Raw genomic sequence first — 144,179 nt, 5'->3', positions numbered from 1 at the left:
ATTTCCCCTGGCAGAGTTTAAGCCCATGCCCCCTTGTCCTATTGCTGACTGCATGGGAGAAGAGACCAATCTCTGTCAACCACCTCCAGAGGCCAGTTGTCCTGAGGGCCACCTGTCTTTCTGGTGAAAACTGAGGCAAAGTAGGTATTAAGTACTTCAGCTTTCTCCTCATCTTTGTTAACTATATTTCCCTCAAAGTCCAACAGAGAATGGAGGTTTTCCTTGCCCCTTCTTTTGTTATTAACATATTTAAAGAAGGACTTTTTATTATCCCTGACAGAATTGGCCAAATTAACCTCAAATTGCACTTTTGTTTCCCTGATTTTTTTTCTGCATGATCTAGCTATTTCCATAAATTCTTCATAAGTAGCCAGCCCTTTTTTCCACAGTCGGTAAAGTCTCTTTTTATTTCTGATTTCATTCAGAATCTCCATGTTTAGCCAAGCCGGTTGTCTTCCCCGCCGGCTAGCCTTTCGGCACACTGGTATAGCCTGTTCCTGTGCACTCAAAACCTCCTGCTTGAAGCATGTCCAACCCTCCTGGCCCCCCTTGTTTTTAAGCATTGTTTCCCAGGGTATGCTCTGAACTAGGCTTCTATTCAGGGCAAAAATCTGCCCTCCGGAAGTCCAGTGTAAAGGTTTTGTTAATGGTTCTCCCTGCATCTCTGAGTATTGAAAATTCTATTATTTCATGGTCGCTATGACCCAGGCGGCCTCCAACCACTACATCTCCCACCAGCCCTTCTCTGTTTGTAAACAGTAGGTCTAGCGGGGTCTTGCCCCTGGTAGGCTCATTTACCAGTTGATGAAGGAAATTGTCCTCTATACACTCTAGGAACTTCCTAGACTGCCTCTTCTGTGCAGTATTGAGCTCCCAGCAGATATCTGGCAGGTTAAAGTCACCCACAAGAACAAGGGCCATCGATTTTGAGACATCTGCTAGCTGCTTGTAGAATAATTCATCTCCTCCATCATCCTGGTTGGGCAGTCTATAACAGACACCCATGAGGATGTCAGCCTTGTTGAACTTCCCTCTGATTCTGGTCCACAGGCACTCAACCTTGTCACTGCTGACCTCAAGTTTAACAGAGTCGAGTGACTCTCTAATATATAAAGCCACCCCTCCACCTCTCCTACCCTGCCTATCTTTTCTGAAGAGCTTGTAGCCACACATAGCAGCACTCCAGTCATATGAGTCATCCCACCATGTTTCTGTGATGGCAATTATGTCATAGCTTTCCTGCTGCACAATGGCTTCCAGCTCCTCTTGTTTGTTGCCCATACTGCATGCATTAGTGTATATGCACTTCAAGTGGTCTGCTGATTTCACTCTTAATTCAGGCTGTCCATCCTTAGGCTGATCTTTGGAGAGCCTGGTTTAAATCCCTTCCCCCTTCAAACCTAGTTTAAAGCCCTCCTGATCAGCCCTGCCAACTTATGGGCTATAGTCCTCTTGCTCTCCCTAGAAGGATGAAGCCCATCTGATCTGAGGTGACTAGGTACCACGGAGTTTGCCCCATGGTCAAAAAACCCAAAATTTTGACAGTGACACCAATCCTTAAGCCACCTGTTGATGAGATGGGCTTTTCTACTCCTCTCTTTATTTAGCTCATCATCCATCCCAGATAGCACAGGAACTGAGGCAAATATCACTTGTGCTCCCATCCCATGAACTGACCGACCCAGTGCTTTAAAGTCTTTTTTAATTATCTTAGTACTTCTTCTGTTGATGTCGTCGCTGCCAGCTTGGACTACTAACAGGGGATAGTAGTCTGAGGGCTGAATTAGCTTCAGAAGTCTTCTATTAATGTCCCTCACCCTGGCCCCAGGAAGGCAGCAGACCTCCCTGTGGGATGGGTCTGGGCGACATATAGGGCCCTCTGTTCCCCTCAGAAGGGAGTCGCTGACTACTACCACTCTTCTTTTTTTTGTTCTTCTTACAGCTGCAGTTGGAATCCTTCTTGTAGATGAGGTCCATCCAGGGGGCTCTCCAGGTGGATCTTCTTGGCTGTCCTCTGCCTGATTTTCAGGGTCCAGGGCCTCCTATCTATTTGTTAAGGGCACCAAGGGTGGTGATGGAGTTTGAGAGAGGGTTCTTTTACCTCTCCAATCAGGGACCTGTTTCCACCCCCCCCCCCCCACCATCAATTAGATCTGCTCTATCTGCCTTATGGCAGGAGGGACAAGGCTTTGCCCTCTCCTGTTGCACACCCTTAGGAGTCAAAAGAGCCTGACCCCACCAGTCAATTTCTTCTTCACTCTCCCTAATTTGACACATTCTCTGTGAGGCTGCAAAACCAGTAAGGACTTTCCACTGAAGAAAAGGAACGCTGTGGCTGTGCAGGGCTACCAAACCTACCAGAAACATATGTGTCTGTGACACTCTGCTGCTTTTTATAAAAGCAGTTATGGATCTGTCAACATTTCAAAGTCACAGCAGTGACTGAGAGAGCAGGGTAAAGCCATTTCAATTCTTAACAGAGCAACACAGCCTAACTAGACCTGAGATAATATCTGGCCATTTCTCCTGGTTTAGGTGGAGGCATTTCAAAGCCCCATTTATATTGGATGTAAATATTTAAATTTACATTTTACATGCAGTATTGATGGAGGAAAACACACACACATGACCACTTCAGGTAGCATCTTCACAGAAGAAAAAGAAACAGTCCTTTGGTCTAATAGCTGAAATTTACAAAACTAAATACAAATTACTTAACTGTAAGCAATATTGTTATTCATCATGTAAAGAACTATATTTAAGACAGACAACTCCTTGCCTGAAGAACAAGTGGCTTTTAGACCCCAAAAATGAAACAAGAGAATATACTCAGTCCTCTTCTACAGAAAAGGAGAGATCCAGGGATGCTGAAACTGAGCCAGGTCTTCACAGGTTTTGCCTGGATCCTTGACAGAAGATGGCATTAGCCTCTTCAGGAAACCATAGGGATGTGGAGTGGGCAGAAGCACTGTAAGGCTGGTATAAAATCTTTATGGAAATACGTTAGCTTTATTTTTGGTGAAACACAAGCTAAGTAACTGCCTTGAACTGCCGACTGTTGGCAACAATGTATGATCACCGGTCTTTTACAAATATTATCTGAAGCTAATTTGAAGGCCTGTTCATAACAAATTATGTGAGAGTTTACCCCAGCAGTGAAATGGGAGTTATATGTGACCCACTGATAGCACAAGGTTTTGGTATCATAATACAAAATTTGTTGGAAAGTTGTGATCTAAGTAAAAGAGTTAGGTTTAAAGATACCACATAAAAGACAAAGACAATGAATAATTTTCTTCACAAGTCAGCTGTATTGTTAGTTCTGGTGTCCACAGATCAACTTCTGTTTTCTTAAAGACTACAGTAGGGATATATGTATGTGTGTACATGTGTATATAATGTACATTTGCACATATATATGCACATGTGTCATATACGGTGATGAAATATCACAGAAAAAAAGATGAGCAAATCCACAGCCAAAATTTTTGAAGGTATTCCCAGCAATTTGATATATCCAAAGGACTTATGTAAGTAGAATATATGCAGGGAAAAAGATATTATGATTGTAAGATTTATTCTGGCTATTCTTAATATTAGTTATTCTTAGCATTAGCTATTCTTAGTCTAAGACTATTCTTAGCCCGAAAATGAGTTTTTTAAGATATCTGGCCCAGGGGAATGATTTGAATTACTGAGGCTGAAAGAGAGGGAGGCACAAAACCTCTGCAACCTGAGGACAAATAGAACTGCCAAGTCCCAGGCATCTCAAACAAGGCTTGTAGAAAAAGGCAGCTTATTAAGCCGTTTGCGAACACTGGAATGAAAAGAAACAGCATCATACATGTGGTGGTCTGGTGCTGTATCCCATCCTGTGGCACTTTTTGCTGCTGTCAGCCAAATTTTGCCCGTGATGTATCCCAAAAGCAACTTCTGAAGTGTTATCTGTTAGGACAGCTGTAGCGGCTCTTTCCCCTTTGCTCCCACCACTCCCTGGGGCTTCGCCGTGAAACCCCACGTGGAACAGCACATGACGTGCGGCCCCACCACACACTCCCGAAAGCCGCCGTGGAAAATACATCCAGCAAAGCGGCAAAGAGCATTTCAAAAGCATTGGGAACCGCCGTTCCTCCTGCCTCCTAACGTGACGACAGGGGAGGAATCCACTCACTCGCCCCCCATCCAAAACCGTGTGGAAAAGTGTTTCTGAGAGCGGATCGTGAACCTTCCGCAGGTGCTGCCCACACGCCGAACTTCAGAGCACTCGGGGCAGAATCGGATTAGAAAACCCCAGTGACTGTTGGGAATGAGAAATGGCAGAGAGCGGTAGGTGGCAGTTAAACGGTCGCTCCTTGACCGTTAGGAGGTGCAAGCAACCGCCGCTGTAACGGCCCTGTAACAGACACGAGAGTCCTATAACGGCCGCGGACGGGGCGGTGTCTGTACCGGCTCTGAGGCGGCACCAGTTCCAGCCGCGCGGTCGGGGCTGCCCGGGCTCCCCTCCCTGACGGACACGGCCCGGCCCTGCAGGGAAGACCCGCATCTCCCCGCTGCGCCACCGCGCTGCTCGGCGGGAAGGGGTGGCCCGGCTCCTGGGGGGAGGAGAAGAGGGGAGGGCGGGAAGGGGGTCGGCGAGGCGGGATAGGGTTAGCCGGCCCCGCACGTGCATGGGGGCTCTCTGAGGGGAGGAGCGCCCCGGCTTTCGCCGCTGAGAGACTCGCCGCTACCACCGCACCTCCGCGCAGCCTGACCCGCCGCTGCCGCAGGGAGCCGTGACCCGGCCCCGTAAGTGGCACCTTCTGTTGCCTTTCTTTTCCTCGGGACCAGGTGGGCGAGGGGTTGCGGGAAGGCCCGGTGTGCGGTTGGAGGAGCTCTGATACCCACCGCCCCTCCCGAAGGGCGCTCCGAGGAGTTATTCTTAGTGCCAGGCGACTTGCGCGGGGTGGGCGGCCAAGGGCTTTGCTGCTGCCTTTTAAAGCCCGCCTGAGGGACGCGGCGCTGACTTCTCCGCGCTGCCCCCGCAGGGTCGCCGTCCCCGCCAGCGCTCGGCTGCTGCAGCTGAGAAGGGGGTGCGGGGGTCTGGGGCCGCGAGCAGAGGCGAGAGTGGGTGCTGGGCACAAGGGGAGAGGTGCTCCTGAAGGCTGCTGGGCGAGGGGCGGGGGGTCGTGTTTGCTGGTCCTGGGGTAGGATCTGATACTACTGTGAAGGTTTGGAGGCATGGATGGGTGAAACAACCCCCCTGGGTTACCGACAAGCTCATTCATGCGCTAACTTTATCTGAAGGTGCTATCCGTGCAGGTTTTTAGAGTCAAAGCAATAATCACAGCACAACCTCAGTTCTTCGGTGCATTTCGAGAAGTTGGAGAAACCATGCTTCAGTGGAGAGCACAAAGTGGGTGCACGACCCTAACTGTTGTAAACAAGTGTAGGAAATGTAAGATTCTTCCCTTCTGCCAACTTTGCATGTTTAAATATAGAAATGTTTGAAGTATATGTCATCCAACATGTAATGCTAGTGGCAGCTAAAGAAATCTAGTCCAATAAAATAATTTTAAAAATTTAATGTATCTGAATCAGCAAAGCAAAATCCTTCCTTTTAAAATGTTAGTTATCACTTGAGATTTATGGTACTGTTTGGAAGATAGAGTGTTGTGAATCTGATGCAAGTCTTGTGTCTGGGTGAGCTCCAGTAAATCAAGGGAACTAAATTAGTCCTGGGGAGGAGGGGAAATCGCACCACTTGGTTCTGACAGTGAGTGGAGTTTCTGTGATTGTTATGCTGATGCTGAACACATCATTCCAGCAAAAGTAACTCACCTGTGAAAGGGACAGAAGTTTCCTGAAGTTTGTCCCAAGCTGTGAAAGGAAGTCCTTCCAGCCCACCCTCTGCCTCAAGTACATTAGTACCTAACATTTATTTATTTTAAAAGCTTTCAAGCACATTTATCTTTGTATTCTTCCAAATTAAAACCAAAACAAATATACTGAGAGGCATTCAGATGTTTCAGGGATGGGGAATGTAAGACAAGGGATCATGGCATATAGAACTTGTATATATTGAAAAAAGCTGATGGTAGTTTGCTTATGCTAGAAAGACCAAATAAAACAAATTATATGAAAAGTTCATGTAGACACTGTGCAGATTCAGTACACAGTGGATCTTGGATTAGAATTTGTATTACACAGTGTGGAAAATGTTTTGAGTTCTGGTTTGTGTTACCTACTGGTATTAAAACATTGACAGTAAAAATAGGCATAAGGCCTATGCAAAAACTAAACTGGTTTTCATTGGCATCTATAATGTACTATACAGACAGAAAAAGACATGGTGCCTGCCCAGCTCCTGTAAGCAGGTGTCCATTGCTGCAGTTGATTCCATTTGACACTACCCCTGTACACACAATACTTCTGAACCCTGCTGGGCTCTGGTACAAATTGGAACAGGAACAAGATAACTCTACACAGACATAAGCAGCCATAATGATATATTTTGAAAGGTGCAGTGAATTTTGTATGTGTGACATGCATTTTTAGTCTTTTGCAACATGTTGTAATTAAGATTATCCATGCATGGAGTATGGAGCATACATCTTCTGTGTAACTGATGATACTAAACCACAACTTTTGATTCTTCAGACTTGGATGAAGACTGGCACTTTATGAAGTTTTAATGCAATGAAGTTTTGATCCTGAAGCTCAGTATGTTGGCTAGTGTGTGCATGCATAAATGGTCTGACCAAGATTCTTGACCTAAGTAAAAATGTACTTGATGCGATGCATGAATATGCAGCTAATTCTAGCTTTGTCCACACTTACGGATTAAATCAAAATCAGTTTCAACTTTCTTAATAGATTCATTTATTTAGAATTTTTTTAACCTGTCTATGTATAAATCCTTTTTGAAGCTTAAGGTTCTAGGTTAACAAGGTACATAAATATGACAACTAATTTGGAGTCAATGTGTTAAGTTATTGATGCCATTTATTAGCAGCTTTATGCGGATATTTTCTATGTGAATATATTGTCATAATGAGAAGCAGTGAGTACAAAAGACAGGTAAGATAAAAGTGGAGTAATAATTTAAAACTTTTAAAAAACTTTTTCACTTTCTAAGTGTTTTGGAAACAATGTATTTTTACAGAGGGGGCTTCTGTTTGTAAATCAGTGGTTACAGTTGACTGTTACAGTGACTAAAACCAGAAGAACTTCTGGGTAAGTATGTTGGGTACAAGGATCTAGCAGCTTAGAATTCCTCTAGTTGGAGATAACTGCAAAAAACACCTGCATCTTAAGTGAAAAACATCAAACTTAATTTTACTAGTGTAAGGACCAGAAATGGGACCAAGATTAACTTTGCAACTGTGAGAAAAAAACACACAGCAGCTTAAGTCAATGTAGTCTTTAGCTGGCTTGAAAATGCATGTTGCCTCTACCTGTCAGCTTGCATGCATTGTGGAGTAGTTGAGAAAAGTTGTGACGTGTTCATTTTAAAATGAGATATATTGAAAGGTGCTGTGAAGATTTAGTTCTTCCTTTTGTGCCTTCGCACATTTTTGTTCATTTTACAGTGGACTTTATATTTAAGACAGAGGCAAACAAAGGGGAAAGACTGCAAATGATCCAAAAAGACCATAAGCTAAATCTCATTCTGTAAGTTGTCATAGAGCTTATAAGATCATAAAGTTCTTTCAGCTTTTCTCATAGCTTTTGATCATCTTCACCTGTGTTTGTTCTATAGGTATTTTGGCATCTGTCCATCATGATACAGGTATCATATGACACACAAAAAACCCCATACAACAAAACATGCCATGCTTTCCTGGTTTCCATGCTGTCCTGTTTTTAACCAGAATTCTTCCCAGCTCATAGAATGATGTGTTTGAGGGCAGAAGGTAGAACCATTTAGGGAAACTTTCTTTTACATAGGCAATATTAGGTAGGACATTAATGTAAAATGTGTCATGCATTGTAGGCTACCAGTCCTGTCTGTGACTTATTGTTCATTTTTGATACTAGAATGAGCAATTTTCTGCCATTCTTTTCCCTTCTTCCCTCAGGTACTTCCCAGGCAGTTAGTGACCTATTAATGCCATGTAGCCAAATATATACAAAATGGTTTGCAATGCCATTTGTGTGGATATTTGTGACTTTAAAGAAGAACTTCATGTATTCACATTACCTTTTTACATATTAAGATATTAAATCATTTTATATGCTGCTTAGATTATGAAAAAGTATATAAAAATGCTTGGAGTCATGTTTCCATGTCTAAAAGTTTTCATATATCTGAAAGTGCCTACCTTCATGACACCTTTGCCATTTATCACCTTGCCTTCTATCACATGGGGCTCCCTTAGTGCGACAATACAATTATGATCCTCAGTCTTACTGATTCTTCAGCTTTCTGTGTGTTGTTCAGCTGAGGTAAGGATCACCTTGATTCCACTAGTTTAGTAGCTAAACAATTTCGTATTGGTAAGTCGAGTTACAGGGCTGTTAGAAGCAAACAGTTGAGCTTTCAGAAAATGACAGATGTGTCCTCCTATCTGCTGGGAAAAGCATTTGTGTAAGTCATCTGGCACTACAACTCCAGTGAGATTTACAAAGGTTACTAGTAAAAGTGGCTTCTGGGATTCCTAAGTTTAGTCATTGCTGATAGTCGTCCAACAGCCACAGTCTTATCTTGCTTGATCTCAAAATTGTAATTTGAGTGGACTTATTCAAAGGGGAGGGTCATTTAGAAACACCCTTAACGTTGTCATTGTCTTCACAACTTCCTGCATAGGATTGCATATGTATGGAATTAGAGATTTTTGAATGTATGTAGGATACTGATGGGAAATGTATCGCATGTGCTTGACCATATGCTGAACAGTTAGCTCAGGACATAGTGTGCTACACAGCTGGAGAAGAAATGTACCGTTCTCTTGAATAACTCATTCTACTTGTGAGATGATTATTGCAGATCTCTTAATGTCAAGATATGGTCTACAGGAACTTTGTACGCAGATATCCTGTAGATCCATTAGTCTCACTTGACCGTGAACCCAGGTAGAAATGAGAGCGGGGAGTTTGTGACAGTGTAAAAAGTCAATAGGCTAATGGCTGGTGTTGAGTCTGCATTTATTGAACATAACTAGGGGAGAGGTGCTACTGAAGTAGCATACATAGACAATTCTCTTATCTATGCTTTCTTTACTGTGGCCAATAAGATTCTGTCTTGGACTGCAGAGATTCCCGTAGATGTGTGGTATACACACACCCCCCCAACATATGTTATGAAGAACTAAGCGTTGAACTAGAATATCAATTATCATTAAATTTAATGACAGAGGCCTCACAAATAAAGTATACCTTAATTTACATATCATAAAGTTAATAGAATCCTGACAGAAGATCTAGCCTCTCAAAATGTAGCCCAGACAACAGACTTGTGTGAACTGTATGGAATAGCAATGGGGAGGACATCACAGCTCTGATAACAGCTAGCTACTCTAGTTTGGGTTATGGTTTCTATGAACAGCATGATACTATCTAAAGCTAGTTTATATAAGAATCCAGGCCACTCAATAACCTCTCCAAAACTTATTTTGAAAGAGTAGAATCTCTTATTATTGTCTGACTGGCTGCACACATCCGACAAGTAGAAGTAAATCAGCCACACAGGAAAAAGAAGGAGGAAACAATCATATGTAAACTACCACATTACTGTCATGCTCGTTGACAGACTCTGGTTCTTCTTCCATCTCACTTTTTAAGTTACGTTTTCCTACTACATGCAGTAGTTAATGTAGGGGACTGGTAAAGACCTCTGTGCAGGTGCTGTAGAAAGGTGGCGTTTGATGCACTCAGTTCCCTGTGACAACTCATCAGAAGTGCAGAGGAGTGCACACCACAGCTGCTGTTTCTGATAAGAAATCAGAACGGGCAGAATCAGTGTTGGTGATTCAGTGTTACACTGTAGTCCTCTGTGTTACTAATGGCAAGGTGGTTTTGCATCTTTGTGAGAGTAGCATCAGTTTTTAGAAGTCTTGCATGGCTTTTCTCACTAAATTACCTTATTTCTGAAAATTATTTTGTTAGATGTACTACCAAAAAGAGATGGTACTTGGTTAGATTCATCCAATTGTACCGGTTACTAGAATTTTGGTGAGCAGCAGTTTGTGTGCTGTAGAAAGGTGTAAAATGTAGAAAGGTGTCAGCTGACAAAATCTACAGGGAATTTAACTAGAAATCACTTGTCAGTTGAGATTGGAGTGAGGGAAAAGACAAACTGTACCAAGCGATTTTGCCAGACTTTACTACTATCTTCTGTGTTTAATGTACAATGTCACTTCATCTGTGCTTTTTGCTTTCCAGAATAAAGTGATTTTGTTTAAATAAATATGGAATACATTTATTTTTGCTTTAAATAACATTATTTTTTATGTGACTCTCTTTGTGGGGAGAGAGTTTGATTTAATGCAATTTAATCTTCCTGTTCTTTACTGTGAAAACAGCGAGCAATGTGGATAACCTGTTCTATAGCAGTGTGAGTTCCTGTAGCTAATCCCTGGTCCTAGCTCATTTTGTTTGAGGTTAGGTTGTCTGGAGTTTGATTGCATGCTGTTTGACAAAATGGGAAAGCAATTGTGTTTATTTTATTTTGTTTGTGCAGTACCATGTGCATTGTGGTTATGGACTAAATAATAATTGAAATGGAATTTGGAAAGGATTATTTATTGTCCTCTTCTGAGTTTCCTTAAATTGAGAAACATCTCCATATTAGTTAAGGAAATTGTAACATTTGGATATCATGAAGATATCTGATTACGCCCATGAGGACTTAAATTAATTCTTCTGAATTCACTGTTTATGAGTGATTTGGTGTAATATGGATTTTATTCTGCCCTTGAATGTTTTTGGACTATCATGCAGTTGAGAGAAAACAAGGGGATGTGACTTGCCATGAAATACATTCAGCACTGTGAATTAGATGAAAAGGCTTGTGGATATATATAATTAGCACAAATGTGTGATTCTTTTCAAAGGTACGCTGCTTCAGAGTGCCTTTTAGAAGCAACACTTTAGATGACCAGGCAGCATTTTCGAACCTTGTAATGACAGTTTGACTTGTTTTAAGGTTTAAAGCTAAACAGCTTTCAAGTGCAGTTAGTAGCAGAATTTAATTGCTCTGTTCTGCTGTAAGAAAAGGGGGAACTTTCAAGGGTCATACTGAAGAAGTATGTATTGCGCAACATCAGGTTTGTTCTGTGGAAATTGTAGGCCAGCAAAAATTCTTACATGTTTTTGCAATAATAGGTATATGGTAATTATATGTTCTACTGTTGTTGTTTTCCCTCAACAATATGTTTTTAGAAAATCTGGATGTGTTACATCTACGCACTACTTACCAAACTGAGTTCACCCTCTTTCTATATGTTGACTTCAGGAGTGGCCATTCTGCAGGTGGAACAAGGTCTCCTGTGTGAAGAGAGAATTCCTAAGCTGGGGACTTCCTTCAGGCTCATTTGTAGAAAGTGCCTCTTACATCTATGAATTAATATTTCAAAAAATTAATGTTTAATAAGGCATGAGTATACACTAGGTAAATTGGTGTGCTGACAAATAAGAGAAAAATGACAGTTATGTAGAACTAGATCAACAAAAAGATCCAGTATAAAATTCAGTGATGTGAATTACAAAGATGTACACAGTACTTGGTTAGAAATACTATAAAATTTGCAATTATAATATTCACTGCCAGATGGAAAAGTCTAGATAAGTTGAAAATAATACTTCTTAAAACACTATTGTATCTAATAAACCTGCTTTGAGTTTTCAATGTTTTAAAGTTTAAGGTGACTGTCCTTTCCATCACTTGAAGCATGTCTTAACCTTTCTGTTACATTCTGAATTGGTCCACATAGTTACTATGAAGAAATATTAAAAAATCTCTTTTTAGTTACTTGATAAAGTGCATTGACTCCTAAGGACAACTCAAAGGCATGTTGCTGTTCCTTGTTTTCTGCCTTTCCCATTTCCCAACTTACTTTTCTGTGCATTAGAGGCTTCTATACTTCATGTATGTGTCAGTTCATGTGGAGTAACTCAGTGGCCTGTAGAGATTTGTGCTGGTGTAAACAATGGCTACAGTCCAATATACTGACCATGCTGGAGCTAAAAACATCTTCAGAAATAGACTTACAGAGGTGAAGTATTTTTCCTAAGGTACATAGCTGCCTTCTCCCAGTATTTGTATTTTTCTGCTCTCTTGTCCAGAGCCAAGTGGATTAATGTCATTTGCCCACTTACGTGAAAGATCTAAATACCTGACAGAACATCCTTATTGTTTTCCAGTATCCAAATGCTTGAAACCAAATCTAGCAGATATAGTCAGACTCTTCTTGTGGTCTAAACAACTGAGTGGGATTTCAGCACATCAATCTTGTTTTTTGCAACATCAGTGGCAACTAAATAAGATTACGAAGCTCTTTGTGGTAGCTTGTTTTTAGTAGTCAATGGTGGCTCAAGATGAGGTGTTGCATAGGGAAGCAATGGTGGTTCACATGCTGTTTGCTCATGAGAGCTGGAACAGGAGTGAGTGACTATCAGTAACTTGTTTAAGGTATGTAGTAGAACCCAGATCATCTGAGAACTTTAGGTTTTCAGACACATTTTGCATAAATTCTTGTGCTGCGTAGAACTTGAGTTATGAGCCATATCAGGTCTGTGTTGCTCTCTGGCTTCTATGAAAACTAAGCATGCGATGTAAGTAAAACATTCAGTTCTGGCTTGTTCACATATTCTCAGAACATTAGGAAGAAGAGCATACTTTGTGGTATTTGGTTTTACTCTTGCTGACTTTTTAGCAGAAATTTGCTTGACAATAAAATAAATAGTTTAGAACAATCCCACAGTGGACACCAAAATTATTTAAATGCATACTTTTGCAGGAATGAGTTTTTCATAAATATATTTTCACATATGGAAAGTGTTGTGCCTTCACAATTAATGTATTCTCTGTTTCTTTCTTTGTCAAGTGTATTTATTTATCTTTTTAAACTAAAAACAAAATAGTATTAGAGTTAGATATTGCTTGCCTGTTTGGCAACAACAATACAAATTATTAGTATTAGTATTAGTATTAGTATTATTTTACTGAAGTACTTGACAGCCATATCAGGGCTTGAGTTCATAGAATCGTTTTGGTTGGATAAGACCTTTAACATCATTGAGTCCAGCTGTTAACCTAACACTGTCAAGTCCGGCTCTAAACCACATCCCTAAAGAACCTAATCTACACGTCTTTTAAACATGGAAGCTTTAGGCCAAGATCATCATGAAGACTATCCTGTGATCTTCCACTGCCCTCCCCAAACACACATATACTGTCAAAAACCACACATTTCTATTTTAGAGTTTAGTTTTATTGTAGCTCTGCCAATCACAATATGATTTTTATACATGACTTTCCTACCAGTCTTGCTTTTTGTTCATTTCTCCACCTCTGTTTAGTTTTCCCTGCTTTCTTCTGAATGTCTAACTTCTGAAATTGTATTTTTTGTGGGAATTATATTGACCAACTATTACTGAGACTCCTTTAGATTTTCAAGACAATAGGAAGTTTTCAGGAATTGAAAAATAGATACTCATATGTCATTTAGAAAAACCTTCTCCTTATTTGTCCTGTGAAAATGCAACCATCATCACGGCTGTAGAGCCTGATACTGAAAAATACGATGTGGTAGCAAGTTATTTGCTATGAGGTGTTCTGGTAGAATGACTACCTTACAGCAGTGGGGTATTCACTGTCTGTTTTTTGCATGTTCAAGTTAGAATAAACTGAGAGGGAAAAATCAGCTCTCTAACATACTTTCCCTAATGAAGGAAGGCTGTTCTAATTGTTTCAACATTTATTCCTTGGTGGGACACTGCTTCAGGGTAACCAGTCCAGAATTGTTTGCAGTCTCCCATGCAGTGTCCAACTATTAGAAATATTTTATTAGACCATTTTAATTTATTACATGCATGTGCCTTATTCTGAGGCAACTAGTTGCAACAGCAAACTTAATAACCTCATTTTATATTTCTAATTATCCTAGGTATAAACTTTTATAAACCTTTCTGTAATTTTGTAGTACCCTGTAAAGCCTTCTATGGTGTTTAACTGCCTATATACTCCACTTCATTAGTTGTCTAAGTAAATAATTTTGGATCTGTATTAAATAAGAAGGGGTTTTTTTACTGTTTTTCTGTCCTGTGTGGTGACAGATGGGTTGCACTTAGTTCAGTGAACCAGATGCAAAAAGAGCAGAATTTGCAGTAAAATATTGTTGATGTTGCATTTTTGTCTGTACACAATAAAATAAGTCAACTTTTGGACTATGTAAAGCGAATGTTTACACTATTTCATTGTTACTGATTAAAACGTATCCACTACTCCCTGTGAAACAAGTGGCTTTCCGAGTCTGGATGGCAGAGCTTGTACGTTTCTTACTGAAGCCGTGTCAGCAGAAGCAGCAGAAGCAGGTTTTGCTCCAGGCTGCTCTCTCTTGTTCCTGCTCCAGTAACCATCCTGCTATACCTGCACAGCTGTTTGTGGTACTGTGCAATGAACTGGATTAGGAAACTAATTCATTTTTTTCCTTGAGATACGTTTGTCCCGTCCCAACAGATGGGATGAGGGATGAGTTTACTCCGAACACGACACATGCCCTGACTCAACAGATGAGAACAGGTGTGAGTCAACTCTGGGTTAATTCTGTGCAGTTATGCAAAGTGAATGACAGACAATCACTCCAGGGGTCCAATTCAGTTATGAGTTTTACTAAAAGTACATGTTGGAATACTAGTTACAGTGAATAGTGGCTTGGCAGAACTTATCAATACATTAACAGCAGAAGTTCTACTATGAGCGATGTATTGGCAACCATTAGTAGCTATAATACAAGACTTAACAAGAATCGAACAGCAGAACTTAAGATAATGTTACTCTTGTATGTTCAAAAGGAAAAGAGAGAGAGTGGTAGAGAGAGAAGGAAATCTAAGGTGTAAGAGAGAGAGAAAGAGAGTAATGTATCACCACTCAAGGAAGGAGAGACAAAGAAGTGGGGGTATAGAAAAAAGGAGAGAAGGAAAGAAAGAAAGAAGGAAAGAAAGAAGGAAAGAAGGAAAGAAAGAAGGAAAGAAAGAAAAGAAAGAAAGAAAGGAAGAAAGAAAAGGCTGAGCGATCCAGACACTCTAGAAAAGGCTGAGGGATCCAGACACTCTTACAGCTCCACAGCGTGGATGACAGGACTTGTACCATGATGTATGGCCTCCAGTGTCCAGTGGTGAGGACGCTGGGTTTTGTAGTTCAGGAACACAGCATCGTCCGGTATCTGGTCTAGTTCCTGTGGCGAGGCTGGTGGGCTGAAGGTCCTCAGGGTGGTGGATTTCCTTTGGCGAGGCTGGGGGTCTGAGGCTCCTCAGGGCGCTGGATTCTCTACTAGTGCTGTTTTAGGTGAGCTTTTTTATAGCTCTCCGAGTAAAGGAGAGTCCGGGGGGGAGGGGGTGATTGCAAAAGATCGACAAGTCTCGACAAGTCCCGGGCCATGTTGAAGGGTCCCAGCCTTTCCCCTTTGTGTGCCAAACTGGGCATATCAGAAGATGGGGCAATGTGCCCTCCACATCCTCCACCTCCAGTGCCAGTCAGCCAGCCTGGGCTGTGGCTCGTTAGCTTGTCATTGATATTTAAATCGCAGTTCACCCAATACTGAATGTGTTATCTCCTGTGGCTGGCTGAACTAGTTTCACCACAACATTTTCAGCCATGATCCTTATCAATGCACAATAAGGTTGGATTAAGGAATAAGGCTGTGCAGCCACAACTAGGGGATGGACATGGAGGAGAGAATAGAATAACCTACTTAAATAGTACCACCAGCGGGAGAAACTATAGAATATACTACACAGAGCTGTAAAACATACAGTAATTTCTTTTATCCTCTCTGATTCTTTCTTTTTTTTTTTTTTTTTAACTGAAGAAAGTATTAGTTGCAAAACCTTTGATCATGGGAGTGCTTTATCCAAACTTTTGAAGTAAGTTTGGGCATTTAAAATCCTATTTCTCCTGCAACATAGGAACTCCCATAGAGTTCAGTTCCATAGTTTTATTTCTTCTAACAGGAGCTGAAAAAAGTAATATATTTTTGAACAAGAGAATGTCACTCACCAATTTCATTTTTGCTATGCTATCTTATAGCCTTGCTTAGTAAATTACTTACACGTGAAACTGTTTTTTGATTAAGTATTTTGGGTAGTTCCTGCTTCACATCTGTTACATCTTTCCTATAACTCTAGTTCCATTACTGCATATTTGACCTGATTCTGATCTCAGTTTGGCATTGTAAGTAGAGAACATTTCCATAGGAACCAGGGGAATTACTGAAGTTGCAAAACATCCCTCTTCTTCCCTCCCCCACAACACTCACTCAACTTTCATTTGCACGTAGTAGTAGATTATTATAAGCTATCAGAATTCTTCAAAATGATCCTCTTGTGCCTGTTTATAAAAACATGTAATATTACAGTGTATTTGTCCCAGGAACTGATTGATGACTCGTACGAATCACTCCTCCTGTAGAAGATGGTGAGTGGGATAAGTAGCTTCCTTTAATCTAAATCAGGGAACAATGAAACCCAGTATTTTAGCATGGCTGAAACCTAGCTAATGAAAATGTGGGTTTCAATGTTGAATAGAGTTTCTAAGGATCTGATAATAAACATTGCTGATAGCACACAGTCAAACAGTGAGTTGATTTAATTGCAAGTGTTTGCAGATGGTAGAAAGGCAGCAGAAACACAGAATGATGTGAATGGTGCTCATAGTATTCCCTGGAGAGACAGCTTGGGGTTGGAGCTGGTGGCTGGACATAAGCCTGGAACTGTAAGCAAAGGAGCTCCCTCCTTGTACTTTGACTCCCGCTATGTTCAGGGAAACAGGACTCTAGAGACACATAGCAGGGCATGCGAGATATGTGACACTGTATTTCTCCACCTCACTGTAAGATGTTGCAAATCCTTGAAAACAGATCTTCTGAGTCAAAGAGGAAAATCGGTAGTTGGTGGAGCATCTGTTTTCCAGCAAGACAAGCTTGCAAGCGCTGTACATAGAATCTTCTTTGATGGTGAACAAACCCCATCAAAAATTCACCCAAAGTCTGGAGGAAGACCAGAAACAGTGGTATATAGCAATTTCATTCACAGTGCTACTTCTGTGAAGTGGCATTCTCATAAACAACTGGCATGCATGCTGGCTCAAAAGTGAAGAACTTTTGCATTTCTCTTAGCAAATCTAGTAAGCAGGGTTTCAGAAACAACAACAACAAAACCTCCACAAAACTTGGGAAATAAATCTCTGAATTGCATAGGCTATAGAAATCATCTGCCTGGATGTGAAACTGGGTGAGCCAGGGAACTTGCGTAAGGCTGAATATTTTACTACAGATTCCTACTCCAGAGGGCCAGGAGGGGAAAGGTTGGATTGCCCCATCAGAAATGCTGCGTCCTTGACACTAGCATTTTGTGCGACTGACACAGTTCTGCTGAAGTTTATTTGGCTTAGTTCAGTATTGCTGGTAAATTGGATAAATCACCTGGCAGAACAGAAAGATAACATTTTGAGCATGTACTCTGAGGTAGGAGCTATTGCACAAAATGTTTTCTTGCCTGAAGTGGCAAAGCTTGATACTGTATCAACCTTTGAAAAATAGAGAAGTGGGATATGCTTCAGACCAAGAAGAGCAAAGCTCTAATGTTAAAATCCCACTCCGGTTGCAAAATGGGAAGCAGTATATGCGATATGTTCAAACTGATGTTTCAGAATATGATCCTGCACTAGGCTGCATAGTGAGGAACAGCTCACCACCCTAAGCAGTGAAGAACAGAAATCACGAAAATGCTGCTTCAGTCCTGTGTGGGTTGTTTTTCTGGCCTTTGGTATTGATTTGACCATTTAGAGAGCTTCTTTTCATTCCTTGTGTGTATCGTTGAAGACTTGGATCAAGAAAGCATGTCTGAACCTTCAGCCACTTCTGACATCTTGTTCACTAGTTAAGACAGTATGGCAGCATTGTATTGTGTTATAGACTGTGGGAACTTAGCAATGTGATGTTGGAGAACTTTACAAATAAAAGAGATCCAAAGAACAACCAACCTTGTACAACCTTTTTGTACAAGGATGAGTGTGTGACTTTTATGTGTGACTTGTATAGTACACCAATTTGCTTTTTGATGGTAGGAAGAAGATACTTCCTGGATGCCTGCCACAGCCTGTTTGCTATACTGAGACATACACTATGTACTAAAAGGCATATACTAAGCCCTTTGAACCAGGTGGACAGCTATCAGTATGAAATATATGTTAAAAGGGAAGTGAGAGAAGCCTACTTAGTACTGATTTAGATAAATGAGCCCTAGAATTCAGCAGTACCTCCTACCTGAATTCCAAGGTCACGTATTAAGACCGTATCAGCACGTGGTGGGGATGAGCTTTCAAAATGGTCTCCTCCAGAAACTGAGAAAACAGCTGTGGAAAGTGAAGACTGAAACAAATAAGAAAACTCATCCTGCACAAATGGAACCTCTGTAGGTTGCTGCCCTTGTCTTTCTCAGCTGTTTTTTTCCTGCACTTCATGCTGAAATAAGGGTATTCACACTGAAATAAAGGCATGCTGAAATAGAACTTGTGAAGTGTTTTCTTAGAAGTAAAGCAGCACTGTGTCTATATTACTTCTCTGCAAGAGATCTTTTGGTGCTATGGATTCACAGACTGCGCCACTTATGTTTTGGTTTGTGTGGGAGAAGTGGGAGGACTTCAGCTTTGCTTTTGTCTAGTCCCACGGATTGAACTAGATGTTAAGAGTGCATTAGGTGCTGTTCTGAATCACGTATTCCAAATTCTTTTCATCAAAAAGAATGGTTCAGGATTGCTCTGTGGAGTGAACCAAAGCACAGTGAATGGTCAGGATGACTGGGAGAATACTTTTGAAAATATGCATCTGATCTTAACAAAATGCCAGTGTAAACATACCGAGGGTGACTCGGCTCTGCCTGTACCTGCTGGAGCTAGATCATTACACTGACTGTGGTATCAATGGAGTTTCACTTGTACATGACTCTTGTTCTTTCACATTGCATTTCAAAACTTGTCCTGGTGACAGTTCTGCAGCTAGTCCCGAACCAAGCGTGTCCCACTGTTGCTCTCTAAGCTCTGAGACTGATGCACTCACTCTGTGTTGGTTTAACAGTCAGAAAGAGAAATCTGATTCTAGCATCATTTCATTACCTATCTCTACCTATCTACAGTAGTCTGTGAAAATTGAGCTAAGTATGGCACCATGAAGTGTAAGTCAAATAAAACCTCCTTTTACTGGGCTGTTCTTGGTGTGTACATGTGCTCTGATGAACTTTAGTACTCAAAGATGGGAATTTCTTATTCCAGACTAACTGTGGGTATTCATTGATGGACCTTCGCTAAAAAAAGGGAAGTGTAATGACAGTTTTTGAAAGGGTTGCATTTGATGCATAAAGGAAAATATTGGATCCATATAACCTAAGAAGCACTAAAGAAAGAAACCTGAATGTAAGAATTTAGGCAGGAAACAATCCTGTTGGATTCTACTTGGGCAAACAGTTGACTATTGAAAAAGTAATTCCTCAGGAAGAAGCCAGCCAAGCTTGAATTGTGAGGTGAAAAAAAAAAACTCCAATTTCTGGCCTGAATCAGCTGAACTATGTTTCAAAGATGAACTTTACAAACTGTTTCCATTCTTGTTTGAAGCAATGGCTATGCTGGAGCTTCTTATTGTTTTGACAGCATCAGGAAAATTTGTTGCACATCAGTAGGAAGACAGATGAGCCCACTATACCACATTCTTTGATTCCATTTGGTTGTTTTACCTCGATATTTATCATACTGTTGATTTTTCTTAGATTAAGCTCTTGGACAAGCCTTGATTATGAGCTGGATGTTACTGCAGTATGAATAGCTGCAGAGATTTTTTTTTTTATCTTAGCATGAAGGATTTTTTGTTTCACTAATTGGGACTCAAAGTGTATTTACAGAAATAATTTTGCCATGTGGCTACAATCTGTAGTACTTTTATAACAAAGCCCTTAATTTTGAAGAGATTTCAGTCTTTTTGATTATACATAACTCTTTGAATTTCTGGATCAAAGATAAAGAATTAAGTATTTTCTTTTTCTTTTTTTCTTTTTTAAATAAATGCTGACTCTTCCTTCCCCTCCTGTTCTGGAGCAAAAACAGTTTGGCAGCAGTGTATGAACATGGTTCCAGTTAAACCAGTTTGGGAACGTAGTTTGGCCAGCCAGAATGGAGTAAGGCCAAGCTACATTAGAGCTAAGTTTTAAAGCCTAATTCTAAACTAAAATTGTAGTTGTAGTGTGAGAGAGAGAGATTGAGGTAGAACTCAGATACAATGTTTGTCTCTTCTCTCACCTCCTTTATTCATCTTTCTCTGGTTAGTGAGATTGCTAGGCTGCTAGAAATTGGGCTCAAACTTTTCATGGATCTTACAGCTCTTCTGCCTGAGCCTCAGTCACTGTGGATAGCAAATTACATAGTTGACTTATTCTTTGAGAAGTAGCTTACTTTTTAAGCATATGATCATTAGGTAAATTTTCACTTACCTTAAAAATTATGTTGTGTGGAGCCTGTAGCAATGCACATACATAACTGATCTTTTTCTTTGCTGTGTCATTTCTTGCAAAATAGTTGAATCAAAGGCGTTTTCCATCTCCCTTGATGCCTTCCAGCGTTGTACAAACACAGCTACTTTCAACTGCTCTAGTTGATCTGTGGTTGACTTTAGAAGTACAATTTGCAATGTGAAAGGATGACTGCAGGATATTATTTTTAAAGTTTGTATCAAAGTGATTGTGCATCTTTTTTTCCCACAGTGAAAATGTCTAGACTTTTCTGAACCTTTGTAAAGCTGTTATCCAGACAAATTAGTTCCATGAATTTGAGCCACATCAGCCTCAAGAATTATCCAAATAAATGGGGTCACCAAGTCATTTTACTCTTAGCTATAATGCAAAATACTGCTCGTAATCTGAAAAGCTGACAGATATGAAAAGAAAATTGCTTATCAGCCACAGCCCACCTCTCTTTTTAATTTTTTTTTTTTCAAACAGGAAGATTCTCAGTTCAGCTGAGTATTAAAAATATTTCCCAGCAGAGTGGGCATTCTGTCGCATAATAATATGGGCTGTCTCTGGGCATTGGTAAGGGTATTAAACATAGATGTCATGAGGAATCATTTGTGGCTAACATCTAATGCCAAGCCTAAGAGTCTATATAATACCCAGATATATTTTTGGGAGATGTTAAATTCATTTAGGAGAGGGAGGGGTGTCATGCTCCAAACTGTCAATAGCTTCTCTTTGATCTTTTATACTGTTTCAGAATTCATACCAATGCAAAAAATTAACTCCTCCATATCCATGGCTTCTTATCTGGTTTTGATTATGCTTTCCAAATAGCCTTTTATCCAGCATGTCCTTGTTGCCTGTGTTTTCTTTGTGTGCCATACACTCAGTTTGATAAACTTTGAACAAAGAAATCCTCTGAACACCATTTATGTTCACTTAGAGTCCATCTCCTCTCTTTTACACAAGCTTCTCCAAATGTGCTTTGTTTTAGTTCCAAGCAGCTAATGTGAACATTATTTTGTTTGGTCTTTTGTCCTTTGTGGAAGAAAGGGGAAAAAACCCAAACAAAGAACAGTAGTATGAATCAATTGAGTTAAGCCGAGTTTAGGAAGTGCCAGACTCTTAGTTTTAACGTTTAGTAATACACTCATGCTCTGTTTATGTCTTCTTTGAAGAGAGCCTGTGAGCACACAACTTTAATCAGATGAAATAGCTTTCTGAGGTGCTTGCCCCCTCCCCTGATTTTAGAGCTTTAGGAACAGGTAGATGGAAACGTAATATGAAAATAATATAACTTTTGAAGGAGTGATGGCATCGTCATTGCATCACTGGTCCCAGTGTGTATTCTATGGTAATAGGCATGAAATGGTCGAGTAGCTGTCTGTGCTTTCTCAGAAGCATTTTCTGCCTGTTTAGATGATTTATGTTTAGGTCAGGACAAGATTTCAAATGTCACACACTCACACAGCTGTCACAGTAGAGAGCAAAGTTATACCCCCCCCCCAAAAAAAAAAAAGGAAAAAAGGGTCTTTATTCTGAAGGAGTAGCTATCTGTGATCTGTTTGATCTCTGGGCTCGGTAGGTCTACTGCCTTTTTCTCCTTTTCTTATGTTTTGGCTTAACAACTGTCATCAGTTTCATTTGAAACACTGCAGTCTAGTGCTGATCCCATGATGTCCTTCAAGAGTAAAATAAGTTTTTCTGCTCTGGACAATTAATCCATTTGCTGTTGCCTGCTTTAAATATCCTTTATAGAAGTATTAGAAGTATTCTTGGCTTTTGCATAGTGGCCTGCAGTTTGTGGTGAGTTTTGTGATTCCCATCAGAAAAATCCACTTCATAAGGTCACTTTTGAAGTGAATCAGTTCTAATTCTTTGGGGATTTTTTTTCATTTCTCTTTACAATTGTAGGGAATTTCAGAGTAAGTGAAATACGTTCAGCTGTAGCCTTGTGAAGTCTTTGCCTTCCTACTTAGAATGTTACCTAGCTATATTTGACATGCAGAATAATTTCAAAAGAAATATCTATTTATGTGGTATGTCTAGAAGAGCACCACTTTTCTTTTTCAGACTTTTACTCTCAAGGTTTTCAAAGCTTTTTCTCAACATCTTGTCAACAAGAGACTGTAGTCAGTTACCATCCAGTTCATCTTTAAGGATAATCAGAGGGAGTTAGGATGACTACTGGCGCTACTGGCTACTAGAGAGTTACACATTAGGTTGAACCTCTACCATCATTCGGTAAACACAAATGTTCTTCTACACAACAGACAGTTTTATATGGCAGGTTTCCAAAAGTATCTGCAGTGCTACAGCAGAATACCGGGTTTCATTGATTTTCTCTTCTGCATTCTCTTCATAAGACTATGCCAATTAAATCCAGTTGGATCATATGGCATATCGTCAAGCTTGATTTTTACCTTTTGTTATAGCAGGAAATTCTACTGTGCATATAATGACAGATTTTTTAAACTATATTTGGCTAGCACCAAAAAACATGTCTAATTTGGATATCACCAAGACTTTGCTAGTGAGTACAGAGTCACTCTTAATCCAGAAGGTCCTAAGGAACTCTCTGCCCTTCATATCCTTTTATCAAGACCCAGAGCTCCCGCCTTGGATTTCCAAACTTCCATGCTATTTTATTATTTTAATTAGAGCTTTTTATTGGTATTTTAAATCTATGAGATTGATAGCATTTGAGAAGGATATTATTTAAAGTTGTTTATCACCTTAGACCCAATTATGTGAGCTGCATTTTATCTTCTTTTTTTCCTCTCTTAGCCAAGATATGGTTAGATAAGGTAGTTCACTACCAGACATTGATCTCTGGATTCTTTGTCTGAGAAGCTGATATAAAGTTTGTGGAACTGGAGGCTTTTAGGTGCTTTGACCTATGATTTCTAGACTTCAGTGAAGAAATGCTGAAGTACAATAATGGTTTTCCTTCTGCTATTATTGAAGTATTTCTAAATTGTTTTTGTTTTGATCATTAGAGTTCTGTTAGATTTTTTTGAAACCAAAACAAAAGATTCTTAGCATAAAACTAGAAGAAGTTTAAAATGTTTTAAGAACATTTTCATAGTGGAGCAATTACTGTAACTCAGTAGTTTCCTGTCTGATGAATTAGTCTACTTTCATTCATCTAGTACAGTGCTCTAAGTAAAAAAAAAAAAAAAAAATTAAAAAAACCCAACAAAACTCTTTTACATTTCTTCTGAGGTGAGTTTTAATTTTGAAATGAATACTTAAAATTGATCATTTAAATGTAATGTATTATTTGATAGCTTTTGCTACTGAGGAAAATATTAACATTTTGAAATTGCTTTGCTCAAGCAAATTTTCAAATTTATTAAGGTGCTCATGGGATTATTTTAATCTCTACTGAAGCAGATGGAACTCTACTACTTTCTGAAGAACACTCATCACATCAGACCACCTTTCTCTTGATTTATCACAAAATCAACACAATTGCAGTTAAATAGAACAGTCAATAATGATGCATTCCCTGGCATTTCTCAGTACCTGTTGAAAATCACGAATTGCAAAATCACACTGACGTTTTGTCTGGGTCTCATATTGCTAAAAATGCATCCAATTCACTTTCCATGTTACAAGATGAACCCTGGCACCAACTGATAATATGTCTGAAAGTTTCTACTGGCGTGTGATAATGTTTGCACACCACTTCTGAAAAACAAGCTCACTATTTAGATGGATATGCATGGTATTTCAGTGCTAGAAGATATATGTTTTCATGGAAGACTATAGTTAAAGGCAAGGATATTTTGATACAAGATGAAACCACTCTAGATGTTTCATAAAAGATTTTATGAGACTCTGTTCCTTGCATATAATAATTTAAGAAGGCAGAAAAGAAAGTAACTGGAAGTTATGGGAGCTTGAGCACAGGGAATATTTGGTTCTGCTTTAGCATCTTCAGTTGCTGGAAGCTGGAGTTCTGTATAAGAAATGCACGTGCATTGCAGGCTGTGTTTCCAGGGACAGAAATAAAGGAGCAGTAGTTTGACAACTGTATGCCAAAATGGCATTTTGTGAAAGCCAGTAAAGCAACGCTTAGGTGAAAAAGGATCTTAGCCAAGGTATGCTTGCTGACAAGCTGATTATCATTTAAACTAGCTAAGATTTTTTTTTTTTTAGATTGGGCATGCAGAATTTTACATCATTCATCTTAATTTTATATAACAAAATGATTTCTATGAGTATCTGTTGCTCATGTAGTACAAGCAAAGCTTCATATTTTAGTAGTGTTTCTGTGAGAAATGTGTAGTTACTCTTTGTGCCACAAAGTTTTTGCATTATGAAAACAGATATAGTTTACAAAGGATACTAACCTATTAGTCAGATTCAATAAATATCAGTGAGCTGGTGAAATATTCCATCTAGTACTAGTAAGGGAAGTGGTGACATTTCAGAATTCGAAGTAATTTCTATGGCATTTTTCCACTCAATATTTTATGCAAAAGGGCATGTGTGGCTTCCAGTTACTCTCTTAAACAAGAAGGTACCAGATGTCAGAAGCTTTTTTTCAAACAGTTGTTAAAATGATATGTCTTTCCTGGCTGTAATTTCCCATGAAGTTACCCTAGATCATTGCATTTCAACTCTTAATAACAACCTGTTTTCTGGGTTTGGCCCTTGAGATAGTGAATCTGTCCTGGCCATCTTTTCCTTCTGGGGCAGGTAAGGAATGGTTTGCGGCCAGATCCTGCCTTTGCACAGACCAGCACTTAGAACTCAAGTTGCTGCCATTGTCTCCAGAGCTCCCAAGAAAGTGAGGGAGTAGGACATTTTGATTCCAAAATTGTAATCCAGCCATAATAATGATGAAGGCTGAGCCACCCAGAAATAAGCTATCCTTTTGCACAGTAGGCACTGAGAAGCAATCCAAGAAATACGGTAGTTTGCGCACATACACACAAACTCACATACGCAATATGTGGAAAGATATGTCTTTGGTGAGAACTAGTCTAGTTATTTGCAGTGTCTGGACTTCCAGGGGCCTGGCTTCTGCATTTTGGCTGTTTTTTCAAGTGAATAGAATTGGCTGTATTAGGATCTAGTGTTTTATGGGATTTTTGCAACAATTTAGTCACAGCATGACTGGAGATTAGACTAATTTTTGTATACATTTAGAAACAGTGGTTGATTTAGGAACAAATAAGGGGAGAAGTATCTTGTTTCCCTTCAATTAATGGATAATAAAAAAGAAGAAGGATGTGAACATGCAGTTAAAGAACAAATATGAGATAATTTGGTAACTAAATGTGCTTCATGTTGTCTGTTGCTAATTTTCAATACATAACAGTTAGGGAATGTCTGAGGGAATTCCTAATTACCTGTGTGACACCTCCTGACCTTCTCAGTCAGAAGTTGAGCATGCAATTCAGGATCATTGGATGTGGCAAAGGAAGAAACTGACTGAGGGGAGGAGGTGATATAAAATGTTTATTGAGATGTCCTGTGTTCACTGAAGATAGAAATAAAATTTATAAATTTATAGAGCTTTCTGTTACCACAACAGAGTGAAACTGCAAAAATGGATTTCACCTGATCTTCATGTGGGGGAGGTGATGGGCTGTCCCAACCATGTACAAGTTGCTATTGGATCCAAATTATCCTGAAAACACATTTGCGAGTAATTTATTAGAACTTATTAGAATTTATTCGTGCTGCAAGTATTTTACTGCAAGAAACATTTTTGTGGTTTGTTCCTCGATGCCGTTTGGTAGCCAGTGAAGTAGCTTCATAGGTACAATAAATGAAATTTAATGCTCAAATTACTTTTGATTTTTAGGAGCAGAGCAGCCTTTTGGAATACTGTGGAACTGCTAAGCTGCTAGCTTTTCCAATACCCTCCAGACAATTTATATTGAAGATAAAGTAACTAATAAAAAACCATCATGCTGGCTGGCTAGGAATAGAGATACACACATGCACACACACAAGTTGGGCTTTATCGGAGATGTTTGTGTTATTCCATATGTCATGTATTATTTTCAGAGTATTTATCACTTTATGAACCTGTGCTTGTGCTGTCTTACATGTTTTTTAATGCTCTCTGAAATGACTCTCCTGCTATTGCTAAACTTGTTCTGGCTTTATACCAAGAGAGGATCTTGTTTCTTCAGGCTGACTTGCCAAAGTTTCAGGCTTTGTGCATTAAGTCAGATCTGCATAGATCTGCAAAGTAGCATCATGGTTATGCAAATGTCATGCATAGCCATGATTTGATTGAGACACAAAAGAATATTTCTTTCTTAAGAGAAGTTCACAGAGAGTGAACTGGAAACTATGCTAAGGGACATGGAAAATAAGTAGGTGACTGATGACAGCCAACATGGCTTCACTAAGAAAGAGAAAATCATGCCTGACAAATTTGGTAGCCTTCCATGATGGGCTTACAGCATTGGTGGATAAGGGAAGAGCAACTGACATCATCTACCTGGACTTGTGCAAAGCATTTTACACTGTCCCACATGATATCCTTGTGTCTAAGTTGCAGAGGCATGAATTTGACAGATGGACCATTCAGTGGATAAGGAATTGGCTGGATGGTCACACTGAAAGAGTTGCGGTCAATGGCTTGATGTCCAAATGGAGACCATGATGAGTGGAACAGGTTGCTCAGAGAAGTTCTGGATGCCCCCATCCCTGGAAGTGTTCAAGGCCAGGCTGGATGGGGCTTTGAGCAACTTGGTCTAGTGAAAGGTTGGAACTAGATGATTTTTAAGGTCCCTTCCAACCCAAACCATTCTATGATTCTATGAAAGTGGAGCACTTCATTCAGCCTGTGCCAGTGTTAAGCTCTCTGGAAAGCCACAGTGCATGGTTAGGCTGACACAGGGTCACTTCCCATAGCTGTTGCTCTGTCAGTTGGAAATCTGTGATCAAGATCCCAGTGTGTGACTACCAAGGTCAGTGTTGGTTTTTGCTGTGTTTTGAAGTCTTGGTCATGGTTGTTACACACAATCTAACTGTTTATTGACTTGCTTAAAAAATACTGATAAATTTGAAAACCTTTCCAGAAAATTACCCAGTTGAAAGTTGTGATGTTCTTCAAGCTCTGTTCCTCATGCATTTAATGTAGTGGTGCTATTTAAAGCCAAGAATGAAAAGGGAACTCTTTGGCATTAGTTGCCTCAGTTATAAATAACATTAGATGTTAGGATTTATATGATTTCGACATGGGCAGTGTATATTCAGAACGTCTGGCTGGAGTGTCTACAGTAATGTCAAAGGGTAATGGTCTGTAACAGGGTTGCTATAGTGACTTTGCAGTGACTCAATATTTTAGGGATTTCATATTTGAAAGAAGTGGTGTTTGATTCTGCAGGATGCTGAAAGTAGCCCCAAGGAATGCAGGGCAGTCTTAACACCACTAACTTCAGAATACAGAATGCTGTTTAGCACTTCTAGGATTAAGTCTTGCAGGTGGAGCTTATTTATATCATGTGAACTAACTATTCCTATTTGTATTGGTTTGGTATATCAGACAAAAATAAATTGCAACAGTGCACTTAGCATACTGGTTCTGTCTGGTTTCAGTGATGTCTACCAGTGATGTTAGGCACATCACTGTTCCATTTTCAAACAGAATGGAAGTAAAATACTCTGATCTAACACTTAAAGTCCAGTACAGATCCAGCAATGGATTCTGCTTTAAATATTTCACCATTATTTCAGAGCAATATTTGATTGCAAAGGAGATTTGTCAAAACCTTTATATAAGTAACTCTTAAATTAATTCCTACCACCTTTCACTTAAAATAGATGAAATATGAAATATAAACAATTTGTGAATCTAGTTCTTGTATTTCTGTAAGTAAGAGAAAGCAAACTTGGCTTTTAAGAACTGTATTAGTTGGCAAATAATGAATACATACATTTTAGACATTCTATTCTGAGAATCTTGTGACACCTTGGTTAGGTGACCTACTTCTTTTTTTTTGTAACCCCTTTAGGATGGCATCTTTTCCATGTGCCATAAAAAGTCATATAGAAACAAGTAAGATGTGTAATAGGAATTCCTTCCCTTCCCTTGCTCTGTGACACTTTTGTTAGCAAACTTATTTCCAATATAATCCATTATTTCTTTTATTCTTAAGTTAGATATATTCATCCTTTCTCCTTCACTCTCTGTTCTTCCTTTCTTAGCCCACATAGAAATCAGGGGGAAAGTCTACTTCTTTATATTAATTGAGCTTTTTTTAAACAATTTTCAGTAAATTGATACAGAAAATTAATCGCACTTTAAAAAAAAAAAAAAAAAAAGACCCACTGGAGCCTATTAGTGTATAGTGCACTGGTCAAATGGGCCACGAGGTGCTGTGACCTGGGATGGGACTGGGCAACCTCAGCAGAGCAAGAATCCCTGGTTCTGATGCCACATCTGCCATCAAACCAGCCAGCTGATGCTGGGTAGGGAGGAGGGAAATGAGGTGAATCATTAGTTCTGATCTTAATTGCCATTCTTATGCCATGATATTGGGCTACTTTTTGGGCTGTTGAGCTGTTCCCTTTGTGGCCCCCTTGTGGAAGCGCAGAGGAGCACACAGCCAAAGCCATTCAAAAATATGTAGACATTTTAGATGTTTTAGAAGCCACCTCAGGATTTTAGGCATGTGGAAGGGCTCTCATGATTTCTACTTTTAAATCAGTGTCTAAGTGTCTAATTCCCTTTTAGAGAATCACTGGCTTTTGTGCAAATAAATATAATTTTCATCAGGGAAAGGGCTGGGATTTAATTTTGATCCTGAAGTCATTACTCATATCTTCCTATTAGCACAGAAGAAAAATATTCCAGGATTGTATTTGTAAATACTTTTCTTCCAGTTTGTCACAGTTTGTTTGGTTTTTTTTGTTTGTTTGTTTAATTATTATTTTGCCTGGTTTTGAAGAGGACAGAATAGATGTGAGCTTGTAAGAGGCTTTCGCTTATGTCTTACACAACAGGCTGTCATGGAAACTTAGTAATCATGGGGTGAGAGGTAAAGCCCTGTTCCTGATTAAAAACAGCTTAAAAAAATAGTAAATATAAACAGCAACTTTCATATCATTTTTGCAGGCATTTTCCAGCATGGAAAATTATTGTTAGAGACATACTTCAGGAATGAAGCACAAATGGAGTTAATAAAAATTTTCTGGATGAAATTGTGTTTTATAGGAAAACTGGATGCTCATTAAAGATAGTAGCTGTAAAGAGTTCCCTTTTGGATACAGTAAAAAAATAACACTTTTAGTCATTCCAACTGAAAGATTTTTAAAGAAAACCAAACACCAAAACTCTCTCACAAGTATTTCCACAACAATAAAAAATTCAAGTAAACTATTAAAAGAGATTTGGCGGGGCGAGGCGAAGTAAGTTGAAGGATGGCAGTTCTATAGTGTAGGAAGATGTAAAAATGAATTTTCAAGTTGGTTAATTCAGGTAATGAAGAAAGTGATAACTAGAACAAGGCAAGCTTAAAAAACTATAAAATAAGCAGATTCAAAAGTATTCACTTCGTAAATAATGACATAATAATAAATAACTCAGAGCCCCATTGTTTGGGTAAAAAGCATAGTAAATTATTTTTTTAATTTTGGGATTTAAATACTGTTTTGAAATAGCAGTTGCATTTATATAGGCTGTGATCATTACTATGAAATATACCTAATTACCTATCCGAGTTGCCATTAGAAGGAAAAATATGTGATCAGTAGTATGCTACTGCCTATTTGGCTCAAACATCTGTCTCAGACAGTTGTCAGTTTGAGGTTTTTTTCTGTTTGCTTCAGTTTGAGATCTTGTGAGTTTCATCAGCTTTATGGAAAAACAGAATAAGATGTTATCCAATAGGTTACATCTCAAAAAATGCACAATATCTTAATGTTTTGTTTTCTGGTAGTTCTTTCTCCTTGGTCTTATTGAAAGCTTTTAACTTCATGCCTCAGATGAAGAAATGTGCTCACACCTTGGCCAGTCTGTGGTGCCTTCCTCATGGTCCTTCCCAAGCCACTGCATGGAGCTGCGTCAGATGCTCCTTTCCCAGGACTCTGGAGAGACACAAAACGGCTTCATTTCAGTCTTAGCAAGACATGGCATCGCACTTTATTTTCAATTACAGATTAAGTATTAATTTTGACTTCGATATGCTTGGCTCTTTTGTATATGTTAAAAAACTTTCTATTTGAATTTCCTATTTATATTTATCCCGTATTCAAGGTGTGGATTTGGGACAAAAAAGTATGTGTGGACTTTTTTTTTTTTTTCCTAGAGGTTATGTCTTTAAATAGTTGTGTTCCTTGTGCAAGGCTTCTCCAAAACACTGATTTTAGACTTGGGGACAGCACTATGAGTCAGCACTACAAACATTTTCTTTAGACCCTTGGGAATATCTGGAATTCAACAAATGATAGCTAGTAGCTGCTTGGGACGTGCTTAATAGTAGGTTAAATGACTCATTCCTGGGTCAAAAGAACTAGCAGGAATTTGTGCCAATATAGCTCTTCTTGTTACATATGAAACACAGATTAGCAGATTTATTCTTCATGCCTGTATTAGTCTAACAGTATATGATTATTTTTAATAGGATGTACTACATTTCTCTTACAGAAGGTCAGGATTTGAGGTATTTTTCTTTCTAAGTACAAAGTGAGAGAGAGTTGTTAAAGAAAAGTTGAGACAGTTGTTAAGTGATAATTTTACTTTAATCTGTACAATATTCTGTAGGAACTAGTTTCAGCAATCTGCTTAAACCATGAGAAGCAATCTAAAATATATCTTAACAAATGGGAAGCCCTTTAAGAAGTGTTGATTGTAATTTATTCTTTTCAGAAATGATCCTGTCATAACATTATAGAGATAACCTGCATTACTGCTGAGCTTTATAAAGATTCTTTTTATCTCTCACATGTTTATGATCATCTTATGAAGATTAGCACTATTTTTTTTTTCTGGTAACCTAGATTTTTATTCTCAGAACCACATATCAGAACCATTAAAATGCTAATTACTTTATTTATCTTGACATAGAAAGATTCTTGCTGGCACTTGACGAATCCTTTTATGAATACTAGTACATCTTCTCAAATCCCATCAGAGCTGCACAAACTGTACAAACCACATTATGTTTTTTTTCTTGTGCATGTCAAAAGGTATGTTTGTTACAGTTGGCTGCAAGGTCCTGACTTCCAAGGCAAAGCAGCACACACTGGGCAGAGCTCTGTCGAGGGATTTTACTGGGCCCCTGGTCCTGCAAGCACTTTTGTTCATGTTTAACTTCTGCACAGAATAGGTAGTTATATGGGCAAGCACAGGGATGTGCTTTTCCAAAATTAGCACCTCTAGTTATGTAAAACTCCACAGCTTTTTGGTCCATAGCTGTGGACAAGCCAGAATCAACAGCAGACTAACTTTTAATCAGTTTGTCATTTGGGCTTCTACAGTGTTTTGTTTCAGTCTGTGCAAGAGTTTCAGAAACTAATGAGGATTTTTTTTTAATTTAAAATTCCCTGAGCATGAATTTCCGCATAAGTCTATGAAAATATGTTCGTACTCTTTTGACAGTATAAGAGAAGGTCTTAAAGGACCTTTCCATAGGAAAATAAAACAAATAAAATAGTTTGTTCTTTCAGTGCATTCCTTCTATTGTGATCAGCAGTTTCATGGCAAGAAGAGAATTTCCGATCGACTTCTTTATTGAAAGAATGTGCTGTGAAAGTCCTTGGAGTATGCAAGTCAGAGAGTTGTTGGATGAGGTGCGTTAGATAATTCCAGTGTGATATAATTGCTAAGGAGCAGAAAAGAAGTCTCTAAAGCCAGAACGTAAGCTATAAAATAAACTTGTAGGTCAAAACACAGTTGGATTTGTAACTGGAAACAAAATGGGAGCCAAAGTGGACTACACAAAGTCTGGAGAGAAACAAGAATTTCCTCCAAGCGAGAAGCTGACTATCTCATTGCAGCTACTTGGCTCCGGACAGCACTGTGCGTGCTCAGTCTTGTCCAAAGTGCCTCATATCTGGTGTCCTTCACTGGTACACACCAGTCCCTGTACCTTCATGAACACCTCTCTGGTGCTGCTGTGTCACACACCCTCCAGCACACAAATACACCTTCTGGCTGAATGTACAATAACGCGCCTCTGCTGGGTGGTAACATAGTCTTCTTGTAGTTTCAAGTGTGCATGACTGAAAACACACGTGAAACTATGTCTGAGTGTCCATAGGACCTCTGAACCAAACACTACATAGTGGGGACATACTGATCTACCCCACAGTGCTCTAGATATATAGCAGGACAGATGCAAGCTATTTTATTTCACCTGCCAGTGCACTCCCTGCCTCTTGGCTGGGAGCCAGCGAGGGTTCTAGGTTTGAATGCCTTTAGCAGGGTAGCTGCTCTGTGCTCCTGTTCCCAGGATTAAGTTTTAGAAAGTCAAATGGACTGCAGCAGCACTGCTCCTATCTGTCTTTGTAATGATCCATAAATTTACTGTTATTACCAGGGGTGAACTGTTATCACAGCCAGGTGATAGCTCTGAAGGAACCAGAAAGCAGCCAGAACCATGATCTAGTAAATGGGCTGAAGTTGGACCAAGGGTTGGACTTGATGATCTCTGAGGTCTTTTCCAACCCAGTCCATTCTGTGATTCTATGATTCTGTGATTCTGTGATTCTGTGAAGGTGCACTTGCAAGTGACTTTCTAGTCAGTAGTGTTTCTACTGTTAATTTAAAGAATGAGTATGAAATTTTGAACTGATTTATACAACTCCTGAAGGATTTGAACTTCTAGTGTCTGTAACAAATCTGTACCATTATAAGGTCAAGAATAAAAATGAAGAGAGACAGGAAGCAAAGAGGGATCTGGTTAATACTAAATCTGACTTACTGTAATCTTGTGTCTGGCATTTTCCGTCAAAGGAAGATTCACTTCTGAAGACGCAATCCCAGAGGACCTGGTGCCTCAGTGTTAGAAATGGTACCAAAGAAAGTTTTAGAGATGTTGTGGTTACCTGGAGGAATAAATAATTGCTCATTTTGCAGTTTTCAGTGAGATGTACTGGAAATGGATTTTTGCAAACTCTAGAAACCTTATGGTACATTCACTGGATTGTTTTATGCTATGTGTTAGCTGAAGTTGTTAAATATGCTGATTGTGAAGTATGTTATGGCACTTGCAGACAAACTTCAACTAGAGAAATAATTTGCATGGTTACATTTCTATTCTCTTTGGAGACTAAATCCATGTAAGACGTAATGATGGTGCTCTACTGTGAAATAATAAGTGTTGGGTTTTTTTGTTCTTGATTACACAGTGAATAAAATTGGAAGAGTTCTAGAGATTGCAGTTGGTAGTGAAAAAAAGATCAAAAAAAAAAAAGGTGACACCCCTAAAATTTATATTATGGAAAAGTGTGAACAATCCTCGTGGTGGTTTGGTTGTCTGTTGTTTTGAGAGGAAGAGTTAGTCCATTCTGGCATTGCTGTCTACTTTTTCCTGTTTCATAATTCAAAATCCTGATTTTGAATCAAATCCTGACCCCAGTGACATAACCTGGAATTTTGCTTTTGGCTTCAATCTGACCAGGTTTGTGTATTTAAAACCAAGAGTTGTTTGTCTTGCTGGAAATATGACAACATGTCCTGGACAGCTCTGTGTTAATTCTCCACAATGCAAAAGGTTTTGAAATGTGTGTATATACATATGCAAACAATGCATGTATATAAAATGTCCAGAAAATATTTTATAGGTGTTTATAGATGCTATAGAAAGAACTATGATTATAGGTAAATAATATGTTTACAGGAATACAAATTTGAAATTAAACTACTTTCTTAAGCTTGTTCTACCTCATTGGAAATACAGAATTCCAATTCCCCTGTTTAAATTTGGGCCCATACCCCTGTTAAAACCACATCTATATGACCTGAATAGTCTTCAGTTCTATGGCCACATTTAGAAAGTAGTTGACAGTAGTTATCAAGGTTTGTTTTTTTGTTTGGTTTTTTTTCAGGGTTGGTTGCTTGCCATTAACCTGGCAGGAGTGTACCAGAAAGTGATCGAAGCAGAACCCCAGGCTAGCCACACACTGCCTTGATACTGTGGGAAAGGTATGCCTGAGGAAAACTAGCTTTTGAAGCCAAGTAGAAATGGAGTCTCTGTATTCAGCAGATAACGAAGCAATTATGGCTTCTACTTTTTTTTGGCTTTTTTTTAGTGAAAGGGATGTTTCCCCATAATTAAGCAATAAATTGCTTAATTTATGGATTAGAAACAATTCCTAATGGATCTACATGGTTGTAAATGATTCAGAATTGGCCTTGAGGATATCAACTAAAATCTACACAAGTAATAATCAGGTAATTCATGAACTTGCTATAGGGTGATGGTTTAGGGAAAAAAAAGCCCAGATGTTGTCATGGTTGAGAGTGATGCTCCTTTAAAGTAAGTTCCATATATTTCCACACAAGAAACCTAACCTGTTTAGCAGCTTGCTCCTCCATCATAATTTCTTCATAATTTCTCTGTTCTCTGACCAGGTACAAAATGCAAAAGTGTTAAAGTTTGCGTTGAACAAGGATGAGATCAGCTCAAGGGGAACAATGAGTATGTTGTCATTAGTGCTTCAAGGAACAAGACCTTTTCTCTTCACACCTTTATTGCACTTTAAGGAAAGAATAGCTTTGGATAATGTAAGAAATGTCATCTGGATTTGGGGTCTTGAAATATGGCCTGCCCCTGTGGAGCACACTCTTTTTGGAGGCATCTCTCCTTGGATCTGGGAGAGCTGAGGAAAGGTTGTCTTTGTCTCCTCCATGTGGCTGCAGGACTTTCCATGGGGGAAGGAAGAGGAGCCTTCTGTGCTCCTGCAGCACTGGCAGACTTGACACTCAGGGAAAACTAAAAGCTGAGAGCAAGGTGCTGGGGGCTGCCATATGGTTTTTCTTCATATTTTGTTAGGAAAGATTTTTTAATGATGAAAAGCATAGGACTTTTCTCAGCAAGACTCATATTTTCAGTGTTCTCTGAAAAAAAAAAACCACAGGGATAGTGAAACAGAAGTGTTTTAAAGGGAACAAAATGCCATGAATAGTGTTGACTGGAAATGCTACTACATGTTTGGGCTGGAGTTGTCTGCCATTGGAAGTAATAAAAATACAGCTGTATATTATCCATTGGGGTTTGGCTTATTCTGGAAGCTAATTTTTAAGAAACTGAGGATTATTTATTGGTTGTGTAAGGGGAATATTTGGGCTGTTATAATTCCAGTCTTCAACTTTTTCACATTTCAAGCCATATAAAGGAGAACAAGATATATGGTGTATCTACCCTAGTTCAACAGAATGGGCTTGAACTATTATTATTAATAATAATAATAATAATAATAATAATAATAATAATAATGTTCTGAAATTTACTCAGCAAAAGCAGTTTTCATGCTACAGTACTGGATTCAGGTCTTTAGAGTGTCACAAAATATCCTTCAATATGATTCAAAGACAGTTTATTTTTGACAAGGAGAGTGAACATGAAAGTAGGGAAGACTTTGCCTCCACAGTGGGAGCCCATGTTTGAGACCGACAATTTTGCTTTTCCTTCAGCTTGTGTAAAAGAAACCACCAGGGTATGTGGCAGGTACCCTCACAACAGTGTGTGTTTTATATGGAATCACATATGTGTGTTTAAAAGTAGAAAATGGCATTCCAGCAGGATTTTGTGTCTTGAAGAGAGTGGGTATGATTTATCAGAGCAGCAGCAAAAATTTCTGTCTCTCCCCACCTTAACTGGGCAAATAGCTGTCCAGCTCACAGCCCTCCAATCACCCGGGCTGCCCAGCTTCCACCCCTTCCACCACAGCACCAGCAGCTCGCACACCACCTACAGATGGCTTTTAAAGGAAAAATTGTAATAAAATCACTTTCAGTCATTACTCTTCCATTTAAGACGGCAGAAGTTCGGGACTGGGTAAGAGGAGCAGAAGTTTGCCTGGCAGAAGTTGCTCTGAATCAGGTTTGTAATGACGTTTACTGCTGAAAGAATTAACCTGAAAGCAATGTAGTGTTCTCATAGGAACCTTTGCCTTTAACAGATGTGCTTTTTGAGGAGCAAGACTGGTGGTATGCAGTGTTACAGTTAGTGTACTTTACAGCATTATTGTGCCTCTGACAAAGTGCAAATTACAATGTTAATATATAGACAATGTGGTTTATGTTTTTCTTCCCAGTCTGACTGGAAGGTGTTCCTGCTTTTGGGTGATAAATCTTTTCCATTTTATACATAGTAGACTTCTGTTACCGGTGCTGCTTGCCAATTTTAGGGCTTTAAATATTCTTTAAATACGCTATTTAAAATATTCCAAGACTTTAGAAATTTTGTTAAAATCTTGGGCAGAACATCGACTTCTAAGACACTTGTAGTAAAATCATGTATTGTCGGTCCATATGTGTACACATACACAAATCATAGACTATATCTAGTTTTGCTTCATCTCTGAATTCTTTTACTTTCATATATTATTGCACAAGATCTAATCAACACAATACTGCAATTTCGACTAAGGTTAAATATACAGAAGTGCAAACAAAAATTTTCTCGTAAATTCTACAGATACAAAATGTAAAATACAAACTTTTACACGTTTTTTTCAGGAAAATGAGGATGACAAAGGACTAAATTAATCTGTATATATTTATATTTTCTATTTTCAGTATGTTACAAACTTATTGGAGTATTTTCTCCTTAATTGGTATGCTCCTTAAAATGTCAAACCACTGCACCTGACATTTATAGTCTACTATAGTATAAATAATAGAAGATCAACAAAATAGTTTGTAAGTTAAATATCTTTAAATTACTTTTACTCCAGGAATCTTTAAACATACATCTCAGTAACAGTATTAAAACTTTCAGAGGTTTTATATTGCTTTATAGCAGTGACTTTCCATAAGATATTTTTTATCTTTTTTATTAGAGCTTTTAACTGAAAACTTTGTAGGAGAAGTTGAATGGCAGCTGCCGCAAAACTTTTGGGTTTCCCACCTGTAGTTGGGAAGTTTAAGTACTGACTTAAACCACTTATTTCACATAATTAAGATAAAATGTTATTTTAATGGAAGAGTGTGGTGATAGATGATATAAGTTACTTTTTGCTACAATATCCACCTGTTATTTGTATTTTGTTTTGGGGTAGGAGGCTGTTAGGGTTTTCTTTTACTTGGAAACTACTTTGCAAAAATGGTAGTTTTTACATGACTTGCAGTAGTCAAAGCAACTTTAATAGAAACTTTGCAGATGGCAACTTTGTCCCTTGCATTGTATTTGCATTTAGAAGTTTTTTTATACCAAACTTTTCCTGCTAGAAGAGAGTGAACAATAGATGACCATTAAATGTTCCTGGTCATCCATCTGAACGGAAAAGCTGGTATTAATTATAAGGCTGGATTAGCATTCAGATGCATGGTGATCAAGCAATAAATTATCTGATTTACAGCTGACCAGGAAAGACTGAACTTAAAAAAGGTGTATCAGGAGATACTGTTGAAAAAGAAATCCCAAGACAATAATGAACAAAAAGGATAGGAGAAGTATCTGTGCCTATTCAGGTACTCTGACAAATATAATGAAATGTCCGTGTTACATGAGGAAGCTTTTTGGTTTGTTTTGGGGTGGTGGTGGTGGTTTGTTGGTGGTGGTGGTGGTTGGTTTGTTGTTTTCCCCTATGTTAGAGGGGTCCGTCCAATTCTTTTTCTGTCTAAACTAAGTCCTCCTGTCCTGCCTGTCTCTTTGTCACATGTGGTTGAAGGGGTGAAACTGTATACTGCAATGTGGAAGGCATTGCACTTCTTTCTAGGAATGTGTTCAAGGAAGGAGGAAGCTTGAATAAGGGCTGAACATAAGTCCTCAAGTCTAAGGCGGTTAAACTTGGGCGTCCCATTTTCAGAGGACTGTTGGAGGTGTATTCCATGTTATAGAGTAATCTGTAGCTAAAGAAAAACTTAGTCCAAAAGAGACTTCATAAGTGCAGTGACCCAGGACGTGCAGAGCCAGAGAGCTGCCACTTCAGTTGTACACAGCAAAAGGAACGTGCCAAGGTCAGTGACAAATGGACATCACAGGTGTTTATTAGTGACAAATGGACATCACAGGTGTTTATTTGTGACAAATGTCTCTGTAAAGCAGACTTCACAGAAGTGAAGCCTAGCACATGTTTCAATGCATGGGAGAAGGAACAGATTGTGTCTGCTCCTTATCCTAATTAGAAATAACTGTACACTGTTGGTCAGTGCAAGGGCATTTTCCTTTTTGGTTTTGTATCACTGATTTCCTATGTTTAAACTCTATACAATCTCGGGATTCAACCTTTACTCTCTTTAAACTGCATGAACAATTCAGCCCGCCCTGACTGGTGGTGCTTTCAGGCTACATTCCCAACACTGCTATTCAAAGGCAGGCAGGTACCTAAATCTGCCCTCAGAAACATAGGACAGGTGCCTCAGAAGCACTGTGAGCTGTGTCAGTAGCAGAGCGTTAAGAGGACTCACTTCCTTCTTGACTGGTTACTCAATATATTACCATTATATATATTTTATATATTTATATATTTTTATTTATATATATATATATATATATATTACCATAATATATATTATATATATATATAACTCTTAATAGATAATTAATTATATCTATAACTCAATTTCCCAAGCTGTCAAGCATACCCAGGAAGGCTCAGAGAAGAGCCATTGCTCATCAGCTGTGCAGGATGTTCATTGTGGGCCCAGGCCAGAGCTGGTGGATCTCATGGCAGCAGAGGCAGGGGAAGTAGACCACAGTGGCCTGCTAGGACAAAGGAGGCTTAGACTTCAACAGGGAAGGGAGGAAGTAAAAACAAGCAGTTGTGAAAACACTGAGACCTGCTGGTCAAAAAGTATGAAAGATCATTTTTTTCCATGTTCATTTACCCTACTTCATGTTCTTCTCTGTCCTAAAGATAACAGAAAACTCTGATTTGCCCAGTCATGCCGGCTCAGGAATAATACCCTTTTTAAGATTATGTGCTTGTAGTCAGTGTAAGTTTATCTAGGACAATGCTGCCACCAAAAGGCACACCCAGCTGTTACTTTCTTTGCTTCTGTAAGTTAGTATGTGAGCATGAGCATGTGCTCAGTGAGCATGTGAGCATGTGCTCAGTCAGCCACAGTACTACACACAGTAAGCTGCACTTGTGAGTCAACCTGCCTTGGCACCGAGTCAGAGCCCAGGTTGCTCTCTTGCAGTGGGTAATGCATTAAAGGATCTGTCTTACAAGGGACACCTCAGAAAAAGGTTACGCTTGTCACTGATTTCTGAAGACACTTTGCCATCACTTATGTATATTATTTAGTCCCACATACAGGCCAAGTATCTTCATAAGCTCATCAGTTCTTCCTGATGTAGCTTTCTATTGAGTATGAAGTGATCAGTACCAGAGTCTTGGGATATCTTGGCCAAATCTGAAAGGGAGCCATGTCTGAAGTAGTGCTCTGCACTTGGTACACAGCAACAGAAGTTGTGAAGCAGCGTTCAGACACTGTTTACTATGTATACATATAGGAAACAGGGTAAGATGTTGCACTGTCCATCATAAAAGGATGTGTCTTCATCAAGTCCACGTTAGGATGGATATAGCTAAAAAGATAAGATTCTTATGTGTATGGGATATTTCTCTTTTGCCTACAGACACAAAGTTTGTATCTTGAACCTTGTTTGTGACTGTGCTCCAGTTTTTAAAGGGTAAAGAAGAAAGCAGAGGTTTGAGTCAGAAGAGGTGTTTCATCTTACTGGCTTGTGGCTAGCAAGAACCAGCCTCTTGTTCTCACCACAAGAATCAGAGAAAGAAGAAGCAGATAAAAACCTCCTAATTTGTCACAATGGTTCCTTCTCAGCAGAGAAAACCGTAATACCAACCAACTGGCCACTTCGATAGATGACTTCACAACCTTTAGGACTTCCTGTCTCAAATTACAATGGAGCAACCTGAGATACCATTTGCACAATGAAAGTCTTGGAAACTGTTTAGTGTTCTGAGAACAACATCTGCCAGAGGAGTTTTTTCCTGTTAGTGACAAATGAACTATCATTTGGGAGGAAAAAAATCAATTCCTTAAGAAAATGCCATGTTTCTGCAACATTGAAATTGCAAAGGGGAAGGGCATGAAGTCACCATAGTGTTGCTGCCTGTCCCCATGGGCTACAGCCTAATGAGTATATTAATACATTGTCCTAAGTAATTGCTACAGCTTCAGGAGTGTCATATGGGAAACAAACAAACAAACAAAACAAAACAACGTGGCCTTGGAAATCCTTGTCAAAGTACAGGCCAAGATAGACCAACCTGGCTTTGGGGGAGTGGAGCATCTCAGCCTCAGGCCCGAAGAAAGGCTGCTGTTACTGAAGAGTTCAGGAGCTACAGCAGGTGGCTTTGCCTGAACAGTTCAATGTTGATTCCCCTCAGAAGAGCTTATGGTTGACATGCACATCATCTTAGTTCTGGAGCTGATGTGTGAAATCTCCTCAGTGGATGAAGTCTAGATACGATGGGGCGATACTGATCTCTGAGAGTCCAGCGGATGGGAAGGACTGCCTCATTGCAGCAGAGCTTTGGCAGCTTGCCTGTCTTGCCTTCTTCCACTGCCCTGGGGCAGCTCTCACCTTTCTAATGGGCGTTAAGTATCACTGCCCAGAGCTATTCAATTGCATTCACTATCATTTATCAACTTCCTTTTCCTTGAAAAGGAATGGAGTGGAGACTTTTTTTTTTTCCTTTAAGAATGCTCTTTGAAGACAGAAGTGGCATGTACTTGGGGACCTATTACACGAATAGGGGAGAAATGTTTCTAAACAGAGATCTTTCTCATACCCAAGGGGATGTTTTCAAGCAATCTCACATTCAGGATGGCAGTTCTCTTACTTCTGCCTCTTTGTTCTGGGATCAAATACTGCTAAGTGAGCTATCAGTCTTGTTGCAAAGTCATTGCTGTTAGTGGATTCAACTATTTTGAGTAGAAATGCCCTTTAGTGGTCTAGGAAACTGATACAGACCAAGGAGGAATCCACCAGCAGAACATCTTCATTTAAATGGAAAAGTTTCTCAGTTCCCAGGAGGGTTCCACTTAACAAATCATGATCAGAGTATAGATAGTTACTGCAAAGGTTGCAAAGACAAGTAGCAGTTTGGGGAGATGGCAGATAGCATCACTTAATTCTTACCAAACTCTTAGTTATCAACAGCACAATTCACATGAATTCATGAAGAAAGACAGCACTTGTACATTAGTGCTGCCTCTTTGTGTTATTTCCAATGGGGTGCCCATGTCTTCCCTCCCAAGCAAATGCTTTGGACCCTCAGCTATCATTTTTTTTTGAGCTGGGAAACAGGGTCACTGCTGCTCCTCCCAGCAGGAACCCGTATCACAGGCCAGAGAAGTACTGCCCAGCTGTTGGCCTCCAGGACGTGGCTGGTCACAAAAGCCAGGCCTGTGTGCAAGAGCTGATCTCACCCCACTCTGTGAAGTGCCCTCAGAATATTGAATAACTGCAGTTAGCATGGGATGGCCAGTTTTCCCATCGGGTTTTGTTATATGATTGTCAAGGAGAGTCGTAATCCATTCTGAGAAATTCATTGGTGTGGGAAGGAGTATTTCTATTTTAATCTGATTTCAAGCAGTTCTTACTGAAGCAAATTCTAAAGGCAAAAGCCATGTATTTGAAGGCAAAAAGAGACTGCATTAGTTCTGTCAGAAGGCTACATTTTAAAGCTTTTAATGTTTATAGCCTTGGTGTTGGAGTTTTAGAACTTAAAAATCCTATTTATGTTAGTGCTGATCCTTATCTTATAAGACCTTATGATATATGAGGTAACAGACATCTGTTCTGATTCTGGTTTAGAAACGGTTAAGAAGTGGCCATCAGCAGGTAAACAGAAACAATTTCTTCTTTTTTTACAACAGTGTAGTAAACCTAAAGATAATGGATATCTTTTCCTGGGGAAATAAATGCTGAATTTAAAATTAGGAATACTGAATCCCTAATGTGTTTCCTGGAAAAAAGCACATGCCAGCTTCTTTAAAGTCATAGAAGAGTGTACCTATATAAATTGGTAGGTGTGATTAAAATTCTTTATGCAAAAATGTTTTAATTATTTTTCAGCAATATCCATGCTACCTTTTGTGTAAAATAATGATTTATTTTATTTCAGAGCTCTACATCCACCATGTTGCCCTGTGGACCAGCTTTGTCCTTCATTCGGTGTCTGGTGAGGAAGAAGAACATCAGTGGTGAAAGTCCTGAAGATGCCAACTTGTGCCGCTGTTTATCAACGATGGACCTTATAGCCCTGGGAGTAGGAAGTACCCTTGGTGCTGGTGTTTATGTTCTTGCTGGAGAAGTAGCCAAATCTGATTCTGGACCTAGCATCGTTGCTTCTTTCCTCATTGCTGCGCTGGCATCTATGATGGCAGGTCTCTGCTATGCTGAGTTTGGTGCTCGCGTTCCCAAGACTGGTTCTGCGTATTTGTATACTTACGTAACTGTCGGAGAACTGTGGGCTTTTATCACTGGTTGGAATCTCATTTTGTCCTATGTTATAGGTAAGATTAAGAACAAACACAGGTCTCAAGGGTTTCTGAGACAGCAGAAATATGATACAGATTTGGGTCTGTCTTTTCTGTCTCTCTACTTAGCTACTATTGCTTTTTACTCCTGCTGGGATCAAATAACCAAGGTAATATGTTTACCTTATTTCCTCCTAAGCATCACCATTGTAACCAGATTTTTTGCAAGGGGCTTTTGCAAAAGTCTTTCTTCAGCATCATGGACTGAAGAACTTGTATGAAGATTCTGTCAGTTCAGTGATGATGCATAAGAATAAACAGGATTTATTTGCTATCTTTGGTCAGCAAGAATAATTTCATAATATCAATACACTTTTTTTTTTTTTTCTGAATGTACGCAGCAAGGACATTTACAGCTACCCCATCACTGTAGTATCTCACTTCAAGAAAGTTATTAAGTTTAAGTACTAACTTGTTACTATAACCTCATGCTAATTAAATGGTGTCCTGTCATGTAATCCCATAAAATGCAAAGTTGACCAGACGGGAATAAAATCAATGCTTATATAGCAGATATTCAAATAACTATTTCAATGCTTTCGCAGAGACAACATTTTTTGATTAAAAACTATTTTCTTCCAGAGGTACCTGTTCCAAGCATCCATTGTGTTTTGTATAAGCATATCTAGCTGTATATGTGTACCTAACTACAGGACTCTTGCCCAAATTACTACAAAATCCATATGCCCAAGTATTGGATTGAAGTGTATTTCATTACAGGAGAGCAGTAAAAACAAGGTTACCTTTAGCCGTTGACACACACACACACTTGACCGAAGAAGTATATTAGTCTTAAGTACTGCTGACAGCAATATACATCTTCCTACTGATTGTTTTGTTTTACTTCTAGGTGCACAAACTTCTCTTCCTCTTCTTTCTTAAACTGCTTTCTGACATTGCTTTATATTGTTTGACATACATCATATTGTATCTTTAGAAATAAGTGTCTTCTAGAATAGCATGAAATAGAAATGATACAGAAATAATTTCTGCAATATTTGGGGAATAAATGAGGTACAAATTTGTATATTTTAGTTGTAGAAATATTATCATTTAAGTATGTAGAAAAAATTCAATAATTTTAAAATCCCTTGGCAAAAATCCCACCATTTTAACACAAGCTCTGTTTTTTAAATTGCAAGTAGCTACATGCTTAGTTTTATTTCTTTTGTAGTAGAAGTAACTGTATCCTTGTATGTATGCAAAACCCTGAATGTGCATATATCTTATGAAGGTACATCAAGCGTAGCAAGAGCCTGGAGTGGCACCTTTGATGAACTTCTTGGAAAACAGATTGGTCATTTCTTCAGAACCTACTTCAAAATGAATTACACTGGGCTAGCAGAGTATCCTGACTTCTTTGCTGTACTCCTTGTATTACTTTTATCAGGTAAGACACATATATGGCTTCATTTATAATGGTTGTGATGTCAGAGTGTTTCTTACAGACAAAAATGCTAAACTGTAGGTTTTGTTTTATGAGAAATAACCTTTATAATATCTGAGACATTTAGATTTACATGTGTGTATTGACACAATGACTGTGGGTATTAAATTTATATAATCTAATTTTCATGTGTACTCGCTTTTTTTTTTTTTTTTGGAAGACGAGACATGAAATAATCATTTCTCAGTAATAGATTGGTGATAACAGGAAAATTATAACATTTCCTGTGGTTTTTTTATTGCTTTATTGCTGGTGGATGCTTCCAGAGGGACCTTGAGTTCTGTGTTTTGGTAATGTGATGGGCTCTCCTTCAGTCATATATTGTGTATGCAGTGGGTATTTGTAAGGGGGTTTTTTTTCCCCTTTCAATTGTTAACTTATTCAGTATAAAATAACTTTCTCCTTTTTGAGTCTTTAAAAGAGTTCTCCAGCCTGGAACTAGTCTGAGCTAAAGGGCACTCCAAGGTACTGGCATGGCCCAACAGACTGGTTTGAAACCTGAGTAAACCTTTCATCACTACCCCACTCGGTCATGTTTCTTTTACATTCTTACTCATGTATCATGATTTTAAATCACAAACATTGACACCAGCTTTTTGAGGGAAAGCCGAAAAATACTGCACCTTATTTGCATGTTTGCATTCAACAATTGCTTTCCACAAGGGAACATTTCTTAGTGCCACTAGGAGAGAAGGAAGCAGTCAGTATGTTTTAAAGCACATAGTTTATTTTCAGCCAGGGCTAGAAGTATATCAGTATTCAGTAGAGGTCTGACCCATATCTCAAATATTTGTTGTGTTCACTTCTCTTCAGATCAAACAAAAGCAGGAGCTTTTGTTCTCTGGAAAGTGAAACTAATAAATTATATGGGTATAACCTTCTGTAGCAGATGATGTTTTACAGAAAACATTATGTACTCAGCACAAGGGAAAGTCCACAGAAATCTCATTTTGTCTTTTTCATTTGTTTTGGTTTTGCTACAGAAAGGACTTTTAAAAATGTACATAGTATGTATCATACTGCATTAGGCTGATTGAGACACTGTTTTTTTCAGAGAAACTAAGCTAAAGAAAGCATAAACTTATTTCCAATAAAAATGCCCTTCCAAGAAAAAATGCCCAGCTTATATAACTTCTGTGCTATAAGAAGATACCAAATGTCTCATTAACAGAGTTGGACATTTTTGGGCATTATCCTGAGAGGCTTAAAATTTTCATACTTAATCTCTAAATAATGAGGGAAAGCATGTATGTGATATTAGTGGAAACACTTTGAGCGCAAAGAACCTGTGGAGGCTTTCCCATTGTATTTAATTTTGCCTGATCTGCTCACTGCCTGCTCTTCCATTAAACTATTAGTACACTTGCAGTTGTTACAAATCCAAAGACACGGTAGTATCCCGATGCAATAACTTTCCGATTGTTTAAATGCACTACTCTGCAACCTAAGGCACGTGTATGTTGTGGCAGACTGTTTTTTAGAATCTCTATGGATCAGTGTTTATGAACAGGAGGTGTGCATTTCTTTCAGAGGTTTTATTAATGCGCTAGGAAATGGGACTCTTACTCTGTGGTGGATATGACCTGAAAAACTTGGAGTGAACAGATCACATTATCAGTCTAATAATTTTGATTATTTTATTAATCTAATGAGTAATCATTCTGGACAGAATAGATTCTACCAATTTGTTTTTATTAAGCACAGAATTCTTATGCTCCATCACATAAAATGGAGGTATGAATTGGAATCTCAGAAAAGCAGTAAGTAACAACTGGTTAAAATACTTTTAAATGCTTAAAGAATACAGTTAAAGAAGCTTCCTGTTTTATGGTTTCAATCACCATGCTGTCAAAGAGTCTAGTGAATTTGTGCTACTGCTTTTTGAAAGTATAAAAGCTAGTGCTATTTTTTTAGTATTATTCACACCATTTGCATGTGTATTTTCTTTAAAATTCCATTTTATTAGTTTAAGGGACCATTCACACCTATAAAATATTTTTACTTTCTAGGTCTTTTATCCTTTGGAGTAAAGGAATCTGCGTGGGTGAATAAAGTTTTCACTGCTGTTAACATCTTGGTCCTAATCTTCGTTATGATTTCTGGTTTTGTGAAAGGAGATCCTTACAACTGGAAAATTAGTGAAGAATATCTCATAAACCTTACTGCAGTAACAAAGTAATTACTTTTTTTAAAAAAAATTATTTACTAGCTCATCTTCTAAGCAATTTTCCATTATACTTGCTTTTGTGGTATTTTAAGTAATGTATCAACTAATAACTTTCCTGTTGGGACGATAAAATATTATTCCCTTAAAAATAGTTTTCTATTATTGGTTTGTAGTTTCCTTTAAAAAATCATCCTATTTCAATACTTTTGTCTGTAGTCATTTGAGAGGTTACTGGCTTCTCGCCCTTCAGCCATGTATTGTATGAACTGCGGTATGTGATTATGACAGCAAGAGTTGACTACACCATTAGTGTTTTAATATGTTTTGCTGCCAACTGCAAAGTGAGTAAGATGATAGTTTCTTGATTCAGGTATTCTTCCATGTACTCATATTTTTGTCTTTCTTACGAGCACAAACATAAAAATGTCTTCTCATGAAGTTTTGTAAAGCAGAACTCCGTCTTGACAAAGAGTATTTTAACATATTTTTCCAGAATGGTAGGAGAGGAGGATGCATGTGTTTGTCCTAGCAATAACCACAGCAACAAAAGCTATTTTTCTGTTGTATTTTTGTTCTTTATAGGAATTTCTCATCCGATGAGAATGTGACAAGTTTATATGGGAGCGGAGGATTTATGCCATATGGTTTCACAGGAACACTGGCTGGTGCTGCAACATGTTTTTATGCATTTGTAGGATTTGACTGCATTGCAACAACTGGTATAGTACTTATATGTGTGTGTACATGTAGAAGTATATATGTATCACATGTTTTTTTGTTAGAAAACCCCACACAAGCAACATAACAATCTGTGTACTGTTAGTCCTTTGCTTTCTCTGAAACCTCCTTTGGTCCATGTAGAATGACTCTGAGTTTAGGAAGGAGATTTTACTTATTTTATTCCTGTTCTAGAGAAATTTAATGGTTGCTTTCTAAGTCTGGGAAGTGTTTAGTATACGTTTTTTTCTGTCCAAATCATGTTAATCACCTGCTCACTTTTACAATTCTCTAAGATGAGGTATCTCTCCTAAAAGCTGGCTTATATATGGCTGATAGGGAATGAGTTCATTTAACTTAGAAATTGTAGGTAAATAACTAGAAATTATGGGCTTCCAGTATTATAGATATAGAATGTATTTTATGTCCTTTAGTTTACCTCTCTTTTTAAAGCTATTTCTGGCAACAAAATACTGAGTTTTGTTCTGTGTCACTGAGCTGTTTATATACAGATTTTTAAAACTTTCATTACAAATGTGATTTCTATGGCTTAGATGAACAAATGATTTATCTTTGATGTTATCTTTTAAAGCTGAAGGTGGAAATTATTAAGAATTTTTGGTGGGGTGTTTTTTTTCCTTTTTTTCAGGAGAAGAAGTCAAGAATCCTCAGAAAGCCATACCCATAGGAATTGTGGTGTCCCTGCTTGTCTGCTTCCTGGCCTATTTTGGGGTTTCAGCTGCACTGACACTTATGATGCCATACTATCTACTAGACGAGAAAAGTCCTCTGCCAGTAGCATTTGAATATGTTGGATGGGGTCCTGCAAAATACGTTGTAGCTGTGGGATCCCTCTGTGCATTGTCCACAAGGTAAAGACTTTGAAATACAAATTCTATTGGGAAAAGCTGATAGATAATATATGACATTTAATGTTCATGCGTTCATTTTGAAGGCTCAGTTCATGCAAAGGATTAGGAATAAGTATTACAAGCACATTTTAGACTTGAGCAGGTCTTGACCACAGTAGATGCATTAATTTAAGATCCTTTTTTTAAACCACACTGTTATTGAACTCTACCTCTTTGGCTTATCACCTAGAAGGTTTTTTTTTTAATTAAAATATGTATTTTCAGACATATGACCTGCAAGTTACCTTAATAAATGATAAAGTAAACCTCACCCATTCTGGCCTTCCTTGTTGTCCACTCCCAATGGCTCAACAGCATTATGGGCTCTGTGTATTTGCAGGCAAAATTGAAGAGATTAATAACTATCTCCACTCCTCATCTTCTTTGCCTGTCTCTGTTTTCTTCCAGTAGTCAGTCTTCTGACATGATCTCTTCCTGTGGTTTCTGTGCGGGTACTTGAGATGCAGATTATAGCTGTGAAAATGTGATAATTTATTCCCCTTTGTGAAACTGTGGATGTAACTGTAACTTAACATGTTATTTTTATTAAAAAGATCAGAGAGGGCATGAGAGAAATTAGTATGTGTTCATATATATTATACCCCAATTGTAATATGGTATAAACACTTCCATAGAATAGAACATGTTGCTTGACATTTGAATTTAGGGATAGGAAAATGCTGATGCTGGTTTTCTACCTGGGCTTATGTAGGTGAGAAGTCATTTACATGAACTTCAGTGGAAAAAATACCAGCTGCCTTGTCACAAAGGAAAACAGCATGCCTGGTTAAGCACTAATGCAAACAGTGCCCTGAGATAACTCTGTAAGCATTAGTTTGAAGATCAACTGTGGACAATGATGTAAAGGAAAGGAATATTTTAATGTAGGATCGGACAGAAAAAGGAAAGAGTTCCGGAATGACATTAAAGGACTTATAGGGCTGACTGGACAATGTCATAGTTAGACAGTTAATCCTGGGCTTTTAGTTATTTTCTGTCTAGCTGTCATGGTCTCCTCAGTTTTGAGCATTTTATTGAATTTTTCCTCTATATTGATAAATAGTGGAAGTGATACATAAGCAGAAACTAGATTAAAGACATTAATACTGGAAAACAAAATGAACTGAGATGGTAGAATGCTTTTTCAGAAATTTGAACTGTTGGTCTCTTCTTCCTGTGTATTCTAAAGAATTATATTTACTTAGGTGAAGAGGTTAATCCTCAGTCTCTTGACTGATATCAGTTTAGAACAGAACAAAGAAAATTGTATTTGATACTCCTCAGTTTACAGGTGCAATTATGAAAAAATGTTAGGATCATTGCTTTTAGTACACACAGTTACCTCTTATTATGTTATGTTGTGAACTTTTTACCTCAGGGTAAAGGTGTTTCTTAATATTTCTGTTATTTATGTGTACTAAAAGAGGGGTAGGATAAATAAATTTTACAAAGCCACAACAGCAAAAAAATGGCAGTGGGTTTTAACTGTATCCTTATTTGAAAAATCAATTGTCACCGTGTTTTAGGAAACTTATTTTTTTTAGAAGAGACATTCATACATCAAAATCAGTTCACGTACGATGAAACTTATGTGTGTCATGTTTGTCATGTGTGTCACATGTCTCACAAGCATTACTGGAGGTACTTAGCATCTGTGGTATGTAAATCTATGCCTTTTGTAAGGGATATAGTCAATTCTCTATAGTAAGAAAGGCAGCCATTCACCTGGCTAAAAACTAGTGTGCTTGCTGCAGAGGTTATACTGGCTATGATTTTGCCCTTCATCCTTTCAGCGGTTTTGGTTTTCTTAAATACAATATTTTGCTTTGAGGGAAAGAAACCACCTGATTTAAGAAGTATGTTTAAAAAGAGCTTTGAGTTATCAACATCTTAAAAGCTTTTTGTGTTCTGCTAATAACAAGTCTAAATTAATTAGCTTCAGCAAACAAAGAAACAATCTTAATGAAGCTTGGCTAGAGGTGCTTTAATAAAAAAACATAATGTGCCAGGTATAACTGTACAGTGCTTACTTTGGATTACTGTTAATCAGCCGCCTCACATGGAAATGTAGCGTGTAAGAGATGCTGCTAATGCTTATTGGGTTGCTGCTGCTGTCTGATTGACTTTCTCCAGGAATACTAAAGCTTAATTGCATGGTTAGTGTGACCTGGAACACGTCCCTGGTCCACTAATACCCAAGAGCTACAGTGAAGGCATGAATTATTTTGGTAATTCTCTCTAATGAATTCCATTATCTAAATTAAAAAAAAAAAAGCTATCGACTTTACAAGGAAACAGAAATTTCTGTTTGTGTCTGATCTGTAGTATCTTGGGCTTTCTGGTTTTGTCTTACAATTGTAATTTTTGTTTCTATACATGCCATTAATTAACATTGTTTATCTTGTCCATGATAGAACTCTGCATGAACTGTGTTTGCCATGTTGCATGTGTTTGCTTTTTACTCAGTCTTCTTGGATCCATTTTCCCAATGCCGCGTGTAATCTATGCTATGGCGAAGGATGGCTTGCTTTTCAAATATCTAGCTCAAATCAGTTCCAAAACGAAGACCCCACTAGTTGCTACTCTATCGTCTGGTGCAGTAGCAGGTGAGACTAAGAGTTGATCCTTGTGAAGAAAGGTGCACTGCTAAACACATTGCATATATCGTAATAGACCACTGTTGTGCAGCTTTGATTTGCTTTGGACTGAAATGATCAAATCTGATTGTTACCAGGTAAAGTAGGCTACCAGTAAAACTTTACCACAGATTTTGTATTTGTTGGTTAATCTCAAGTACTACAAAGCCTAGGTTCAAAATAAACAACAATCCAAAACCAAGAACATGTGTCAAACAAACAAAAAAAGCAGCAACACAGAGCCTAAACCAAAACTAAACCTAAACCCATTAACTCTTCCAAGCTTTCTTTTTGTATAGTTGGGTTTACCGGTAAAGCATTGTGCTCTTGATAACCTGTATTTGAACTATACATTTTTCTGTTCTAGTCTTCTCGGCTCTATGTTCCCTTTGCCCCGAATTCTGTTTGCCATGGCACGCGATGGTTTACTCTTTAGTTTTCTTGCCAAAGTGAGTAAGAGGCAGGCACCAGTTTCTGCCACCTTGACAGCAGGGGTCATCTCTGGTAAGCTCTCAAAGCCCGTGTTACTTAAAACTGAGATTTAAACACTCTATGCACGCGCATGGTACTTTATATTTTTTTAAAAGGGCTGCTTGTTAACTTCCCTTGCATGTACAGTGGGAATAAAATTACAGAGTAATCAAAGGGTGTAAGAACTCCGGATCATACCAATCATGGTGGTAGTGATGTCCTTAATGTCACAGAATTCAAAATGATTTGATTTATTATTATTTTTTTTTAATTTATATTGGCCTCTTGTATTGTGAATAAGCTTGTTACTTAATCTGGGTCCCTTAGGCTGATGTTCTACTTACAGGGTTTCCTTGTCTGTCTCTATATCACACCTGTAAAGGGGGGAAATAACTGTCACTTTTATTGTGAGACATGAGGAAAAGAAATCTACTTTTGCAGCAGGATCAACTTCTGTGTAAAATACAAAGATTTTAAGCATTTATTCTAAAGAAAATTATTCTGGTTTTGTGTAGGCTTACCCAATTGTGGTTGAGGGGTATGTGCGTGTGTGTTGGGGGGTTATGTGTGTATGCACATATGTGTATGCAATTATATGTATGCACATACATGCCTACTTATATTTTAGCAAAAAAGCATTTTGGGAGCTGTTGCCAACTCTTAATGTTTCACAAAGAGAAATTTTTAACATAAAATTGTTCCACTTTTGTACATACTTCGTGCAGAGGTCCATGTAGCTGTGCCCAGATTTCATTGTCATTGAGTGGGATGTCTGTTTCCAGGAAAACCGAAAGCTCTAGAAATATTTAACTGAAAGGCAAATAAATAAGTCTTAAATGTAATTCAAATGTGACAAACATGCCTTATGACACCTGAAAGCCCTGGCTAAAATTGATATCAAATAAAACGTTCAGAACTGAGAGTAGAGTATTATTCTTAATAGTCAGGATCATCCTCAGATACCACCAGACTGGAACTGCTCACACCATGTACTTGACAATAATGTGAGAAGACACAGTCATTATCCAGACAGTTCCCACATGAAGCATTATTATCAGTTTCCTTTTCTTAGGTCAGAGTACAAATAAATTGTTATTGTTTTGACTTTGTATTATTTTAATTTATGATATTGACATACTCCCCTATGATAATTTGGAAGCGCAATTATTTGGGATGAAATTATCATCTTTATTTGAAATCACAGTAATGATGAGGAGAAAGAAAACCATTTTACTCAGCTGGTAAACTGACTGATATAGCTATGCAGCAGCCGTCACTTTTACTGCCTGTAGGCAGTTTGGGGAATTTGGTGTGTCAACAACTCACCTGAAGACAGCTTTATATACTGCTGGAGAAGGAGTCATTTCTTCTTCTATTTAAAAAAAAAAAAAATAAAAAAAATTGCATATTTGGCAACTTGTGGTCATAAAAAGTTTTGCCAGAGCTGTTATGGATGTGTGCAACAGCTTATATTATATGACTTTTCTATTAGTTCGTAGCATGGATAGTTTCATAGCTTTAGGAAATGTTAAAGAGAGTACATGTTTAGGCCATTAATTAAAGTTATCAGGCCAAGCCTGCAGCTGAGGCAATTGTCATGTTATTACTGTGACTTACCTTCTCACATGTGGTAATAACTATTCCAAAACTTCGCACGTGGCAAAATGTTTTGGTATCAGTCCAAGATTTCTTCACCATAAGTTGATCTATCAACACCATTGTTTCTTGGCTTAGAATTAAGAGAGGTGGAAAAGCAATACTGTGTCTTTTTTTCTCTTAGTCAAAAACTTACAGGCATTTTTCAGTTTGTTTTTAATACAAAAAAAATATTCTGGGCTACAAAGTAGCCTTTCAAAGCTAGGACTGAAAATGAAATACAGCTACTGTATGTGAGGATATAGTTGGTTCTGTTCTTTCTCAGCTTTGCTTGCCTGTGCTCTTTTGAGCATGCAAAGCAGTGAGGTATTCAGGAATATATGCTGTAAATGACTTACTTGATTTAGGAACATCCACCATCATTAAACAGGATGGTCTTCCTTCCTTCATCGGAAGACAAGACTCAAAGGTGAAATAAAACTTCTGTAACACAGCAGTCTTGTTTTCAGGAAATCACATTTTGCTCTCTCCTTCAGGGTCAAAAAACAGGAGAATGTGTGTTTTTGTGCTTATACACTTGTCTACAAATATGTTAACAAACATGTAACATACATATTATATATAAGTATTTCTGAATGTAGAAAAAATTGTCTGTGCATATACATACAGTGTATAAAGGCTACATTTAATAGTTTCTTTTAATGTTGAGATTACTGGTGATTCAAAATGTAAGCATTTTTAGATTCTTTATACATCTCAATAATGTTAATAAAATACAAGTATTTTAAGAGGTTCTTTGACCACATGTATTTCAAATGAATTAGCAGTAGCCTTTCATTTAGTGATGGCTTGTGCTAAATTCTTTATGAATTGTGTGTCTGTGTGCAAGCAGCATAGACAAAAAGAGACATTCCAGAGTCTCCACAAGAATGTGGCATTAGCTTTTAGAAATACAAAACCTGCTATGATTACTCTCAGTATCATAGTAGTTTCTGCCTCTGATTTCAGTGATCTTAAGAATATTAAATCTTGTGAGATTTCACTGGCTTTTCCTGAAGGCCACTTGAACTTAACTTTTTTTCTTAGTAAGATAAATTTTTAAAAACCCTACAAAACTATTTTTTTCATGACAGCTCCTGAAAGTCCTCTTCACATAGAACTCTTTCTCAGATCAGTGGAAATTTTACATCCCGGCGACTTACTGGATCAGACCGTTGTTCCCCAGTTTTGCAATGGGAGCCATCCTCTCAGCTTTGCTGAGATTCTGTTGCAGGATCTGAACCTTATCTATGAAAATGTATTTTCAATGTGGCCCAAATTCAACAAGCCACGTGTACAAATACTAATGGCCAAATAAGTCCAATATTTATTGATTGATTAAGCAGCATGACTGTATGGCTCATCAATGCATATCTATATGAATGAGATTCCCAGTCATAGGGAATTAAGTTTGAGAGTGTTGGCGATGACTTCAAAAATGTGTTTTCAATGATTACCATGATTGCACTTATACTGTTGTCAGTAAAACAATGTAAAGTTACACTGTGGACAGATTTTAAAATCTTAGCACTTAATATGTCAGCCTCATACAAATTTTGCATTTTCTTTTCTTTTTTAGCTATAATGGCATTTCTGTTTGACCTAAAGGCTTTAGTGGACATGATGTCTATTGGCACGCTTCTCGCTTATTCACTTGTGGCAGCCTGTGTCCTCATTCTCAGGTGAGTGTCGTGGTTTAACCTCAGCCAGCAACTAGAGCTACAGCAACCCCTCGCCCACCTCCCCTCTCCCCAAGTGGGATGGGGAAGAGAACTGAAAGGGAAGAGAAGAACTCATCAGTTGAGATAAGAAAAATTTAGTAAGACTAATAATAGATATAAATATAAATATAAATATAAATATAAATATAAATGTAAATAGTAATAGTAATAACGTAATTGGTCATGAAGTCCAGTTGCACTGAACAGCCAGTCCTGGAAGGGAAAGTACCCCTGGTCCTGAACAGCCAGTCCCAGCAAGAGAGCAAAAAGGCAAAAGGCAATTGGCCAAAAGGCAAAAAGAAAACCCAAACCAGCAAAATGGCAGACTAATGAGTTGCAAAACCCAAACTCTCAAATGGAACAGAAGTAATGAGCTGGAAAAATGAACACCAGCTATATATGGAGCATGATGCTAATGACAGGGAATATTTCATTGACCAACCTGGATGTCAGTCTGGGTGTTCTCCTGTTATTCTCCCCCCAGCTTCTATTTGCACCTGAAGCTGGAAAGGTCCTTGGTCTCCTTGGCAACAGCCAAAATATCCATGAGTTCTTATATTCATTTCATACCAACTCCAAAACACATCTAGCTACCAAAAGCCAAACAAACAAACATTGACTCTATCCCAGGGAAAAAGCAGTGTTATCATATTATTCTCACACTAAATCCAAACCAAAAGACCATGCTAGCTACTAAAAAGAAAACATTCCACCTGCATGAAGAAAATTAACTGAATTTTAGCTAAACCAGCACGATGAGTCAAAAACATCCTTTGTATTCTATTTTGTTTTATTTTGCATTGGTCAGTATATAAACAGAAGTGACATTTACAGTGTATGTTTTTTGCTACATAGCTAAATGTTTAAAAAATAGCTGTACACATATAAACAATTACTAAGAAGCAGTGATCCATCAAAGAAAACAACAATATAGCCGTTAGTCAAGTCAAAGCCTCCTGTGAAATCTAGACACCGTTTATGTTCCAGAAGATGTACTAGTCCAAGCGTTAGTCCCAAAGGTACTAGAAGTAAGCTTGTGTCCAAAACTCAGTGAATTATATTTTGATAGGAATATAATCTATGTTGTACATCTGGCCTATTACATTGTGGAGTTGTATGTGAAAGATGCAAGTGTTCTAGGGAGGTCACAGAATGAACTAGTTCAAAGAATTGCTTTGTATTAGCCTGGTTAGAAATGTAAGACCAAACAAGAGCTTCAATGTGTGGTAGCCCTAGAAGAGAGTGCAAATATTATCTCTCAATGAGTAAGATTATAAATACTTGTCAGTAAAACTCTGGTATCTGTTCTGTTTTTATAGCTACAGAATAATATTGATATATTGGTAGCTACAGCTCACTTTATTGTGTATTACTCTTTTTAACTTAAAAGTTACTTAAGGCTAAGTAATTAACTTTGAAAATTATAACGGCTTACATTCAGCTCAAATTCCATGTTGCCATAATTTACACTGCAAAAGAGAAGATTATTTTATACCATAGTAACTTAATTAACATATGAATTTAAAAAATAGACTTAAACTCTAATGAAGCAGATGCAAAATGTCAGTTTATGCCAGTGAGGAGGTCTCTTACAGTATGGGAAGCAAGTCAGAATGAACTTGCCACTGCTGAAAAGCTCCCCTACCCTTTCCCTGCCATTGACCACCAGATCCAGTCCCCTTTTCTTATACAAGACTGGTCATTTATCTGACCCACTGGTGCAGTAACAGCTTAAAAAGCTGCCCCAAAAATTCTTAAACTCAGCAAAAAAGTGAGTTGCCATAGTTTGTTTATATGTATAGTGACTCATAATATATGATGTTGCAGTGTGGTTATAAACTGGGAAATTCTAAATTTCTACTGCAAAGAACTTAGTATTTAAATAATTTCCTAGAGTCATATTGCTTCAAATCCCAAAGTAACCTTTACTTTTTTATTATGCTGGGTTTTTTATGCATAGGTACCAACCCAATTTAACCTACGAGCAACCAAAATATTCTCCAGAAAAGGCAGCTTTGACTGCATCTGAAAGGGAATCTGCAGTAAGTCAGTCACAGATAAATATGATACAAGAGAATCACTTCAGTCTTCAGGCCCTGATTAATCCATCCAGTTTCCCTACAGAGCAGACTGCAACTACTGTTAACTTTTTAGTGAGTCTATTAGGTAAGTATTCAGCTGTCCAAACTCATATAATGCATTAACATAAATAATGGTATTTTAGCAAAGACAAAATTAAAAATCCTGTGATAAACTGACTTCTTTCAGTCATAATTAATGTATCATTCTGCAGAATGCTTTTATACTTCCTGATGGATCTAACTTATAGTCTACTATATTTTCTTTTAATTAACCATTTCCATGATAACATTTCATACTGAAGACCTGCTATCATTCTTCTTAAAAAGTCACTTCCTCTTCAATGCAGAGATCAAGTGACCTCCCCATCGTTTGGTTTTTTTTTAACACACAGCTTTCTTGGTTTGTTGCTTGAGTGTCCTCACTACGTATGGGATTCATTTCATTGCTAACATGGAGCCCTGGAGCATCGGCCTTCTTGCTGTGTTGGTGGCATCCTTCATCGTTACTGTTCTCCTCATCCAAAGGCAGCCTCAGAACCAGCAGAAAGTAGCCTTTATGGTGAATAACTTTATGTTATTATCTAATGAAAGGTTTGGATGGATTTGGACAAGTGGGAGTGGGGCAGAGGGAGAGAGAGATGGTCCTTTTTCAGGCATTCTTTCATTACTGCACTGCCACTGTTGCAGGGTTTTTGGTGAAGGGAAGTGTAGCAGATGCTCACAGCTGCATCACTGGCCTGTGCATTCCAGTTCAGGTCTTCTCAGGACTCACGAAAGGGTTTCATTGCCCACAGACTGAATGTGTGACATGCGTTAGGAGCACAGCTGCAGAAAATGGCTGTACCACTGATGGTGTGGGCAGCTGCTATTACAACTAGTGGATCTGGCAACATAGGTCTAGGTATTCTTTTAGTCACATCCACAAGGCACACATCACTGACACCCATGTAATTTTAAACCTCAATTTAAGCACTTAGAAACCAGAAAATTATTCAGAAACGGATTAGTGTGGAGTCACTTGTCAGTGTTGTGTGCAGTGGTTTGGACCATGGTACAGCTTGGACCTCACAGAGTATAAAAAGACTTTCATTTTGAGCTTTCACTTATGTTTTAAGATAATTAATAGAGTATTTAATGGCAATAATGGAGCTAAAACTGTTGAAGGTCAAGGAATCTGGTGGAACTGCAGAGGCAGTGCAGAAACAAGTGATATATAAAAATATACAAATAATATTTTTCAGCTGTAGATTCAGGAATTCATTAGTATATGTTCAGCACAAACTGGAAAGATTTTGTGCACAGCCTTAGATAATGTATTTTAAAAATAATTTGTGTTAAAAGTTTAAGGTACGTGGAAAACAGTGGGTAAACCCAGTGACAAAGAAAATTTCCCTCTATTTCAAGAAGAAAATTTTCCTATTGTTTTTAGTGAATAAATGTGTCACCTCTAGTTTGTTGTATAACTCAAGTGTGACATGCAAGAAATTACATTTAATGCTACAGACATATTAAATATTTCCTTTTAGGTTCCACTATTGCCATTTTTGCCATCATTAAGTATTCTGGTAAATATTTACTTGATGGTGCAATTAAGTGGAGAAACCTGGGTCAGATTCAGCTTCTGGATGGCACTTGGTAGGTACTTCTGTTCATTTCAGTCACCTCTTACGTTAGTACTGACTCTTAGAACATTTCTTATCTTGCTTTAAATATCTGAATAAAAGTCTGTGTTTTAATAAGTCAGCTGATATTTCTGATCAAAACAAGAGTATGCCTCAGAAGGGGTATATATATGCAGGCAAAACTGTAAATACAGTTTGCGGTAATCGGAAGAATCAAAGTTATAGGACTAATTCGACTAAGCCACATTTTTTTCCTACTAAATATAGATACAATTTTGCAGAGACCTCTTTGTAACAGTTTTCTTCCCAGTACATCATTCATTCTCCTTTAAGATATAGAAAACTGCATTCTTTCCATCTAGACATAAATTAGAGATAGTAGTTTCCATGACCTGTTAGAGCATTCATTTACACAGCAGTGATGCACTGTAATCTAGTGCCTGCACTTTCCATAGAAACAGGAAGACCTGAAGCATGACCTTTAATTCAGATACCTGAAGAAGAAACGTTTTTGGGAAAATATGTTCAGCCAGAGAGTAATGTCTAGCTACTTTTCAATGCACTGCATGCTTGAAAACCTTATTAACTCTTCTTTCCTTTCGCAAGGCTTCCTCATTTACTTTGCTTATGGCATCAGGCACAGTCTTGAAGGTCATCATAGCGATGGAGATGAAGATTCTTGTTCAGAAAACAGTGGGTTGCAAGAAAAGGACCCTGTGGAAGAAGTGGATGAACCTGAAAATGCAAATGAAAGTGATCAGTTTCTTGCACGTGAGAGGACAAGTGAATGTTAGTCTATACAAACGTGCAAGTCTTTTAAACCTTAAATTGACATTTTACTTGCAGACTGAAATTTCAAAAGCTTTCTGCCTATTGCAAGTGTTTACTACAAGGCCTGGCTGATGTTTTGGACAAGCTGCTAATCCATCTTCATCATTGCAGACCTGACAGCATGGAGATTAATATTTAAATTAAAAAACAAATGAGGAGTACCCTTTGGCAAGCAAAAAATTTGGATGCATTGTTTGAACTGTCATCCAAAATCACTGCCAATCACAGAATATGAAGAATTTTACAACAGCCTGCAAGCATTTCTGAACATTTGACACTGCACTGTGAACACAAGTGCCTTTTTTACCTTCTCCTTACCTCTGTTGCAAGTTTTGGTCACAATCTAATGGCTCTCTTTTTCTACAGAAGTAACTCTCACAGGAGATAAATTGCAGACAGGCCTGTAAAGTATTTGCAAAACAAATGGTAATTGTACAGATCTGATACTTCGCAAAAAGTAGAGCATCCTGTATTTATATAAAAAGAAATAATGGCTTACCCTTACCGATCTGTAGTCATGGAGAACTCAAACAGTGAAGATATTTCAAAGGCTTTTAGTCCCTCTAAATAGTATTCAAGATTTCTGCTTATGTGAATTCCTTTCCTTTTAGAGATACTGTGTGTATAAAATAATACTTCCAAGAAGAGCTGTGCTGTTTTCTGCAAAAGCATCTGGGAAATAATAACAGAATCACAGAATGGTTGGGTTTGGAAGGGACCTCTGGAGATCATCTAGTCCAACTCACCTGCTGAAGCAGGTTCACCTATAGCAGATCGCACAGGAATGTGTCCAGGTGGGTTTTGAATGTTTTCAGAGAAGGAGACTCCAACTAATCTGTAGGTCACAGTATTGACAGTGACATTCGTATACGATTTAGCAAGTATTATGCTTTTGATTTCAGAAGGGCCAGGATTTTATCCCTGACTACATAATTGGGTATTTACATACAGCAGTCATCAAGTTTTCCTCCTTACTACTCCTTTGTTCTGACTATACTTTCTTCTCCTTTATCATGAGCCAGAGCTGATAATTCTGAGATCAGTTGTTACACATTGCTTCTCCTCAGAAAAGTTAATGCACAAAATCCCAGCCTTCTTTTCTGATTGAAGGGGAAGTTAAAAAATCAGAGGCCCAGGCTTTGGAAAAAATCCTTGTCAAAACAGTATTTCAGCGCTTCAACTAAGCCTTAAACATACGTTAGCACAGCAGGTTTTTGTAAGCCAAGTCTACATCTACAAATCCATTCAAGTTGGTAGGAAGTTCAAATGCTAGTTTATGTAAAGAACCGATTTTTTTTCAGCAGTACTCTTTTTTTTTTTAAAGCTAGTGAAAATGGAAACCTTCCTTCTCTCAACATAAAAGTAATGTCACTTGTCAAAGGTACCCAGATATTTTAACAGTCTTTCTTAGCAAGTAGCAGGCTCAAGTCTCATGAAGGATTCCAAAAGGTGAAGTTATTTTTTAAGAACGTATTTATAAAAATAACTTCCCTAAAGTAAGAACTGTCTTGGACTTTGTCATGGAGAGTTGCAATCTGTTGCCAGTACTAATCACTAGTATTAATTTCTGCTGGTAGGTATCATACAAAAACTTCAGATCCCGTGAGAGTTGAGCACAGTGGAAGCTATGTCACTATGTTGGTTGATAGTGAAAAGCACCTTATAATGACTAGAATTTCACACAAACACAAAAATTTTTAGAGGGGAAAAAAAAAAAAAAGAGACTAGTTAAGCTGCATCTGTCTCCTGTTCTTTTTCACAGCAATAAATACATGCTTTTTAATCTTAAAACAAGTTACGCTGTTGTAAGAGAGAAGCGTGCCTAAATGTTGAAGGGCAGGAGAAATGCTTCTCAACAGAGAACCCTGCAATGGGCTGATATTCCACCGTGGAGCAGTTCTGAGGTTTCCAGCCTGATCCTTTGTTCCCGGTTTGAACTGGGAGGAGAGGGTCCTGCAGTGCCAGCCGCAGCGGAAGGACACACGTGTGCTGGTGCACCAGTGTCCTCTACTGGCTACTCAGAATTAGGAGCAGCTCTCTGAAAATCTGAGACGCATGAAACAGGTGTAGCACCTACCTCTTAACGGATGTTCAAGTGTATACATCCTCTAAATGCAACTGCATTTAGGGACCGTTGTTCTAACAATTGGTGGTCCTTAGAAATGGATGAGACGGAGGATGAGGAGAAACTATAGTGTAGGTGGCAATAGGATACCGTTTTTTAATATATTTGAATCCATCCAAAATTGATCATGTTATAGCCACTTTTTTCCACAACTCATCATTGTTTTACAAATGCCATTAAAGAAAGACTCAAATCTCATAGTAGACTAATACAAGTAGATGCTATACTAAGTAAATATTTGGTTGATAGGAATGGATAGGAATTCTCAGGGCAGTTGCTAGACCTACTGATAATTTTCAATACCTCTATCCAGTGAATGTCCATTTTTATGCCAAGAATGAAGAAAACCTACATGTTCTTATTTGAAATACTAGAAATTTAAGACTTTTCAGGTTCTTGAAAGGAATCCAATATAGTAACTCTTAGATATGTCGAAACAAAGGTTTTACATGCAAGTAACCAAAAAACTAAGTAAATGAATGTACATTATGTTGTTTTTAATCCCACAAGGATTTGAAAAGGAGAAGCTAATGCTTTTCCTGATCAGCTGCAACTCTGTCAACAGCATGGCTTCTTCAGTGGTTATACTTTCAGAGGACATTCTTAATCTGTCTTGCCCAGTACTCTTAAATCCTCAGCTGCAAAAAATGCCATTGCTGTGGGAGCAAGTCAGTAGTGCTCAGGCAAGGCTTTTGCATCACATCTTTACAAGCCTACAGTGAAACACAGCTCTGTTAAAAGTCCTTACACATCTTGGTGTCTGGGAAGCAGAGATTTATTTTTTCTATGGCTGCTGATGCTGCAGAGCAGGCGAGCCAGGCCCCCAAGATGCGAACTCCTGCTGTTCTGTGATGTGCAAGGAAGATGCCATTCCCTCCCAAGGCCATCATATAGAATGTATGGGTGCACACCTGTCTATGTGTTTGCATCTTTCTGACATTAGCATATAGTGATTTTGATGTACTGATTGAGATAATTTCTATACTTGCACTGGAATTTTCCTTTGAAGGGCTACTGTCAATATACTAAGTTTCTGACTGAAGCAGGTGCCAGCTAAGGCTTCTGGGGATAGAGGAAATAAATATTCCAGCTTATTTACCTAATGGATGTGTCAGCACTTTGTGTATTGACAGTTTCCCCTTTTATTTGTATTAATATTTCTCCCCTTGGTTATAGAAATCAATTATATAAAAAGAAAAGAATGTGCCTGTACAAGTGTTGCTAAGGGAGATGGGAGCAGCCGCAGCACAGGGAACTATCCACTTAACTAATGAGATATAAAATGTAATTAAATGAAAGTCATTGGGTATTCTTGGTTGTTTCAAATGTGCAAAGCTTATTTATATGTGTGTATAGTTAAAGTCATTATTAGTCAGTGGCTGAGTAAGAACACCACAAGCCAGAAGTAAGATATTTGTGGTAATTTGGGTGTGTATTTTTATATGCAGTCTTAAAATTCCAGGTGCTTTAGTGGGACTTTGCAGGAGCAGGCCATGTGAAGGACAGCCACGCTAGTCCTTACCCGGGTGTCATGTATGGAACAAATCCTGGTTTTGTTCTGGCATTTGCCATGTGTCTGTATTTGCCAAGGGAGCAGCTAAAAGCACAAGTCCAGTGGAATTAAATTGTTGTTATTTTTTAACATAGTTGTTAATATTGTAAATCGTTCTGTTCAAATCATAATGGTATGTGTCAAGACAAAATATCTTTTATTGGAAGTAGCTTATTGGTTTTTTCCTTCCTTTGTGGAGAAAAATCCCCCCAAACATGTATTCGTGTTTGTACATTCTGGATGTGCCTTTAGATAGAGGAATTATTCTTACCTAGTTGGATTTAAGAAAGTAAGCCAAAGCATATTTAAGGGAGAATAAATAAATCTTTTTGTTCTGAGGGATAAGAGATAACATTTCTGTATAATTTAACTAAAGTGATCTTCTTGTGGTATTCCAGTCCTAATTCTGCAACAGGAACTTTTATGAGGCATCTTAGATTTCATTGTCTGCTGGATAAAACTACTCTATTAACAATAGTATGTTTTTACCTGTACAACAAATGCTGGTTAGATTCCTGAAATGTCATATTATGTTTATGTCACAATGTGTTAAATCTATTTATATTACCTGCTGTCAGAGAATTATCACTAGTAAATGGCAATAGTAGTGATATATGTTTACTTATGTACTTACTTTAGAATCTAACACTGCTACCCAGAAACTTCAAATGATACAATGAATTTAGAGGCATAGACTTGGTAAAGCTTAAATATATATTCTGCATTTTATTAGATGTTAAATGTACGAGTCTAGCCATGTTTTCTTGAAAATTTTTAAGAAACAAAAGGCATGCTGTTTTCATTGATTTTTTTGGTAAGTCCCAATATCAGGTGTGCCATAGGCATCCTGAGATACTGAGAGCTGAACAGCCTCGGTGAAATCCATGACAGTGCAGGCTGGCTGTGTGGGACTGCGCAATTGTTTTAATCAGGTGTGATGCCTTTGACATGGAGATGCATTTTGTAAAGCAGGAATGAAATTCACATGATGGTTGGCATGTGTTACTTCATTTCATAAAAAAAAAAAAAGACAATAAAAGCACCTTATAATGCTCTTGGGCCCTAATTCTTCCTAGACTTGCCAGGAATTTTATAGAAATTGCAGTACACTCATTGAAAGCGCTGGGATTACTCAGTGTTAGGCAAATACATATTTTACAGAAAGAGCAGTTGGTATTTCACATAGTGTAAGATCTTTGTATTTGATTGTACTTTTAGTATTCAGTTGTATTTGTGCTTTTAGGTTTTTTTTTTCCTGCTATATGTTTTGAAGATCTCTGCATTTTTAATAGTTGGATCTTTCCAAACCTGAATATAATGCCTTTACCATCTCCTGATCTGTTTTCCATTTAATTTTAGAAATCAAGCTCCTTAACATTAGCTAAGTCAAAGGATTTCTGTGCACAGACATGCATTACAAAGAACTGTGTGTATATATAATTATTTTTATTGTCCATTGGACAAATTATTTTGTCTTTGTATGTTGTCATTGAGCCTCGTGCTGGGTAAACTCCAGCTTCACCAGCAGAAGTTTAGCTGGAATCAGGACAAAGGATAAAACGATCTGAATGTTCAGGATGGCTTTTTTCCATTGTGTAACCAGAAAGTGAAGCATGAAAGACGTGTTACAAATCTTTAAAAAGAGTTATGTGTGCATCATTTTAAGAAACATTATTGTTCATTTCCATTTTAACTTTTCCTTCTGTTCATGTGTACATTGTAGTGATTATTTCTGTATTATATGCTGCTGAGCATTTAAAATGTAGATAGAATTACTATGATGCAATTTAAACCACAAATTTGTATTTCCTTGAACTGCTCTACCAAAATGAAAAGTCTTGAATTTTTATGAATGTAAAAAATGCTTATATTTAAGAATATGGTGCTTCTTTTTTCACTTTTACAATAGAATTGTAAGCAGCGATATTTTTAGTTACCTTAGTTCCAGATTCTGATGGAAATTACATTGCTCTTCATTTACTGTAAAATGTACTTCACAGGATAACAATTGTGCATTTGTTCTGTATTTTTAAATAAAGCTGAATCTCACTTTTATGTACTTCATACAGCAGCTATAACTTTAAACACCACTATAGTTTTAGTAAACACTAAAATACTGTAATGACTTAATAACCATTAGCATGTCAGATATCTAATGTCATGACATTATACCAATCATTACTCATTTAAAATAAATAACATGATAGCTCATATGGATTTTATAGAGGGGAAAAACACCCATGTTTTATGTTTAAATCTTTTATTTTTCCAGTGGTCGGGAGATGATGATAGTAGCAGCTTTCATTTCATACTTGCTTCCAAACACTTGAGAATTCACTGGCAGAGAATAACACCCTTCGATTTGCGCATTTAGTCTCACAGTGCCAAACCAGAGATGATGTTAGGTTTGATTTCCAGAGGGAGGGAGTAGCCCTCAGCGTTCACGGTCTTCAACCTTCTGATGCACCAAGCCTTGGCCTGGCAGCATCCAGCCACATAGTGGGATGGATAAACTCACTGTTGTCTTCTTTTTCCCTTTTTGGGGGAAAAAAAAACCAAACAACCAAACAAAAAACTTCCTGAACTTTGAACAGTACTGTGGGTAGAGCAGGAGAACAAAAGCATGAGTCTGGGCAATGGAGATTGACAGCCTTGGCACTGAGAGCTACACTCCCAGGCCAGGCTTATCATTTGGCACTGTTTAAAGACATTTGAGTAGTTATCTTTGTTCACAGACCTAAGAGTAGCTATGACTCTATTATTTTGGGGTTTTTCCTGATGTATACTGCAACTCTTTTATGTAATTCCTTACGAAGTTTTCAAATCATTAATAATCACATTATTGTACATACAGATTTACTAAGACTGATCTTAAAAGTCTTGATTCCATGAAGCAGTGGGGATATGGGCACTGGTTTAAATGAGGACAAGAGTCATCCTGCAAATATCACATTTAAACCGTTGGTCTGAAAAGACATATTTAAGTATGTGGAGAACTGGGGTCATTACATGTAGGTTTACATTAGCTCTTCTGATGACTATAAATGTAACTAGTCCTTCATTAGTATCTATTTAAAACTAGGAAGCTTAAAATTCATAAAATCTCTTTCCTTGTACATCTATATGAGAAAAAGTTCTATGTCATCTTCAATATGTCTTAAAATTAATGCAGTTTGGGTGTTATTTCCAAGTGCTATTACAATATTTTCCAAAATATACTAATATTTGGAGCTCGGTCGCCATTAGATCATTGACCTACCTTGTGTATGAAAAGGGAAATTTGACCTAGGAAGGCCCATAAGAATTGCAACTGGCAGTTTTCAAACAACATGCTTCATCAGGAGGGGCTGTGAGTATTTCCAGTGCAAATTTATAGTTTAGATTACACATATTTTCTGAGTTATCTCTGAGACTCATTTCCTTTAAAACAGAGACTGACAACCTTTTCAGAACATAATACTTGGTCGTATTCTAACTGTTTAAAGGGGAAATAATCTTAGACTTTTAAAATACCCTGTAGCAACAAAAACACCATTTTTCTTAATGTTACAGGTAATGGACAAAATGTTTAGGACATGCTAATGTACACTCAGGTCACTGCACAAAGCCCCTTGGAAGTTCTAGGCAGAATTGTAATAGGGCTGTAGAATGAAAAAAAGGTGATGAAATTTCATCATCTTACTCCACACCAGGGCCCTACTGGAGGCTTCACTGCTAACCAGATAACCCAGGGTGCAGTCTTGGAGCAGGCTCAGGCATGCAGGTCTCTGAACTCTGCATGTGTACCTACTTACGCGGGCAAGGGAGCGTTAGGTATATCCCTATATATATATATATATATATATATGCATATTTAATGGATGCAGACGAAACCTAGACTTCCTTTAAGATCTGTAAGTGCTCTGTTCTCACATCTACTCCGGTCCTGGAACTGTGGCCAGGGACACCATTCCCCATTTATCCTGATTCACACTGAACTGTGGTCCTGTCTACAATGGAGTCAACCTGTGACAGCCATTATTTTTCCTTCTCCCAGTTCAGTGTCTTCACCTTGCCCTGCCATCTACCTTTGTGGCCCCTCCAGTCATATTTTCCTCTCCCTTCTCCTCCAAGGAAATGGCTTTTGACAGCTCAGTGTGGCCACAAACATACACGCAGCGAACATCAAGTTTACCATGTTCATCTCTTAGCAGTGAAGAGATACCTGCACCTCCTCAATGGGCTTCGCACATGCATCAATCACACATGAAGACTGTATCATGGAACATGGAGCCCCAAGTAGCAACACACAGATTCTGCCTCTATTTTTCCACTGTGAGGTAGCTTTTCCTGAGCAGGCTTTTGGAAATCTCCTTGCTGTGGCAGGCTGGAATGAGAGCAATAGTTTGACTTAAAGATGTGCTTTTGCTGTCCTAGGCCAACACTGATGCATGCCTGACATCATCCATCCATCTATCTGTCTGTCTGTCTATCTATCTATCTAATCACCTGTACAGCTCACACACTCTGCTCCTCTCTTCAGAGCTGGCTACCAAAGGCAACCAAGAGCTTGCACCTGCACAAAGCGAGATAAGGCAAAGGACAGCTGTCGCTGACAAGCTAATTCAAGCAGTAAATAAACTTCCACAGGTGTTCCTGAGGTTGGGATCGTTGGGGATGCAGGTAGCTCTGTTCCTGGTCTGAACATGGATTTCTGGTGAGTGTGCTGGACCAGCGATGGCCAGGGCGACCCTGTCACCGTCCTCAACCGAGGAGCTGTGGAGAGGGAGACGGAGCCCTGACCGTAGAGGGAGAGGTTGAGGCTGGAGCCCAGGGGCTGAGCCTTCACCATGCGAGCGGTGAAGCGCGGCAGCAGGTGCCTTGACAGGCAGGGTCGGCGCGCGGCGCGTTGTCTCCACAGGGCCCGCCTGTGGGCGCAGCGGTCCCCCCCGCCCCAGCGAGGGAGCGCGGGTGGCGGCAGCAGCGGTCCCTGAGCAGCCTCCCAGGCGCGGAGCCCCGGGCAGGGAGCCCCGGCCGACTCCTCCCCTCCGCCGCCGCCGCCCGCTGAGGCGCCGCGGGGCCGCCTCCCGCCGCCGTCGCCGCTGCTGTCCCGCCTCAGCCCAGCGTCCCGGCCGCTCCCGCCATGCGGCTCTGGGTGCTCCTCAGCCTGCTGCTGCTGCAGGAAACGCTGCCGCACGGTGAGCCGCGACCCCGCTGCCCTCTGCCCCGCCGGGTTCCCCCGCTTTGCGAGCCGCCTCGGGCTTTCCTCACGGCTGGGCCGCCTCCCCCGCCCTCAGCGCGGCCGCCCCTGCCCCGCGAAGCCGCAGCGGGTGCCCGCGGCCGCCCCTCGCTGCCCCCCGCCATGGCAGCCCCGGGGCAGGCGGGAGCCATCTCGGGGGCGGCGGTGGCGGGGCGCCCGTCGTGCTGGGCAGAGGCGGAGGGAAGGCGGCTTGCTCTCCCGGTCTGCGGCCAGCGAGGCGCCGAGCCTGTCCGCCGGAGACCCCAAGTGTGGTGTCGGTACGTGCGGGGGTTCGGGGAGAGGCGTGTGCGGCGGCCGCCGCCGCTGTGTCCCGTTAGGCTCGACGGCTAAGGCCGTGCTTACATCTCCGTGCTGCGCCCCGAGGAGGATCAGTGCTGGACGGGGTGCTAGGGTTAAAATAAATAAATAAATAAATAAATAGAGCACTCTTGTTCGTTTGTAGAGAGGGCCAAGCTTTACTTATATTCAGTTTCAGGTTGTGATGGAGCCTTGGTGGGAGAAGAGTCAATTTTTTGACTGGGAATGGACATTCGTAACCAGTCTTTGATTTACATAGACTTTTAGCAAAGGAGAAACTTTTCCTATCATGTGAATAAACTTACTAAATCTTCAGAAGAAACAAAAGAATTCTGTTGCTTTTCACCACAGAAGGGCTTGAGGAACAAGGTCGGTGTAGCCTGTGGAAAGGTTTGCAGAAACATGGGAGGCTGGCTCTGAGGTGTGCGCTGAAAGGCAAAGATGCAGCTACCATAAGCTGCCCAGGAGATCATGAGGAAGAAATTCATGTAAGAACATTAAAAATCTTTCACCCTCAGAAGTGTTAAGCACAGAAAATAAAAAGTCAGGGGAGGCTGTAAAGTCTCCAGCCTTTAGGATGGTTGGAGCTTAGCCAGGCAAAGCTCTGAGCAACTGAACAGGGGCAGGAAGGGCCTTTCAGGAATCCTTCCCATCCCAACTTGTGACTGTAAGCAAAGAAATTGCACTCTGGACCAGTGTGGTGTGGGAGAGGACATCTGGACGTCTGCTGAAAGATCTGGTCTGTGGGTGTATGCTACCACATCAAGAAAAGTGTTTTCTGTTTGAGAAATAGACAATAAAAACACATAATCAGAAATTAGTTGTTACTTGGGCGAAAAATTTCCCAGGCCAACTTTTTTCTTAGTTTGTCTACTTTATACTGAGGTTTGGCAGAGTGCTTCGCACTAGGTCATCCAGAAGCTTAGCTATGGGAGAAACTGACCTGGCATATTTAATGACAGTTCCTTGTCTAAAGCTAGAGGTGTAAGTCCTAATGTAGACATTGTGATTTCAAAATAGCCTTCCTAATTTAACTCTTATTAGTTTATGAACAGTGAAATATGTCCCTGCAGGATGTCTGCATGAGTGTTGGCATGTGTCCCTGTATTGTCTAATGAGTGTTTGGATGATTAACTTTTCATTTGAAGTACCACGAATAGAGATGTGTCCAACCTGTTTTGTTACGTTAGTTGTGATCACAAAGACTCTTTCCTCTCATCTGAGTCCTCATGGTGAAGAATTATTCTTGATGGTAACCTCACACTTCTGTTTTGTTTTGTTTTTTAAGGAAGAATTCATCGTTGTTAATGAGGATTTAAAGGTCTATGCTTTTGCCAAGTTGTAGTGTGGGGTCTGCCTCATGGGATGGGCACATGTGGCAGACAGTGAACACATGCAATTCCCCTGTCTGTCTGCGAGATTTTACTCACTCTCTGCTTCTGAATTTCTCTAGATGGACTCTTGAAGAAGATCAGGGACCTTCCTGTGCAGCTGTGAAACCAGAGCAATGTGTATGTAGATATAGGTGATGTCTCAAGTCAAAACTGAATGCTTTTTAGCATTATGTGATTAATACTCACGTGAGGATTGTTGTGTGTGTAACATCTGCAAGAACAAGGGACAAACATTAAAAGATAGGATGAGACAAATACTGTGAGCCAGGAGTGAAAGCGCTGCGTTTTGTATTTTTGTGATGTATCGAAGCATAGTCTCCTACTTTGGCATGTTGAGTTAGTAGGGACCTTGAATGAACTGAGTACAGTGCATCTTAGAACTGCCATTAGAGCTGATCGGAGGTGGAAAGGAGGGTTTTTCTCAATGGATATTTTTCAACTAAGTGTTTGTTTGTTTGTTTTTATGGTTGTTTGTTTTTAATAAGAAGTGCTATTGGTGCATTAAAACGACGAGAGCTTTGTGCATAAATCTAGTGAGATGGTGAAAAATCCCAAACATGGCATATTCCTATACTTGCATAAATGGACTAGTTGAGTTTGTTTCCTTCCTTGGGAAGGTCTTGTAGTTTGGATAAGGAAATGGGGAAATAGGTGTGGTGGGTTCTGTGTTCCTGGGGGGATTTGATTGTGTGTCCTCTTTATCTTTGGGTGACAGATTACTGTACCAATTAATTTAGTTATTGGGCATACAGATACTTGATTCAACCATGAGAGGAGGCAGGATTGCGAGGTGCAGAAGTGGTGGCCTCAGTAGACACTTGGACAGACCTAGAGGGTGCGCTGGGGAGCAGTGTGGTCATGGCTTGCTAGGAAACTCACCTCTCAGAGAGGTGCATCAGAGAGGTAAAACTGGGTTTTCTGTGTTGGAAGATAAAAGCTTCTCTGATGGTGTTTCTTGAAATGCCCCTGCTGTCACCTGCAGGGAAATACAAGGTCAGACAGTCTCAGTGTGTACCTGGCAGTGGGGCATAGGAGGGCAGTGTTCAGACTCACTGGGAACTACAGAAATGTGGAACAGAGGGAGCTTGTACAGAGAGGAAGAACTTCATCTAGAGAAAATCAAAACCAGGCTTCTGGCACTTAAAATTGAAAAGCTTGCATAGGGAAGTCTTTAACATTTTCTTAAAGGCAGAGTGTCAAGTGTGGAAGAGCACACAGTCTGGGATGATGCAATTCCTTGGGGTGAGGTTTTAAGAACCGTGTGCCCTTGAACAAGTGTCAGGATTGAGGATGGCAGAATGTAGTGGAAATGGCAAAGAGCATTTTGAACAAATAGTCCTAATTTACTAGGATTTGGGGCATCAAGGGAAAAATAAAAGGGTGGCTGGACCAAAGCTTGTGTGCTTCTACAGACAAATTTGGAAAGTTACAAGAGGGAACCGAAGTGGCTGGTTTGAAATGGGGTTTGTCAGGCCTGTCAGTAGGACCTCCGAATAGTAGGGCACAAATTACATAGGAAAGATGGAATAGCCCAACCCAAGGGAGAAGTGGCAGTATGTGTTGAAGAAAGCTTTAGTGTCAAATCTGGTCGCTGGTGGGTTTTGTCAGTAAAAGTCATTAGGACTGAAGTACCAGCCTTGCAGAGAACAAGCAGCCTGGTTACGGACCGCCCAACAGGATGGCAGCAATGACCGCTCTGTTAGGGGAGATCAGAGGGGTAGCGAGAACTGGATAGAAAAGCTGAAAGAAGAATTGCTTACCCTTACACAGGCTGGATCACACATGTTGGGGTTTGACCCCGAGTGCAATTGTTTAGATACCACAAATGATGACTTCTTAGAGCCGCTACTCAGGGAAGCCCTGAGAAAAGCTGCAGTTCTTGACTTGACCTGGAGCAGTGCTCGGGTAATTGGATTCAGATGTTACTTTAGAACAGCCAGACTGTAGTTTTAATATTCTTGCAGGAATAATGAAAGCCAAAGAAATGACTGGTGCATTTGATTTTGGAAAAGGGAATTACATGAGATGAGGAGGCTCATCTCATGAGCCTTGTATATTTAACTCGCATATGGGTTAAATATAAAAAACAGAGTAAGGCAGACAAAAAGAGAAACAGCTTGCAAAAGGGATAAAACCAGCCATAAATCCGTTTCTTCGTCTGTTGTGGTGACGTAGGACAGGGAGAGATGGCAGCAGACTTTGTAAGGCTGATAGACACAGGAGATAAGAAAGAACACCTACACCAAGTAAAACTTAAATCAAAAACTTAATTATTTGTGTGCTCCCATGTTCACTATGGAGGTGCTTAGGGAGGTTTTAATGGTAAATGGTGACATGATGAGCAAATCAGAAACTTTGAGTGCAGTGTCCTACTGAGCACTGTAATAGCAGGTTCTGAGACAGAATCTTTATGGGGAGAATCATTAGAGAACATGTCCCATTGATATGCCAAAAGAAATGGCTTTAGAAAAAATCAGCAAAATGAATAGTGTTTAAGTGCCATGATTTGATGATATAGACCTAAGACTCAAAAGGCATTTGAATGCGAAATTGTTAAAACCTTGACTCAGGTGCATAACATATCACAGAACTACTCTTTTTGAGGGAAACAGAAATATACAATTATTGTAAGATTTTTGAGGGAGGTACAGGCAGAAAGCAAGATCTATGTATTCTGTAAATTGAACTCATTAATAAATAGGCATGAATTACAGAAGAGTCAGTATGGTTTTGTATTGTCGCCTTTTTTTTGGCTGTTGTTTTCCCCCCCAGCCTCTCTTTTGCTTTCAGAGGTGTGTTTTGTTTTGCAGATCTGCTGAAGTTCTGTTAAGGACTTTATAATGTGGCATGGATGAGTTGGTTGATTTACTTGGATTCCCAAAGGCTTTTGATATGCCTGTTGTTAAAGACTCCATATGGGCCAAGGTGCTGTGAGGCAAGGGAAGATCTCTTAAGGCAGTAATAACTAATAGAAAACAAGGAGTAGGAATGAGTTTTCAGTTTTTGCAATCTGGGCATAGAATTGTTTTTATCCAGTTGAATTTCACAGCAGTCTTGTAAGGTGTGTGCTTTTCAGCATAATTTGAAATCTGCTGAAACAAGAGAAAACTGACAGTAAAGAGTTGCAGAAGGATCTCTCCATTTTGAAAGACTAGGCAGTGAAAATAGGACTTGAAACTTTATGTTGGTAGGTGCAAAGGAACACAAATGATTCTAACTTTGCATACACATTGATGTGTTTATACTTAGGAAGTTCTAACCAATAATTCCTATAAGGAAAGTGGTCTCTCAGTTAACGCTTGATTATTGTAGAGAAAGTCTGCTCTGAGTATTGCTTTATTGAAAAGCAACAAGCTACTTAGGCAAGATGCCACTAATAGGTACGAGTGATTTGACCATATCTTGAACCCGGTGTACAGTCTGCTTTCATCTTCTATCCATTACCCAAACGTGATGTAACTAAACTGTTGTAAGATGTGCGTACTTTACAAGGAGCTGTTAAATAGGGTAGGACTCACCAGTCTGGAAAGGATGTGTTTAAAGGACACTTAGGTTCTCTAAAAGTACAAGAGACACAGAAAAAGTTGTGGCAGAAACAATGAATATTTATTCACTTAAATATTAGATGCTTCTTAGTTTTTGTGTTATATATAGTTTGTGTTGTATAGAAAATTGACCAGATGAACTGATGAGGGAAGAATCCACTCAATGCAATAAAACAGCGGTAACTGTGGTTCACTGATCCCTTGAGCTAAAGGATCTTGGAAGGCAGGACACTAGTATCGAAGGAGCAGAGGTGGTTGCTGTGTTCCCTGGTTGACATCTGACACTGGGTGGTGTCAGCGTGAAGGTGCTGGGTAGGCAGATGTTTGGCCTGACCCGCTGTAGCATTTCTAATGAAATGGAAGGAAAAAGTTCTCTTGCCCCAACTGCTTGCCCCTGTGATATATGCACAGTGTCACTCACTTGGCTAATGTTCTAGGAGTAACTAGAAAAACCCTACTTTGTGGTCTTCCGTGGAAGGCAGCAATCACTTCTCTCAAATTCTCCCTTGTTATTATCATTCCGCCCTTTTTGCCAATTTTGCATGGCCAGTGGCATCACAGATGTGAAGAAAAACTGGAAGAACTATGAATATTTATTTCACTCTCCCTTCCAGAAACTATAAAATCTTACCCTCTTACCATTTGCCTCTAAATAAGGTTCTGTTTTCATCTGGACTGTCAAGATAAATGGCTGTTACAGAGAAGTGATGAATTAAATACTACTTTCAAGTGACTTAAGTGCCCTTTGTATTTTCACAGTAGTTACTGTAAAAGAAGAAAACGGCATCACTAACAGCATATTATAATTGCCACGAAGTTCCACACTTGCCAGTTTTTCTTTGTGTGTCTCTTATGGTGACATGGTGTGTGAGAAGGATGTGCAGAATTGATGGTTATGTGACATCCTTGTGGAGGGGGAGAACTTGGGTAGCATTGCATACTAAATGGCAATGACATGAGGCAGAAATGACAAAAGTAGCTGGAGACAGAAATGCTGTATTTCTTTCCCTTCCCATTTATAGAATTCTCATACCTTACATATTTGTCTGTTTATGGGAACTATAAGTATAGATTTTCCACATGTTGAAAGCTCTCTTTTTCCTTTTTCACCAGGAAAATGGGTCATGCCATAGACTTCAAAAACTTATGAAATTAATTCTTATTCATTTTTTTGAATCCTTTATAGGAAGAAGAAAACTTCAGTTATTCTCTGTGATAATAAAGACTGTTTTGCAAAAAGATTACATAACCTTTTTCTAATCAGTAACGTTGCCTTCTTTATTTTCCTAGTTATTGGGCAGCCTGCTAAGAGTAAGCATTCAAAAGAACCTGGTGAAAACAAAATTAAGCCTGTTAACAAAAAAGTAAAACCCAAAACACCCAAAATGAAGGAGAGAGAATCTGCTGACTCTTCTTTGAAGTCCCAGTCCATACTGACACAGGTGATGGATAAAGGTCGTTTCCAGAAACTGGCTACCACTTTAAGCCTGCCTGCAGGACAAAGCATAGAGCTGCGCTGCAAGGGGAGTAATGTTACTTGGAACTATCCTTCATACTTAGATACCTTTAAAGACTCCAGACTCAGGTAAGCTATTTTTCTTTTTTTTTTTGAGGCGATAAAAGATCCAGACCACTTTTTTTCCTACCACTTTCAATACCGTTGTTTTTTGTTTGTTTACATTTTTACATTAAAGATGTTGCATCTAGCGGTTTCTAATGTCAGTAAAAAAGGATAAGCATCTTTCATTTGTCACCAGTTACTGCCCTGTGGAATAGTCTTGTAGCATATAAACTGGATTTCCTTCAGATGAGTCTAAAATAGAAGATGTGGTCCAGTGGGACACCAGGGTGCTCCAGACACTAACAGGGAACCATATTACAGTTAGACTGACGTAAAACTCTCCTGGCTGGTTAGTGTGGATGTCAGGTACTCACTACCAATTCTGTTGCTCTACAGAGACCTCCTGGTGGGCTGTACTGGTTGCTAATGTAATTACCACCTGATACACTAAGATTAATTTTCTGAAGAGGCTCAAACCCCCATCTCTTAACTAGAAAAGAGCTACATCAACAGCCATGCTAAGGAGTGAGTAAGCGTAGTCTTTAGTTTTTCAGTCAAAGCTACATTTGTGTGCAAAAGGGAGCTGCAGGATTTGTGGTGTGGCTGAGGATAGTCACCTTGGGTTTAGGAAGGCATTTTCTTTCATCTAGTGACATCTTTAAGGAAATCGCATAAATAGTTCACAGTATCACAGTATGTTTGGGATTGGAAGGGACCTCAAAAGATCATCTAGTCCAATCCCCCTGCTGGAGCAGGAACACCTAGGTGAGGTCACACAGGAACATGTCCAGGTGGGTTTTGAATGTCTCCAGAGAAGGAGACTCCACAACCTCCCTGGGCAGCCTGTTCCAGTGTTCTGTCACCCTCACTGAGAAGAAGTTTCTTCTCAAATTTAAGTGGAACCTCTTGTGTTCCGGCTTGATCCCATTACCCCTTGTCCTATCATTGTTTGCCACCGAGAAGAGCCTGGCTCCATCCTCGTGGCACTCACCCTTTGTATATTTATAAACATTAATAAGGTCACTCCTCAGTCTCCTCTCCTCTTCTCCAAACTAAAGAGACTCAGCTCCCTCAGCCTTTCTTCATAAGGGAGATGCTCCACTCCCTTATTCATGTCTGTTGCCCTACGCTGGACCCTCTCCAGCAGTTCCCTATCCTTCTTGAACTGAGGGGCCCAGAACTGGACACAATATTCTAGATGGGGTCTCACCAGGGCAGAGTAGAGGGGAAGGAGAACCTCTCTCGACCTACTAACCACCCCCCTTCTAATACACCCCAGGATGCCATTGGCCTTCCTGGCCACAAGGGCACAGTGCTGGCTCACGGTCATCCTGTTGTCCACCAGGACCCCCAGGTCCCTTTCCCCTACACTGCTCTCTAATATGTAATTTCCCAACCTATACTGGAACCTGGGGTTGTTCCTGCCCAGATGCAGGACTCTGCACTTTCCCTTGTTAAATTTCATCAGTTGGTAGAGCAGGAAGAGTGACTGAGGACTCTCTCTCCCTTTCTGTGCCTAACCGGAGGCGTCCTGTTGCTCTAAACGTCATTCTCTGAAAACCCATAAATTTTGGTTTTGCCTTCCCATTTTTTTGGGAATAGTACACATAGCAAAATGTAGATGAAATGTAGTAATTTAGTTCTGGATTTGAAAGAGGAGTGGCACATGAGGAGCTTAAGGATGTCTTCCACAGGCATGTTTTGCCATTAGTAGTGTCTGTTTTCACTGGCTATTTTATGGAGATTTATGTTGTCTATGAAAGACAAGTAGTGAGAAGGCTGTGGAGCACTGTGAATGATGCCCTAAGAAAAAGCTGTAAGTACCTTTTCTTGGATTGTTACGTGACAGAAACACAGAAGAATGAGCAAAGCTATCAACTCCTATTGCGCTTTTGTTCCTAAATGAAATACAAGTGTGTACACTCTATGTAAATAACTCAAGATTATCTGAATCTTCGTGATCCATTTCACTTATTTACAGGTATGACGCTACCTTCAAATCACTCCCACCTAATTAATTTTTCAGATGTATTCTTCACCTTTCTGCATCCCTTTTCAAAGAGGTGTGTTGAAGATTGGCAGTTGTGCACTGTGACCTCTAGCAAATCCTCCTGAAATTTGTGAGCCAGTTCTTCTCCAAGTGTTTATTTGCTTGTCCCATGCCAGCTGAGGAGTTCAAGACTGCAGTGGTTGAATAAACCTCTGTAGCTAGTGCAGGGCCTCTTTCATAGTCAGTTACAGCAACAAGCCTATTTCTGCTGAGAACTTATTGCAGCAACATCTCTTAAAAGATCTTGTGACCGATTTAAACAACTACTGCTTTTTCTTTTGCAAGAAATAATGTTTTATCTGGATTTATTCCAGTAGGTGGCGTTTATCAGCTGCAATACAGATCTGACCTTCCAGCAAACCAAAGCTGAAGGTGCAAAGTAGAATCGACAGGAAGGGAGTGTCATTTGTCATTTTCAAGTGTATCCTATGTTTTGTGCATTTGCAAATAGGTTGCCGGCATGATTTGGCCCTATAGACCTCCAGGTTCTGTTATCTGAGTATTAGCGTCTGACATTGAAGAAGGCAAGGCAAGTGTTGACAGTTTTTGGAGAGGAATCTGAATGTTCTTTCATTGTTTGACTGTCTGTTCCTCTCTTACAAAAAAAGTACTTTTCTAGTGATGCACATGGGACAAAATACAAGAATTTAAGGTAGTTTTGGGAAAAACAATATATGCGTTTCCTAATTGCGTGGTTTGGTATTTTGTAGTTTGAAGCAGCTTGGAATTCTGTTGCCTCAGCAATTTACCTTTCTAGTCTCACTCAAGTTCACAGTATTTGTAATATTTTAACCATATAACAAAAGTTAATAACGTCACACAAAATAAATGCTGTAAAGCATTTTGGCTGGGTGGATATTTTCTTTCAGAAGTATGTTAGGCTTATATTTAAGGGTCTATATTGAAATATTATGGTCTTTGCTTTAGAACAATTGTTTTGAAATAAGTTATTGAAGCAGTAAGGCTGAGTTAGACTGACTCAACAATTTTAAATGTAAGCAGAAGATCCTATAATTAACTGGAAAACTTGAAAAAGTAGATTATTACTATTCTGTGACTTTAAAGTGTGCTACTAATTTATGGAGACATTGACCAGAAAATCTTGTGCAGTTGTATTTTTGACACAGTTTTAGCATGACTTTGGTAATCTCCAGATCCTTGCTGCAGTGCTAATAGATGCTTATGAAACAAAGTTTGCTTTACAGAATGTGAAATATGAAATTTATATTTCATGGTTTTAGAAAGCTTTGATTGACTTTAACTGGAAATATCATAAAGGTAGTGTGTTATTTATTTAGCTCCGTTGGTAGTGTTTGTAAGTGAACTGGTGGCAGAAAAGGTTATTAAAAAAGCTTTCAAGAGGAGCTTAGATCTTCCTCACAGCATAGTAAAGACCATGCAGCAAGCACCAGCTACAACAGGCAAATTAAAAAAAATTATGAATATATCACACTAATTATTTTAAAACAAAAATGCTGAAAATAGGGCAAAGGAGGGAAAATCCAAAAAAATATTAGCAAATAAACTACAGCAAAAACATGTTTAATCAGCTAGATATATATATGTATGTGTGTGTGTATATATATATACTTTTTGAGTGCTTAAAGACCAAGTAGAAGGTAATCTCTTCATTATCAGTTAGGGAGGTGCGGAGTGAAACCCAAGCTAATTAACTGGGCTGGGCTTTTATACCTTGGATTTCCATGCTGGTCCTGTTGGCACTGGGGCACTGGTGCCAAGCAGAGTTGGTAGCAGCCACAGGGGAAAGAAGAGTTGGGGTCTGAGGAGGTGATGGGAAGTGAGGAAGGAGGGGTTGCCAGGCCCGGAGGGTCAGTGAGGAGGAGGAGCAATGGTGAAGAGGTCCATGCAATTGCTGGGGAATAATGGCTGCCATTCTTTTGTTCTTTTTTAGGTCGCTACAGCAATGGATGCTCAGGCATCCAATTCCTGTTTTTTTCTTTAAAGAACAGGAGGGATGTACAAATGCAGTGGCTCTGGGAATTTTAACAGTAAATAAGGTGTTTTGCATCTCCTGGGAAGTGCTAACATCCTCTGACTCTTGCTGCTTCAAGAGGAGGCTTTAAGCACCCTGGCGTCTGACAGAATTGCAGTTACAGGAGCCAGAAGTGACCTAAAGGTTCAGAGCAGTGAGGATGTTTGTAGCTCAGTTGGTCAGAGGGTTTGTCAACATGAGAGGTCCAGGGCAGGAGCTGACGCCGAAGGTGCCTGCTCTCTGTGTTTGCTTTCCTGTCTGTTGTTCTGGGAGAAGAGGGTATTTTGGTTTGCAACTAGTTAAATGTAGCATACACACAATGTATTTCCTATGGGTGGCTGCAAGAAGAAGTAAGGATAAAAGCCAGATGTTTTGTCTCCATGCCATGCTTATCACATTTTCAGCTCACCCATGTGGTAAGGAGAATGCAACAGCCTGGGGGACAGTGTGGATTTTCTAAGAATGGAGAGATTATAATTCAAAAAGCCATTTCTGTAGTATTAGGGGCTGTGCTTTCTTTGAGTTAGTCTCTGGAGGTTTACTTTACAACCTGGTAGATAAAATACTGTTGCTTGCTGTACTAGCAAGTCTGTTTTTACTAAGGCCATAGCTGTTAACATATGCAAAAATTGTCATGAGTGGAGGGAGAGATGCTGAGTGAAAGCAGGAGGAGGACACTTTGGTTTCTTGTTTCAGAGGATAAATGATCTTTCCACTGTCCTAACTGGAGCAGATAACAGTGCACACTGAAATGATGCACTTTGCTTTAGAGACTGTAGCATGCAATGCAACTCTACGGAGAAAGCTAGAATCATGGAAACTTGGGTCCTGAGTTAAGGACACATACCACCTTGCTTCAGGACAAGCATAACTGTGATGCTTTTTTGCCTCTTGCAGCATAAATACACCCTGCAGATAACTTTTTGTCTGCAAATTTTGCATACTGGCTGAACTGGCCATAAGTCTCGACGGTGTTAGCAGTCAAAGGTAGCTCTTGCACCTCCAGAACAAAAGGGCTGGAATGCCATTTCATAAGGCTGTGCGTAACAAATTGATGGCTGTAGGCTCACCCAGAAACTGGATCTACAATGTATGAGAAGGAACAAAAACTGAGAGGGATGAAAAAAAACCCAAAAAACAACAAGGGCAAGCACATTTCACCTTTTTTATGCTTTATAGCAAAAAGCTTCTCTAAATGGGGGCAGTCTGACTTGACATAGTCTCTGCTCTGCCTGGCTTGAAGCATGGTTCTCTCACTCCAGAAGACCGGCTGTATTTATTACAGAACTTCACCTGATAAATAAACTCATGTGAAATGGAACTGCTCCAGTGGAAGAAGCTGAGGCAAAGAGCTGCATGTGCATCGTGTGCACATCTCTGTGTGCAGGGGGGTGCATGGGCAGGACAACTCTCACAAGTACTGGGGAAATTGTATGTTGTAGAGAGCAAGACCAAACTGCTTTACAACAAATGTAGGCTCCCGCTGGCTTAGTGGGGCATCGGTTGTGCTCGTGTGTGTAACTGGATTTCATTTTGTTCCATGTGCTCTGAAGTCTGAAAGCTAGGGATTTTTTCTTGTGTTAAACAGTAAGATGTTATGCTGTTCTTCTAGTGAGCTTGTATTTGAGATAAGCTCTATTTTGTCAATATGAATGCAGCTGCTTGGGAGGAGTTTGCTAGGTGCTCTTTGAGTGATGCTCTGTATACCATCTTTTTATCTCTCTCTGTTTTTAGCTTCTAAACTTGTAATAATTTTTCTGACAAAGATCTTTTCAACTTCAAATAACTAAGGCTTACTAAGATGAACATATGGATTAAGATTTTGGAGTAGATTTCTAGTTTCTTTAAACAGGCTTGAAATGTTTGTATATACAACATTTTTATTTTGTGATATGTAGAGCACAGCAAATTTTTGGCTTCTGAGACAGGTTTCCCGGAATCTAAAATACTAATGAAATAAAAGTTATCCTGGAAATATTGGTCAGATGTGGGATTTACCATTCATAATTTACTTTATATGGCCTGTTTTGTCTGCTTAATATGGTCATGTCACAAGTTTCAACACTTTCACTCTCAGTTGCCAGGTTTTGTTAGTGCATGTCTGTGGATGACTACCTCTCTAGGCTATTTCCATTGATTACTGGAGAGTCTGTTCTCAGTTAAGTAGAACACGCTGTACAATAACTAATTAACTCTGACCTTATTTTTCTGTCTGTTGGGATTTTGAGTTATAGTTCAGTGTCTGCATTAATGGTCGGAGACAAAAATGTTCTGGCATAATGGTTTCTCTGTAAAGTTGACATTTAGTACTGGATACATGCAAAACATTTTATGCTGATGTAGTCGTGTAGCCTATGAAATGTGAACTGTGAATCTAAGTAATACAGAGTAGGACATGTTTTGGACTTCCTGTTGGGTGTGAAACACAACGGGATCACTTGCGCGAATAGGAATCTCTCTAATCTTATCAAAAAGAACAAAATAATTGATAGTGTAAGGTAGTGTGTATATTAAAAATGACAATGCTACTACTCCTTAATTACAGGATTCCAAAAAGTGGAATCAGATGAGGTCAGGTAGGACAAGTGCATTAGCGAGTAGGAAACATGATTTGCCTGTTTCCTCAGGCTGGCCTCAAAGCTGCTCCATGGTGGATGAGCGGACTAGTGGTGTCTGAGGGCTTTGATGGAACAGGTAATTCTCAGTTAACCCTGCTTGGGTTCTGTGTTTGGTATGGTTTTAATTTCAGCTGGAGGCTGAATGTTGGGTTATGTGAACTGTTGCTTATGATTGCTTATGTAGTAGTGCAACCTGCTAGCAGAAAACCTAGGGAGTCAGAAATTTTGGGAGGCGCATGTAAGCTGTAAGTAGCGGTCTCTATTTAAGCAGCTCTTCTGCCTGCAATGGAGATGTAAGCAAAACAGCATTCAGAGCATACAGTACAGTCAGGTGTGTCTATAGTAGCGCTGTTACACTGTGCCAAGGTGTTTTATGGGATAAGAACTTCTTCAAAGCATGCTAATCCCAGAAATAAATGATTCAGCCAGTCATCTGCCTTGCAGAATAACTGCCACATTAAAAAGAAAAAATAATAGGAGGATAATAAGTGTTCAGAGAACCAACAGTTGAATAAGAGTATGAGAGCTGTTCAGACTTCACGTGAGCTGTGTCTTTGCCCAGACCCCATTTGAAACACAGAAAAGAAGGTTTTTGTCAAATGCCTGAAAGTGGAAAAACCTTTCCTGGCTTGGTTGCATCAGAAATGACCTTTTTTCTCAATGTTTTGCAAAGGAAAGTGGGAAACCTTCGTGTTCTGGATGTGCTACCGCGTAAAGGCAGGCGGTTGAAAATAACATTTTTAAGGGTCAGAGCTGCAGTGCAGTTCATCAGTACTGCTGCACGCAGCTGTCCTCACAGGGCTCCCCAAAACTGGTACTGTTGGACCATTGCTTTTGCAATCCATCAAAAGGCAGCAGAGCAGACTGCCAACTATAACACCATCTGTCTCCAAGAAAGAGCCAGGAAAGCAAACCTTAAAATAAAAAAGGAACAAGATGAGAATGTAGCTGCTGAATTTCATAGATAGGACCTTTAACCCTTAGAAACACTGTCAGTATCTACGTATGCATCTACGCTTTTATAAATATTTGCACATTTACAAATGTCAATCCACTGAGAAATGTATCTGGGAAATTCAAGAGAAGGTGAAAAAAGCAAATCAAGTCTGAAATAATCTCACAAGCTGAAGTTACATGAGGACACTGTCAGTACACCTGCAGCAGTTCTCGGGGTCATGTTCTGAAAGAGCCAAGGAGACATGAGCAAAGTCCAGTGAGATGATGCCGGTGAGGTGGTTGAGGGCAGAGGAGCAGGCGACACAAAATGACTGCCTGGCAGAACAAATCCAAGCTGAGAGAGAAGCTCTTTATGATGGTGTTTGAAGTGGAAGCTTGGACCGGTATGTTAAAGATGGGAAAGCACTCAGAGTGAAAGCAGGCATAAATCAAACTCCTATTAAACACCTACTCTTTACTACTCCTGAATTATCAATCTTTGTTCTATACTATTGAAGCAGTGCTACAGTTAATGGTATCAAAAAAAGGACTGCGGTGTGTGCAGGATGACTTGAGCATGAAAACACAGGATATAAATGGACGAACTGAGGCAAAACATAGATTAACACATTGTCTATAGCAGTCACAGCCTAGTTTCAAAATGGGGACTGAAAGGAATCCAAGAATGATGTACAAGACAAAAGCTTTTAAGTGCTTGTGTGTCACTGGAATTGATAAAACTACTCATGTGAGCAGGTCTTTCTGGAGCAAAAGGAGAGTTGCAACATAGCTCTGAAGGCAAAGGATGGGCCAGTTGTAGAGCAGGAATAAAAAAAATAATCAACGTAAAAGTGAGGTGACAGAAATGTATGAGGAAATACATCTGTGCTTGTCTGTGCCTTTTGTTTTTCTTCTTCCCAGTATAAAACAGCTTGACAGGTACAGTCAGCTGATCCTTGCAAACTCCACTGCAGCAGACACGGGTGAATATAGCTGCTGGCTTCAGCTGTGCAACGGTAACAAATGCAGGAAGGATGAGAGTAAAACAGGTTCAACGTACATCTTTTTCACAGGTAATTAACTCAAAGGGGATTACTAATGGAAACTTATTTGCTAGTAGGACAGGAATAAAGCCACATTGGATATTTCACTGTCAAGCTTTTTCTTCCACAATTTTCATCTTGTTTTAGTGGATGTTAAACAAGACAGTGCTGGTGCGCAGAAAAACTTTAGTGTGATTTATGTCTGTTCTCCCTATAGATTATGCTAAATGTGTAGGCAAAATAATGCATAATGCAAAGCAAATACCTTTGAAAATACTAACACATTCTGAGGATCTTCTATAAAATCAATTTTTAAACACATTTTGAATATGTGTCTGGATAAATAAATCTGTGCAGAAGATTCATTGTCACGGTATTCAGATGACCACGTGGACTCTTCCTCCAGTTACCTGCACTGACTTAAAAATTTGACCTCATTGATCTTGGTAAGGCCACAATTTCTCCCAAGAGTCTGTACAGCATGCTGAGAGGCAAAACACTCCGAAGTACACGTGCAGGACCACAGAGCTTAAGGTTGACTGTAGCCCTGACACTGCATGGACAGGGTCATGGTAGGGAACCAAGCATGCTTTACTGCAACTTGGTACAACGAGAGCTGAAATCAAATGGTTAATTTGTTCTTATCATGGAAAACATCCTGAGTGGTAAAACCACCTTTGCTGCCCAGTTAGAGCTAAAGCATTCTTGACTAGCAAATATTTCAGTACAAATTGCTAAGATGGGTTTGTGATATGTTTTGGAGCTCAATGAGATCGTGCAGAAGCCATTTATGAGAAGTGTTTTATGTTCTGAAGATACATTCCTTTAGAAAGGCTGGAATAAACATTTCAGCCAAGTTATATAATAAATGCTCATGTTAGAAAGAGGAATTTCAGCTTTATATTTCTAAGCAGTATGCCAAATATGCAAATACTCTTTAGCTGTCATTCTAAAAACACTAAATATTTCAGTTACTTAGAGCAGTAAATCAAACATTTTGCCTAAAATCATATGTATAAAAAAAGCCATAGCTCCCAAAAGTATCTCTTTCTAGGAGTGCTTATCTTACCAGTGGTGGTAGGGCTTTTATGTGCATTACCCTTTAAAAGTGGGCAAGTGAACAGAATTAGGTCCAGATGAGTTTTTGGAAACTTGCTGAAAAGGAATTCCAAAGTGAAGAGCACTTTGTTTTTCTTTCTCATTTCATGTTTTTAATGCAAGCTGTGTAAATAGATTAAATAGATGACAGTCAAACGTTAGAAAGGATTTGGGGTTTTTTTTCCTCCTTTTTTTTTTCCTTTTGTGTGTGCATATTTAAAGCAAAAAGCTTTGGGTTGATTTTTAATGTTGCTCTTAGCTGTCTTCTCTTGTCATATGTACATTCTGTTCTTTCTGTTAAACCAAGATGCATATATTATTCTAACTCTATCAATCCTTCTGCGCAGATAAAGAGGAACTTTTTGTACCTACTCCCAGTTATTTTGAGATTGTCTACCTGAACCCAGATAAACCTGCAGTCATCCCATGCCGTGTTACTACTCCTTCAGCTAAAGTAACTCTACACAGGGAATTTCCTGCAGAAGAAATTGAAACAGATGGAACTGATATTATTTATGATGTGAAGAAGGGTTTTGTCTATATGCACCCTACTTCTGATCACAAAGGTATCGTCTACTGCAAAGCAGAGTCACAGGGAGCACCTCAGATTTCCATCAAGTATCACCTACTGTATGTGGAAGGTAAGGTGCTGTTTTCTATATGTTTATACTGACTAATTTCTTCTGCTGACGTTGTTTAGAAAACAAGTTTAAAAAGTTAAAATAGGTAATGTAATAATAGTTTTAAAACCTTGATCAAAAGTATATGTGATAAAGTTTTGTAGGTTTAAATTCCAACAGTTTCTCAGTGTAGAGGGGAAAGTTGCAGGTGTACATCACTTACCTGTTGCGCTAAGCAAACTGAGGCAAAAATTGATTTAGGAGTTTTATCAGTATATTTTAACTTTAGAAACTAATTTTCTGTCAGTTCCCAAGGGCCCGCCCTCAACCACAATTGCAGCGTCACCCAATAGAGCAGAAGTTGGTGACAGCGTTCAGGTGATCTGCACTGTCCTTGGGGAACCAGACGTGGATGTGAACTTCAGGTGGCAGTACCCAGGGCAGGAGGTAAGAGATGTGTGTCCTGGCAAAATGGTTTGTTCTTGATGAAGGTGATGCTTCAAATGCCAGTCAGTGTCTAGACTTAAAGATTCTTTCAGACCGTTACATCTGCCTCTTGCTAGCTGAGGTGTGCTGGCAGGAGGAGGCAGCACATCCCTTTGGAAGTTCAGCCCATCTTTCCCTGAGAGCTTAGAAATATAATGGGAAAGAAGCTGGAGAGCTTTACCCATGTTAGCAAAAATCAAGCTCAGCAAAGCTCACTCCTCTCTCAAGTTTCTGTTCCAGAGATGGCAATGTGACCTGATAAAACAGTCTATCAGAGAATTCTCTTATGGAACATATAACAACAGCAACAGAATCTAAGAAGCATCTTTCTAAGCATTGCTGTTTGTATTTTTGGCTTTGAAGTTACATTTAAAGCTATTCTCTGTGTTAAGAAAAGAACAAAGTAAAGCTCAGTCAACTAACTCCTGCCACTGCAGCCTGCCTCTTTGAGACTTGCTGAAAGCCCTACACATTGAGCCTGACCTCTCGCCAGCATACCTCACCTGTTTGATATGTACCCAACTGCAGCTGAGTTCATTGCGATACTCCAGGTAGACCTTTGGCTGCCCATCACTAATCTAAAGAGACACAGTAGAGTGGAAGAGCCCTTATATTATCCTTATTTGTCATAACTTATTGGTACATCAATATTTAATGCAGGAATATTGCTGCCACTGCCAGACACCTTCAGTCAGATGCAGCTCCTGCTCTTTGATCTCTTGCTTCAGGGTTTGATAGGGTGGTGTACTACATACACTTTGTAGAATCACATTTTCTTATACAGGTGTTTTGTTGTTGACTTTTTTTTTTTTTTTAAACAGGCTGAGAGTCCTGTGATTATCCAAAACTTCTGGAGACTGATCAACAGAGGAAGTGGACACACCACGAGAATCTCAGAGAGTGTTCTTGTTGTTGAGGATTTTGAAGCCAGAGATGCTGGAAACTACATTTGTATAGCTCAGAACCTCCAAGGAGAAACAACAGTAGCTACTAAAGTTGGACTAAATTAACAGGAGAGGCTGCTGGACATAGAATGAACTGTATGGTATTTGACATTATATCCATTTAATTTCTTTAATAATGCTTAAATGAAGCTTTCTCTATCACTGTCTCTTTTCATATGTTAATGCATTCCATAGTCACTAGCTTGACAGACCAAAACAAAGCTCTGTCTTGCCAGCAGTAATCAGTTGTGAGTTAATAAAATTACAATGAAGCATTAATGTTTAAGCCTGAACATGCATAGGGCTTATTATTTTTAGGAATAGGTGCTCTTGGGCTTTCCTTTGCATGTGGTGTCTTTCCTCAAACTCTTTCACAAGGTTAACCTGCTGTATGGTTTGTGCCTTTTTTATATATGTGAGAACTGAGAGGATATTAAATATCCTCAAAAACCCACCAAGCAGGTGTAACTCTTCTGGTGCTGTGCTATTTTATATTACTGTACATGTTTAAAACAAACAAACAAAAAACCCACAAAAAAGCCCCAAAACAAAACCTTGTTACAGAATTAGCCAACAGCAAGTGCTTATTTTGCAAGAATAATTAAATTTCTGAACATTATGAAAACATAAGTGTGTGCATGCATGTGTTTGTATGTGTGTTCATTTCATATACATAGAAAGATGTAAACACACAAATTACATTCTTACTCCTGGGGAAGATTAATAGTAACTATATATTATAGTGCTAAAGAGCATGTCCAGAAAATTATAAGTGGTTGGATATATTGGATTTTCCTTCTGTTGTTGGATTCTTCCAACCTTATAATATGTAGCTTACTTAGAGCTCACTTCTCAATAGATGTATGGGTATTATGTTTACTAAATTATGTAGCAAAGTGTTTGCTAGGTTAAAACTTGAATTTATTTATACAGTATCATTTACAGAAGAAAAAATGTAACCTTATTCTAATATTTAATTATACTGCAGAATTTTTTTCTCAGGTTAGTAACAAGTTCAACTTAGTTACCAGTACAAGGAAAAGAGACTTTCCAGATAAAAGGTAAGAACTTGATAACAATGTTGTTGGACATTTTGGCAATGTTTTTCCTTCCTAGGCTGAAGCACAGAATTCTTGTAAGCTAGAAATTCCAACACAAATCAACTCCGTGGTGTAAAAAAAAAAAAAAAGGCTTAATATAAGCCAGTTTATTTACAAAGCATGAGCTTACGAGGAAATAAAGCAGGAACTGGTCCCTTGCTTGCGCGCTGCAGTGTTGCGGAACCCACATTGGACCAGAATTTGTAAAGCTTTCTTCAGGTGTGGGCTTGAAGTAAAAGCCCTTTGCTCCAGGTGATTCAAACCCTTGAGGAGATGTGTACAGTACTGTTTGGAGTAGTGGTGTCTAGTAAGTAGTAATGTAAAAATGGCAGTTTCTCAATAATTTCATTAACCTGGTTATTAGCACAGGTAACAAAAGCAGTAAAGAAGTTTGCTGAAAGTGTTTTCTTTAGCGTGCAGGAACGTAAAGTAATATAACTGAGAAGATAAATATCCATGGTAAAGACTGCAGTGGCTCTGGGCGTGTCTTGTCAAATAGGCTTCACAAAAAATGCTCCCCAGGCACCTGTAGTATTGTTAGCCTTTGGAAAGAATGTAGCTACAAAATAACACCCTAAATATACCAAGCATTAAGACCAACTTTGAAGGCTAAGAAGTAGTCCCCTTTGTTAATCTTCTTGCTCATTACAATTAAAAGCTCTAAAAAAATGTTACACTGTTACCCAAGTGACTAAATAGGTCTTACAAACTCTCATGGTAATACCTAAAGGAGGTGGGTTTTTTTTACAGACATGACTTCAAGTCTGACTGAAGTAACTTTAACAAGGCCTGAGCTTCTGCCTGAGGATGTGCAATGTTTTTGTTACTTTTTAGTATTTTCATTTATCAGAACAATGTATTTCCCTTTGAACTACAGCAGCATTGCCAGCTCAGCCTTTAATTTGGGAGTCCATTTCCTTTAAAGTATCAAGCAAGTGGGAGATTGTGTCACCTGCTCAGATTTGTTCAGCAGCACAGGAGTTGATGTGTTAGCATCACTTCCTTGATGACAGCCTTGGCAGAAGAGGAAAAGATGAAGTAAATCCATTGCTGCATCATTGCTGGAGTAGTGTCCATCAGATGTAATGGTTATGTCTACTGATCACATGCAGTTCTTGAGACTGATGATAGCTTCAGAAGCAGTGCCTTTAAGGAAGAATTTTTGGTGGCTTGTTTTGTTTTTTTCCCTGCAAACATCAAAATAATACTCATAATTGTACACTATAATTATTTTTACTATATATTTTACATAGTTCTTATTTTACTAAAAGCCTCCTGGGCAGGCACGACTGTTTTTACATTGATGTAATTACAGCAAATCAGTGACACAGGGTAATGGAATGAAACCTGGGAAATGAAATTTAAGTGATCTGTCAAAATCGTCTGTCTAAATATGCCAGTATTATTTCTATTTCCATACCTCAGTCACTACTCTGCTAAGGCAAGGCAGCAGCAAGGGACAGAAGGTATTCGGTTCACGACTGTTCCAAGCTGCTGAGCTGATAGCTCCAGCTCAGCCCTCAACAATTTCCTGGCAGTCAGGCAATGACAGTTTTAAAGACTGAGTGGTTACTTACAGTCTAGAAGGAATTTCCTGCATGAATTTCATAATACCAATTTACATACACGTATCTTTGGCGTCTGTAATGAGAAACTTCAAGTCTTCAGTTAGCATAAGGAAATGATTCACCTCAAATTTTACAGCAACTACTAGAAAGACCCTTACAGAAAGTATTGAAGGGAGGGGAACATGTTGTGAAGTTTGAATTGCAAAATACTGTTTGGTATAGATACAAACTTCACTGTGACTTCCTTTGAAGCTTATTGTTAGAAGTGGAACTACTGGTTAAGGTTGAGTGAAGAAAATCACCTGTTTAATTGCTTGAATAGCACCAGATCTTCTCGCATATAATTACAGTGAGCAAGTTTTTAGCTTCTCCTGAAGGAAACCTTATGCTAAAGACATTACCAAAAACAGATGTAAAAGTAACTTGACTGAACAAAGCCTTTGCTAACATGTGGTATTTAAGTTACAGCTTGAAATACTAATACTCAAACAGAAAAATATGGAAACAGTGCTTACAGATAAACAGAATTAGTCTTTCAGACCAACAGGACAAACACTGAACAGGTGTTTCTGTAGTCTGATTTCCATATACAAGGATTCTTCACTTCCTGTGAAGAGCATTAAAGATTCTGCTTGCAGGAAGTTTAGAGGCAAAGAGTCTCCTGTATTGGTAGGGGGGAGCTATCAAACAATTTAACAGTCTCTGTATTATTTTTTATACCATACTTACTTTTCTGTACTGGTAAGCCTAGAAAAGCTTTCCCTTTCTCAGTTATATGAAGGGATACACTATATTTGATATTCAAACATTTGCATGCACTTCTCTTGCATGTTTTATTTGAGGCACTAACATGAAATTCTTACCACTGGCTACATAACTGCTTTTGTGACATGACCTGTTAGATTCCTAAACTGTGGCTTTTCTCACAAAAAACCCCAGTCTGAATAATGTCAGCATTTTAATAAGATGAGTCCTGTAGGATGCCTTTCCTAGGCATATGCACACCAGGTCCCCATATTAAGCCAGCTGTACTGAAGTATTTTATTGTTGCTAATTCTGTAATGTTATCTTATCTCCATTCTCTTTTTTTAAACAGCCAACTCAAACTGAAGTGCTACTAATCACAAGCAAGCTCAGTGTAACTTCTACCTACATTAGAGGAGCAAGGGCAGAGTTAAAATTTTCTAAGGGTTAGCTAAACATTAATAATTTGTGCAGTGAAGCTTCACTATTGCTGTTCTGCTGTGCTGAGCAGGTACTAAGAGGTTTCAGTATTTGAAGGAATGTTCCTTTATTGATTAAAGAAAATTTGACTACTACAAGCAGGAGAAAACCCCTTCAATCAGTATGAAAAATTTATTTTTAAGCATTCAGCTCAAATACATGTGATCAAATCTCTTTGACCATAGAAAATCAGAACATTCCAAGATATACTTTATGCCAAGTTTTAGCCCGCAGAGAATTTTCACAGTTAAACTTCAAACCCCTAGAAAACATTTTAAGTACTGACACCACTAACAGGTGGTATGTACAGTGCCCTAAAGAGGATTAAAAGCAAGTATAATATTCTATAGAAATGGCACCCTTAGCTTTACATTACAGAAAGTTAAGTCAATTTAATGATGAAATAGTCAATCACAAGTTTATTACAAGTTTACTTACTGTTAACAGTCTTGTTTATATGTCTGTGTTCCTCATTACTAGCCAAGACCTTTCAAGTCTTGTGTAAAATGGCTTGAAGTGGTTCTCCAGTTGAGTTCCCTAAACACTGTGCATCTCCTTGATTCCTGTCCCCAGGCTACTGGAAAACACCAGAAAACTCAGCAGATACAAGTGGCCACACCAGCTAACAGCATGAGCTGAACAGCAGCACAACAACGATCCTGGAAGTGGTTCTGTAAAACCCACACTAGATAGTAGTTTGTAATACTAATTTGAAGTTGAACCTGTGTTGAGTAGGTACAATGTCAAGATCTTGAACTGGTCTGCCCAAGGCTCCACAATTAGCTGGTTTGAGCTGAAGCTCAGCATGTGACATTTTCAGAACTGCTGCCACCCTCAGCCTCCAGTTCCAGCAGCCAGGACAGGGGTTTTTTCCCTACTCCACAGAATCTCTTGTACAGGATGTTTTGCCAAATGAACTGGCAAAACAACATTATCCTGCAGTCTAAAAGGGAAGGTATGGCAGAATTAGCAAGATAAATACACAGCTGCCACCTTCCCCTCCTCCTCAGGCAAATTTAGCCAACTCCGAAGAATGTTAATAAAAATGCTAACGCTTAAAAAGGCAAAGTGTGTCACCAGAGACATCAGAATTCACAAATTACTTAAGATTCTTCTGGAGAACCGAGTTAAGAATGCACCTAATGACAATTATTGCATTTTTCTCTTTGGCTTTCAAATCCACATTATTAATAGTTTATCCTCAGCAGACGGCCTCAGCAATGGACATGCCGGTTTGCAGAAATAAGTCACTTTTCAGCAGGTGACAAGTCCAGGTTTCTAAACGTGCTGACCTTGAGGGCTGCTGTGTTTCTGACTATGACCCTGTTGACTTCAAAGCCAAAATCCACTGTATCCTGTAAAAAATGTTTCCTCATAAATGGCAGAGTTGTGCATGGATGTGAAATGAAGAATCCATGCAAAATAGGGCTGCAATTCAGTTTGTTTTTAAAATTAATTCAAAGTTGCATCCTCAGGTCGGCTAAGAAACTAATGAGACAGTTGACAAAGCATTTCATGCCATTTTTTTTACCTGAACTGAAGCCAGAAAGATGAAGGAAACTAAGCTACAGGACTAGTGGCAGCTTCTCCTTATTCCCAGGGAAATGCTGAAAGCATGCATACTGACAACATCATTAAGGAAGTACGTGTCAATGTATAGTCTTTAGCTTTTATCCTTTATTACGTACACAGCAAAGAAGGCAGCATTAGACACACGCACAGTGTGTTACATCCATTCCATCCACAGCGTACACACATACACACAGCCTTAAAAAAAATGTCTGCGATAAGGAACATCTTATAAAGGTTGTGATCTTTATCTCTGAGCCCCTGAGCTTTTTCTTAGAGTTAGGTGAAAAGGCAATGAACAAGTCTTTCCTTGCTCTGTAAGTGCTTTGTGCAACAATGTCCATAGAGGTCATAAACAAGTCTTTTTGGGAGGAGCAACATGAGTGTTTTTCTCCCATGTTCTCAGTCTCTTATCGCCATTTTTGCACGGAATAGTTTCCAGTTATGTTTAGTCATCATACTCAGCTAATATAGCTCTTGTTCCTGTGATGAAAATTAGGATCGGTTCTGCAGATCACCAGCGAAATGCAATCCCCCCTCTTTCTCTCAAGAGATGTCATCTCGGTGATACTGTGGGACTAGAGAAGTTACCAGAATTCCGTGGGGACTGAAGAGGCACGGATGGAGAACTGGGAGAGAGTTTTCTCGGGCTGCATAGGTCACCATTGTGCAACTTCCACAGAAGTTCCTCATTTTCCATTGACAGGCGTTTGTTTACTTTTGATTCTTTCTCTAGCGACTCCTGTAAGACGGCTTGCTCCGTAGAAAGTTGCCTGCAAAAGTAAGATTTACATCAGAACATGTAACCTAAGACAGAGACTACAGCTCTGAGCTTAATTGTTAAAGAAAGGTTTGAAATTACATAAACCCCTGCTTGGCTTACAACTACGCTAAATTACTACCTTAAACAGAGGATTCAGCATGTTCTCATTCTTGCTGGACTTGAGCTGGTAGCTTGCAGAAAGCAGGAGAAAGTACCAGTAAGAAACACTCCTGAAGACCAGGAAAAGCATCTGAAAAGTGAGACTTGTCCTGTTTACAGTGGAAGATGCTTTAAATGGCCACGCTGCAGCCTTTGGATCCTGTTGCAGGCTCAGCTCGACATAGAAGCTGCATTTCTGTACTCTTCTTCAGACCACAAGAGTCTGCCCATCCCTTTGAGCAATAGCTGAAGCTAGGAGAACCTCAGAGCCATTTTATTCATGCTAAAAATTGCTATTATTGCTAAATAAAACACTTGTCTTTCCACTGATCTAAACTGGGCACAAATCATTCAACTGAAGTGGTTAATAGTAAAGCCAGGTTTAGCTCACAATCCAGTAATACTTAAAAAGCCAATCTATGATGATATTTCTGAGTTGTTTTTTCTTTCCTGAAATACTGTTTTGGAGCACTGAAGATCATACTGAACCTTTTTACCTCCTTATGATCTGTTCCTGTTCTTGTACATAGAAAATTCTGTGTAAATATTAGTGACTGGGCTGTTGAAGTACTGTCTAAGAGAACATGACCCTTTCTTCCCCACTTGGATCTCTACAAATGTGTATTTCTTTCTTGTCACAGGAACACCCTCCCCTGCTTCATCAGAACATCTAAGAGTCCATAGATATTTTTCACCTTGAAAGTTCCATGTGTTTGTCCATCCGAGCTTTTAATTCTTCGTTTTCTTGCTGAACCTTCTTTAATTTTTCCATTAAGATTGTGTTGTTCTCCAGCTTAGAGAAAAAGGTCACAGTTTAAAATAAAACCCACACATGCACTCAAGATGCTGACTGTGCTATCACACACTTTCATAATCTGGAGTTTGCAGACCTTGTTACAGTAAGTGCAAAAATCTGGAGCAATGTGAGACTGACCTGCTATCATGGCTTACTGCTCTGTAACAAATAGATCCTACTGACCTCATCCTTGTGTAACGGTGGCATTTTGCCACTTGTGCTGATTAGATGCCAACAAATGAGGACTGGATAAGGGAACTACTGGTTAGCCAGCATGTTCTAGTAACTTCTGCCAGTGACAGGCAGCAGTTTTAGAACCTATCTGTTGCAGACAGAGGACTGTCTAGAAATAACATGCTAATGTGACAAATTCAAGCACTCCCCTGCATGAACAGCTCTCCCCACTACTCTCCTGATTCCCCTTCATTGTTGCAGGATGTTATCAAAAGTCAAGGAAAAACTGATTAAAGGTTGGGATGGGCCAAGGGCTCCTATACTAAAGCCAATGTCTGTCAGAAAAGGTGAAGGTTTACTAGTAATTTACTAGTAACTGTAGACCAGGGTAGCATATGATGCTGTACTATACTGAACATCTGACATGAATGTTTTCCTTTGGATCCAAACCTCTCTCTATACTTCCTCATTAAAATCTTGCTTAAGCAAGTATTACAACAGTGTTCAAAGGCCCCACCCAGGGTAAGGACCCTGTTCTGCCACAAATAAGAGCAAATAAAGTAATGATGAGCTTTGTCCCCAAAATTGACTTTTCCTGTGGAATTATGCAGAGATCAGGAGCAAATCACACAGCTAAAGAAGTAGCTTAAAGATAATAGCTAAAATGGTTCACCTAAGCTAATCAACTCTAGACAAAAAGATATATTCCATTTTTTATTTGATATGTTCTTGTTTAATTAGGATCATTACCATGTTTTTCTGACAGTGCAATCTATCTTCCATAACACTCATGCAAACGTAGCAGGTAAGGATTTGTCCTTTGTGGGAGGAGGGGAAGAGGAAAGGAAATGTGGAAAAGGCCCCTGGATAGTCCTGTACTAACTTAGCAATAGTTTGTGTAAACCAGTAGTTGTCTTAAGAGGTTAAAAGGTCATTTACAGCATCTGGTGATTCTCTGCCACTCTTCATGTTACAGCCTGATGCTGATATAACTGGATCTACACTGTGAGCATGTCCCAGTATCATTTCATGTTTCCTTTTAAACAACAGAAATTAATCCTTGCACATAAGCCTGACCAGCCTGAGTTCATTGTCAGAACGACTCAGAGACACAGTTTGAACCTGCCAGACCTCAAGGAAAACTCACCAGTTTTTCCATTTTCATTAACTTCATATCCTGCTGATGGAGTTTCTCATTCTTGATCTCCAGCACCGCTTTCAGACTTTCCAGCTCCTGTTCCAGATACATAATCTGCGGGTTTTTCTGAAAGATCAACAGTTTGCTTAGCACCCTGAATTTCAGGAACAATTTAACTGTTCTCTGCTACTTAGAAAGAGCAAGAAAATAAATATGGTAACACTAGTAACTTCTTTTAAGTGAAGTCAAGTCAAACCATTTAGAATAAAAAAATCTGCTACCACTTTCTCCCAGTTTTGTTTGTCCTTCGGTGTAGGTGGACAGTTGCAGTTTTCTTTAGAACCTGCTCACAAAACACCTTATGCACAAACTTGAAAAGCCCTTGTGAGTCCGAGGAAAACACTAAAGCTGTCACAGCAAAACTTGTTTTCCGGGAGTGCCCAAAGGCTCCCTCTAAGGCTAGGAGTTCCAAAATTTATTTCATATTACTCATAACCCATCCCAAGAGGTAATTAAAGTAAACATCTGAAGAGTTTTCAGGTGCTGGAGTAGTTTAAAACCACCAAAAATGTAAAGCTATGAACTTGACTGTAGCTGATTTTCCCTGTTTTGAGTCTGAAGGTAGCTGGTTCATACGCAGAAATTGAAACTTTTCATTGTTACATTTTTCTTAAAGCCTAGCACGGCAATTGCACATAACAACCGCGCACTGCTCTGCGTCCATGACTTATCTACCATACAGCATGTATGCAGGTTTGTGGGGCGCAGAGCCAGCACATTCCACAGGTAACAAGGGCCTCATCACCTCCGCGTTTCCTTCTCTCCCACCTGTTTTTAAGGACTGTGGCTTTAGTGATTCTTGTTTAATTTCTACTTTTGAACAGAGGTCCATGTGAGGGTGGGCTGTGCTGCACCACCTCAGGGGAGGAGGCAATTTGAACTTCCTGCTTTTTGTGGCTTTACGAGGAATCTAAGAGCTAGAGAGGCAAATGCTCCTGGAAAGTTTAAATGCAGCTTATAGTATGTTCAAAACGTCTCTTTTTTTTTTTTTTTTCTTTCTGTCCTCTGCCCCTGTGGTCTTAAAAATGTCTCTGAAGTTAAATCTGAGCTACCATGTTATCTACTCATAGTAGAACACAGAGACAGACAAAGAGATGAAAGGCCTACATAAGATTTTAGTAAAAAAGCTGGGAATAGCAAGTGAAACTAAGTAATAGTGGAGGGATTGAAAATACACCTCTATCTTCAACAGGCTTCTGGGAACTCTGATCGTGCAGAATTTGTGTTTAGTACAGAAGAACAGAGTGGGTCAGATTGGTATTCTTCCACAGAGAAGCCTCAAGCTTCTGTCTTATGCTGTCAGGATGCAGAGTGCATTTGCAGCTGTGTAAAGGCACTTGACTATTGCTCCTGTAAATTAAACAACGCCTGAGCACACCTATGGAATACAGCTCCAACTCCCAAGTGCAGCATTAAACACGTTCTCTTTTTGATATCATCTTTCCCAACTACAGCAACATGCCGTGGTTGCAGACTCTTCTTGCGGCAGCTCTGTCCTGCCACTTGAATAAGCAGTAAGAGGAAAAATAAAAAAGAAATTCCAGTGAAAACTAGGGCAACTTCTACTAGAAGCATCTTAAGTGAGTTTTTAAGCGTGGAATTTCTCTTCGTGGGATATGTGATACTAGTGGTATTCCAGGTATTTTCAGGTAACTGGAAAAATAAGTGTGTTTGTGTCTCATCCTCACAGCACATGAAAGACCCTCTCAGAGCACATTTCTTATCTCGGGAGCATCCCAGAGAACAGCAGCCTTCAGAGGAAAGGCAGGATAAAATAAACGTTTATGTGAAGGATAAATCAGGAACAAGTATGAATGGATGTTTGAATAAATGCATTAAAGACTCAAGGACAAGAAGGGAGTTTTGTAGGAGTGATGTAAGCCCACACTGAGCATTCAGAGCATTTATCAACTGCCTAGAAGAAAGCCGTGGTACAACTTCTGTGTACATGTAGGTGTTCAATTTCACTTAGGCTATAACTTACACCATTGACTCAGACATTCAACAGCCTTATAGATTTATATTGGCAAGTTAATATGTGACACTGTAGCTCTTGAGAAAAACTTCTGGCAGACAAGCCATTTACATAAAATATTAAAAATTATGGGAACCCTATCAGGCTTGATTGCAAACCTTTCATACTATGCAATAAAATAAACCCAGGCTTATAAGACCTGCTCATCTGCATTACTTTTGAAGACCAAGACTTACAAGACTGGCTTTTTCTTTGGCTATTTGTTTTTGCTCTTCTAATTTCAACTTCTCACTGAGAGAGTCGTTTTCACATTTTAATTCATCGATTTTTTTCTGAAATAAAAAAAATACGGTATAGTTAAGCCAAGAATTCAGCACACATCTCCAAACTGCCTTTTAAGTTTTAGACTGTTGCAATGACCCCAACCCTTAACAAACCTCTAGCAATTCTTGCTTCTCTTTAAAGGAATCTTCAAGCGACTTCCTTTCAGATTCATGAGCACTCTTGAGCTCTGCAACAAATTATTATGGCAGATTTTTAATACTGCATAAAACACAAGAATTCTTTTTGAAAAACAGCAGTATGAAAAGCCAGCCATACTCACGTGCACAGGTGCAAAGTCAACATCATCATGGAAAGAACATTTATCATCCACTGATCTAAAGCATGCACAAACTGTTCAAAATTTATATGTTGTTTTTTTTTTTCCCTTTCCCTCCTCTGCCCTGATGGTCTTAAAAATGCCTCTGAAGTAAAATCTGAGCCACCACATTATCTACTCATAGTAGATAATTTTTGCTGCTTCAGATTTGCCAACTGTCCCCTCACATATCCATTTCGGTAGTTGACAGCGTGTCAGTTTTGACAGCATTGATCTGCATGCAATGAATGGAGGAATTGAACACAAGCTACATCTGACAAAAGCTGAGTTTCTGAAGGGAAACGTAGCAAAAACTAAAATTGCGTCTTCCACAAACTTCTAGAAAAACCTTTTCTACTTTGGAGGTGCCACACAGAGGAGTTTGCTCTTTGATGGCAGTGGAAGCGCCACCAGTTTTAATGACACAAAAGTAGCACTGGAAACTTGGCTATCAAGTGGAGTTGGAGGGAGGACAGAAATCATCACCACTTACATCAGTTAGATACAATGCCATTTAAAACTGAGCACACTCACCGTCCCCTTCCTGAAAAACAACCTCTGCCTCAGTATACTGTAAGCACTGTATAATATACTGTAAGTAGTGTCTAATATTTCTCAACATTCCCATGTCACTCTGGAAAGCACACAACCTTGCTTTTCCTCAAGTTCAGCTTCAAGGTGCTCCTTACAAAACTAGCAGGGTGGGAGCAATTACTCATTACCTTGAGATTTTGAGGGCAGACTGCAATTCAGACATCTTTTACTGAAAGAAAAAGACATCTCCCCTCTGAAAATGTTTCAGAAGTTTCATTCAACTACAATGGGACCATGGTTACTTCTGTACGTAAAATTAGACTTGTTCAATTCCAAAAGGTAGAATTCAGCTGTTTTTAAGGCTAAACGACAACCAAGAACAATGAAGCGGACGTGTTGATGAAAAAGCTTGAATATTTTTGTTTGTGACTAGCAGTACAACAGCATGTTTACTTGAATACTAAATACTTGCCTGAAAAAGAGGATTCATACTTCTTTGTCAGCTCCTCTACTTTTTCTGAGTGGCTGTTTTCAAGTTCCAGCTTAAAGTTTTCATGTGTGATATTTAAGTTGTCCACCTGCAACATGACAACATGATTATTTCCCCTCCTGACCAGTGTCAACCCTTGTTTAAGTATTGTTCCAATGGCTTTATGCAGTACGTTGCGTACATTTTAAATGGTCTAGGTAGCACTTAACAGATGGTCACAGGAGAAGCTATGCCAGATACAACACTCAATAGATGAGGACAATGCCTTGCAGTTTACCACTACCAATAGGATGGCATATGCATCTGTCACATACATGGAAAGTCACAGGCCAAGCTTCTCTAATTTTAAAACTCAAGCTGCCTCAAATATCCAGTTGAGCTCTAGAAGTCACTGAAGTTTGCAGAACAAAAGGAATCTCCACCATGTTTAAACACAAGCTTAACATCTGGACAGCTTTGAGTAGTCATACTTTTTATAGTTGCAACAAAGTGGAGTTTCACATTAGATAAAATAACTCCATTATTAGCAAAACCCAGGATTCTCTGAAGGCTCATTTGCAGCAGACAGCAACTGCTAGAGAACATTTCTACTTCTAATGTTACAAACCTGCTCCTGGAGTTGCGCTTTGTATTTTTCAGCTTCTTCAATGCAGATACTCTGGAGTTTCTCACATTCTGCAGTGTAAAACTGTTTAAGCCTCTCCTCCAGCTCAGCTAAATCATTGTGATGTTGCTGGTTTAACTTCTGCAAAAACCCTTCATAAGCAACTCGCAGTTCATTCCTGTCTCTCTCCAATTTCTCACAAGCTGCAGAAGTAGTTACTGAAGATGTCAACAGAAAAAAAAAAAAGAAAAAAGAAACTGGATCAAGTTCAATGCTAATTTCACCATCTTTATTACAAGTATTAAAGATAGTGAACAGTCGGCACAGCAACACAGTTATACAAAGACAAATATAATTTATCCATTAAATGAATGCTACCTCCAAGGATACATGAAAAGATCTTTGCAAAATATTAAATTCATTGTTTCTTATGCTGAGAATTAATTGAATCTAGTTAAGCCAGGAACCCATGTAGAAAGCATAAATGTGAGTTTGTCATGACACAGAAGAATGAATGTCTCACAAGAGACACTTGAGTGCTCCAATAAAAAAATTAATTGGATTTGCTACTTCACCTAATTTGATCCCATTTCAGTAGCGTATTTGTGAGAGTACTTCACTTTTTGATATATAAACCACTTAGCTAAATTTGAAAGTCTCCATATCCTGATGACGATCCATTCAACATCTTATACTCAGATACACAACAGAGAAGCAATTCTAGCCTGACACAGACTGCCTGATACAGAGCAATACTGAACTGCCAATCTGAAACACACCGCTAAATATGCATATGCTCGAGATATTTAAATATGCAAGATACACAATAGTTTCAGGCAGAAAATGCAGAGTATTAAAAAACCAGAAAGAAATGCTGTGTAATTCTCTTTACATTTTTATTAACACAAGTCAGCTAAGAAGACTGCGTAGGTTTGTCTCCCCGTATTTACAGCTGATAAAATGGCAAAACAAAAGTTAGTAACTCATACTTTCTGAGTTTGAAATGCAGCATTCCCAGTTCCAGACAGAAGGGCTGAATAGGAGGAGTCATTTTCCCACTGTTAATACAACTGGAGTGAGCGCCTCAGGCAGTTCCAGCTGCACCCCAAGCCTGGGAGCAAGGGGAAACGGGATGTCTAACACAAGCTCGTGCTCACTGACCTTAAGACAAACTGCTTCCACGCAGACCCTAGTGCTTCAGTTTAAAACAAGTTAGTCAGATGGGTGTCTGCTTAAGAGAGAAATGTTAACTAAAATGTTAACTTGATCTTCAATCACATACAGAAGTCATGCATACAGACAATTTATAGCAGCTTAGCATGCTGCCCAAACACTATAATTACAAAGTTTATATAAAAGCATGGAAAGATTCAGGGACTTTAGTACAGGAATTTCTCACCACAGCTGTGTTTGAACCTTAAGATACATAAATTACAGTATCTTCAAGGAGCAGTTCCCAAAGCAGAACTGGCCTTGGCTCTGGGGAGAGCAGCCTGCCCCAGCACAGAGCCTCATGTTACACTCGTGTCTGATTCCCTCTGTGCTACAGCTCATCAAGAGCAAGTAACTTGATGAATGATACTTGCACTTGGTTTTAAGGAAACCGCAAAGAAGTCTTGGCCCTGCTGCCATCACTTAAAACCTGCAGTTGAACTAGAAAGCGTAAGCGAGTGAGCTGTACTGCATGGAAATCAATCTGCATGTGTATCTACCTGGATTAGTTCTAACAGCAGGCTTAGCTCTGCGCTAGGTCTGTGTGAAAGATCTGCTGATCGGGACAAATTTGAGCCAAGCTGTTCATCCCATGCCTGGCAACAATGCAACTAAAGGCTCAGCTGAAACATACCACAACATTCTCTGCCACCCAAGCAGATTTCACAGTTTTCTATACTTTCTATACCACCAAGACAGATTGTTTTTTCCATATCTTTATTAATTCCACAAACTTCTACTATAACTGCTCCCTTTAGGAAAAAAAAAATGGAAAAAAATAGCAAACTTCTATCACATCACATTGGCATAATATTATTGAATATATACTCATGTTGTCATGCTTTGGAGAAGAAGAAACATTAAAGTTATGCGACATTATTTTATAATGCATAGAACCAAGCAGGGAGCCAAACCAAGATATTACACAGCAAACCACATGCAGAATGGATCTGACCATCTATAGCAGAGTAAGAGGGTTATAGCTGAGAGGCAGGTGAGTTACACACCTCATGTGAGATCACTGTAGCAAAGTTCTCCAAGTGATCCCTCTCCTTGAAAACCAGAGGAAGATGCAAGCATTCAGTTCTTTATTTGTAAGGCCAGAGCCATTCATTTGCCTACATTTAGCTAAAAGAATGTGCTGCTCATCATTGTCTTATCTTTAAGCGTCAGCACACAGAACTTCAGATGATGCAAAACACTTCAGAAAAAAGCAAACAGCAAACCACACCTTTGTCAAAGAAAACAGACACCTCAGTTCTTGTTCAGCCAGTTTGCAATTCAGATTTATGAGAAGACTAATGTTACAAAGGGAAACAAAAACTTTAAAAACTTGCACTGGTAGTTGAATGTTGTGTTACCTTGACGGTAACATCTGGCCTCAGCAAAGGTGGAGGCTGCAATGCTTCCTTGCAATTCACAAGCCTGACTTGAATCCTTGCCATCCAAACCAGAGGCAGAACCACCACACCACCAGTGAACTTCCAGTATCATGGTGGTGCAAGAAACTGCATGTGGGAAGTTTCAGCAAAAGCACTGACTGAACAATCGTCATTCTGAAATTATTATAAGTCCTGTAAACCCAAATTTGTCCCCCTACTCGAGATTCAAGTGTCTGTAGCAGGTATTTTGCACAGCCCTATCCATCTCCAGCCTGAATCATCTAATTTATGACTGTCCACTGCCTAGTTTTAAGAAAGGGACAAGCCATGAAGAAGGCAACTAATTCCTTAGAAGAGAAATTTCTAAACAAAACACAAACACAAAATCTCTGTTCTAACTTCTCATCCACCTAAGAGACACGTGAAGAGCATGCTTCTGTACATGACTACTGTGCATTCTTTCCCTTCTTAAAGTGCATCCCTTCACAATTCCACATCATATGTCACACACTACAACAGACCACAGACCTTGAGCAAGAAAAACAACAGGAGAAAAATGGTCCAACAGAATTTGAGAGAAAAATCAAGCCACAGAGGTGAAAAAAATGCTATCCATTTTTTCATTAAGTTTAGTGTTATAATACAGATGAGATAAACAGTTTAAAGCTTTAAGGACAGAGTGTACAGAATGGTGTGCCTGGCAACCAGAAACAAGATTCACTTCCTTAATCAAATAGCAAAGCCATTAATATTTTTCCCCCCATTTGATTGTCCCAGTCTCTCCTCCCAGTCAAATAACACTGCCACTCCCTGGATTATTACAACAGGGAGCAAGATCAATCTGGATTTTTAGGCTCCTTAACACTTGTTTATTATAAATGAAGAGCCTGGTTCTTTTGGGCAGAACCACGACCTCTGGCAACCACAAGAAGTTTCTGAGATATGTTGACAGCGTGTCTTCAGATCAGAAATGGCTGGTTTTGACATGTAAAATTAACATCCATATGTACTTGTTAACAATGGCCACTTGCATCTTGGGTATTTAATTGCAAAGCTTTGTATGTGCCAGAATCATAAACCAAATGCCTGCAGAAGTGAAGTGTGGGGATCTAGGCACATGGCAACTCCCAGCTCCAGTGCAAACGGCAGCAGGATCCAAACCACACAAATAGTAGCACCAGCTGAAGGAAAGGACTACAAAAGCTGCCTCAGTATCCCCAAGAAATCTACTTCATATTTTCAGTAAGAGTAGCCAAGAGACAAGACTTTACAGTTGTGCAATACATCCTTACAAAATTTAGTTTCTTATTCTAATTATAATCCAATTTATCATCCAACTCAGTATTTATGGCTAAAATGCTTACACAAAAACATTCTTCAACATACATTCCCCTAAAAGTCAACATAACCATAGCTCTAAGAAGATAAAACATAACGGATTTTTTTTTTAATCCCAAATTAAATTGTTTTGAATCAACATTTATCTTCATAAAATTGTCTAAGTCACTCGCTGGTCTAGTCATGATGTACAAAAAGCCATTAGACTGTCTGACATTTCGAAACCGAGGTCACTAGGACAGTAAACTGGCAGCATTCTAGTAGATATGGGGATGTGAAAAGGGGATAATTACCAGAAAACACCAAGTATTTAGCATGGTGTTATGTCACAGCAAGTAACATGATTGCTCTAACTTTATATTTCACACCGCAAGATCTATTGTGTATGTTTCGTTGATCAGTAAGTCTACTGTAGACACAAAGACTCATTTCCTTCTCCATATAACATTTTTTTGAAAAATGTTATCCAATGCTTAAGTCATGGTTTTGGCAGATTGTCATTATTGGAAATTCTAACCAAACATGCTTTCAAATTTATCACCAAGCTTCTCTTGGTGTTTCCCCTATAATGAGACTAATGGTATAAGATGTTAAGCCACGTTGCATATTTTTGTTCTCGGGCAAGTTGAAATGAGGCAGGTACACCAAAAAAACCCATACTTTAAGCTACACTTAAGCGGGTATGATTAAATACATCCACGAAGCATTCAGGTTTCTGCCAGGAAGTAAATTCCTATTCTCTACTGCTGCAAACGCTACAGTGTCAGCATGTAGACAAGTGTTTGGCTTGTGGCAAGTTAGGCTCAGCCTCAGATAATTGATATAATAGAAATGCCTACCTCCTATTAAGTATTTTTAAGGTTCATCAAAACCTGAAAACTAAATCACATTCACTTCATACACCTGTAAAACAACAGCCTCTTTTTATCCCAACCGCCAACACATTTTAGAGTTAATTTATTAATAAAAAAACCAGCACAAAGGTATTTTGAAGAATATCTTGTTTCTCAATTGCAATGCAGCACATGTTGAGCAGAGAGAGAGATTGGGCACTTGCCTGGCTGTACAGGACATGCAGAAGCCTCCCCAGCCCACTGAAACAGGCTGACAAACGGCAATTTTCAAAGGGTTCAGGCTGAGTCAGCGCTGCACCTGCTGCTGGGTTGCAGGACTGAGCTGGACAACGTCCAGCACGGTTGCAAAGAGGCTCCGAAACAATTTTGAGTGCAATTAATTTCGAAGAGTAGTTTTGTACCTCTGAAGATATATGCAGCCGTTGCAATTTCTACTTATGTAATTAAATAGGTAACTAGAAATAATTTACATACCGGTGTGCATCTTAAGGGAAACAAGTGACAAGCAGGACATCCATATCTGCTCCAAGTTCCAAAAACATTCAAACCACAACATTTAGTCTTTGTGGCCAAAGATTTTAAGGAAACCCAAGTTCAAAACCTGACTATTAATGAATTTGAACTCCTTTGGAAAAATCCATCCCCAAACACACCATCACTGCCAACCCTCACTCACATTTCCAGCTACTGAGAAGAGAAAGCAGCGACTGGTAACCATCCGCCCCATGGTCCACATGGCCACACCGTCACTGCCAAAGGCAGGTTCTGGGATCAAAATGCACATTTAAATCATTACACAAAAAGGTATTTTGGTAGAACGGGTTACAAGGAATAACCCAGAAAAAACAGACAATTTGACAGCAAGCCAATGTGGTTTTGCAAGGTCAATCATGGAGCTTAGGATTGTGCACAATTAAACTTCAAAGCAAGAAACAGAGGAGCCCAAACTGTGCAGGGTAGAAGCTGCAGGAGGCTTCATATCCCTCTCAAATGTGGCAACATGCAGGGCACAAGCTGCCCCGAGCTGGGCACACCTGGTTCCTCTTCCTAGACTGCCCATTTCCAAACTGCAAACCAATACACACCAAAAACAAAGCAGCTGGGACTCCATGGAATATGTACACATGTTCATCTGACCAAAATAAGATTCAATTAAAACTGTACTTAACTTTCTGAGCCGACCTGTGCCTAGGTCACACTGTGAATCAAAATTGACAGCACTTAGTCTGAATAGCCTATGGAAATCCCAAGTTCAGCTGTATCCATTTAACAGTGGCAACAGAAAGCTGATTAGCAGGTGTGTATTTAAATAGATTATTTTCAGCTAAAGTTACCATTGCAGGCGTGCTTTTCTCACACCTTGTCAACAAATGAGGTCTGGCTAGATTTTTATTTTTTAAGAACCCAAAAGTTTTAAAGCTAGCTAGAACTGAAGACCTGTGTCATTTTTAATGTCTGTGATTAAATCTACTCCCTTTACATGCTGAGGAGAGAATTACAGACAAGCTAGGCGTGTGACGTGGTTAAGACAAAGGAGCTGCACGAAGATAAATGCTTCACTGAAGCCACAGTCTGGAAAGCTTACAAAGGAAAGCGAGCCCCAGGCTGCCGTTCAGATGCTCCTGCAGAGCTGACCCAGTCAGACCAACTCTATGGGGGGCATGACTGACGTCCCGATCCAGCAGCATGCCGGCTGACAGCTCTGCGCGCTCAGGCATCACACATCCATCAAGCTCAGTTGCAGTTGACTCTTTTTCTAGTATCAATCTACTGAATAACATTCTTGCAACAGGAATCCCACATAGGTGCTCAGCAGGTTGTCAAAGCAGGAAGGTGACAAGCTTGTGAGAAGCTCATTTAAGAGTAAGGCACCCTTACAAAGAACTAAGCTTTCACAAAAAAACAAGGAAACAAAAAAAAACCTCACAAAACAAAACACCAAAAGAGGTAATGGGCAAAAGTGCTGGCTAGCTTTTGGTCTGCCTATCTAAGCTGAATTTTCCCCTTCCTTGTAAGTAACAGACATAGCACCTACGTTGATAAATAGAAAAAACAAAACAAAAAAAAAGAAGATGCAAGCACATGGAAGAACAGATACTTTCTTACTCAGATGGCAATCCTTCTGAAGTCATTTTTATGATCAGGTAAGCAAATGGGTTTGCCCAGAAAGTCACCGGTATGTACATAAAAATAAATCTAGTTTATAATGTTTGTAAGACAACTTTGTAGGAGTGCAAGAAGCCCAGTTCCGCAGTAAGACTCACTTTATGGTGACCGAAGTGCCGGCTGCAGCTGATGGGGGACGCAACCCCCCACCATGCTCTTCCAAAGCTGGGACCTGCCTGAAACAACTGCAGAACTGCAATCCAAGTGCTTCATCAGCAGAAAGATGCAGCTTGACAGATGCCAGACTGCACCAAGCTCTAGAAAAGCCCCAGCTTTTCAGTACTAAGCTTCCAATAAAGAAAACACTACCCATTTCCACACTGCTATTGGTACTCTTGTCTATCTGTTCAGTCTGCAAGGCTTTCTCTGCTTGTGGGACTCCCCATTCACACATTTGCAATTTCATGCAGCACCAAATAAAACTCCCAGAAAGCTGCATCTGAGTATAACCCTTTAAATTGGACAAGAGTAACAGTGACAAGTGGCAAAGCTGTGCTCTGTTGCTTCAGCCGAGGGACACACAGGGAGACCCCTCCCTCCTCACCACACTTCCAACTCTGAGTAGGTGCCAGGGAATGCTCGCCCTATTAATCAGTGCTAAAAAATAAATTCGAACATTAAATGGACCATCTGCATGTAACAAGACCTACATTCACACTCATGTTTGGCTGACACGATACTAAACTTCCAAAGCATGTCAAAATAAGTATTTCAAACTTTTCAGTAATAAGTGATGTATCTGAAACTGCACCACATGTGTTGCTTCTGCTTTCGAAGTTTTTTTTTTCTTTTTTAAAGGAGCTTCATCATAACAGAAGTGTGCTTTTATAAAATGCTACCTTTACTTTCCAGTACTATCATTCTCAATACAATGATTTTTTGCACTCCACAAGATGATTCTGCTCTGAGTTCAAATAAATTGAATGAAGTTACCATTAAATGCGGTTAAATCAAGCTTCAAAGCTGGCAAAACCAGCCCCTGCACATTATAGCTCAATTTCACATTATAGCAGTCCACTAGGATGAGTTCAAAGATTTAATCTCATTAGCCTGATGGCATTTCCTTCTGTTAATTTTACACTCATTCATCTACAAGCCACTAAGGCAAAAATACGGATTTTGTGTAGTATATTTTATAGGTTTATCGTTTTGCCAGCAAACCTCTAGAAGAACGCGTTCAAATACATCAGGGATCAAAGATATACACTGTCAGCCATCCTCCCATTTTTAAGAAAGTGAGTGCTTTGGTCACCAGGCACATGTTTTGCAAGGAGGCCCCGCTAAGCGCAGTCTGATCAGTGCCAGGAATTCCGTGAACCTGGGGTCACGCCGTCAGTGCTCCAGAGAAAATGCAGCGACTGAAGCATCTGAGCAGAATTCAGTCAGGGAAGTAAATGACTGCCATTACAACACCAGGGCATCTGTCTTTCTGCAGATCCGTTTTGCCGCATGTCTGTTCTCATGAAGAATAGAAAAAATAAATTCTTACCTAGCTCTCCTCGAAGGTTAACTAGTTCTTGAGATAACTCTTTACGCTGTTTTAGTGCTTCCTCCCTCTGCAGAGGAAAGAAAAAAAAAAAACAACCCAAACATTTAGTTACTAGTGATCTGAGCAGGGCACCTTCCAATAATTAACTTACATGTGTTCTGTAGGAAAACAAGAGGCAAGAGCAAGCAGCCAAGATATGAATCATTTAGGATAACAGTTCTGCTGTTACTAAATACACAGATGTTCCTCTGTTGTTAAGGAAGTTATGGTTTTAAACAAAGAATAGCTTTTTCCAGGATAACACTGCAATTAACCCCCTACTTTGCAGCAATTAATTATATATTTTATGATGGGCGTAGCAACGTAAGGCTCCAGAACAAATCAACTGATAGCTGTCAAGGGCACAATAGTAGGGCACATACACGAAAGAGGCATGCATTAAATATTTGTCTTAAGCTTACACAAACACGAAACCAAAAACTTTGCTAAATGCTCAGCCTTCCATGAAGGAAAGGCACAGCTCTGTTCAAAGTTGAATCCAACCCACCCCACTGTTTGCAGTTCTTAACATTAAGATAGATGATGTTTCTTACACTGAGAAAATCGTCACCAATCTGTGCTCAAAACAAGCAGAATCACCCATCTCCCTGCCCTGCCGAGGAGCTGCTCCTTGGCAAGGGGAGGCGGCCGGCCAGGCCCCTCTGCCCCCAGACCCACAGCCCAGGGAGGAGCGAGGCACGGCCACTTGTCACAGCGCTCCATGCCTGGGACACCAGCATCTCACACCCACAGCATGGAGCTGACAGGGTCCGGGCTTCCCACTGCCAGGGCACCTTCACCTTGCTCACGGCCAAGCTCCTGTACAGCCCACTGCCGCTGGAAAAGCACTGCGAGACAAATCCAAATTACCCTTGCTGCAGCACACTGGGAATAAAGGCAGAGTTTGCTGCTGGAACAGCCCATCTTCCAGCCCCGGCAGCCCCCCAGCACTCATGGGCGAAGTCCAGATTTCGGCACCACCAACCAGCCGGGCTGGTCGGGCCGCGGCTGAGCGGCCAGGCTGGACCTTGCCTCCCCAGGTTATCCGGCTTCCGCGCCGATCGCTCCCGACAGCGGCAGATACTGCAGCTTCTGCAATTGGCACAAGCAGCCAGCGATTACTTAAAGCCACAGCCCTTCTTTTATGAAAGGCGAGCCCCAGACATTAGACCAATCGATCTCCGCTTGCTCAAACAGCAGCCGGGACCACGAAAGAGAACGCTGCCCTTCGCTGCAGATAATGGAGCTTATTTTTAGCCGTTTCGAGCTTGCTATACGCTGCTTTCACACTTAATTTGTTGATGCAAAAATAAGCCACGGGAGGCCTGGGCTGAATGGGAGAGCCACAGATAACAACAGCTTTGCTGCTGTCAATGCCCAGGGTTGTGCTCATTGCCCCTACACAAGCAAGGAGCTTGAAATTCATTTTGCATGCTTTTCCTTCAGCTGGGATACATTAGAGAAAAAAATAATAATGCACTGGCCCAAAAATCTCTTAGGCTTTTTCCATTAGCTGCTACACAAGTGACCAGGGTAGGGGAGTTCACACACTGGCAGGGCCACACCTGCACCTGGTTTTTCCCAGGGAAAACCTCACCCTTACCGCAGGTTCCCCATTCACCCCCAGTCACTCTCGCCGCAGCCTGACCCCAGGCTAATGTCAGCACTCGCTCACCACATCCCCCCCGTTAGGAGTGCCCTGTCCCAGAGATGGGGAATACTCACTGCATGACTGCAGAACAAGTAAAGCAGTAAAATACAACCTCCTTCAGAAAAAAACAGAGGGAATAAGGGCACAGAAATGTCATGTGTTAATGCTGGACACATGACTAATCAAAAGAGTGATTTTTATACTATGCACTCGCATCTGCTGCAAGTTATAGGAAATTATTCTGCAGCTGAAAAGGTTGTTTAGAAGAAAAGTCAGCACTTTCCATACAACGTCAAAAATACAAATATTTCTAGTAAAGATCCCCTTTTAACCGCTACAGTTTAAGCAGTCTTAACAGTTATCTGACACACTGGTATGGGTATTAAGTAGCTGTGTTGCAGTTTTAATTAAACACTTAGAAGCTTTTTACAGTGACAGTGTGCCGAGATGGAGCACCATGCCTCGCCCTCCACCGTGAATTCTCAGGAGAGCAGGAAGCTCGGTTATGGAACAGACTTGCCCAGCTCTTCACTGCTCAGGAAGGAGAAATGAGTCATCTTGCTCCTGTTCAACACCAGCTCTGGCTACGGACACAGCATCTGATGATGCAAACGTGAGTGCTGCAGTGAGTTATGTGAGCTGCACCCCAGCACGCTGGCACACGACCATGTGGTGGACTTGCAAGCAAGTTAACTACCAAAGCACTTTTATTTTTATGCTGCGGGCACCTGATGGGATTTTCCAAAGCTTTTACAGTAACCATGTCCATTACTAAATTAGTGTACAAACACACTTAGGAGACTTGTTTTGTTTTTAACGTCCTCCCCTTCTTGGTGTGCATATGCATTCTTTACTCTAATTTTCCAAAAATCATCCTTGACACTGATTTCTTCCAACCCACTCTGTCAGAAAAGCATCTCAAATTTTCCCCCTCTCAGTCTAGTGGCTGGACCACGCAGCAGACCTTTTGGAAACACCAACATTTTTGCTTAGTGTTTCTAAAGGCCTACTTTATGGTCCACATATTTTGTATTTGTTTTTAGTTAGAGGAATTTGATGAGAAAAGGGCATATGAGATCAGAATACATTAAGGACTAACAGAGGCTGAAACTAGAAACCCAGAATAAAATAGAATAACACTGCCTTGCTAGTGTTGATTGTTGTGGTGGTTTTTGTTTTGGGTTTTTTCCTAATGTTTCTCGCTTTGGTTAAGCAGCCACATTAAGCAGTCAGACTGACTAGCAGTTAATTTACCACACTTTTAAGTTCTGAGAGATCCAAAGCTCCAGGTACAGGAGTCTCCCCAGGAAAACATGAAAGCTTCCAAGACCTGAAATCTAAGTGCAGTGAAATACCAAAGAGAACATGAATAATCCAGTAAGGGCCACCGTCAGTATTTAAAGACATGTATACACATGCTTTAGGCTCAAATATCAAGCAACCTTTTAGTTTATGCTTTACAAGATTCCAGTTGAAAAATCAATATCAGAACTTGAAAGAGCAGACCCAAGTGGGATCAACCAATTTTGGCATCACTCATTTATCCAGATAAATCTGGCAATAGGGATTGTTCTCAGCTGTCAGACTCAAGGAGGGTCTTCATACGAATTTAAAGCTGTTTCTGGCACAATATATGAGTTTATGACAAGATCATGTAGGATGACTGGGAACCTATTTTTCTCATTTCTAGAGAATCTATCATAGATGCACAAGGAATCTGGTCAAGCTTTAGACAGAACACTCCCGCCACCATAAATGTGGAAGCTGTAGGAAAGGACAAGAACAGAATTTGGGGATAAAAGCTTTGCCACTGGCAATATCAGGGAGGTATAGCTCTGCTATCAGATGCTACCAAAAAAAAAATCTCTGCATAAAGAAGGAGACTTGGACATTTCTTGTTCTGTGAAAGATTAGGCAGTTAAAAATCCTTCATGTCTTGAAAATTTGACAAGCAAGTTCAGAGAGATGTGTGCCCCGCAGCAAGGACACTTGGGAAGGTGAGGTATATCCCACTACAACTGGATGGAAAAAGAAGAGGTCCAAGGTAGGGGGTTGGAGAACATGACAGTTTCAAGATGACAAAAATGACCGAGTCAGGAATGGAATAAATTACACTATTTCTCACTTATGTTTGTTCTACTGGCAGTTACACAGCCCAGTTACAGGCTTAAGAGTATTTGCCCTGGCAACCAGCTATTTTTGCTAGAGCTTGAGATTCAAACAGGCCAGCCTTGGGATCATTTTAGACACAAATGAGGGTGAAAATGCATGAATATCTGAACAGTTTCCATTGCACTGCTTTAAAAGCAGGAATCTCTACAAAACCGCACAACCCAGAATGAACAAAAAAGGTATTTATACCAAGCATGCAAGTAACCAACCTTCCTGGCTACATACCTATCCCAATTCTTCACATAAGTAAGACACAAGATGCCTCCAAGAGCTCAGGTCATGAGCAGTTCTCAAGCTGGAACGGGTGCGTATTCCTGAAGCATCCCACAGCTCCTTTGCAGACCCCAAACCCAGGAGCAGGCAAGTTTTATGGGAAACTGGAAATTCTTATTTCCTTGAGAAGATGTGCAACATTTCAGGTTTCGCAGCACAGGGCTGCTTCCCAGGTGAGGTTGCCCCGTTGTGGGAGCCACATGTTCTGACTGCAAGTCAAGGCTTTGGGAGCCACAGCCTGAAAAGCCATATTCACCTTTTCCAAGTTTTTCCTCCATGTTGAGAACAACAAGTCCTTCAATAGCTACTTGAGGTAAAAAAGCAAACCACAGCAGAAATGGGGTTTTGAGTACCCGTGTCTAAATAAGCTAATGCCACCCATCTGGTAGTAATTATCCACACATCGCAGTTCACATTTTAAACAACCATATTCCTTCTGGAAACAAAATGTGTACTCTTCTGGAATTATACTAAAGAAAGAAAAATTCACAAGAACCAATACTGAAAAGTTTGCATTTATTTACCAAAAATATGGAGGACTAGTTTGTTTTTTTTTCCAATTTCAAGCAGCTATGTCACACCCATATTCATGTGGTAAGCTCCCTATCACAGTTGCCTAGTTTCTCTCATGCAACATCTCCAGGAGCTTCGAGCACTTCAAACTTCTTAGCAAGCTTCTGTCATTTAACAAAACCCACGCAATTTTTCATTCTCAGATTAATGTTTCCAGATCTTCCTCGAAATTGTACTTGTGTGAAGCCTTATATCTTCTATCCATTAACAGCTTCAGAAGAAGCATTATGCATTGCTCAAACTAAAAACCGCAAAGCACTAACACATCACAAAGAAACAGACACAACCCACTTCTAGGTCCTGAAATACCTCAGGGAATCACATCGTGTCATGGGACTTTACACAAACATATAGCAACCATACTGCAACGTTCCCCTCTTAATGCTGGGATATGCCATGGTCCCTGCCCTGAGAAGGTGGAGAGAGGCCCAGGTGATGCTGGTACCAAGCACTCCGCAGCTCCGAGTCGCAGACAAATGGCAGCACGCACCTGCACCCATCACAGGCAGGACTGGCAGGTGGAAACATCTCTCACCTGGAAGGCTGTAGATCAGCCTTTGAGTCTTATCAGCAATACACTTCATAAACAAGCCATTGCAAGGTTCAAAACTTAAAGGCGGAGAACATTAAGTGCTAAACATGAAAACATTACAATGCTTTTTTTTAAAAAGGCATTTTATTAGACCAGACTAAATGAAATTTGTTCAGAGGGCATAAAACTGAAATTCATCAGTGCAGCCGAGAACGGAAGCACTTAAATGTGTTTTACTGTCATGTACAGGGCCAAATCAATTTTACTCTGGGAAAGGAAAGCCTGATTTTTGAAAGCCATTTGCTGTCAAACCACAAGTACTTACTCCTAAAATCAAACTTAGAGAGAAATAACGAGCATCTTAAAAAAATAATAATAAATTATGGTTATTTGCAAGCACTTCTGCAACATGTGTGCTTAGATTTTACAGGAGATGAACTTTGTATGGAAGAAAAGATCATCATTTCAGTATTTTTCTATTACTGGTACAGTCTCAGTTATCAACAGATCTCAATATAGGATGAGTCTTTCTCATTCGAGGAGATACTCCTCTTATGGACAAAGCATTAGAAATTGTAGCCTTGTGCCACACCAGTTATGAAACAATGAGCTTCACCATTGGCTGTAATGTAGAAACTGAGTCACGTCTTTGCATTAACTTCAGCCACTCGTGTCATCAGCTGTAGCCTGGAGGTAATTATGAAGGGATAACAAAAGGGCCATTCATATCCGCTTTGCAGTAGGACATTTACTTTGGTTATTTTGGTCCTTTTACTACAGTATTTCTACCAGTCCCTGTTCCTTCTTTGCTACAGCAAAACCCGATCCTCTAAATAATCTTCTCATTAGAAGTCAGCAATTTTAGAAGAAAATTTTTTTTAAATGCACCTGTGCCCCACCACACTTAAAAAAAACCCCTTGAAATGTCATTTCCCTCATATCACTCATATGCAAGAGCAAGCTAAAGAAATGAGCCAAGGAAGCAGCACAACAAACAGGATTTACACCCTCTGCTCCATGTATATTTTTGAAAGGAGCAGCAGACTGTTGCTGCAATAAAGTGAAAATGTCATTAACTATCTTGAAACAATAAACATACAGTGAAATGGCTGCTTCCAAATTACTCTTGGCCTTATTAATGTTACACATTGCCTTCTTACCAAATGAAACAAGCCATCAGTATTCACCTTGACTTATTACTTCAAACAGAATTCAATTAAGCCTCAGATTACAACACTTACATGATTAGCTGACAGAGACTCACTGTAGTTTCTAGTATTTTACTTCTCTTATTTGCCAGGTACATTTATGGAGAACCAGATGTTTATTCCCTAATGTTTAGTGTGTGAAACACTAAAGCAGAGAACCAGCCAGACAAGATTCCTATGAGTCACTTGATGTTTAACAGGGATCATATACTTATGGGCTCTTTGTGCTTTCACAAGCTTTACACGGGGTCTTATGCTCATATGGGATCCTTGTTTTCCCATTCAGAAGTGATGTCCACCCTCATGCAATAGCTTTACAAAGTTAGGTCCAGATGTAGTAGTATGAGCTATTTAACACTACTCTGTAATGGCCTGTTCTCCACAGGGTTTCTGAATTCCAATATTAGTCTTCACTCATCACACAGAATGACTCCTTCCTTCCCTGTAACAACTCAGATCTCATTTAAAAAAAATATTATCTTATTTAAGCAAATTACTTATTTCTCAGTATTTTCTAAAGTTTTTTGTCTCAGTTCATCTCAGCTGAGTATGTCACAAAATCTCTATCAGATACCATGACAAGTTATACTGTCACAGCTTAAGTTCTCACATCTATAAAATTATAATTATCTTTATAAAGTCCTTTGAAATGTTAGAATAGGAGATCCTATGCTTGAGCGCAATATTAAAGTATTTTCTGTCATTCCATTTTTAAGGCTGCTTAGAATTTCATCTGAAAATGCAATACAAAAGAGGGAAATGAGAAGCAAAGATCTTATTTTCTTTCTTGCACTAACTGCTCCCTTTAGTTTTTATATTAGATATGCCTAGCTTGCTCCTGTCATTAATTCCACATCTCCTTGAATAAAAATAGGAGAAATAGCAAGGTAGTCATGAGAATCAACTTCTTCACAGAAAGCATTACTGGTTGCCTGAACCACCAAGTTTGCTGCAGTCAAAGGTGTCTTTTCTCAAAACACCTTTTGCTAGAAGTAGCTACAGGACAGGGCTCCTGATTCTCTCCACCTGTAACCCATCCGAATACCCAGGTGTACCAAATAAATTGCTTAATTGAGGCACCTTATAAGAAGTTTTTCAACCAGAGCTTAGTTTCACAGTAATTACAGGATTAAAATTCTTTTCTGCATGTTAAAGCTCACCAATCTTCAACCTGTTGCCAAAAATATGCTTGCCCATCAGCAGCTACATGTTGTAGGGACTCTGAGAATCATTTGAGACTTGTTTTCCAAGACCTACCTCTCAGATGCAAACTCCTAGAGCCTGGGTTTGCTTTACAGGGGGAAGCTGTTGTGTTCTTACTCAAATACTCTCCTTTACTGAACACAAAATATTTGAATTCCTCAAATGCAAGTTATTATCTTTTGACTTGTGTTGTGACTTTATTTTTTTTTTTTAATCTAAAGCAACAGAGAAACCTAAACTAAATATCCTCATACTTTCTTGTAAAAAGTTATGTCTATATTTTTGGAAGTCAGATTTGAAGAACCAAAATACACTTTGGATTAAAATCTTAATGAGAACCAGTGAAGTCTGACATTAGCTTCTAGAAAATCAAAACTATAAATTTAACTCACAGACAGCTGCTCTAAACAATAGTCCTGCCAGTATATTTTGGATTTATAGGCCAAAAATGTGACTGCCCCAAAACTACTCCTTTTAGTATAAATGGTTTTGGGTTTAGTCATGCAATGTATACGTCTGCTCTTTGAGCTAGATATACATTTCTCATTTGATAAATACAAACATTTTTCTGCTGAATTTCCACAAAAGCCAGGACAATTTTTTCTGATACATGTGTCTGTATATTCTAAGATGGAAAAAAACTGCTAAGAAGTTCCCAAGAAAACTAGTATCTCTACTCTTACAGTCATCCACATGTCAGGAAATGCCACATATAGTAGCTCATATATAAATACTTACGGTTAATTCCTATTTCTACCTAGAAACACTGAAGCCTGTTTCAGCCACACAATTTCCAGCGCATTCCTTATGTTACTTCCTGTGTTACATCCACAATTAGTGGTATCCACATCCCATAGCCAAGTCACTGTAGCCTCTCAAATGGCACTTCCCTCTATGAAGGAAACTCCTTGAAGATGTCACCACAGTCATTCCCAAGTAAAGTTCGAACTATAAATACCAGTCTTTCCATAACCATACCAAGAGAAGCACAACAGTGAAGTCTAGTTTCTGTTCAACCCTGTAGCATCCTGTGGCACAGACACAAATTTGAAGCCACAGCAAAATCTTTTGAGAGCTCTTGAAATACTTAGATTTATTAAACTAGAAGAACAGAAATGGGTGTTTATAACAACTAAACCTTTACCCATCTGAAGTTTTTTTAAACAGACTGAGTAGTTCTGAATGTGACAATTTATGCTTTAAAATGAGAGGATGAAAAGGTAATATTTGTCAATTCACACTTCGAACAAAGCCATTCAAGTCACAAACATAAGAGTTTATCCCTGGCAGTGAGTCAGGGGTTCAAACCCCACAGCTGCAGCACTCGTGCGGCCTTGCAGGGGCAGCCCTGAGGCCCGGCAGGGGCCGAGTGCCCCACAGGAGGCAAGAAGTAGAGGCTCACAGCCTGTAACACTAGACTCATAATAATTTTTTTTACTTTTTTTCTTCCTGAATGGGTGCCCAGACTGGCTCCTGGAGGCAAGCACCAGCCCGTGCAGAGAGGAGGGCAAGGGCAGAGAGAGCAGGGCTGCAGGAGCGGCAGCCGCGGCCTGACTTACCACAGACCATATGCTAAACCATGCGTTCAAAGCCTCTGTGAACACATCTGTTATTGAACGCACAAGAAACAAATTCAAAATTAATATGCAAAATGAGTTTCAGCGGAAGTTAAAAGACCAACTCAAATGCAGTGGTGCAAATTTCAGAGATTAATGCAGTTAAGGGTTAACGGAAGATGTTTTTCCTTGGCACTTCACGTACTTATTGTAAATGGCTGATTTCACCATTTCCTCTGTACTGCCACTTTTCCTTTCTCGTTTGAACTTGAAAACCAGGAAAACAGCTATGAAGTCACAGGAATTACCAGGGGATCAGGAGGAGTGCAGAGGTCTAGAAAGACTGAGTTTGCTTTTGTGATCAGCCCACAGTTTGACATGATTTCTAACATGACTGGTCTGGGCTAACATAGCCCTGTCTGACAATGGAAAAGCTTGGTACCGCGTGGTGTTCTCACCAGCCACTCTGTTCATTGCCATCAAGCATTCTGGATGCCATGAGGTTTCCATCTCATATTAACCCAGTGCAACAGTAGCTCCTGAGAGGTAAAAATTGGGTTTTAGCATTTTTAAATTCAGAAGAGTCTTGGTAAAGGTAGTTAAGCACAGAAACCCTCTGGACGAACCCTGACAGCTCAAGTGTGAAGGTGTTATCTGAGCCAGCTGTTAATATTGACAGCTCCAAGATAAGGATTGCAACAAACAGGTTTGAGCTCAGGCATAGTTTTGTGAGAGATTCCTGCTCAGCCAGAAAGAGCACAGCAGCATTGCTCAATCTCATTTAACCCTTCAACAGCAGCTTCTCAACTTCACTCCAGATAGGCTGGCCCCATCTTTGACAGAAGTCACTGCCAGCAAGTCCTGATTTCCTTCACAGCTATATCTCATTTCAAACGAGCTCATGAGAAGCATCTTTAAACTTTAGTGCAGAAATACATTGGGACCTCTTGGAAATAAAAGGAAAGCAAACTCAAACCCAACAGCTGAATCACCTGCCAATAGCTTCAGCTTTGCAGGGAAAGTGGGAGAGGCTGGGGCAGGTTTTGCCAAGAGGGTCAGGCAGGGATGCACAGCCTCAAAGTGACCGACCAGCTCACCCTGGCTCTTTCCTCCACTTGGCCAGGGAACCTGTCCTCAACCCCATCTCACACTGACTCTGACCACACATTACGACAGTCCACATCACTGATCTGGCAATGAAATGCTTTTTCTTTGCCCAAGTTAGCTCCCTGGGAGCGGGAAGGTGAATCAGCCTTCTGCAGGGACAGGCCAGCACCAGAGGAGTCCAGAGCAGGACCCTCCTCCGGCTCCAGCCAGCTGCTTCATCAGCTCACACTGCGTCCTGTCACTTCACACTCGCTCGACTTGAGGGAATGAAAGTACAGCTTTGTTCTTCATGTCATCAGCTAAGCATGAGTTTGTTTGGGTTTTTTTAAACAAAAAAATTGAAGCTACTTTCAGTTGGCTCTGCACAGTTAAGCTATGAGCCCCTGCCATACAAGCTAAAACCCAGCTCTTGAGTTTTGCCTTGAGTTTACCCAAAGAGATTGAAAACTACAAAGGTGTCCCCAAGAGATACTTCAGAAAAACAAATGTATGGCCAGTTGAGATTTAGCTATACCAGACTCCACACCTCACCAGGAAGGAAAAACAAACAAAAATCACAACATAAATTCAAAACAAATCACAAAACCAAACCAAATCTTCAGTGCTCCCTAGAACACAAAAATCCTATGGGATGTTTGCCCCAGCTAACTGCCCAATTCTGAGTATTCCTTAGACCACCATGACAGAAGAGTCCTTCTCACTCCTGGGGTAAGTACACAAGAGTAAGACAGTGACTGTTCACCAAGCATTGCCTAATCCTGGGAAAAAAACAATCACAATACCAATAACTTTTATGAAAGTACATAGATATGTCATATTTAGCCTAGATTCATGTGCTTAGACTTAGCTCTCCAAGATTACTAATTGTATACAATGTGACAGAAATAAGATTTTTTTCTTCCCATCTGCAAAAGAATAATAAAATAGGAAGAAGCAAAATTACTAGTTTCCTCCATGCAGTTCTTTTCCTTTCATCTTCAACACCACTTTTTTTTAAAACCACTCCCATGATTGAAAAAAATCATGTTTAGACTAAGCGACCTGTAAAACAGGCTGGAAGATGCAAATATGTATGACAGACTTCTTCTCATTAAACATTACATTGATAAAGTATTCCTGAATTTTGAAAAGTTGCAATACAAAATATTTGAGAGAAGAATCTAGGCCAAGATATTTAACTATAAAAGATACCAAAAATCAAGGTGCTTATTATACAGTAATTGCAAGACTGCACAGAAGTTTAGCAATGAGAATTTCACATATAAAATTTCACTATTTCATATTAGATGACAGGCATCCAAAAATCCTGTATCAAGTTGCTTTGAAGATCTTAAACTAGTTCCTAAGCAGAGAAAGGTGTTCCAAGCAAGACTTTTAAAAAGTCAACCCAAAAACTGGCTAAGAGCCACTGTTCTTACTGAATTGAACCAGACTTGGACTTAAATGCAGTATTTTTAGGTTAAATGAGAGCAAGCAGATATTATCCCACAAGAAGAGAATGTCATGTTTCTGGCAGCATACTAAGACAACTCAGTGCTTCTTCGTATACCAGACTATAAAATCGCTGTATATCAGAACAGCTGAAATAAAATTAATACCAATCTCGGAACATTAGTTATAAATGCAAGAGGAAGTGCTATAAAAGCCTGCATCAACTGTTGCAGCATAAATCCATAACTGTTATAATTTCCTTAGCTTCAGATCTTTCTTCTCTCAAAAGTTTTCAAACCAGACCAAAAGTTTCTAGTGTAATATCAAACTGATTAGGTCATTATGTACGTCAAACAGACTAGAACAAATAAAGATTAAATCACATCAGATTAATCCCACTCTAAAAAAAAAATAAAATAAAAATACACGTGGAATTTAAAGTGAAATGTTGGTAATTTTAAGACACCACCAATAATGCAAGATTCAATAAGCACAATCATTATAACTCACACGTTATTCTGAATAGCTCAAAAATGTATCTGCCCCTTATATACTGTTCTATCCAATATCAGATAACAAAACAAGGCCACGCAGATTATCTGTTGAAAGGAGCCCTTTCCTACAAGGGCAGAACTTGAAGTATATGCTTAAAAGGTACTCAAAACTTGAAGGACTCTCTGACTACCAACATTTAAAAGCTTCTTTTCTAAAAAGGATGTGAAGCTACAAAGAGACCATAAAACTCCGTGTTGGGGTTTTTAGTTTTTCTATTCAAATGATGCCAGGAGCAGGTTTACTGCTACCTCCACAGGAAAACAAAAATCATTGCAATAGAAACACAGATGTCATGCATTGGGTTTCAGAAACCTTTGTTGAGAAGAGTTCAACTAATTAAAGCTAAAATTGATTAGCTGCAAGTTTTTACCTCAGACTGCAGGTGCTGGATCACAACTGTTAAAGCTTCAAACTTCTGGTTACTGCTTGTCAGGAATTTTTTCAGCTGCAGGATGATTCCACTTTGGGTCTCACATTTTGTTTTGTACTGTGTCAGCTCGGCTGTTTTAGTGGCAGGTGGATGCACATCTGTGGAGGCTTGAGTCTGTATGCACGAGCTCTTGGGACTCCGCTGCTTGCCCTTGTCAACTAAAACAACAACAACAACAACTAATTAACACGCACTTTACACTGAAGTCTCACCAAAACTTAAAAGATACGTGCAAAAGAAAGTAGTCATAAATTCTTACAAACTCTTCCTGAAGTCCTAACTAGGAGAAAGGGTTATTTCAGTAGCATGGCAGAGCAGACCCTGTCATGTGTCAGGTTCATTTCTAGTACCATAACTTTGTATACAGAGTTTTGTACTTCTGTGGCTTACTTTTCAGCATGCTGTCTTCACAGTGTGCTTCAAATAAGTATTCACATAAAATGCAAGATCTGTCATCCTACCTATCTAGTAACGTAGTTCTAACAGAAGAAATAATGACTTTTGTTTGCAACATGGATTTCATATTTCCTGCACTCTAAAGTATTGCTGAACACAAACCCATTTTCCCCACATTTACTTGGTCCTTGTATTCCTTTCAAATTTTTCATTGCAAAAAAACCCCTCCCTGCTTTGAGCTTTATTAACTAGAGGTCTTGTAGCACTTAGTGCCAGCAATTTCAGTCATAAGGATGAGACTTTAAAAAATGCTCTAAAATGTAATGTACTTGAAGCTTGCCCTGCCACTATTCATCGTCCAAGAATGACATTGTTGATTGAATACTCCTAGTTATGTTGCAAGCTCCATCCCTTCACAGTACACAATCACCTCATCTCAGAGGAAACCACATTACACAACCCAGCGCTTGACTCGTAAACACCGCAGAGGTGACAGGTTTCTCTGCTGCCTTCACACTGGAAAGGGAGCACAGTGCTGCTCTGCAGATAGGGACGGTCTTCCCTGTTTGATCGCATGGGGAGCGAGCAAACACTTTTGCAATAAAAGGGTGATGCAATACACAGATATCCCTTGGCAATTTAATGAAGACATCTAAGCAGATTACTTTGTACAATTTCAACTTAACAAGATTTATTCAAGATAAGTGAAAAAAAAAAACGGAGAGGTGAGATTTAGAGAAAAGAAAAATAGGAACACATAGAAAAAAATGGGGGACAAACTAACCAACTAGAAGTAGCTGCTCATGAGTCCTTTCTGAAGCCCAAGAACCTGGTTTGAAGGTTGTCAAGTGACTCTGGCATAGTTCCAACAGTGTCAGGTTCAATCATATAACTGGAGACAGTATTAATAACAAAAGCTTTGATTCTCAGTTAAAGCAAGTTTGACTGACATCAACTGACATCAACTCTTGCATTAATACATCAGCTGGGCAGAGCCTTCACTTGTTTTTCAAATCATTTGAAAAAAAGTTTCCTGTTCAAAATACTGATGCCCTCTGTGCCTCTCTTACTGAGCTGGCATAAAGTACCTCCTGAGCCTGTTAGTTTTTCAAATAAATCCTCTCATGGCAAGATTTTCTGTCATCATTCATAGTTAAGAGAATTGTCAGCATATCGCTTTATCACGTTCTGGTGCTCTTGTATTCTTGGAGATTTCACTACACTCTGCTCAGAGATGCTGACTGTTAAAGGGTATATTTTGAACCAGAAACATACCATCTTGTGGTTTAATAGTGGAGCAGTTATCAGCATGATAACCCAAATCAAAATTTAAATATTTAGGGGAAAAAAAGATCAAGCTTGGCTACCAGTTCTAGTTAGTGTATTTTTTACCACCATTTTAACTAATGTGAGCACTTCTTTTTCGACAGTGCAGACATTACAATGTCCTTTGAGTAGACCTCTTTAAATAAATGACAGTTCACAGCTGAGAGCAAGCATGTCATTTCTAGCAATCTTATGGAGAATACTGTGTTTAGAAAAACATTCATTACCTTCTGAAGCTTTTTCATAAATCATAAGAGATAATAATCAAAGAGAGAGGGGGAAAAAAAGAGCAGGGACTACAGAATAAACATGTACAGCCAGTCCTTCCCTGCCCTACTGGCTCACATACTCCTTCCTACTCTCTCGTACATTCCACCTCCCTTCTTGAATGCTCCACTTACAATAAACAGAGAACTAGAGCACTTCTCTTGATTTAAGGTTACTGGGTAAGTTCACTGATACAGATGCTAATGTCATTATTTAATTAACTATACGAAATTATTTCTACAATCATTTGCAGGACCCTGACAGATCTGTGTTAAACCTGAACAAATGCTTGCAAACAATTTTTATTCTGGGAAAAAGTTACATCACATACTGTTACCTAATGATGTTATTTCATTTAAATACAGTGATTTAACAGCTAACCACAAATGACACAAGACTCCAGATATCCACTGTTCCCAGAGTTCAGTCAGCCTTTATCAGTTTGCCAGTTTCACATCATTGCTTTTATTGTGGTACCCACACTATCAAGTCTTTTCCTAGAGAAGCTCATTCAAACTTCCAACTAAGCCAACCCTGGATATGAATCTAAAAAAAGCTGAAAAAAAATGCACTAGAGAAATACAGTGACATTCCTGCTGGCAATTTTATCCCAGACACGTGCTATACGTAGCCACTTCAAATGTTGAAAAGCATTTCTCTGCTAGCATGAAACCTCTGTAGCACGAGCTGCCTCTACAGATTAACACCAGTGACACTCCAATGCTTATTTATGGCCCATGTACCTCTGGGCAATGACAGATTGTTTCCAGATTTGTATACAAGGCAGGCTGCGATGTCAAAACAAAAGCCATGCTTTCATTAAAGCCAAAGCATCATGATTCTAATTACTGATAGAACACAGTGATAGAATCTAAATTAAAGACAGTATTGGTTACCAGCCCAATTCCTCCTCAGTTTTGCCTTCTCACCTTTACATAGTCACACTTGTAAGGCAGAACACCTTCCACCCTTAAGTCAGGTCCATGACTCCTGTCCAACAGACCTGAAAACGCTGTTACTCAATCTAGTTGAACTACTCAGTTTATGAAGACTAGAAATCAGATTCTCAAGTACGAACACAGTAACTGGGCAGAATCACCACCTAATGTCCTAGTCTTCATATTAGAAAAAAACAAAACCAAAACACACCAACCAAACCTAAAACCCCCCATGATTTTGCAAAGACTAAACCTTGTGATACAGAATCATTCACAGAAGATTCAATATCTCGCTGGCAAAAAGAATACCCCATGACCTTGGAAGAGGTTCAGAAATCCTCCCACTCCCTTTGCAGTCGCTACACAGATGTCACTGCCAACTCGAGTTCTTTGGGGAGAATATTAGACACATCCCAAGCTTTTCCACACAGCAAACTGTTTCCCATACATAGCTTCTCTAGTTAATAGGTGTTCAGAAGCAAGAAACACACAACTCTCTGTATGTGAGGCTGCATTCCATAAAGCTATGTTCAAGTGCTGGGGTACTGCCCAGTACTTAACATCGTACTTGACCGGCAGGCTACCTTGGAGCTTGCCTGGTACCACAGGTTTCCTGAGCCTCTCTATCTCGTGCACTGTTGCTGGATTACAAGATGAAACATCTAACATCCACTTTTTTGTTTGCAGAGCCAAATCAAAGCCTTCCTTTACTTATCATGTACTAGGGAGGCCTGTGCTTTAATGTCTATACTAGCTGTAAATTGCTTTCTTTAAGCAAGAGATTCAATTTTTAAGAAAATTCAATTTCTTAAAAGAATTCCAAGTAGCCTAAACAAACTACTTGACAAGCACAAGTAGGAACAACCTCACTTCTCTCCCCACACTTTTGCCATCACCATTGTCTTACCCCTAAACACCTTCTTTCCACATTCTTCGTCCAAACAGTTAGCTTCCACAGGTTCTTCAAAACCCCTGTGTGTCTCATGTAAGCATTTTTCAAAGGAAAATCCTTGGTCAACATTTTCTCTTGTAGGAAGATGCAGGCTTGTAAAGACTTTCTGTGTCTCCTCCATTTTCTGGAAAGCCTTGTCTACACATGTTAAATTGGCACTCACTTCTTTCATCAGTAAGACCAGATCAGCCTGAGTGTTTAAGCGAGCTACCATTTCTTCTCTTACTCGTTGGATTTCCTCAAGCACAGTTCTTATATCCAAGTGACTAGACTTCACCTCCGCTTTGAGATCTTCTTTCACCTGTTGCTGGCTCCTCTGCAGTGCTAACACTGTTCTGATTTCCTCTTGAGACGTTTCCACATCACGCTTTATTTCCTTCTGTCCAGCCTGCATCACCTCCTGGCTAGCTTTGACTTCTGCCAACAGGGCAGCGAGGCACTCCATCCCGATCCCAGGGCACTCGCAGGACCTCTTCCAGTGTCCCAGCTTCCAAGCAGTCAGGGACATTTGCGAGCTGGTAGCAGATTTCCCAAGATAGCAAGAGAGCCGGCACGTAGCCCTTGGTATTCTATCCTACCTCAATTTACAGTGTGCTGCAGTGAAGGTTCCAAGTATAAGTCTAGTACAAGGCGAGACAAAGGCACTAAATAAGATATTTCAACAGGCAGGGCCCTAGAGCCAGAGCTCCTTCTCAGGACTCAACCACAGCACTAATCAGTTTAATTGGCAGTTACGCCACACCCAGATTTTTAAAAATCTTTTGCTGACATCATTGTACGTGGGACGTCACCCAAAAGCCACTCCTAAGTCATTTGATCTGTGCATCAATCAAAGTATGCCTGGGCATCAGTAACCAGGTTTGTTGCAACGCAGCCAAACACTCTGCAAGACGCAGTGGCCCTTCCTTGCCAACACAAAGGCTCAAAAGGAGCCTGAGTTGCCTGCAGGACCTGAAAGCCAAACACTTCAACAGCACATAGTTATTTCTATTGTATATTCAACAAGGTGATTATGTACCTGTCCTTCTGCTAATGTTTGCAGTGAGGGCTCAGGAGTGCAACTGCAAGCACCTTAGACACTGGCCTCCTCCCACTGAATGCCCTCCTTGTTCCCACAGTTAGCAATGCTCTTTCAGCAATCTTTGCAAGAACCCAGATCCTGAGGAAGCCCTCTAGTCCATGAACAGTAAACAGTTACCAGAGCAATACAGGAAAACTGACTAATGAGATATTTTGGGCAGGTTAGGGAGGTCAAGCCTTTTACCTACCAGGTCTGAGTGTGAACTTTTCTCTGTAAAAGCTAAGGCTTCTTACTTTTAAGGACAGAAATCATAACAGGTCTAGGCTCCATGTAAAACCAGGTAGATTAACACCACCAGGCTATTAGCTGTTTTGTTACACAGCTATTTAATTACCCAGTCATTGGATTCAGTTTGGAAAAAATGACCAATACAACATAGATCTTGGTCTACAGAAGGCGTCAGCCTCTGCCTTCAAATAGGTGACCTGGTATTCAGCACAACACCTGGCATTCAGAGCGGGACTTGGAGCAGCACACAAGCTGGAGTTCAGGACAGCTTTCACACTGCAATTGTGGTCCTGTCATGGCTCCTGGATGCTTGTGGAGACAGTGATGATCCCACAGTCACCCCAGAGCAGAGGGCCTATGTTATCCATCCAAAACCACAGTAACCCTTTCAGCACTGTTTTGGGTTGGGAAGTGTTACAAAGAATGCCGATAGCCCATGTGTACACAGATGCAGGACTTCCAATGCACCACAGGACCACTGGCCAAAGGACCAATCTGGGGAGTCCTGCTGGCAACAAAAGGTTACTTCTCACTTGCCAGTTCACCTGCTACAGCAGTCCAGGCACACTCATGGGACCAGGAAGGTAGAGACATCCTCCACACAGAGCACCTCAGGGCTTGCAGGTATCCCCCAGGTGTCCTGCTACAGCAGTGGTATTGCAGCCTCTGATGAATGCAATACCAACAGTGGAGCTTTCTTCCAAGTCTTTATATCACTTCACAGAACACCAGATAGTGGCTTTCTGATGTAATTTTCCCAGCACAGCTACAGGCCACAGATGTAGTTTCTTTCCCCGCTCAGGCCTTTGCCCCATTTCTAGCTGGATAGCTATGCTGAGAGCTCCTGAGTATTACTGGTCACATACAGTCACCACTAAGCACCAGCACACAAAAAGATTGCAGATGCACAATCTGAAGTTACCTGAATCCAGGTAACATCTTTGATAAAATTTTAGGTAGGCGAAGAGAGGCAGGCATGAACACCAGCAATATTTCTGTATCCCTAGACCAACACCGGCATTAAATCAGCTTAGCGGTACAAAACTTCATTCCAACCTTTACTGGTTCCTAAAAATCTCACAAATGGAGGTGAAGCACTTGCAAAGACCTTGTCAGAAACTTCCTGGCAGCAAATGAGAAGCCAGGTGAATTGATTTCCACTGGCTCACGTATGATACAGGCAGAGAATGGGTCAGTCTCTCTCTGTGAAAGGGAGAGCATTCACCAGGCTCATGGATGTAACCACCCAAAATCTAATTATTCCTAGACAGCCCAGAGGCTGCAGCCTGCTTTCTACATGTGTGCACACCCACCCCAATTGCCAAGTGTTCTCTGCTATAATACTCTGTGAAGAAAAGCTCTCTTTGGAAACTGCTCTCTTGCTCTATATGAAAACATTAATTCATCCAGAATGTCATTGATGTGTTTGGTATAATACATTCCTCACTCAAACTAAGAGGCCTGACCACCATGGAATCTTTGGTCATTTGGAGAGATCACCTTCTTCACATGGCTTCCAGATATTATTCCTTTGCTCTTCTCAACTCTAGAAGACATGCTTCAAAAACTTATCTAAAATTAAATAAGCAAGTAGATACTACAAAGCAAACTGAAAGTCTATAGAGGTTGCTGGTACTTTGAATTTCACTACCTGTCTCCCAACAGGATTACTTGGTAACTAATGACACATGAACAGCAGCTTTCAGCAATACACAGTCTTCCCAACCTGGAATTCAGTATCTTGGAACTATCAATTTCTGTTGCTGTACATCAGCTTCTGTTCCATCTAAGCTGCCTCTATCCTTGATGTATCTCAAGCATCTTAACATTTTCTCCCATTTAGGAGAAAAACCTCCTGATTTCATAGGTTAACAGAAGTCAAACACTAATGAGGATTTTCTCTTGAGAGTAAATAAAAAATTAGAGAAAAAGAAAATATTTAAAATAAAATCTGGTCTATTTGGTTGCGGTTTTGTTTGCCTGGTTTTGGGTAAGTATTTAGTCTGCTTCTTGAAAACACAGAAATTCTTTACACAATTAGCTAACAGTAAACACAAACCACCCCTGTTTCTATAGCTCTAATATTATGAGAATAAAATCCATGAAGTTAAAACATCTGAGAAAAGCACCACACATGGTTCTGAAGTCAACACAGAAACCCACTAAACGACAGTTATATTTTCATGTTAAGTAAATATTTTAGTGTTAAGTAATACAGCACATATGAAATATAAACAAAAGAGTTTACACAAAGCTTACAGTGCATCATACAAAAAAAATCCATTATTTTACCTTCAGGGTGGTTTCACATTCTGTATGGCTGACTATTTTGTACAGCTAGGATAGAGGTCAGACTTAAAACAGCAACCAGATATTTTCACTTCCCAAACATGAAAGAGGAAGCATCCAGTTGCCCCTACGTCTTGACTTTTCCCTCTTTCAAAAAAGTCTGGTTTACGCCTAATTATAATTGGTAACTGAACACACTCCCCCACTGCCAAAAAAACAAACCAAACAAAAATGCCACCTCTGGACTTCTTGGATTGGCAAAGAGGTTGAGAACATGACAAACCAAATTAAAAACAATACCAAATAAAAAAGAGAGTAAGGACTAGAGAGGACTACAGAACAGAATAGTTGCTACAGATAATAACAGGGAACATTGGACAAGAATATACCCTTACAAACTAGATATATACTCATTTATGTAATCAGCCAAGTTACAATTAAAAGACTGAAATAAAGATAATCATATGCTGCCAACACATCCCACAACACACACTGAACCAACTTACGGAAAGCATTACAAAATATGTATCCTGTACAATATTAACAGTCATGAAACACTTAGAGCTAAACTGCGTTCAGTGGAGTTTTTAGCTGGATCAAATTTCTCCGAATACACTGATAAACACTAAAGTAAACTTGATGGTCTACCTGTTTTTATTAGAGCCTGAAGAACACAGATGTGCTCTGCTGACCTTTAGATGCTTTATCTTTTCTTCCTGTGAGCAAGTTAGTCCCAGCAATGCAGAACTGCATGACCCATGGCTCTGATTCTGGGGTTTTTCCCTTCAGGAACTACCAAATCCCAGTCTCACATCTGAATCAGCCCATAAGTGAGTAAATAACTTCACCTTGTATGTTAAATCATTACACAGCTAGTTCTGAAGCTTCAAAAAAAAATCTCTACAGTTCTCCCACCATCTTCCTCCACTGCCCTCCCACCACCGCAATGCATACAAGCTATTTGAGCAATGCAACAGAAAGACCCACCAACCATTTGATCTCACGGCTTTGATTTTAAAGTTTGCCTGGTGACACTTCAGAGAGGAATACTTATGAACATACACACAAATAAGGAAGTAGTTGAATTTAATCTCCAGTGGTACATACATTATCTTTGAGAGGACCTGGAAATTTGGCTAGCTGTAAATTACCACCCAAAATTCTTTCAAAACTCCTGCTCTGGGCTATAAACCCAGGCAATGGTTACAGACAAATATACAGGAAAAGCAGTCACAAAACTAAATTAATGGTGTCTGCAGAGGGCTTGACAGGCTAGACTTGGATGGAAGTCTTCCAACTCCCCCAAGCCGCTCCACATCTTGGTTAACTGTAATTTTTGCCTGCATCCACCTTGGCAAGTGTCAAATGCACACGTTCCTGCTGTGCCACTCACAGTCCAGGCTGATGACTGTACCAACACACACTCCTGAAGAAGTGATGTTCTGTTTCTAAGCTCCGCCTCAGGCCTGTCTGTATAAGCCAGTGCAGAGAGCCCCAACTTGCTGTTTGTGTGTTAAGCACATCAGTAATGAACCAGTTCCAGCCCACAGGAAAGTAGCTTTACTTTTACCTAAACAATTTGCCCAACTGAAATTCTGAAGATGACACTATTCCTCAGATACTTATTCAGCTGGTCTTTTCTCAAGAAACTAGGTGAAGAGAAACAGCACTTCTCACCTTGCATCTCTTCCCAGCATCAACATGGTCTGAAGCCCAAGACAACAAGTGAATGGTTTCTAGAGCAGAACCACAGCCCTCCCCTTCCTTTAATCTTAACCTTAACCTCTCGAGTTTCCCTTCTTTAGGGTCAGTCACTTGCCCATGTCAAGGAACATCAGCTTATTGTAGCTGTCTTCAAGTCATTTTCAAGTACTTCTGAACAAAATAACAAGTAACCATCACATAAACTTTTCAAAAGGTTGCAGGAACTGAATAAAATTTAACCGCAGGCAGGTAAAACCTGACCTAGATGCTTAAACTGACTCAGCAGGATTAAAACATACACAGCAGAAATCCCTTTGCCTTTCTTTGCAGGAGTACAAAGGTTTTTGGTTTTCAGCATATTTTTCCTTAAATGCTGGCACAGCCTGGAGGAGGAGTGCAGAATCATCACATATTTTTCCAGGCATTTAGTCTGAAGTACTGTTTCTGAAGTCTGTGTCTGTTCTCTTGTGCAAACTCATCTGTTGACTTACAGTATTATGGAACTGACTTCTAGCCCCAGTACAGCATTTTAAATCCATCTCTTTTTACTCCTCACTTCTAGCCATGTAACGGAATCTTTATACACACAACGGCGGAAAGGAAAGAGAAATCTCAGACATATTTACATACTTCAAAGAGCTCTATGCCCGTTCAGTGCTTTAATCACATGCTTAAGACACACATATCTTGCAGCACTAGCCACATGGGGTTTCAAAAGTCTCTTCTGAGGCAGAACCCATTAGCATGTCAAACACTTCCCTGTCCATTACAATGCTATTAGGTAAGAAACCAATTGTTTACGGACCGTGTCAGAGTCCTGCAGCCTAAAGCTGTTACCTAGAAACTATAATATACCACTTGCAGCTCTTTATTAGCTTCCTGCTTGTTGACAACAGAGCAAGAACTAAGGGCACAGTTTTGTTACAACATACTTTATACAGAAACAGGAGTGGAAGAGGAAACCTGTGAATATAGTCAACTGGGAAGAAAACAAGAGATAGCAAACAAGGCAAGTTTTCCAACCGCGGATCTCTCTAAGTAAGCTTTTGCATGATCTCCACAAAAGGCTAAGCAACCCCAAGCAGTCTTTAACTACTTCTGCACAAGAGTTCTTCAGAAGACAGATATCAGCCTACACCTTGCCAGTTAATCTGAATCATATTCTTTCAGGCCCCAAAGTGATAACCCACAGTGTGTAGCAAGCCCTCTGCCCTGAACTTTTTCTGTTGGGTTATGATCATGCCCCTGTCATCTTCTCATGAGGGAGAGAGAGCTTCCCCTGTCATTAGGAGGTACTGGAGGCTGCCATGAGTCCAAGGCAAGCAAAATACCAACAATGCGAGTGTGACATTGCACTAAGGCTCCTAGATAAGCCTCAGCACTAGTTCCTACCCCAATAAACTCTTCCCCACATGACAGCCTTTGAACTGGGTTCTCTGTGTACATGCCTATTAAAACTAACCATCTATTAAAGCCTCAATATTTCTCAACCAAGAACATGCCTTGATCCAATTCATTAACACCCATGTGTCTTTGTTTCCCTAAGATGTCACGTGTCCTATGGAATATGGCTCTCAAGCCTGTACAACTGTTTCAGGATGTTGTCAAATGCGCTAGTAATGACCTGGAACACAGTGCTTTTCCCCCTAGAGGAAGCATGTTAACGACACATTTTCATTTGGCAGTAACTTGATATGATCTGTTACTACACCAATTAAGCATAAAGAATCCCAATGTTGCATTAGCCTTACTCAGAGTTCTGAAGATGTTTTAAAACCTACATTAACCTTACACTGAAGCTCTGCAAGGAGCTAGATTATTATGTTTGTAAAGATACGTGAACTACAGCTGAGAAAATGCATTATCTTCCAAATTGCTGGTGGCTTCCAAAATAAAAGTGCAAAGATGAGTGTCAGCTCATCTCATGTCATCACTGCAACTGCCTGACCACCCAGCCTGTGCATTTTTTTGAAGAGTAAGTTTTGAAGGAAAGTCTGGTGATCAACACTCGAACTGTTCTGAACTAGGACTAAGCCTGACACATGCTAGTTAACCAGATAGTGCTACAAACCACTGTCTGAAGAAAAAGAAGTGAAGATGGTAGAACCAGTTTATTGTACTAATAATGCAAAGCCTAGAGCATGGATATTTTTATACGAGAGGGACTGGCCATATGTACATGAAAGAAACAACTTTTCATCCACCTTAAAAAAAACCCACCACCAGCAACAACAAAACCACAGTGCAGTGAGACATCCAGTTTTTAAGGACAAAGATGACAACAAAATGGAAAGTAATTGCATGAGGATGTGTTACAGTGTGTTGATGCCTTAAGTTTGTAAACTACGTCTCGATCTACTATGCTTGATTTAGGTATTTGAATTTTGCTACAACAGTTCATCATATACACCACAGTCAACCTTTGAATTCTGTAGCTTTTCAACGAAAAAGAAAGTGCTATATTGGAAGCTAACAGCAAAGTTTATATACGGGGTTCATGTTTAAGTAAGTTTCTAGTTCAGGTATTGCTCTGAGTAGGCAAAGAGGCATCTCAAGCAGTCTTCTCTTCTCCTGCATACCTTCTTATAGTTGTAGCTGTGCCTTGTCATCCCTGAAACTCAAATCTGTCCAAAGAACCAAGCACAGAGTGATGTTGAAGCCTGAGGGTCCTCACTCCTCTCTGCTCCTATTTCCTCTTCCTTTCCACCTCCTATACAAGAAGTTGCTCATTGTTGCCTGGTGCCCTCTGCTGCTTCATCACAAGTACAGAACACAGCATGTTTTTGCCCTTCATTCTGCAACCTCTGTCTACGAAGTCAGGACCCAGACTCAACTGGGACAGGGAATCCCACCAAGAGCAGATCACACCATCTGCAAGCCCTTCCCAGATCTCATTAATTGCCTCCCCAATGCAAATCCTGATCCCTTCTTCTCCCTCCACATCCTTCTTGGATACACTCAGGGCTGCTAATTTCCCTGTTTGCAGATACTTAGGCATGGATTATCTTCACATCTGGAAAAACAATTTCAGTTGGGACAGTGTGTGTGTGGTGTGACAGAAGAAACCCACTACATACCCACATGGGCACAGGAAACCCTCACACACCACCAGAGAACAGAATTGTCAGACCAACTTTCTCCTTTTCCAGCCTTTTTGAAGATCCCAGTTCTTAATGTGATTGGGAGTGAAATGGCTGAAGCATGGCCAGAAAGAAAGAAGCCATTTCAGTTGCAATGCTTGAACCCATTTCTTCTTACTGTAGTCTGCCCTACCATGCTCAGCATCACAAACACATGGCTGGAAGAAGCCTCCAGAAACCATTTACATCACTCCTTGTTGAGGCAAGGTAAATGCTACCTAGACATAAAAGGCATTTCACCAGACTGCTCAACTGCTTCAAGTCTTACCACAAAACACCATCCCACATTTTTTTCATTATACCTTTTCTTCCAGCTCAAACCTGATCTGACTCACATAGATTAAATCACTGACTATAATCTCTCTACGTGCCACATATTTCATACAGATACTAACAGATTAGCTGAGAAGCTTTGTCTTCTGCTCTCACACATGCACAGCAGTCTCCTATGTTCTGTGAAGCCAGATATGTAGACAGCTTTACTATTTTTCAACTATTTTTTAACATGCTTGCTTCTAAAAGGGTTGGTAAGCATTCTAAGTATGCTAGGGATAAACATCAAGTAACAGGGAGAGACACCTACTTACAAATCCAAGTAAGAGAAGTTAACAAATAATTTTTTGCTTCATAGATTTATTCCAGATCTATGTATCAAACTTGGCTCCAACAACCCTAGGTTTTAATAGCTAACTGTAAGAAGAACTGTATTGTAGAAATTGTAGGAAGAATTAAGCCTTTAAGTCTGAAAGTCACTTTTTACTTATGCACTATGGAGGTGCACTTCATTGCAATGAAAGCAAAAAATAAAACCAACCAACCTACAACCCAAAACTAATTTAGAACTTTAACTGAATCACTGAGCTTTGTTTCATCAATTGTGCCTGCCCCTAATTCAATGTAGCAATTCTTCCTTCACAACCAACACATGATTAGTTATCTGACAGAAAATTTATGGCCTCAGCTTAATGTTAGATTCAAGAGTCTGCTGTTTCTCTCTAGTTTTTCTGAACCACTCGAAGTCTTTCAGAGTAAGAGTCTATGTAAGGCTCAGAAATTTGCAAGGAACCATCATCTTTCCTTGAAAACAACTGTACAGAAGAGACCTGTAAAATATATTTTCGCCCACAAGATTAGCACATTAATATGCAACAACATCTTTTGTGCAGCATCTGCAGCTATCTTGGATGGAGAGGACAGAGTGAATCTATTTATTCAATCACACTAGTATGAGCTGATGTTACATGACTATAACAAATGTCACTGGACTTAAGTGTGGCATTGTAATGCTGCCTAAAGGATATTGTGAAAGAAAAAGTAGGACATGCAGTGGGAATTTAAAGAGTCTCAGCTATATTTCGTATTATTGCCCTTGGGCCAAAACTGTTTCTGAAGGTATCTAGCAACAGCTTCCTGTGTTCATGAAGCTCTACATCCATTTAAATACAAATAAATCCAGATTAGATTCAAATTCACTATTGTTCTTTAAAAAGAGAGGCAATAGCACTTCTAAGCATGTAGAAAGCACTATAATCAGTGCTGTTATGCACAATCATATTTTATCAAAAGATCACTAAAAAGTTAAATTCTAACATTTTCCTCATAAAATAGATGACTGCAGTTTGCAATTTCAAGTTACAAAACATAGCTAACATCCAAATTCTGCTTTTAGTACACATGGCTTTTTAGAGAAGTCACAGATTTATGAGTATAAAATAGAATATAAAACAAAAATTAAAGTTATATTTACTTTTCTATTACTATTCCAATTTACAGTTTATGCACCTGTGTTATTCATCTGTTTGATTACACATACCACCACATTGACATGAAATAAACTCTCTGGAGAATGAAGGAAAATTTAAGCAGCTACCAAAATTAGAGATAAGCTCGCAACTTTAAGGAAATGTATTTTAGTACTCAGCAGCATGCCATCCTTTAAGGAATACCAACATAGTTTAACATATGTCTAAAATTAACTTTGACAGGGTACTTTAAAGCTACCCTAGCAGTGAAACTCAATTTGCCGATCGGCCACATAAAATAGCATCTTAACAGAACCACTTTGGTTGCTGCTGGTTAGTCATCTATGTAAACTCAATATGGTATCTCAAGTGTCCCATATCAGCTCTAAGCATTGCTGGAAATGTCCCCTTTTCAAAAGACACACAAAATGCACTTATACAATTCCTGGCAGTCACTGTGCCATACTTAAGGATCTATTTGTGTACTTCCTGTTTTGTTAAACAGCTTTCCTGTTATTAAGCAGCAAAGATGACTCCCCAAGGACAAGGCTAGAACATTGCACACCATTGTTTCAGGAACAGCCTGAGCACAACCCAGAGCCACTGAAAACAGAACAGAGAACAGGGCAGCGCCCAGCACTTTCATTAGCCACAAGATACATCTCCACCCTTTGAGAGTTGCACAGTCCTTCCACCACTTGCTGACCACACCTGGGGCCTAAACACCTTTCATATGAAGAGAAACAGAGAGCTGGGTCTGTTCAGCCTGGAGAGGAGAAGGCTGAGAGGGGATCTCATCAATGTTTATAAACAACTCAAGGGTGGATATCAAGAAGATGGGACCAGACTCCTTTCAGTGGTGCCCAACAATAGGACGACGGGCAATGGGCACAGGAGCAAAGGAGGTTCCATGTGAATACGAGGAGAAACTTCTCTACTTTGACGGTGCCAGAGCACTGGAACGGGCTGCCCAGAGAGGCTGTGGAATCTCCTTCTCTGAAGACATTCAAAACCCATCTGGATGACTTCCTGTGCGATCTGCTCTGGGTGCACCTGCTGTAGCAGGCAGGTTTGACTAGACGACCTCCAGAGGTCCCTTCCAACCTCAACCATTCTGTAATTCTGTGACATCTCTTCCCAGTGAACCCTAACCAAACTGTGCAATAGAGACTTGGCAAAGGCTGCTGCTGAGTACCAGCGCTGCCCTCAAGGAGGGGGAGACCAAGCAGTTCTTGTTGAGGAGATTTAAAACATTAATCACACCATTCTTTGCATTTAACATTCCCCTGAGTCTCTTCTGTTCAAGCTAACACACAACTACAATGACAGCAGACTTCAACTTTTGCTTAACTGGGTGGTGGGGAGGGAGGGAGGGAGAGAAGACTACAGAAACTGTCTGGAGGAGCTGATACTTCAGGTAACTGCGGTGTTCACTGGGTATACCCATAATTACTGCAAAGACCAAAACACATATGTGTTACGTTAATCCCTATGAAAGATCTCTAACTACAAAAACCTCCACTTGTGCCACTAACAAATACAGTGAAAAAAATATTCACTGCACACTACACAGGCATCTTGCCTTCCTTGACCCTAAGTCCTACCTGAGAGGTCCATCCTGAGACACAGGAATTCAGGTTTAATAGGGCAATGCTACTCATTTCATATTAGGAATTTTTTAAAGTGGCAAATTGTGTTGATTTGATGAGTAGAATAATTTGCAACTGGCTTTATAAGTTCACTCATTCTCCTGCTGGAAACATTGCCAATATTCCTGTTTTACTACTTCAAATACTTACAATAAGTATAAGCATCACATTTTTAATACTTTAAGTTATTCTGATATTAGCAATATTCACACACAGATAAAATGAAGTCCACTGAAGTATGAAAGTCTAAAAATACTATTAAAGAAGTCATTAAGGAGTATTATTTGTAACACTTTCCAAACTTTTCTACTGAAGGACTGCTAGTTCTCTTTAAGAAAAGGATGAGCTTGCTTTAAAAGAATTTCACCACAGATGTTCCCAGCTGTCCTGCTTCCTGCCTAACTAGGAGTATTTCCATAACATCACATACAAACTGTTTACACAAACATCTTGATGAAGAACCTTTACTTGCTAGAAATGTGTAAGCAGTATACTACCATGACAAGAAGGAGCAAAAATAAATTTAACCAGGAGTTGAACACAGGACTCAGGTTTATTATTGCCCTTGCTACAACCACTAGACAGCAGTAAAGATGATACCAATGGAAGGTTAATAAATAGTAACTGTGAAGAAGTATCACAGCCAGATATATGCCAGGTTATTTAAGGTGAGTTATTTCTACATTTGAGTATGTGAACAGTTAAACTGAACAGGAGCTTTTTTTTTTTTAAGAAGATTTATAGATGTAAGTTATACTGCTGATGCATTCATTTTTTCAGAAGATCCAATGCTATTTTCTGCTCCCCGCAGGACAGAAAAAGTACTCCACGACCAGGAAAAGGTAATGGGGAAGAACACTGGCGGTGGACACTGTTACAGAGGTGCTGGTGATCTCACTAACTCTAATCTAAATTATTAGTAATTCTGCAGCACTATTTTACCGTATTATCATGGTAAAATAATTGTTTAAACTCCTCTCAAAAATAAGATTTAATTCAATCAAATCTTTCTGACAACATCAGTACCCCACTGGACCACAGACAGCAGATATGTGTAAAGACGAACAAACAGAGGTATAGGTGAAGTCAGCAAGCTAACCAGCTTGGCCAATGCAGCCTTCACCAAACGTTTTTCTGGGGGAAGACAAGAAAAGAGAGAGGGAGTTTTCTTGCAAATAATCTTCCAACTAAGTTAGTTTTTGGTGTGATACTTGGTGAAACAGTCAAGAGCTGTTTGGAAAATCAGCACTTTTCATAAAGGCACCAGATCTATCAACTTCAGACCTAACGTTATTCCTCTGCATCTTGCCACTCGGGGATTAGATTTTTTTTTTTTTAATAATAAGAGCAGTGGAGACACTGCTTCATTACATGACAGTAAATTAACAGTCTATAAGCACAAATTGCCATCGATTGCAATGAGAATGGCAAGTGTGGTGTCAATCTATTCAGTACTGCCTCCATAGTACTTAACATGTAATTAAATTTGATTAGTTGATGCAAAAAACTTTTTTTGCCTTCCAGCCCCCTCCCACATCAGAGTTTTTGTGCCAACAAAGAAAGAAGAGTAACACAGAACAGTGAGCCCATTGGCTACAAATACTCCAAATGTGTTCTGGCACTGAAATTTCACAGCATCATTTTCCTCACAAAAGCTATTGCTTTATACCTTAGAAAGTTCAAATTAAAAGGACTGAATAGATAGCAAAGCTTTATTAGTCTGAATGCTGCAACCCATTTCTACTGTGGTAACATTCATTTGCACAAGGTGCAAAACCAGTAGAGGCAGTTTTTAAATGCTTAAGTCCAGTTTTACCACACTGGAAACGCCACAAAGTAATTTAAGAGCTATTCAGGTTTTTAAGTGCCATTGTAACTGCCTGTTACTTCCAAACCTCAACCTACTTCACAGCAACTGAAGTTGTAGCCAGATTCTCTTAATCTATTAGACATATCAAGTGAGAACAAATGCACACTTGGAATATGCAGTGATATTAGCAGAGGTAATTTGTTAGGTATTCTATATCTACCCTCCAATTAACTATTCTTCTATGAAGTTGAGCTTGAAGCAGCAATTTTACTTACTTCATGTTGACAAATACTTGATGCATCCTTCACATATAATTAATTTGTCTAAGTGAAGAAATAACAAAATCCAACATCAGTCACGACAGTGGAGCCAGAATGCAGAAGTTGCCATGCAGCTGCTTTTCACAGCACTCCTTTCTTTCTCCGAATTTTTTCTCTTTTTTTAGCAAAGCCCCTCATGTAGGTTCATTTTCATGCTTTATTCAGTATATGCACAGTTTAAGTGTTAACATCACATGTAAGTTACTGTTTTGACTTCAGTGTGGTTTTTTTGGTGTTTTGTTTGTTTTTGATTTGTTTTTCCTTAGCAGCTCCTTCCTGCTATCCAGGCTCCCTTTGAAAATAACTAGTGTTATCTTCATTTCATACCTATTGTAAATGCATCAACTGGATGAGATGTGTACGGAGTACAAATGTAGCTTGCAAACTTCAAAACACAGAGCCCTACCATCTGAAAATAAGAACCTCCATTTAGCTACCACCTACATGCCTACTGAAGCTATTATGCGCTATGAGTGAAATCAAGCACATCAGGCAAGTCCTTTAATTTAGTCTTGACTAGATGAAGTCAGGAGCAAAGAATCTCATTGACTTCAACAGGAACATGACTAAATCCAAAACACCCCATGATATGAATGGGTTTCAGCTATTCAGCTTCTTTTGCTCAGAACAGATAAGCTGGCTTTGCTTCCAAACTATATTTTTCCTTGGTAGGTGATATAAATATTTAACATACTCATCCTGTATTAAATCTCTCCAGCAGACTTTTAGATTTAGAACAGCTAGTAGAGTTGAGTGTGTTGGATGTCTTTCTACAGTTCTATATTCAACTGTAGTGTCAGATATTAATTAGTACTTCAGTTATTTTTTGGGGTGGGGAGCAGAAAACATATGAACAGTTAAGCAACTTGTGACAGCCAAGGCTTGCAGAAATCTCCTTTAAGAGCACTGCTTTACAACGCAAAGAGGCAATTTCATACTCCAAATGTGACCTGAAGCAGAATTTAGGGAAGAAATTGTACTGAAAAAGGACACCATCTGCCTGTTACTAGCAAGGCAAAAAGAAAATTTTTGAAATTGGTATTGTTGTACTGACACTAGCTACTGTTTTTCCACTGAGACATCTCTTGTTTCCAAGGTAAGGACAGAGTAATTAGGTTTAGTAAACACCAGAAGTCACCAGAGATTTAAGAGTACTAAGTACAGTTTAGAGGAAAAAAGAGAAAGAGCAGTAAGAAGGGCTGACTGAAAACATTTAGACACAAAACAGTTTTACCACAAAAGCAACAGTACAGTTCAGTATACAATCCTTGCAAGAAACTCTGAAAAAAAGGCAAAAAAGCTTTGAGTGCCATTTGCAAAACTAGTTCCTTGTCTAGAATTTTATCTTTATGCAAGAGAACACACAACTAACTCAAAATGACTATTTTGAATCATTCATTACAGTATAACTTTCTCTGGCAGTTTATAGAAAGTCATCCAGAGATGATGATTTACTCTGTCACACCACTGATGCATGAAGAATATAAGAGCACTTTAGTCACTCTTTGGTAAAAATCCTTAATGGTTTAAGGGAACAAATGTTATTATTTCATCAGTGAAAGCCACTGGTTCATATGTAACTCGTATCTATCATATATATGCAGTTGTGAAGCACTGAGATTTTTTTGCAGTTACTTTCTACAAAGTTTCACAAGTCACAGGACAGGTAAATAAAATATTTCCTGATGTGTTTCAGTGTTCCTGTTTTACTGAAGAGGACACTTGTTATATACAGCTAACAATGTAGGCGTACCATACTTTCAGTAGCTGAGAAAATGACACTTTGATGTCTGCCTGCATTCAAAGGAAGAAGAAACTCCTGGATATGACAACTGTGAAGCAGCACAGAGCACACAGTGATGGAAGTCAGGCAAGGCAACAAGATGAATGACCTTAAGAAACACTTTAGATTTTACAGCAAGTTTCCTCTGGATTTATTCCATTCCTAGAAAAAAAAACCCTCCAATTTTATTTGGTTTGCCCCGACCAGGTTGCATACTTACGAGACATTTCAACTACTCCAGTTAGACACCTCTACACGGACAAAACGTGAGCAGTGCAAACACACTTCGGCCCAAGGATCCATTTTGCTACAAATGCACTAACCTAACACCTGCGTAAACAACTGTATGTTCAGCCATACCACAGACGGTGAAGAAACTGCAGCAAGCTGTTAAAAAACACCCTCAAATCAGAAGGAAAACCCAAGGGAACGGCCTGTCCTCTTCCTCCCAACAGTGCACACACCCTCTAACCTCACCATGTTCCTGCATCACAAACTGCCAACCAGGACATGGTGACATAAGAATCCAATCTGACCTGTGCTCTGCACTTTAAAACTCTACTTTTCAACAACTGCCATAAGTATCTCAAGTATGCTCTATAGTCATACAAGGTGGTCAGTCTATGCTATTATGAAGTGAAGCAAAGGGTGAAATCCATGATACTGCTTATGAAAAGCACACTCTAAACCAAAATGGGAACTGAATGCTGCTTACATAACACTCAAACATATTCACATTCCTGCATGGACCCCAAAATTCCTTCCTTCAATTACTCCCTCACTTACTTGTTGATACAGTCCCTAGTATATTCTGTTTCTCATTGCTTATGTGACCTTGGAAAGAAGCCAAATGTAATTTTAATCCAGTTAAATCACTATAAGAAAAGAGATACTCATACTGGCGCTGCAAAAACAAATATGGCTCCTCCTGGCATTTAGCAAAAAAATAACCTTTTATGCTTGTGATACACATTGTCATTGCCTGATCTGCTGCTGCTGTTTTATGAACCTGAAATAATCACTAACAAGCTTCAATGCATTCCACTGTTTCTAAAACCACAGTATATTTTATACATACTTGCATTCTCCACTACAGAATATGACCTGGTTTTCAGATGCCCTACTTTTTGGTACATTGAGCTCTAGCTAACCACTGGTCAGCTTTCTGCTAAGGCACTGAATTCCTACAAGACACAGGGACAGCAAAGCTGAAGGGGGAGGCCAGACAAAAACCTCTCGAAGCTTTCAGTGCTAAATCATTAGCCTGTACAGACTGCACATAGAAGAAACACACAGAAGGTCTGTTCAGTACTTCTTATTTAGTGAAGTGCTGCTTAACTGGAACACAGGGCTCGCAACCTATTTCATATTCTGTATTTAACGGAGGCATCCTGCAGGCAGGTTTTGCTTTCACATCCACTCAAACAAAATAAAACCACAAATGGATTCTCATCATTGCAAAACTCCCTTGAGACATGCAATGACATGTATTTTTATCTTCTGAAATTATACAGATTTTACCAGCAGTCAGTGAACATTCAGAAGATTTAACATTATCTCCCCCCCTTCTCTTTTAGGATTTTAGTCCTTGGAATACATTCTACGTGGAAATTCCACACTGTTGGCAACATCAAGGATGTAGCTATATATATATATATATATATATAAATATTCTGTTACATAACAATTTTGAGCATCGAGGTATTTTACTCCTAGCTTAAAGTCATGCAAACAAGCTGCAAACAGAAGCCTATATTACACTTGGATAGTCAGCCTGTATTATGTTTAAAACTGAATTTATCACCCAGGAGGAGTTCAGAAACTGGATTGACTTTGCCAGAGAAAAGTAATGATAAGGCAAATGGTTTAAGCTGCTGTGTGAGATGCCAGGAGAGGAAGGAAAGCTGACTGGTAGCACTGAACTCCAAAAAATAAAAGTGAAGAAGGTGGTGTTCAAGAGAGTAAGGAAATGCCTCAGAGGAAGACCTTCTGCAAAACTAGTTTACATAGCTGCTTGCTCCTCCTCGCGTAAAAACGCAAGAAAATTACATATAGTGCAGTAGAGAAAGACTTATGTAATATGCAGGCTGCCATAATTTTCTCTAGAGATCACACATCTTAGCTAAAACAACCAACCAACAAAAAACTGCCACCCTCTGCCAAAATGACACATGTATGTTCTGGAACAAAACTCAGCTGCTATAATTTTGTTCCCATTCCAGATACATGCTTTATTTCCTTCACCTACCACTGAAAATGGAAATCAGGTCAGATGCTGCTGAGAATTTTGTGGTGTTTGTTTTCTTTGTTGTTTTGGCATCTGTGGGTTTTGGTGGGTTTTTTTTGAGGGGGATTATCTGTTTTTTTTAAACACACACACTTGTCTTGAATGTCTCTAAAACTTCATACTTTTTAGGTTTGTATTGACACAAGCGAGCATAAAAGTTTGCTTGTCCTACTTGCAGATAAGACATGTTTAACATGATAGGTATGATAACAGATATTTACAAGTAACAAAATATTTCTCACAGACATAAAGCCACATAGTGACAGCCTGTATTCATTCCACTTCCCTCTATGTCCTCCCCCCACATCGCCCCCCACCCAGTCAATGTATAGAAAAGAGAGCGCTCCCAGGAAATAAACAGAGTGATCAGATAAATATTTAATAGCATAGACTTCCTGATACTATTTTTGGACTTGTGGGAGGAAAGAGCAAATTCCAATTTGCATTTCATAAACAGAATAACCATCTTCCAAATGAGCAGCTCAGTGCGGGTACACGCACACACACTTAGAATATGAAACTACTTTACTCAGAAGTCAGACTTCTGTATGAAACTCAAAAACTTTCATGCACAGTACAGCTTGTGTTTGCTAAGAATAAGCTGTAGTTGAAGTAAACAAGATATTCCCTCAATGCACGCTCTAATCATCATATTAAAAAACCCACAAACCTGTATGAAATATAACGGTGCTTTTCTTGTAGCCAGAAGGTAGACGAATGTTTCGGAGCAAGCCCTTCGCTGTCAGCCTTACACGCATGTTGGATAAGGAAAATTTCGGGGACCATAACATGTCTTCAGTGCAATTGGAAGATTAACAAGCAAGAAATAGCCTCCATGTACTGTCACATACTATGCTTTTAAATAGCTACTGGCGGGAGTGAGTAGCTCTTGCTAAAGAAAAGAGGCTTGAAGAAATAAAATAATCAATTCTCCGTTCCCTTGCTCTTACTCCTTATGCACAGACAAGCACAAAAATCAGCAAAAGCAGATATCCACGGCATAAATCCTGCTGGCAGCTTCTCCTCACCAGATGTTGTGGAAACAAAGCTTGTCCTCAGAATAAAACCGACTTAGTGACTCGGAAAACCAAGAGCCTCTGAATTGCATCACAGTGTTGATGCTTAATCTGCTACAGGACCCCGTGTGCTGGGAACTGGAAAAGGAGAAAAGGGAGGAGGAGGATGAGAAGGGAGGAGGAGGAAGA

General features: G+C 39.5%; 3 protein-coding genes across 3 annotated transcripts; 2 read left to right on the top strand and 1 right to left on the bottom strand.

Annotated features, from left to right (window-relative positions):
* Positions 1 to 42,957: 42,957 nt before the first annotated feature.
* On the top strand, positions 42,958 to 59,559 carry SLC7A2 (solute carrier family 7 member 2; the record flags this gene model as incomplete). The annotated part of the gene is made up of 11 exons (XM_080343745.1): positions 42,958 to 43,333; positions 44,592 to 44,747; positions 46,814 to 46,979; positions 47,554 to 47,690; positions 48,338 to 48,560; positions 51,066 to 51,205; positions 54,921 to 55,023; positions 57,023 to 57,228; positions 57,536 to 57,702; positions 58,670 to 58,778; positions 59,372 to 59,559. The coding sequence occupies 11 exons, from the start codon at positions 42,958 to 42,960 to the stop codon at positions 59,557 to 59,559; spliced, it is 1,971 nt and encodes a 656-aa protein (XP_080199871.1).
* Positions 59,560 to 68,395: 8,836 nt separating this feature from the next.
* PDGFRL (platelet derived growth factor receptor like) lies at positions 68,396 to 87,327 on the top strand (the record flags this gene model as incomplete). Its single annotated transcript, XM_080343596.1, has 6 exons — positions 68,396 to 68,450; positions 75,039 to 75,333; positions 83,828 to 83,979; positions 85,395 to 85,688; positions 85,975 to 86,114; positions 86,975 to 87,327. The coding sequence occupies 6 exons, from the start codon at positions 68,396 to 68,398 to the stop codon at positions 87,161 to 87,163; spliced, it is 1,125 nt and encodes a 374-aa protein (XP_080199722.1). The 3' UTR covers positions 87,164 to 87,327.
* Positions 87,328 to 93,114: 5,787 nt separating this feature from the next.
* MTUS1 (microtubule associated scaffold protein 1) lies at positions 93,115 to 143,765 on the bottom strand (the record flags this gene model as incomplete). The annotated part of the gene is made up of 10 exons (XM_080343780.1): positions 93,115 to 93,331; positions 94,176 to 94,273; positions 95,598 to 95,714; positions 97,860 to 97,955; positions 98,061 to 98,134; positions 99,270 to 99,375; positions 99,895 to 100,109; positions 108,333 to 108,399; positions 121,003 to 121,220; positions 143,645 to 143,765. 10 exons carry the CDS (start codon positions 143,763 to 143,765, stop codon positions 93,115 to 93,117), a joined length of 1,329 nt encoding a protein of 442 aa, XP_080199906.1.
* Positions 143,766 to 144,179: the final 414 nt, after the last annotated feature.

The sequence above is a fragment of the Nesoenas mayeri genome (assembly GCF_963082525.1).
Source record: "Nesoenas mayeri genome assembly, chromosome: 4".
Lineage (NCBI taxonomy): Eukaryota > Metazoa > Chordata > Aves > Columbiformes > Columbidae > Nesoenas > Nesoenas mayeri.
This window is presented reverse-complemented; position numbering and strand designations above follow the sequence as displayed.